The sequence below is a fragment of the Lithobates pipiens genome, unplaced genomic scaffold (assembly GCF_037356315.1).
Source record: "Lithobates pipiens isolate NorthernLeopardFrog02 unplaced genomic scaffold, aLitPip1_a1.2 Scaffold_8, whole genome shotgun sequence".
NCBI classification, from domain to species: Eukaryota; Metazoa; Chordata; class Amphibia; order Anura; family Ranidae; genus Lithobates; species Lithobates pipiens.
In genome coordinates this window covers 552,320,751-552,464,929 of record NW_027507903.1, presented here as the reverse complement: position 1 = coordinate 552,464,929, position 144,179 = coordinate 552,320,751, and the positions used below count along the sequence as shown (strand labels likewise).

The 144,179-nt window shown below is 44.4% G+C and overlaps 1 protein-coding gene across 3 annotated transcripts; it reads left to right on the top strand.

The window, feature by feature from the left end:
• The first annotated feature begins 40,303 nt into the window (after positions 1-40,303).
• KAT6A (lysine acetyltransferase 6A) lies at positions 40,304-134,286 on the top strand. Of its 3 annotated transcripts, none has more exons than XM_077469920.1 (17): positions 40,304-40,428; positions 46,383-47,202; positions 86,503-86,611; positions 88,684-88,799; positions 89,866-89,947; positions 93,145-93,280; positions 93,560-93,807; positions 98,299-98,405; positions 107,328-107,443; positions 109,636-109,777; positions 111,971-112,132; positions 121,045-121,138; positions 121,336-121,567; positions 121,669-121,861; positions 123,035-123,577; positions 127,627-127,906; positions 128,189-134,286. In XM_077469920.1, exons 2-17 carry the CDS (start codon positions 46,609-46,611, stop codon positions 130,741-130,743), a joined length of 5,709 nt encoding a protein of 1,902 aa, XP_077326046.1. In that variant the 5' UTR covers positions 40,304-40,428; positions 46,383-46,608; the 3' UTR covers positions 130,744-134,286. The 3 variants fall into 3 exon arrangements, with proteins under 3 accessions (XP_077326046.1, XP_077326045.1, XP_077326044.1); XM_077469919.1 differs by having other exon boundaries at positions 93,560-93,846; positions 128,192-134,286; XM_077469918.1 differs by having other exon boundaries at positions 93,560-93,846.
• Positions 134,287-144,179: the final 9,893 nt, after the last annotated feature.

Sequence of the window (144,179 nt, the reverse complement as noted above, 5' to 3'; positions counted from 1 at the left end):
TGGTCAATAAAGATGGGAGAAACTGGGGTTTTTTGCTACCTTATCTCATGTTTGCCATACGTGAGGTTCCATACTCATCCACAGGCTATTCCCTCTTTGAGCTCTAGTATGGTAGATATCCCAGGGGGCTGCTAGATGTTGCCAAAGAAACGTGGGAAGGAGAGGCCACCCCATATAGAAGCATCATAGAGTATGTCTCCTTGATAAAGAATCAAATTGCAGCTGTCCTGCCCCTGGTAGGAGAACATATGGATCGAGCCCAGGAGGCCCAGAGGAGGGTCTATGATCGGGGTGCCAAGGTCTGTACTTTCAGCCCCGGGACAGTGTTGGTACTGGTGCCCATAGTGGAAAGTAAGTTCCTAGCCAAGTGGCAGGGTCCCTTTAAGGTTATCGAAAGGATGAGGGAGGTAAACTACAAAGTCTACCAGCCAGGGAAAAGGAAACCACACCAAATGTATCATGTGAATCACCTAAAGCCCTGGAAGGACAGAGAGACTTTACTGGCCGCATCCCTGCCTCCAACAGACCGGGTACCGGTGACACCTGATGTCCCCATAACGGATTCCCTGTCTGTGGCACGACAAAAATAGAGACTTTTTCTCCCCCTTACCCGGACTGACCAACGTGATCCAGCATGACATAGTGACGGAACTCGGGGTTCACTCAAATGTAAAGCCATATAGAATCCCAGAGGCCAGGCGAGAGGCAGTCGTGAAGAAAATCAAAAATATGTTAGAGTTGGATGTAAAAGAAGAGTCCCACAGTGAGTGGTCGAGCCCCATAGTGCTGGTCCCAAAACCTGATGGCACTATCAGGTTTTGTAACGACTTTAGGAAACTCAACAGTGTGTTAAAGTTCGATGCATACCTGATTGCTTGGGTCGACGATCTTATGGACAAGTTGGGACAGGCTCGCTACATAACAACCCTGGACCTAACAAAAGGCTATAAATACTGCTAACTGAATCGGCCAAGGAGAAGACTGCCTTTTCCACTCCTGAGGGCTCGTTTCAGTACAAGGGATGCCTTTTGGTCTGCATGGAGCCCCTGCATTGTTCCATCGAATGATGGACAAAACTTTGAGACCAGATCGCCCGTATGCATTTGCTTATTTGGACGATGTGGTTATCTACAGCCCATATTGGGAATTACACCTGCCCCGAGTACAAGCAGTAGTAGATTCCCTTATGGAAGTAGGTCCCACGGCTAACCCAAAAAAGTGTGCCATAGGCCTGGAGAAGGCCAAATACCTTGGTACGTTATTGGCCGGGGACTGGTCAAGCCTCAGACCAATAAGGTTAAGGCAATTCAAAAATGGTCCCAACCTGTAAACAAAAAACAAGTTCAGGCCTTCCTGGGCATTATGGGGTATTACAGATGGTTTATACCCGACTTCGCCACCATTACCGCCCCTCTGACCGACCTGACAAAGGGTAGAGGGTCGGTCATGGTTAAATGGAATCCTGAAGCTGAGGAGGCGTTGCAGAAATGAAAGCAGGCCCTTTGTGTACTACCGGTGATAGTGACCCTGGACTTCACAAAGGAGTTTGTAGTACAGACGGACGTCTCTGAGGTGGGCCTAGGAGCTGTACTATCCCAGAACAGAGATGGTGAGGAGCACCAGGTTGTATACCTGAGCCGGAAAACGAACAAGCATGAAAAAAACTATGCCATTGTCAAAAAGGAGTGTCTCGCTATCAAATGGGCCTTAGATTCCCTGAAGTATTACTTGTTGGGGAGGTCATTTAAGCTGGTCACTGACCATGTTGCCCTGTGTGACAACAGGGAGAAAAGCTGGTCACTGACCATGCTCCCCTGTGTGACAACAGGGAGAAAAATGTCCGCATGACAAGGTGGTTCCTGGCTTTACAGCCCTTTATGTTTACAGTAGAGTATAGGCCAGGCAAGCTCCAAAACAATGCAGATGCCCTCTCCTGCATGCACTGTTTGCTTGGGACAATTGCTCAGCCGCAGGGGCTTGAGCAAGGGGGAGAATATGTAATGGTATGCGAGGTGAGGCCATTGATAATCGGTATATTTCACCTCGCATTCGTTCTATTGTAAGAGACTGAACCGTAGTCCTGCCTGGATTTTTTCCAGCCTCGGTGACAGGCTTGGTTCTGGTCCGGGTGCTGTGGTCCACTTGAGTCCATGCTAAGGTGGACTTTAAATGACCAGGAAGAGAGCAATGCAGGGCTCTGGCCCGAGACTCAGAAGGAAATCTGAGAGAGGCACTCTGTTTGGATTGAAAAGAAGGTTTGCTTTACCTCATGCTTTGTGGGTGACGGGGACCAGCCCCACACTGTATAGAGAGCAGTCTACTGTTTAGTTTAGTTTAGCGCAGGACGGCAAGGATTTGCTTTACTGTTTTTGTTTATTTTTATGAATTTGCAAACCACTTGTAAATAAAGCTGGCATCTCCCAATAAATATAAATATAATATTGCATTACCTTCTGTATGCTTTATGGATCGCTAAATATATCAATAAATGCGTTTTGATAGAACTGATTAATAAGTGTAAAAAAAATATTTGATTCCGCTACAAATCCTGTAGCGAGTTAATTTCACTGCACTGAAATCTCAAGCAATATTATCAGTTCTCTCTTTGAACCACAGAACACCTCCCTCTTAAGATTTTGAGATGATGTAGTCCTAATACATTTCCTGCCCTAGTGTGACAATGCTGCTATATCATAAATACACAGTAGGTATAGAAAAGAAACTGAACTTGAGCAGTTCTGCAAAGGAGAGTGGGCAAGTATTGCAAAGTCTAGCTGTTCAAAGTTAGTAGAGACAACCCAACAGACTAAAGGCTGAAATTAAAGCAAAAAGTGGTTCAACAAAATACTGACACAGTTTACATACATTTTAACCTGCTTATAATTACAGAACTTTGGTGGATAGCCCAATATATAGTATTGCCTCCCCCCTTTGCCAGACTCCCTAAATCATTATCGCCAGTGCTGGGACAAAGGGTGGGCAGAAGGGATGGTTGCCCTGGGCGCTATGGCTTATTGCAGGGATGGGGGCACCCTGACCCTAACCCTAAGTGACGGAGAGGCGCAGTTTGGCATATTTGCCCTGGACACTGGATGATCTTGTCCCGGCACTGATCATTATGTGGAAAGCTAATCATCATATGTGGAAAGCTAAGCACACAGCAGCTGAAAATCATGATTGTGCCATACATTTATTTAGAAAAAAACAGTGAGTCACAGAATTATTTGCAGCTGTGGCGGTGACAAATTTCTAAAGAATTAGAGCCAGTTCCTGGATTAGAAAATCAGCAGTAACTAGGACCAACTCTGAGCTGGTGTACAGAGGTAAAGCAGTACTCAGAGTGGCTGTGCCTGTGCTGGGAAGCTGACATATATGAGATGGTTTCCCACACAGCTACATTTGTGCTCAAAAGTTTACATGCCCTGGCAGAATTTATGATTTCTTGGCCATTTTTCAGAGAATATGAATGATAACACAAAAACATTTCTTTCACTCATTGTTATTGTTTGGCTGAAGTAATTTATTATCAACTGTGTTTACTCTCTTTAAATCATAATGGCAACAAAAACTACCCAAGTGACCCTGATAAAAAGTTTATATACCCCAGTTCTTAATACCGTGTATTGCCCCCTTTAACATCATTGACAGCTTGAAGTCTTTTGTGGTATTTGTGGATGAGGCTATTTATCTTCTCAGATGGTAAAGCTGCCCATTCCTCTTAGCAAAAAGCCTCCAGTTCCTGTAAATTATTGGTCTGTCTGGCATGAACTGCACATTTTGAGATCTCCCCAGAGTGGCTCAATGATATTGAGGTCAGGAGACTGAGATGGCCATTCCAGAACCTTCACTTTATTCTGCTGTAGCCAATGACAGGTCAGCTTGGCCTCTTGTTTTGGATCCTTGTCATGTTGGGAATGTCCAAGTACGTCCCATGCGCAGCTTCCTGGCTGATGAATGCAAATGTTCCTCCAGTATTTTTTGATAACATACTGCATTCATCTTGCCAACAAATTTCCTGTGCCTTTGTAGCCCACAGATCCCCAAAACATCAGCGATCCACCTCCGTACCTTTCATCATAGGCCTTGTTGACTCCTCTCCAAATGTAGCGTTTACGGTTGTGGCCAAAAAGCTCAATTATGGTCTCATCACCCCCAAATGACTTTGTGCCAGAAGGTTTGAGGCTTGTCGCTGTGCTGTTTGGCATATTGTAAGTGGGATACTTTGTGGCATTTGCGTAGTAATGGCTTTCTTCTGGCAATCCTTTGATATCTTTTTAAAACCTTTTTTTTGTACAGTTCAACTACCTTTTCCACAGTTCCTTTGACAATTCTTTTGCTTTCCCCATAACTCAGGATCCAGAAATGTCAGTGCAGCACTGGATGAAAGATGCAAGGGCCTGTCAGGAGTCCAGAAATGCAATGGCCTTTTAGGCTGGATTCACAATGGTGCAACACGACAGTCATACCACTTTGGATCCAACTTTGCCCTGGGAATTGAAGTCTGAAATGCCTCCGACTTCAATGAACAGGGATCTGATTTTGATCCCTGACAATACCAGGAACTTTGTCTAGTATGAATCTTTAGGTGGAACTCCACGCACAATGTAAAAAAAAAAATCCATACCAGACCCTTATCCAAGCACACAGCCTGGCAGGTCAGGAAAGGGGGTGGGGACGAGCAAGTGCCCCCCCTCCTGAACTGTACCAGGCCGCTTACCCTTAACATGGGAGGGGTGTGCTTTGGGGCAGGGGGGCCCTGCATCTGCCTACCCCAAAGCGCCTTGTCCCCCTGTTGATGAGGACAAGGGCCTCATCCCGACAACCCTGGCCGTTGATTGTCGTGGTCTGTGGGCAGGGGGGCTTATCGAAATCTAAACACCTAAAAAAAATAAAAATAAAATAAAACACATTACAAATGTTTTTAAAGTAATTTATTATGGCAGCTCCGGCTCTTCTGCCTCCTTCGCTGATGTCTTCTGTCTCTGCTGGTTCTTCTTCCTTCTCCAGGTCTTCTCTGCTCTCTCTCTGGATCTTCTCCCTCTGTCCACTGTCTTCTGCCTCTGCCGAGTCTTCTCCGCTGTCTTCTCGCTCGTTTGCTGGGTCTTCTCACCTGTCTTCTGCCTCTGTTCTTCATCCGATGTTGACTCAATGCTCTCTCTTGATCTAATGCTGGTTGCATGGTGTGCCACTACTTATATTGGCACAGGGCAGGGTCACCGGAGGCCCACCCCGTATGGCATCACCGCCCCATCATACCCCAAGCGGTGGCACCATAAGGGGCAGGCCCTCCGAATGACATTACCCTGTGACCCTGCCCCATGCCAATATAAGTAGGGGCACACTGCGCACCCAGCATTAGAGCAGAAGAAGAACAGAGTCAGAAGGCAGGTGAGAAGACCCAGAAAAAGAGCAAGGAAACCCAGCAAAAGAGTGAGAAGACAGCGGAGAAGACCCAGCAGAAGTCTGCAGACAGAGGGGCGGAGAAGAACCGGAGAAAGAGCGGAAAGGGGAGAAGAACCGGCTGAGGCAGAAGACATTAGCAGAGGAGGCAGAAGAGCGAGAGAGGGGAGAAGAGATCGGAAGAGACGATGGAGCTGCCTTAATAAATTACTTTAAAAACATTTGTAATGTGTTTTATTTTTGACACTTTTTTTTTTAGGTGAATGGGTAGGGGTACAATGTACCCCATACTCATTCCCATAGGGTGGGGGCTTCCAGATTCCGATAAGCTCCCTGGCAGCAGACCCTGGTAATCAGAGGCCAGGGTTGTCGGGAAGAGGCCCTTGTCCCCATCAACATGGGGACAAGGTGCTTTGGGGTGGGGGGGCACAGGGCCCCCTGCCCCCACCCCCTATGTTGAGGGCATGTGGCCTGCTACGATTCAGGAGGGGGGAGGGCACGCTCGCTTGTCCCCACCCCCTTTACTGACCTGCCAGGCTGTGTGCTCGGATAAAGGTCTGATATGGATTTTGGGGGGAACCCAATGCAGTTTTTTCAGCGTGGGGGTTCCCCTGTAAAATCCATACCAGACCGAAGGGCCTGGTATGCTTTTGGAGGGGGAACCCATTCCCCTTGTTTTTTTATTTTAATTTGTCGTGGAGATCCCCTTCAAGATCCTTAAAGCACAAGTTGCATGCCAAAGTCAGGTCAGTTAAGACGGCGATCCGACTTTGATCCAACTTCAGTGATAATCAATGGGCTGAAGTAGGATCAAATTTGGACCAAAGTAGTGCAAGGACACTGGGTGTCAGCCCAGTTAAGATGGCTCCCCTAGGGAAACATTGATTTTCACACATCATGCGACATGAGCTCCCAATGTTGGAGCGTTTGTCGTACCAGTGTGAACACGGCCTTATACACACGCACTAGTTACATGCAAACAGATCACAGGTGAGGATGGTTACCTTTAATAGTCATCCAAACCCCTTTGTGTCAACTTGTGTGTATGTTATCAGGCCAAAGTCACCAGGTGTATGTAATCTTTTGATCAGGATCATTTGGGTAGTTTCTGTTGCCATTATGATTTAAAAAGAGTAAACACAGTTGATTGATAATTATTGGCTTCAGCCAAACACTAACCATGAGTGAAAGAAATGTTTTTGTGTTATCATTCATATTCTCTGAAAAATGGCTAATGCTGCGTACACACGAGTGGAATGTCCGACAGAAAAAGTCAGACGGAAGCTTTTCATTGTATAATCCGATCGTGTGTATGTCTCATCTGACTTTTTTTTTTTTTTCGAAAATTCTGACAGACCTAGAAATAGAACATGTTCTAAAAATTTCTGACGGAACCAATTCCTATCGGGAAAACCACTTGTCTGTATGCTGTTTCAACGGACAAAAAACGCTGCATGCTCTGAAGCAATTACGAGACGGAAGCTATTGGCTACTGGCTATTGAACTTCCTTTTTCTAGTCCTGTCGTACGTGTTGTACGTCACCGCGTTCTTGGCGATCGGACTTTGGTGTGACCGTGTGTGCGCGCAAGACAGTTTCAGCAGAATTCCGTCAGAACACAGTCGGAAAAACCTTCAGAGTTTATTCCGACAGGAAAACCGGTCGTGTGTACAGGGCATAAGAAATCATAAATTCTGCCAGGGTATGTAAACTAATGAGCACAACTGTATATTCCTAGCCTGTCTATTCCCGATCTGTGACTGGGAGATTCCCCGTCTGAAATCTCAGTGTAAATGGGGATACAGATGATGCCATTATCCATATATGGCAATGCCCATATTTGGGAAACTACTTGCCACTGGGGGTGGATGGAACCTGATGGATAGCTGAGAGCCTAGTAACCCAAGATCTTATTTACTTGTAATGGACAGCGCATGGCAGTGGGTGGACTTGAAAGCTGCTATTGGACTGGCTATGTATCCACCATCTGCCGTGTGCTATCAATTAAACAAAAAGCAGATCTGATGGGGAACTAGGCTCTCAGTTTCCTATCAGGGGATACCCCAGTGTGCCTGTCAGTGTGACAATCGAAGTGGCTGGGGATGGAGGATGAGAGTGAGTGCACTGGGAGGGGTGTGTCCAGTGTGGATACTCCTTCCCCAGTGCAGGCACCAACATATTTATGTACCTGTCTGTGCCACTCCCCCGCTCCAGACTCACAGGAGTTTGACAGCAGCAAAAGCCAATCTCTCCCACTGTTCTCAGTGTCTCAGTAAGAGCAGGAAGGAGAGGAGCAGTGCTGCAGTGAGAGCAGGAAGTAGAGGAGTGGTGCTGCAGTTAGAGCAGGAAGTAGAGGAGCGGTGCTGCAGTTAGAGCAGAAAGTATAGGCGTGGTGCTGCAGTGAGTGCAGGAAGTAGAGGAACGGTGCTGCAGTGAGAGCAGGAAGTAGAGGAGCGGTGCTGCACTGAGAGCAGGAAGTAGAGCAGCAGTGCTGCAGTGAGAGCAGGAAGTAGAGGAGCAATGCTGTAGTGAGAGCAGGAAGTAGAGGAACGGTGCTGCAGTGAAAGCATCTGTGGAACAGTCAGAGGAGGCAGGGTAGTGTATAGGGATTGGGGAGGGGGTAGAAAAGGTAGAGGGAAGTTTATTTTCTATAATGTAGGGAATGCATTAAGGTAAAAAATATTTTGACTTTGAAATGATTTTAAATGTTTGTTCTTGGGCTTAGATATACTTAGCTATAACATACTGTAGCGTTTTTTTGTTTTTCTGACTCACCCTAGTAGTACATACAGTGCACCCGGAAAGTATTCACATTTTGTCATGTTACAACCTTATTCATCAAGGGTTTGATGAAGTCACGTGATCAGTGATGCAACGCAGGGAGGAGTCGGGTGATGTCACTTCCGGGCGTGGCCGAGACCGGAAGTAGCTAATATTTGTGAAGCTGAACAGTGTTATTTTAAATGTAAGTTGATTCTTTTAATAAAATATTTTTATTGGGATTGTGCACATGGAGATTCATTTCTATTGCATGTGAGCTTACTACGGAAGAGCGTGGAGGTGATGAGAGGTGGAGGTGATCCATTTGAATTCCCTGTACATACTGAGAAGCTTATGGTTTCTGAGTGTTTCAAGGAGAAGGAGCCTGAGGCTGCTGTCACCTAAAGAGTGATACCAGAAGTGTGACTAGACCTGTAGGGGTCTTTCCCTGAGGTGAGAGGCTGGGGCACACTATGATCACGGATTGTGGAAGTTCTTCACTTTGAAAGAATTTGAACATTACATATGTATGCACTTTGGATGGTGACATCACTATATGAACATTCATTTTTGCACTGAAGTTCTTTTGCACGGAGCACTTTTTATATTTAAAGCGGGGTTCCACCCTAAAGTGGAACTTCCGCTGATCAGAACCCTCCCCCCCTCCGGTGTCACAATTGGCACCTTACAGGGGGGAGGGGGGTGGAGATACCTGTCAAAGACAGGTATTTACACCCATTTCCGGGCATAGACTCCCGTGGGAGTCTATGTCATTTCCTGTCCTGCCGCGCTGTCTGCTGGGACACACATGGGTCCCAGTGACATCGCGGAGAATTCCTATTGTGCTGCGCGACTCGCGCATGCGCAGTAGGGAACCGGGAAGTGAAGCCGATTCGCTTCACTTCCTGATTCCCTCACCTAGAATGGTGACGGCAGCAGCCGAGAGCCAAGCGATCGATCGGCCTCGGCTGCCGGCATCGCTGGAACCCGGGACAGGTGAGTGTCCATTTATTAAAAGTCAGCAGCTGTAGTATTTATAGCTGCTGGCTTTTAATATTTTTTTTTAGGTGGAAACCCTCTTTAATTGGAATGGTGTATGCAGAAAACAGACACTTCATTTGAATATTTGCAATATATTGTTTACATAAATATTTATTTATTTATTGAAGCGTATGCACTTTAATATTGAGGAAGCGCCACATCCTTTGTTTTATATATTGTCCCTATGTGGGAACACGTATCTCATGTTGGTAGCTACTCACTGAATAGACACCACACTGGTTTGTGCATTTGTTTATTTACACTTTTAAGGACAACTCTGTGAATATCCGTGAGTGGCCCAGCCAGAACCAAGACTTGAACTCGATTAAACATCTCTGGAGAGATCTGAAAATGGCTGTGCACCGACGCTCCCCATCTAACCTGATGGAGCTTGAGAGGTCCTGCAAAGAAGAATAGGAAAAACTGCCCAAAAATAGGTGTGCCAAGCTTGTAGCATCATACTCAAAAAGACATGAGGCTGGAATTGGTGCCAAAGGTGCTTCAACAAAGTATTGAGCAAAGGCTGTAAATACTTATGTACATGGGATTTGTTTTAGTTTTTTTATTTTTAATAAATTTACAAAGATTTCAAACAAACTTCTTTCATGTTGTCATTATGGAGTATTGTTTGTAGAATTTTGAGGAAAAAAAATTAATTTAATCCATTTTGGAAAAAGGCTGTAGCATAACAAAATGTGAAAAAAGTGAAGTGCTGTGAATACTTTCCAGATGCACTGCAAATGCCCTGTTATGGTTGGTGGGTGTAGCCAAGTAAGCATGATACATTCAAGTGAATGAGGACGCTCTGCAAGTGTCCTGCAACCTTGTGCAAGGGGTTAAAGCAGGCAGTGTTATGTTGCTTTCTCACTACCTGCTTTAACCCCGTGGACCCCACAGAAGCATGCAGTTCTAGGGCGCTTGCAGAGTGGCCCCATTCACTGGAATGGGTCACAGTTGGCAGGCGGTAGCATCCACCAAAAGCGACATGGGGGTTTCATTCTTGCTGTGAAATGTGTACACCTTTTGGCTAAAGGGGATAGGGACTGGGGGCAGTAAAACCGCAACTAAAAATGCAACCAGAGTTTTACCCCCCACCCAACTTTACGAGCCCTAAGGGTGCCGCTGCCGAATGCAACTAAGGGCTAATTCACGAATGCAGGAACTGCTGCTCCTCTGAAAAGTGATCCAAGTGTGTTTGATGGGTGGTGAGGAGGTGATATGTTCCCTACTCACCAGCTGATTTAAACCTATGATTGCCATGTAATGCAAGCGATTGTAACACGGTAGTATGACATTAAGGGTCCTTTCACATGGGGCGGATCAGTGCTGATCGGCCCCGTGGATATCCGCTTGCTCAGCGGGGATCGCCAGAGTGATCTCCCCTGAGCAGGAAGATGACAGGTCTGTCTCTGGACCTGTCACAGCGCCAATCTCCCCTATGGGAGATCGGGTACAACGGACCGCAGTGTCCGTCATCACCCGATCCGATCTGATGACGGATGGAAAAATAGCTTTTTCCTCCGTCATACTTTTTCGGATCGGAGCGGCTCGGATGTCAGCGGACATGTCACCACTGACATCCAACGCTCCATAGAGGTCTATGGAGCATCCGTTCAGGTCCGCCTGAAAAACTGACAGGCGGACCTGAACGGATCGTTCATGTGAAAGGGGCCTTAGAGGTTTAAATCAGTCGAGGAAGTGACACATACCTCCCAACATTTTGAGATGGGAATGAGGGACGCCTACTAACAAATGTATGTAGGTATAGGACATGCCCCTCCCACACCCCTTAAAGGAGAATTAATCCAAAAAAAAATGTTAATTAAACCCACAAGGTTTTTTTTTACCACTACTATTCCTTTATATTGGCTTTAAAAATGTACAAATGTAGCAATTTAGAAATTGGATGAAAGGTTTAGCACTGGGAAACACTTTTTAAAAGATAAAAAGTGCATTTTATATACAACTATATAGATCAGACCAAAATGAGGGACAAATGAGGAGGAAAGAGGGACAGAGGGACATTGCTCCAAATCAGGGACAGTCCCTCATAATCAGAAATGGTTGGGAGCTATGCATCTCCCTGAAGCTAGTTTCAGTCTAGCTATCTACTGCTTCTTAATTGGCATGGAGTCATTTAGATGTGATGCCACTTTCAGCCTGACACATGCAATGGCTATTGAATGACATTCACATCCTCAGTACATGTTCCAATACTCTGGGATTTTTTTTGGAATACCTGATATAGGACTATGAGAGTATCATTTACATGTGATTTGGGGATTGAATTGACAATATCACCCTGACTTGGCTTGACTCACATCTCTGGATATATTCCATACTCCGTGTTTAGCTTCACATCAACCCCCTATGGGTTATACCTGGAACTTTCTGGAGACACTAATTAGCGCTATAGGTTTCATGCTAGGCTGCAGCATATGAACCGCATAATACAATGGGACTTTATTCCTACAATGTATCAATAACCCGAGAGCCGTGATGATTCCACAGAACTCCCAAAGGCAACAGAGGAGTTAGTGGTGCCAGTAACCTACAACTAGCCCTGCTAAGGGCAAGTATTGCTTGGCAACAAATGACCCCCTACCTAGACCTCTAAGGGTTAGATACTAGGAAGTATATGTAGGTTAATTGTTGTATGCTTGCATATATGAGTGGTGTCCTGTTGTGCTTAGTATTAGTGACAATGTTGTCCTTTTAAACCTTTTTAATTGGTGTTTGGAGGGGCGGGCCATTGTGCCTGCCAATTTTTTGGTAATATTTGTACAATAAAGTTTACACTATCAAATTTAATTAGAATGTTGGTTCTCCATTTGCAACTCATGCCCTGTGGAGTGGCCTTCATGCTTCCCCCCCCCCCCCGCTCCCCCTTTTTGTCCTCCCACCTGGTTTTATGTAAGCGCCCATTCACACTAGCTGCAGTTACCTGTGTTGAAAAGACAGTGCATATCATGCATTGAGCCCATCAGAGTGGATCTGTGCCTTTTAATGGCCAGTCATAGTCATCAAAACGTAAATACTGCCTGTTTTTACATATGAGAGCCCTCCCCTTTCTTTCACAATGAAAGAAGGAGTGTAGCACCCCTCTGACCCCCAGCATCAGGAAGAACTGACATTTCACCTCAGGGTGCTGATTCTTCAGCATGTATGGTTGCATAAAAGATGGGCACTAATCACTTTTAGGATGAACAAAAGTGAGTTTATTCCTCACAACGATAAAATGTGGGGAGGGTTACGACACAGGACACCCAAGGACAGTGATGGCGAACTTTGGCACCCCAGATGTATTGGAACTACATTTCCCATGATGCTCATCTACACTGCAGAGTGCATGAGCATCATGGGAAATGTAGTTCCAAAACATCTGGGGTGCCAAGGTTCTTCATCACTGCCATAGGACAATATGCAGACAGATCAGCAGACTCCAAAAACAAAACAGCCAGGTAGACAGCAGTACGGGACAAGGGCCTTAGGCCTGCACCCAATGTTCTGTACGTAACAACAGCTGTCTCCTATAGCAACAACAAAAAACTCACTTTACCGTACAGGGTTTTCTTGGATGGGTCCCTCTTGACACTTTCCCAGCCTCTCCGCAGTCTCCGGCTCATGAAGAGTAACCTCTGGTACTTCATCTAAGAACTTAGACTCCAGTCCTCAACCAATGTGGCTGTTCCTCACACATCCACTCCAAACCAAGGTCTGGGTGGGAGGACCTCAATCACCTGATTGCCTCCAAATATATACTCTTCCCCAGCATGGCCTGAATCTCCTACTGATTGGTTGAAAGAGAAATGCATATTTATAACTCAGTCTCACTGCAGCTCATCATACTAACGCCAAAGGTAACAGTACCACCTATTGACAGAAGGGAGGAACCACAGTTAAACCAGGCTTAGGAGAAAACCCAAATGATCACAAAGACTACAAATCAGCCAGGCTAGTTACCACCTAGCACAGCTAGATTTAGTAGTAGCCCCTGTTTAAGATAAGGGTGCTACAGGAGTATGAATAAAGGTTTTAATGAATGAAGGGTAGACAGCAGCAGATTGAAGATGGGGGAGGAGGGGTAATACATTTTACTGTGGGATTTTTGTTTAACCCTTTCATCCCTTCCTCCTCTCCTTTACAATCTCCATCCTCTGTTGTGCCTATATGTTAACACCTTTACCTTCTTTATTCTGCACATTAAACCCCTCATCTCCATCCACTGCTATATGCAATCATCACATTTAGCCCTTTACCTCTTGCTCCCTCTGGAAATGATCTGGACATTAACCACTTCCCACCTGGCCTATAGCAGAATGACGGCCGGGCGGTAGTTCAGTTATCCTGACTGGGCCTCATATGACGTCCAGCAAGATAACAGTGCCACCAGTGATGCCTAACAGGACAGTCTATCAGTGCCAGCCATCAGTGCCACCTTTCAGTACCCATCATTGCCACCTATCAGTGCCACCCATAAGTACTCATCAGTGCAGCCTTTCAGTGCCCAGTGTCGCCTATCAGTGCCCATCAGTGCCCACCAGTGCCACCTATGAGTGCCCATCAGTGTCGCCTATCAATTCCCACCAGTGCTGCATATCAGTGTCACCCACCACTGCCGCCTATCAGTGACCATCGTCAGTGCTCATCAGTGCCACCTCATCAGTGCCATCTCATTGGTGCCACCTCATTGGTGCCATCTCATTGGTGCCACCTCATCGGTGCCGCCTTATCATTGTCCATCAGTGAAGGAGGAAACTTTCTTACTCACAAAATTGTATAACAGAAACAAAGAAAACCTTTTTTTTCAAAACTTTCGGTCTTTTTTCATTCGTTTAGCAAAAAAAAAAACCAAAAAAAAAAATGCAGAGGTGATCAAATACCACCAAAAGAAAGCTCTATTAGTGGGAACAAAATGATAAAAATTATGTTTGGGTACAGTGTAGCATGACTGCGCAATTGTTATTTAAAAAGTGACAGCGATGAAAGTTGAAAATTGGCTTGGGCAGGAAGGGGGTGTAAGGCCGCGTACACACGGGCGGATTGTCTGCCCAACTAAGTTCGTCAGACAATCCGACAGACAGTCCGTTCAAAATTTGAATGAACGGACTTGACCACACACGATGAGCAGACAGTCCGCTGAAAGCGTGCGTGATGACGTGTACAGCACGTACGACAGGACTAGAAAAACAACGTCCTATACACTGCAATGCAACCTTCGACCGTGTAAATCCTTTCTGAGCATGCGCCATACTTAGTCCGTCCAACTTGCCTACACACGAGCGGACTGTCCGCTGAAACCAAGTTTGGACGGACAAAACCAAGTTTGAACGGACAAAATTACGGAAATTACGTAAGACTTTGTTCGTCAGACAGTCCGCTGAAAAAGTCAGCTGAAGCCCACACACGAGCGGATTGTCCGCTGAAACACGGTTCAGCGGACTAAGTTGGACAGACAATCCGCCCGTGTGTACGCGGCCTAAGTTCCTAGTATTGAAGTGGTTAATGACGCTCTGTAACCAGTGCACCATTAACCAGGGGCAGATCCAAAGTCTAATCTCGGGAGGGGCACTGCAAATATTTTTGTGGCAATTTTTTCGGATCAATGGCTGGTGTTGGCGCGTCAATCATCCCGGCACCATGGTTGATATGGTGTCAGGATGCTTGAATCGCATTATTTCTATTATTACATTGTTATATAAAATAAAATAGTTCAACTCACCATAATGAGGAATCAGTGGGAGCCCTGAGCGTGTCACTTGCCACCGTCGCCTGCCACCGGATGCTGAGTGTCACTTGCTACGTCGCCTGTCATCAGATGCAGCTTGTCACTTGTCACTGTGAGGCAACTTGTCACTTGCCATGTCACCTGCCACCAGATGCAGCTTGTCACATGCCACTGTCGCTTGCCACCAGATGCAGCTTGTCACTTGCCACTGTCACCTGCCATCAGATGCAACTTGTCACTTGCCATGTCGCCTGTCACCAGATGCAGCTTGTCACTTGCCACCGTCACCTGCCATCAGATGCAGCTTGTCCCTTGCCACCATCACCTGCTACCAGATGCAGCTTGTCACCCTGATGACGTCACCTTTGACGAAACAATTGTTGGGATGACACGCTCTGTGCATGTGCGATCGCTTCCATGGATTTTTTTAATTGCAAAGAACTTCTTTGGCTTGTTTGCACTGGAGCTGTGCCCCCAGTTTAAAACGTATGTATGCAGCATTAAAGCATTGCCAATAAACCACCTAAGAGACAACTGTACACTATCCTGGGTCTTTTGTCTCTTTACATATTATTTACACCCTGTTGCTGAGGCTGTCTGATGTCCTGGGTGCTGTTTACCGTCCGGTGTACATAGAGGCTTCTGGTGAGAGACGCTTGGACATCCTTCCAGTGGATCTTTAAATCCAAACAAGCGCTTTCAGTTTTCAGCGCTGTATAAATTGCAGTGAATTTCAAATATAATTTTGAATGACAACTGTGAGGTCATGCAACACTGTACCCATATTTTTATAATTTTTTTCCCCACAAATAGAGCTTTCTTTTTATGCTATTTGATCACCTCTGTGGGGGTTTTTTTTTTTGTGCTATAAACAAGTTTGAAAACAAAACACAATATTTTTTACATGTTGCTATAATAAATATCCCAATCTTTTTAAAAAAAAATGTTTTTCTCAGTTTAGGCTGATATATATTCTTCTAAATATTTGTGGTATAAAAAAAAAAAAAATCGCAATAAGCGTATATTGATTGGTTTGCACAAAATAGGGGATAGGTTTATGGCATTTTTATTATTATTATTTTTTTTACTAGTAATGGTGGTGATCTGCAAATTTTTATCATGACTGTGACATTGCGGCGGACATATCGGACACTTTTAACACTATTTTGAGACTATTTACATCTACAATGCTATAAAAATGCACTGATTACTGTATAAATGTCACTGGCAGGGAAGGAGTTAACACTAGGGGGCGATCAAGGTGTTAAGTGTGTTACCTAGAGAGTGATTCTAACTGTGGGGGGGAGGAGACTGACTAGGGGAGGAGACTGATCGGTGTTCATACTTAGTATGAACACACGATCTGTCTCCTCTCTCTTGGCAGGATGTGGATCTGTGTGTTTACACACACAGATCCCCAGTCCTGCTCTGTAACGAGTGATTGCACATCAGTTTGTCGGTGACCTGGCGGCGAGTGCGCACCCATAAGCCAAGGACATCATATGATGCCAGCCCAGGATGGGAGATCCCATCTGCGGACCTCATATGTCTGTAGTAGTAGCAGTGCCTACTACACTGGTTAAGGCTGGGCTCACACCTATGTGTTTTGCAGTGCGTTTGCAGATTTGCAGATTTGCAGAAATACACTACACATGAAAAATACATGTATGTGCGTTTTTGTTATGTTTTTGTGCATGACAAGGGACACGTCCTCCTAGCAACATTACTACATCACAAAAACGCATTAAAAACACATGACAAACATGAAAAAATGCAGAACGCGCCAGGAAAATGGGCCTCAAAAACGCATTAAACGCACATTCATAGATGTGAACCTTGTCTAAGGAGAGAGAGTGAAATGGCTTCTAAGCAAGACTGTACAGTTATGTCCATTTAAGACGAAATATGCAGATTCTTCCCCAATCACATCTGGTTCTCTTTAACGTTGAAATATCGCCAAAAGCTATTTTTTTACGCAGTAAAAATAAAGCTGGCCATACTATCTTTTCCTTTAGGCCCCTTTCACATGATCGGCCCGGTCGGATCCGCCTTTTCTTTTTACAGGCAGATCCGAACGGGGCACCCATTGACTTCTATGGGCAGGCGGATGTCAGCCGATATGTGTCTGCTGACACCCACCTGCCTTCTGATCCATCAAGATCCTCTGAAAATAGATGGATGGCGATACATTCGGCACCCGCCCTGCGGATCACATGAAAACAGACAGACAGCCCGTTTTCATCTGATCTCCCCATAGAGAACAGCGGGGCTCTGACAATGAGCAGAGACGTGCCTGTCATCCACCGGCTCGGCGGAGCTCAATGGAGCGATCTCTGCTGAGCTAGAGGAGTCCGTCCAATGGATCCGCTCCGTGTGAAAAGGGTCAAAGCCCGGAACATTATACTCTAAATACACTGATTATCTAATTAGCAAGTCAAATCGCATGTCAAATCACAGCCTATTGCCAGCAATAGGAGCATCCCAATCGGTGCAACGCTGACTTTGCGGTGCCGCACCGATTCCCAAAAGTAGTTCCTGCACTACTTTTGGCGACTTCGGGGGCGATTTCATTAGACATCTGTGCAGGAACCCGCACAGATGCCCAGGGCCAGACTGGGAATAAAAACCAGCCCTGGAAAAAAATTCATACCAGTCCCACAGCATTATTATACCAGCCCAACAGCATAACGTCATTATTTTCTTGTTCATGAAAGGGAAAGCACATTTGATGAAGAGTGTATTACATATAGATGCAAATTCCAGTTGAAAGTGGTAAGTGGACAATCATCAAAGGGGGACCCCAGGAACTCAGAACGTGGGGGGAGGGACCACCTTCAACAGAAAGAATACACTAAAGGTAAGGGGGGTGGGTGCCCACCAAATGCAGCTTTACTCTGCCCGAGAATGCAGTCTCACTGTGCCAACAAATGAGGCCTCACCGTGCCCACCATTGCAGCCTTACTGTGCCCATTATTGCAGCCTCACTGTGCCCATCAAATGCAGCTTTACTGTGCCGTGAATGCAGCCTCACTGTGCCCATGAATGCAGCCTCACTGTGCCCATGAATGCAGCCCCTCCTGTGCCCCATGTCCCAGTCTGCAGTCCCTGTCTGTGGGAAGGTGTGTTGTTGATGCTCGGTACGGTATCTTGCATGCCAGCAGGATATCCATGACGGCCAGCAGCAGGCAGGGTCTGTTCTCATTTTGGATGGGGACGGTGCTCCTTCCAGAGGATCTGTTTGCTGTGAGATGGAGTGGTCCCTGGCCACCTGCACCTTCAACCGTCCCCATTTTCCGGCCCCAGTCAGCCTGTGTTCTGGTCCTGGGGAAGTGGAGAGCACTGGGTGGGAGCTGGAGAGAAGGGGGAGCAGAGAGTACTGGCGGGATTGGAGAACACATGGGTGGGGGCAAAGAGCAGGAGGGAGTGGAGATCACAGGGGTGGGGAGAAGAGAGCACTGGGGGGGAACTTGAGAGTACGGGGGGGGGGGGCAAAACGAACAGGGGTGGAGAGCATGGTAGGCTGAGAGCACTGAGGGGGCTAAGAGTATGGGGTGGCGAAGAGCACTGGGGGGCAGAAAAACAGGGGTGGAGAGTACAGAGGGCTGGAGAGTACTGGGGGGGAGCAGGGGGGAGAGCTTGAGAGCACCAGTGGGGGCCAGAAAGAACAGGTGGAAAAGCAGGGGGGACTGAAGAGCATTATGGGAGGTGGAGAGCATTGACAGAGTTGGAGAGCACATGGGTGGGGGCAAAATGCAGGAGGGGAGTGGATAGTGCTGGGGGGTGCCAAAAAGAACAGGAGTGGAGAGCACGCGGGGGGGGGGGGTAGAGAGCACGGGGGGGGCTGGAGAGCGATGGGTGGAGCTTGAGAGCACCAGGGGGCCAGAAAGAACAGGGGTGGGGAGAATGGAGGGCTGGAGAGCACTGGGATGGGGGCTGGAGAGTGATGGGGAGAGCTGGAGAGGACTGGGGGGGGGTGAGAAAGAACAGGGAGGGGAGAGCACTGGGGGGAAAAGAACAGGGGGGGAGCATGGGGGGGTGCACTGGGGGGAAAAGAACAGGGAGGAGAGCACTGGGGGGTGAGAAAGAACAGGGGGGAGAGCACGGGGGGAGTGAAGAGCACTGGGGGGGAAAGAACAGGGGGGAGCACTGGGGGGAGTGGAGAGCACTGGGGTGGGAGAACAGGGGGGAGAGCACTGGGGGGAGAACAGGGGGGGGCACTGGGGGAGTGGAGAGCACTGGGGGGGAGAGCACTGGGGGGTGGAGAGCACTGGGGGGAGAACATCGGGAGTGGGGAGCACTGGGGGGAGTGGAGAGTACGGGGGGAAGAACAGGAGGGAGAGCACTAGGGCGGGTGGAGAGCACTGGGGGGTGAAGAGCACTGGAGGGGGGGCAGAACAGGGGGGAGTGGAGAGCACTGGGGGGGGGGAGAACAGGGGGGAGAACAGGGGGGAGAGCACTGGGGGAAGTGGAGCGCACTGGGGGGAGAACAGGAGGGAGAGCACTGGGGCAAGTGGAGCGCACTGGGTGGGGAGAACAGGGGGGAGAGCACTGGGGGAAGTGGAGCGCACTGGGGGGAGAGAACAGGGGGGAGAGCACTGGGGGGAGTGGACCGCACTGGGGGGGAGAGCACTGGGGGGAGTGGAGAGCACTGGGGGGGGGAGAACAGGGGGGAGAACAGGGGGGAGAGCACTGGGGGAAGTGGAGCGCACTGGGGGGAGAACAGGAGGGGGAGCACTGGGGCAAGTGGAGCGCACTGGGTGGGGAGAACAGGGGAGAGAGCACTGGGGAAAGTGGAGCGCACTGGGGGGGGAGAGCACTGGGGGAAGTGGAGCGCACTAGGGGGGAGAACGGGGGAGTGGGGAACACTGGGGGGGAGCACTGGGGGGAGTGAGGAGCACTGGGGGGGAACAGGGGGAGAGCACTGTGGGGTGGAGAGCACTGGGGGGGGAGAAGGGGGGTAGAACACTGGGGGGAGTGGAGCGCACCGGGGTGGAGAGCACTGGGGGGAGAACAGGGGGGAGAGCACTGGGGGAAGTGGAGCGCACTTGGGGGGGAGAACAGGGGGGACAACAGGGGGGAGAGCACTGGGGGAAGTGGAGCGCACTGGGGGGAGAACAGGGGCGAGAGCACTGGGGGGGAGAACAGGGGGGAGTGGGGAGCACTGGGGGGAGAACGGGGGGGACCACTGAGGGGAATGAAGAGCACTGGAGGGAACAAGGGGGAGAGCACTGGGGGGAGTGAAGAGCACTGGGGAGTGGAGCGCATGGGGGGGAGAACAGGGGGGAGCACTGGGGGGAGAGCACTGGGGGGAGAGCACTGGGGGGAGTGAAGAGCACTGGGGGGAGAGCACTGGGGGGAGTGAAGAGCACGGGGGGGAAAGCACTGGGGGGAGTGGAGCGCACTTGGGGGGGAGAACAGGAGGGAGAGCAGGGGGGAGTGAAGAGCACTGGGGGGGAGAACAGGGGGGGAGAGCACTGGGGGAGTGAAGAGCACTGGGGGGAGAACGGGGGGAGAGCACGGGGGAGTGAAAATCACTTGGGGGAGGGGTGAAGAACACTGGGGGGAGGTGAAGAGCACTGGGGGGGGGGAGGAGGTGAAGAGCACTGGGGAGGGGCAGTAAAAGAAGTTGGATAGGATGATCAGCAGGGGGACTGCATATAGAGGAAATTAGCTTTCTATATTCCTTCATGCAGTCGCTGAATGCTTGATTCTCCTCTCCATCCTGCAAGCATTCAGCGGCTGCATGGAGGAATATAGAAAGCTAATTTCTTCTATATGCAGCCCCCCTGCCAATCCTCCTATCCAGGCACACACGGCTGGCTGCACAGGCAGCATCTTCTTCTCTTGATCACAGCGCTGGCTGGCTCTGTGTTTGGCGGCTGTTCTGTAACATGGCCCCGCCCCCCGCAGACCGGCTAGTGTGATAGGCGGAACGTTGATTCTCTGTACTATCACACGAGCAGATCTGAGGGGGCCGTGTCACAGAGTGGCCGCCGAACACAGAGCCAGCCAGCGCTGTGATGCGTAGTAGAAAGCATGAATGTAAGTAAAAGCGGCCCCAGGGAAGGCGGCCTACCGGAAAATCTCCCAGTATGCCGGTAGGCCAGTCCGGCCCTGCAGATGCCTTTCAAGTGGCCTCAAAAGTTGGACTGAAATTGTGCGTGTTCAGATAAAGTCGAATGATTTCAAAGCTGTGTTCAGTGTGAAAGAGGACTTAATTGAAGTCAACTAAATCGATTTATGTCAAGTTGGGTTGCCCACACACTGATCAAAGTTTGGCTGGTCCCTTGATCGACCAACTGAGTACACGGGGATCCTCTAATCAAGTGTGCCCAATCTCTTGCTGCTTTTACTTTTTTCAGCCTGCAGTCTCCTGTTGGCGCTGACTATCTGGCGCTGAGACTTGTAGCCTGCACAGGAAGTCGCTCACTCAGCACCTCCCATATTCAGAAAAGGCTTTCTGTCATTGGAGGAGGTGCAGAACAATGTCACAATTTCCTTCCTCCAATCACAGAATGCTTGTGATAAAATGAATATTTTGATAGCTTTCACAGCCTGGAAACACTGGAACAAAAATAGACAAACCACTAAGGGCCAGTTGACACCACACCGCGGTCCAGTGCGTTTTTTTCTGCATCAAAAATGCACAGAAAGTGGGTTATAGTAGAAGTAGGTTATGAATAAATTCATTTATAACAGCTTTGTTGACACTGTAAACATGATCGCATAGTGAATACATGATCCCGGACTGTGGGTACTGGGATCCGCAATCTGCTGTGTCTGGTGGATATAGCGGTCGCGAAGGTGGCGCACTGTGTGCCCCTAACCCAGGCCAGGCTGAATGATGTACATGTATATAATCCAGCCTGCCTGTGCCATCCGCCCATAGTAAAAGTACTGTGTTGGCAAATGGTTAAAGCGGAAGCTTAGGTATGGCAATTTTTACATCCAGCTTTGCATTCTGTCATTGAATGGAAAGCATACTCTGATTAGACTAGTTAGAGAGGCAGGGTCAGTGACATCCAGATCCTCACCTCATCCAATCAGATAACCCTTTGCATTCATTAGGAAAATACAAGGTGTTCTCTGAATGGCATCCATGTCAAACAAGGGACCTCCTGTGTTCAGTAAGCGGCAGGGCAGTAGCTCGGCACAGTCAGTTTGCACGGGACTCAGAAGCTAGTGGAGACCAATGTAGTAGCAGTGCCTACTACACTGATTTCCAGCTTCCACGGGGATCCCACAGGTATAGGACATATGTACGTACATTGGTCTAAGTCAGTGATGGCTAATCTTGGCACCCCAGATGTTTTGAAACTACATTTCCCATGATGCTCCACTACACTGAAGAGTGCATGAGCATCATGGGAAATGTAGTTCTAAAACATCTGGGGTGCCAAGGTTCACCATCAGTGGTCTAAGCTGATACAATGTAATCATAGCTCCCAACTGTCCCTGATTTTCAGGGACTGTCATTGATTTCGAGCAATGTCCCTCTGTCCCTCTTTCCTCCTTATTTGTCCCTCATTTTGGTCTGATCTATATAGTTGTATATAAAATGTACTATTTATATATCAAAAAGTGTTCCCCAGTGCTAAACCTTTCATCCAAAATAAAATAGTAGTGGTAAAAAAAAGCAAAAAAAAACACTTGTGAGTTTAACTAATATTTTTTTTCTATAATTCTCCTTTAAGGGGGTGTGGCAAGGGGTGTTTACCCATTCCTACATGCTTTTGGCAATAGTTGTCCCACGTTCCCATCTCAAAAGGTTGGGAGGTATGAATGTAACTATTTAAAAATCTCCATACCTAAACCTCAGTTTTAAGGTCTTTGTAAAATACAAAATGGCCTTTTTTGCACCTGGAGGAGAAAAGTTGGGAAGAGAATGCTTAGCCATGTGTAAGATCTTCTAACTGGTTCACTTTGGAGCTTGTAGAAGCATTCTATTCTTTGTTCCGGCATGCGCGTAAGATCCCAATACCAGAAAAAACTGATCTAGTGCTGGTGTCCCATCATATAAGGTCCCCCATCAGATAGTGTCCGCTGTGTACTGCGCATGCGAAGTACACAGCAACACAGATTCCGAAAATAGCCGAGGATGAACGGCGCCTGCGCCGTGAGTCCAGGTTCTAGCTCCACCATTCAAGTGGTTATAGAGTAGGAATAAAAAAGAGCCGAGCGCAGCGAGGCCGAGCCCGAAGCGTGGCGAGCAAAGCTCGCCCGCGAGGGGCCCTCTAATTTTCCAAACCCTATGTCCGCTTGGATGGTGGTGCTACCGCCTCCACTCACGGCGTTCAGCTTCAGAGATTTTCCGAAGCTTCTTCTGTCCTGTACTGCGCATGCGCAGTACGGGGCGGACACTATATGATGACAGGACACTATCAGCCAGAACACCGGTTCACACCAGCGCGATTCCAGTACTGGTTCCCGCATTGCATACTGCCCTATGCGAACCGCTGCGGGTGTCAATAGAAACGTAATGACACCCCCAGATCAGTTTGCATATTGCAGTGCGAACTGTGAATTCAGACAGGAATTGGATCGCATTGATGTGAACACCCATGAAAACCGATTCTGATGCGGACAATAAAAAGGTCCTGTGCGATTTGGGTCTGAAGGCGATGCAAATTCATCCATACAATCTGTGTGGCTGAATTCGCATCGCACAGACATTGCAGTGTGGTGTGAATCACATGCGATGTCTGACATTGTGCTGGGGTGAACCGGCCCCATTGTATAACCCGGGCATTCTCAAGCAGGATTCCATGGAACCCTAGCATTCCTCCAGAGGTAGCTAGGGATTCCTTCAGCTGAGGCTAACAGACCTCCCATCTAAAGGTGCCTGCAAAGTTCCAGGTCCAACACCAATCAGCAGAGCCAATGGCATGGCTGCAAGAGAGGCATTCTGATCACCACAGTAAGGGGAGCATTCTTCCTATTGGCCACCATCATTAAAAGGGCTTTTCCCACAATGACCCCCAATAGACAAATTTTAGCAGGGATTCCCTGAGACCTGAAAATGATTTCAAGGGTTCCTCGGGGGTAAGGGTCTGGTACAACCTCTTGCAAAGAAAGTCTACTTATATTAAAGCGGAGTTCCACCGAATTTTGAGAGGTGGTCTTAAAGAAAGACCACTTCTCCACCCCTCGTTTTTGGATATTTAAACATTTTTTTTTTACTTTCTCTCGTACCTTTTTTGGAAATACTAATGCCGCGTACACATGACCTGACTTTTCGATAGCAAAGGTCCGACGGAATGAATCCGTTGGGTAATTCGATTGTGTGGGCTCCATCGGACCTTTGCTGTGCAAAAATCTGATGGACTTTAGAAACAGAACATGTTTCAAATTTTTTCACCGGAACTCCACTGGACCCAGTTCCTATAGAGAAATCCGTTCGTGTGTATGCTAGTCCGATGGACAAAAACCAAAGCTAGGGAAGCTATTGGCTACTGGCTATGAACTTCCTTATTCTACTCCGGTCGTACGTCATCACATTCGAATCTGTCGGACTTTGGTGTGCTTGTGTGTGGCCAAGTCCGTTCATTCAGAAAGTCAGTCGGAACTCCGCCAAAAGTCAGTTGGGAAGACCATCGGACCTAGTCCGCCGAAAAGTCCGGTCGTGTGTACGCGGCATAACAGGACCTCTGATCCAGCCGGGCCGAGGACGTGACATCCTCTTCTGCGGCGAGTCCCCGTTGTCTTCTGGGACATGCGTGTGTCCCAGAAGACAAGCTGGCCATTCACAAACCGTTGCGAGGTTTCCCTTAGTTGGAATGGCGTCGCCTGCACCCGTTCAGATGGATGAATCAACCCCGGGGGGGGGGGGGGGGGAGGGGCAACATCACGGTCTCCCTGAACAGGTAAGTGTCCTTATTAAAAGTCAGCAGCTACAGTGTTTGCAGCTGCTGACTTAAAAAAAAAATTTCAGCTGAAACACAACTTTAACGCTTTAAGGCTCCCCCCCCCCAAACCACCCACTTAAAGGACTACATGCAGCTGATCGGGGCTGTAAACATGTTACGGCAAAAATTCTACCCCCTGTCGCATTTAGTGGGCAATATCACTGCCAAAACACAACCCATTCAGGTGACTGAGGCTGTACCACAACTGCAAGCCAAACACTTGGCTTGTTGTTGGTCCTTGCCATACACATATAAAAATAATGCCAATTCTGCCTGTAAAAAAAGGGTAGCTGCTGCTCTACTGCAGTGGATTGCTTTTCAGAGAGGGCATCAAGGGCTTCTGGAAGTGTGAATGAGCCCTAAAAGTAAGGATACATTTCTCATCTATATTTCCTTGCAAATTCTTTCATTGAGCATTGAGAGCCGGTTCACACAGGGGCGACTTGTCAAGCAACTTAGCCGCCTGACAAGTCGCGTCCCGTGCTGTACTATGGAACCGTTCTAATAGGAGCAACTCAAGTCGCTCCGACTTAGAAAAAGGTTCCTGTACTACTTTTGGGGCGACTTCAGGCGACTTGCATTGACTTCTATACAGGAGTCTTTTTGCAAGCCGCTGCTGAAGTCGTGTGCAGGTCGCCTGAGGCAGTCGTGCTGCCCCTGTGTGAACCAGCTCTGAAAGTCCTGTATTTTCTGACCCATTTTTTTTTATCAGTCTTTGTATCTATGGCCAAAATGTCAAATCACATATTTATTTCAAGTCTACTTCTATTGATCTGAATGATTTTGAAATTTGTAAGCTTGAAGATCCCCACACATTAACTTCCTTGAATTCTGTGACACGTAGTCACTATGTCCTATGAGCAGGCACTGCCGTGTCACACATTTCACAGAGCCTGCCTTCTGATCTACAGAGGTGATGAGAGGAGGAGCTTCAGGAGGCAGAGTCAGTACAGGAATCAATGCTTGCAGGCAGCAAGGTACCATGGGATATGTAGTCCTTGGAAATGGGAAGTAAACAGCAGAGGAGGAGCTGCAAAGCATGCAGGGAATCCATGAAGTTGTGGAAGATCAGCAGACAGACAGATCTCCCAACGTGAAAGACGTTTTTTTTTCAGTAAGCTCTAAGAGGAACTTCAGTCTGCTCACATAATTTGTAATAAAAACATCTTTGCCATTCTGAATCTTCCCTCCAATCACTTTGCATATTATTTTATATATACTGGGATTCTGTACTTGCCAAATATGCTGCAAAAGTCTCCCTCCACCGAGTCTGGCTGCAACCATTTTAACTGTGGGCAGCTGAAGCTGCTGCCTGTTCACTTCCTGCATTTACACAGACTCACAGGGGCACACCTCCAGCTCTGCAGCTCTCATTGGCCCTCTTATGACTCATCTCCCCTCCCTTCCTTGCAAATTTTTATGAGAGTTGTGCATGATGTCATAAGCCTAGGCTTTTTTCCAGACAAGAAACAGGAGGTGGGCTGTATAAGGTATTTACTGGCAGCAAAAATATCTTTTACTATTCAAAGTTAAAACAACAAGGGCAGAAGATTTAATAGATAGAAAGTTGAAAAAATTACTAAAGTTCCACTTTAAGTTTGGCTGCAGTCATTTTAACTGTGGGCAGCTGAAGCTGCTGCCTGTTCACTTCCTGGATTTACACAGACACACAGAGGCACACCTCAAGCTCTGCAGCTGTTATTGACCCTCTTATGACTCAAACCCCCCCCTTCCTGGCAAACTCTCCCAAGAGTGAGAGATGTGCATGATGTCACAAGCCTAAGCTTTTTACCAGACAAGAAACATGAAGTGGGCTGTATAAGGTATTTACTGGCAGAAAAAAAAGTTTTACTATCCAAAGTTAAAACAACAAGGAAGAGGATTTCATAGATGGAAAGATAAAAAAATTACAGAATTGGATTGTCAAATATAATTATTGCTTGTAGTGTTATTACAATGCTGATGTTAAAGCGGGAGTTTTTTTTTAAAGTCAGCAGCTATAAATACTGCAGCTGCTGACTTTTAAAATATGGACACTCACCTGTCCAGGGCGCCCGTGATGTCGGCACCCGAAGCTGATCTGTCGCTCGGCTCTCGGGTGCTTCCGTCGCCATCTTCGCTATGGGAATTGGAAAGTGAAGCCTTGTGGCTTCACTTCCTGGTTCTCTACTGCGCATGCGCAATACGGACGGTCCCTGCTGTCTCTGGGCTGTCTCTCACCCGTGTGTTTCCCAGCAGACAGTGAAGAAGGGACAGGAAGTGGCATATATACCCACAGATTCTGCGGTTATCTATGCCCGGAAGTGGGTGCAAATACCAATTGTGGCACCGGAGGGGGGGAGGGTTCCGATGAGCAGAAGTTCCACTTTAGGGTGGAGCTCCGCTTTAAAAAATTAAAGTGTATGCTGTGACCACAGAGCATATTATTCAAACTTGTTGTTTACAAGTTAAAATCATTTTTTATTTTTTTTTGCTAGAAAATTACTTAGAACCCTCAAACATTATATATATTTTTTTCTAACACCCTAGAGAATAAAATGGCGTTCGTTGCAATACTTTCTGTCACATCGTATTTGGGCTTTTTTTTTTTTTTTTTTTAATACACTTTTTTTTTAAATAAAATATAAGACATATTATGTATATACAAAATATAAGAGTAAATTTAGCCCAATATTGTGAAAGATGAGGTTACGCCAAGTAAATACTCAACATAGTAAGTGCAATATAAAAAGAAAAAGCTGCGCTCAAAAAATTTTTTTTGCTAAATATAAACTACATATAATTAATGGTATGAGTGATTAAATGTAAATAAAACGTGAATATCAGATGATATATAATTTGATTAAACACATAAATCATATAATAAGAATTATTATCTTACAGGAATGATCCCCTATAGAGTAAAAATCTCATGTGGTCAAACTACACAAAAAAATTTTAACAAATGCAGAAAAGTGAAGGACACCAAAATGAATATGTGTGCCCTCATAAAATCACACTCCTAAACTCATAATCTCCAAAAAACTCAAGGGTTGATGTTAATCAACAAGTGATATGAGTTCATGTAGAAAAAATGACATCCACATCCCTTCGTGTAAAAATTAATCCAAAAAGAGTCCAGAAAGAAACACCTCCACCGATAGGAAGGGAAGGGGGGGGGGGGGGGGGCGCTTATCGGAACTCAAGATCTCAGTGTTACCTGAGATTAAAAGAGCATGTAGATTAGAGATCTGGCTAGACCGTCACAGGAGCCACAACGGAATGTCCTCAATGCAGGTAACAGTTGGTAAAACGAAGGTGCCACAATTCATATGAATAAAGCAAAAAGAGCTCCCATAGCGTAAAAACCCTTATTTATTTAAATAATAAAAAGCTGAATCATTACACTCACATGTCTGAAGAAAATAAAACGTTTTTCAATACCGAGCCGACCGGCTCTCGGCTACCGCCCGCACTTCCGGGTCTTTGCGTAAACGCGGTGACGTCAGCACGCCGTACCTCCCTATGTGTTTCGTCACTAGACGTCACCGCGTTTACGCAAAGACCCGGAAGTGCGGGCGGTAGCCGAGAGCCGGCCGGCTCGGTATTGAAAAACTTTTTATTTTCTTCAGACATGTGATGGGATTTATTGGGACTATTTTCTTCTCCACTTAATATTGTATTCACTTTCCGTTTGAGTTTTTTGGAGATTATGAGTTTAGGAGTGTGATTTTATGAGGGCACACATATTAATTTTGGTGTCCTTCACTTTTCTGCATTTGTTAAAAAAAATTTGTGTAGTTTGACCACATGAGATTTTTACTCTATAGGGGATCATTCCTGTAAGATAATAATTCTTATTATATGATTTATGTGTTTAATCAAATTATATATCATCTGATATTCACGTTTTATTTACATTTAATCACTCATACCATTAATTATATGTAGTTTGTATTTAGCAAAAAAATTTTTTGAGCGCAGCTTTTTCTTTTTATATTGCACTTACTATCGGAGTATTACGATCTGAGTTGCTGCTTAGAGGGAGGGTTTTTCCAATAGCGCAGTTTACCCCCTTTTTTCAAATTTTGAGATACTCAACATGTCATGCTTCAAAATTGTGCCCGCTCGTTGAAAGGCAACAAACGTTTACCCATAAAAATCTCCATAGGTGACAGGTAAAAAATTCTACAGGTTGCATGTTTTGAGTTATAGAGGAGGGCTAGAATTATTGCACTCGCTCTAATGATCGTGGTGATACCTCACATGTGTGGTTTGAACACCGTTTTCATATGCAGGCGCTACTCATGTATGCATTCCCTTCTGCACGCGAGCTCGGGGGGCGGGGCGTGTTAAAATTTAAATTTTTTTTTCTTATTTATTTTACTTTTTATTTTTACACTGTTCTTTTTACAAAAAAATTGTGTCACTTTTTTTCCTATTACGAGGAATGTAAACATCAATTGTAATAGAAAAAATAGAACCTCTAAAATATGAGATCTGGGGTCAAAAAGACCTCAGATCTCATATATACACTACAATGCAATATAAAAAAAAATGTTGTTTGAAAAAAAAAAAGTGTCCCTTTTAAGAGCTATGGGCAGAAGTGACGTTTTCACAACGCTTCTGCCCTGCAATGGTATGGAGCTGGGTGGGGGCCATCTTCCCCTCACTCAGCTCCATGCCAAGCAGGGGACAGGATCTGATCACATCTGCTGCTGCCGGGGGCTCTGGTAAGCGGCAGAGGGCACCGGAGCACAGCGCGCTCCCAGCACAAAGACCAGAGTCTCACCAAGAGCCCCGGGTCCTGTATTAACCACTTTCAGACCGGACCATTTTGCTGGTAAATGACCAGAGGTCTTTTTACACTTTGGCACTGCGCTGCTTTAACTGGTAATTGCGCGGTCATGCAATGTTGTACCCAAACAAAATTTGCGTCCTTTTCTTCCCACAAATAGAGCTTTCTTTTGATGGTATTTGATTGCCTCTGCGATTTTTATTTTTTGCGATATAAACGTAAAAAGACCGCAAATTTAGAAAAAAAATGATATTTTCTACTTTTTGTTATTAGAAAAATCCAATAAACTCAATTTTAGTCATACATTTAGGCCAAAATGTATTCAGCCACATGTCTTTGGTAAAAAAAAAGTCAATAATTGTATATTTATTGGTTTGCGCAAAAGTTGTCACATCTACAAACTAAGGTACGTTTTCTGGAATTTACGCAGCTTTTAGTTTACGACTGCCTATCTCATTTCTTGAGGTGCTAAAATGGCAGGGCAGTACAAAACCCCCCCAAATGACCCCATTTTGGAAAGTAGACCCCCTAAGGAAATTGATAAGAGGCATGTTGAGCCCATTGAATATTTTATTTTTTTGCCTCAAGCGATTGAATAATGACAAAAAAAAAATTTTTTTTTTTTTTTTACACAAAGTTGTCACTAAATGATATATTGCTCACACATGCTATGGGCGTATGTGAAATGACACCCCAAAATAAATTCTGCTGCTTCTCCTGAGTACGGGGATACCACATATGTGGGACTTTTTGGGAGCCTAGCCGCGTACGGGGCCCCGAAAACCAAGCACCGCCTTCAGGCTTTCTAAGGGCGTAAATTTTTGAGTTCACTTCTCACTACCTATTACAGTTTTGAAGGCCATAAAATGCCAAGATGGCACAAAACCCCCACAAATGACCCCATTTTAGAAAGTAGACACCCCAAGCTATTTGCTGAGAGGCATGTTGAGTTCATGGAATATTTTATATTTTGCCACAAGTTGCGGGAAAATTACAAACTTTTTTTTTTTTTTTTTTTTTTCACAAAGTTGTCACTAAATGATATATTGCTCACACATGCCATGGGCATATGTGAAATGACACCCCAAAATAAATTCTGCTGCTTCTCCTGAGTACGGGGATACCACATATGTGGGACTTTTTGGGAGCCTAGCCGCGTACGGGGCCCCGAAAACCAAGCACCGCCTTCAGGCTTTCTAAGGGCGTAAATATTTGACTTCACTCCTCACTACCTATTACAGTTTTGAAGGCCATAAAATGCCAAGATGGCACAAAACCCCCACAAATGACCCCATTTTAGAAAGTAGACACCCCAAGCTATTTGCTGAGAGGCATGTTGAGTCCATGGAATATTTTATATTTTGCCACAAGTTGCGGGAAAATTACAAACTTTTTTTTTTTTTTTTTTTTTTCACAAAGTTGTCACTAAATGATATATTGCTCACGCATGCCATGGGCATATGTGAAATGACACCCCAAAATAAATTCTGCTGCTTCTCCTGAGTACGGGGATACCACATATGTGGGACTTTTTGGGAGCCTAGCCGCGTACGGGGCCCCGAAAACCAAGCACCGCCTTCAGGCTTTCTAAGGGCGTTACAGTTTTGAAGGCCATAAAATGCCAAGATGGCACAAACCCCCCCCAAATGACCCCATTTTGGAAAGTAGACACCCCTAAATTTAGGGGTACACTAGTGAGACTAGGTAATAAATGGCGGGTGCCCTGAAACTATAAAAAAATAACTAACCAACCAGCGTCACCTGTAACAGTTATATGGTGATCACTGGTGAAAGGGTTAACTAGGGGGCAATCAGGGGGCTTTATGCGGTAGTATATGGGGGTCCCTGGCGCTATAAAAAGCTGCGGCGAACCTAAATACCTACCTGCCTAACTAGCGTCACCTGTGACACTAATACAGCGATCAGAAAAACGATCGCTTATTAGGCTGGGTTCACACTGGAGCGATGCGGGAACGCCACGAATGCGCGGCGGGTTCCCGCATCGCATGCCTCCCGGCGGCAGTTCACACTGCCCTATGCGAACTGCTGGGAGTGTCAGTGAAATGTTACTGACACCCCCAGATCAGTTCGCATATCGCAGTGCGATCTGCAAACTCGGATCGCATGGTGTGAACACCCATGCGATCCGATTCTGCTGCGGGCCAAAAAAAGGGTCCCGTGCGAATTTGCGGCGGGTGCGGCGGGTGTGGCGGGTGCGGCGGGTGCGGCGAATGGCTGAACTCGAATCGCACAGAGATCGGATGTGATTTGCACTGCAGTGCGGTGCGAATCACATTCGTTCTCATAAACCGCTGCAATGTGAACCCAGCCTTAGTGACACTGGCGACGGGGGGTGATCACGGGGTTAAACCTTTATTGGGGGGGTTAGGGGGGTACATTAGAACTAAAGGGGGCTAACTCTAACTGCCCTAACAGTTATTACAGTCACAAATGACACCAATGCAAAAAAAAAAAAAAAAAAAAAAAAAAATGACATTGGTGTCACTGTGACTGGGGGGCAGGGGTAATTGGGGGGGTGATCGGGGGGTAAAGGGGGGGTGTGAGTGTGCCTGGCATGTTCTACTGTGTGTGTAGAGTGTTGGTGCAACTCACCGATCCGCTCTCCTCCGTGTCGGAACGGAAAATACCGACACGGAGGAGAGAATACATCACTTCCTCTCCTGTGTTTACATTACAGGAGAGGAAGTGATGTCACGGGGGATTTCCATTCGTCGAGAGCGATCGCGAGGGGGTGGCCATGAATGAATGGCCGCCCCCTCATCCCGGATCGCTCTCGAAGAAATGCCGACCGCCGCAGGCACCGGGGGGGGGCCCGATCGGGCCCCCCACCCGCGGGCAGGCAGGGACTTATATATACGCCCATATGCCTGCCCGTGCCATTCTGCCGACGTATATCGTCGTGCGGCGGTCGGCAAGTGGTTAATGATCGGGACCCAGAACTCCCGATTCCAGGTCACCGGATCTCTGTGGTAGCCCCTCATTGGCTACCACAGTGATCAGTCACTGTAAAGCCTACCCTTGCGTTTCTCTCTCAGTGAATGGGAAGGAAATATACTTTGTATTTTTCTCTTTCCTTGCAGAGGACTTAAAAATAAAAAAATTAAATAATAAAAATTAATAAAAAAAATACCTAGATCAAGGTTTGATCTAGGTTAGTGCCAGAGATAGTATTTGGGTCAAGTCAGGGTCAAAGGTCAAAGTTAGGATCAGTATATTTTTGGCAGGATTTTTTTTAAATTAAGATCAGTATCAGTGTGTTTTAGGTAGGACAAAAAATAAAAAGCAAAATGGACACTATTGTTTCTGGGCTGTACTACGTATACAAACCACAACTAACACACACATATGTTGTTTATTTTGGGTTGTTATTTGGTGGTAGATTATGACAGTAACAAGAAATATACAGCTAAATAAAAAAAATTAAAAAGATTTTATTTTTTACTATTTTGGGCCGATTTTCCTTTAATAAAAAATAAATAAATCAGGAGATATCCATTTCCATTTGTAGAACGTGTAGTGAAGTAGCGCTAATATAGCACGTCCAAAAAAAAGAAGTAATTTCTCAGATGCTCATGGCAAATATAAATTCATATAAAAGTGTTCAAAGTCCTAAAAGGTGCATCCCATGATATATATCTGAGCAATAATGCAATGAAATCCAGTAATGTGTATCACATAAAACTAAACTAAAAGTAAATTGTTTCCCAGGAGTAATCAGCATCCAAAAAAATCAGGTGATTTAGAGAGATGATCAATTCTAAAGTGATAAATATGAATCAGAGTAGATAAGGGGGATAAAGACAGATGAAAGAGTCCAAATTAAAGATGTAAGATGGTAAACATGTCTATCTGTAATCCTCCCCCAGTAGTGTTAGACTCTCACCTTATAGATAGACCCCAACGGGTCTAATGGGGCAACAGTTAATGACCAACAGTGAATGACCTTGATGAAGTCACGTGTGTTGTGACGCAACTAGTCGGGAGGAGCTTGGTGACGGCCGCAACCGGAAGTCTTTTCATTTGTTTGATATGTTTTTTTTTCCGTCTGGCCTGCTGTTGCCATTTTTATTTTAAAGGAGTTTTTAGATTTTTTTAATAAATTACTTTTAAACCTTTGAACCTACTACACTACGGAGAGCCTTCTTTTTTATCTTCCATCTTGCGGATTGGGAGAAACTTTTTTCTAGGAAAGGACCGTGCACAACGGAGAAAAAGTTACAGCGATCCCTTGGAGCTTGTGAGGAAAGCTTCAACGGGCTGGTCGTTTATTGTTGCCCCACCTATAGGATTGGGAGAAAACTTTCTTGTAGGAAAAGACCGTGGAGACCGGACAAAAGCTGCAGTGATCCCTTGAAAGCTGTGAGGAAAGGTTCAACAACAGGCTGGTCGTTCACTGTTGCCCCATTAGACCCGTTGGGGTCTATCTATAGGGTGAGAAGCTAGCACTATTGGGGGAGGATCACAGAAAGACATGTTTACCATCTTACATCTTTAATTTGGACTCTTTCACCTGTCCTTATCCCCCTTATCTACTCTGATTTATATTTTTCACTTTGGAACTGATCATCTCTCTGAGTCACCTGATTTTTTTGGATGCTGATTACTCCTGGGAAACAATTTACTTTAGTTTTATGTGATACACTTTACTGGATTTCATTGCAATATTGCTCAGATATATATTATGGGATGCATCTTTTAGGACGTTGAACACTTTTATACTGTGTGAGTTTATATTTGCAATTAGCATCTGAGAAATTCCTTTTTTTTTACGTGCTATATTAGCGCTACTTCACTACACATTATACATTTTTAGAGGTGTTGAATACACTATAGAAGTTTAGCTGCTTTTTTCATTTAGCACTTTATATGTATGCACTTTATTAATTAGCACTTTATTTGCATTGATACACTGTTGGTAGCGCATTAGTACTTTGCCATATCCATTACCATTTACCACCAAATAAAAGCCCAATTTGTCCGGAAAAAAAAACAAGGTATAACCCACCTGGATGCACAAAGTAGTTGTGATGATATGTGCGGTTTTACTAACACATGACACAGTTGAAAAATTGTGCTCAAGCATTAAGATTATTTGTGTTATCCTTAGGTGTGAAGAGGTTAAAAATAATCCATACACATGCACTACTTAAACACTTCATCCCCGGAAGGATTTGCCCACTTAACGACCAGGCCATTTTTTCTTACGGTACTGCGTCGCTGTAACTGACAATTGCGCGGTCATGTGGCGTTGTACCCAAACAAAATTTACGTCCTTTTTTTTCCCCACAAATAGAGCTTTCTTTTGATAGTATTTGCTCATCTCTACGTTTTGTTTTTTTGCGCTATAAACAAAAAAAACTCATTTACAAAAAAAAACTATATTTTTTACTTTTCGCTATAATAAATATCCCTCAAAAATGTAAAAAAACTAATTTCTTTATCAGTTTAGGCCGATATGTATTCTTCTACATATTTTTGTTAAAAACAAAAAATTCCAATAAGCGTATATCGATTGGATTGCGCAAAAGTTCTAGCGTCTACAAAATAGGGAATAGATTTATGGCATTTTTATTTTTTTATTATTATTGGGACTGCGACATTACGGCGGACAGATCGGATACTTTTTGGGACCAAAGACATTTATACAGTGATCAGTGCTATAAAAATGCACTGATTACTGTGTAAATGTCACTGGCAGGGAAGAGGTTAACACTAGGGGGAGACCAAGGGGTTAAGTGTGTTCCCTAGTTGTGGTTCTAATTGTGAGGGGATAGGAATGACTAGGGGAGGAGCCAGATAGCTGTTCTTACTTAGTAGGAACAGCAGATCTGTCTCTCCTAGCCTGTCAGAGCATGGATTTGTGTATTTACACACACAAATCACCATTCTGGCTCTCGTGCCTGCCGGCCAGGTGCATCAGGTCTCCCCCGCTGTGCATCGGGGGGGGGCACGTGCCTGCTATGGCTCTTAAAGGAGCCGCCGTATATATACGGCGATTAGTGCAAGGCTGCCAACCTGCCGCTGTATATGTATGGGAGCCAGTCGGGTAGTGGTTAAAAAATGGTTTCCTTAGTACCTGTCACAGCCCATCTTAGTACCCGAGTACCTGAGTGTCTGTCACAGTATATCTGAGTAGCCAAGTACCTGTCACAGCCCATCTGAGTATCCGAGTACCTGTCACAGCCCATTTGAGTACCCGAATACCTGTCACAACCCATCTGAGTACCCGAGTACCTGTCAGAGCCCATCTGAGTACCTGTCACAGTCCATCTGAGTACCTAAGTACCTGTCACAGCCCACCTGAGTACCTGTCACAGGCTGAGTACCGGTCACAGGCTGAGTACCGGTTACTTCCCATCTAAGTACCTGTCACCACCCATCAGAGTACCCAAGAACCAGTCACCAGCCCATCAGAGTATCCGAGTACCTATCTGTAGCCCATCAAAGTACCCGAGTACCTGTCACCAGGCCATCAGAGTACCCGAGTACCTGTCACCAGGCCATCAGAGTACCTGAGTACCTGTCACCAGCCCATCGGAGTACCCGAGTACCTGTCACCAGCCCATCTCAGTACCCGAGTACCTGTCACCAGCCCATCAGAGTACCCGAGTACCTGTCACCTGCCCATCAGAGTACCCGAGTACCTGTCACCAGCCCATCAGAGTAACCGAGTACCTGTCTCCAGCCCATCAGAGTACCCGAGTACCTATCTGCAGCCCATGCCTCATAGAATATACAGTGGGGTGTTTGCTTTCCAAAATGGGGTCATTTTGTGGGTAATTCCACTGTCCTGGTGCTCAAGGACCTTCAAAATTGTGATGGGTAGGAATGAAATGAGATGTGTAGTTTATGCTCCTAGCATGCCTGAAGGTACTGCTTCGATGTTGGGCCTCTGTATGTAACCTGGCTGTGTAAAAGTCTCACACGTGTGGTATCGCCATACTCAGTAGGAGTAGCAGAATGTGTTTTGGGGTTCAATTTTTGCTATATACATGCTATGTGTTAGAAATATCTTATAAATTGACAACTTTGTGTAAAAAAAAAAAAAGTTTTAATTTTCTTTCCACGTTTTCTGAAGACTTGTGGAAAAAAATGAACCGTTCAAAGACTCATTATGCTTTAAAGAATACACATTGGGGCGTTTTCTTTCCAAAATGGGGTCCTTTTTGTGGGTAATTCCACTGTCCTGGTGTTCCAGGGCCTTCACAAACGTAATAGGTCATTAGGAAATTAGAGGTGTAATTTATGCTCCTAGAACTCTGATGGTGCTCCTTGCATGTTGGACCTCTCTGTGTGGCCAGGCTGTGTAAAAGTCACACACGTGGTATCGCCATACTCAGGAAAAGTAGAAGAATGTATTTTGGGGTGTAATTGAAAGTATGCATATGCTGTGTGTGAGAAATAACTTGTTATTACAACAATTTTGTGAAAAAAAAATCTTAATTTTCCCAAGAATTGTGGGAAAAAATTACAACTTCTAAAAACTCATCATGCCTCTTACTAATTACCTTGGACTGTCTACTTTTCAAAAAGGGTTAATTTGGGGGGTATTTGTACTTTCCTGACATTTCAGAGCCTCAAGAAATGAGATAGGCTGTATTTGCACCATAGCTTGTAGACTCTATAACTTTCACAGAGACTAAACAATATCTACTAATTTGGGTTATTTTTTACCAAAGAGATGTAGCAGTATAAATTTTGGCCCAAATTTATGATCAAAAATTACTTATTTGCAAAATTTTATCATAGAAACTAAACTAAAGGGGGTTTTTTTCCCCAAATTTTCGCTCTTTTTTCACTTATGTCGCAAAAAAATAAAAAACCCAGTAGTGATTAAATAGGGAGGAGATATGTGTCTAATACAGGTATTTGCTCCCTCTTTGTGGCATAGATCACCGCTGCGTTCGCAGTGACCTACACCACTTCCGGCGCCTACTCTGTCCTCCCCCTCTGTATTCTGGGAGACACACAGGTCCCAGAACACAGCAGGGACCAGTGAGGACATGCAGTGTGACTTGCACATCCGCAGTAGGGAACCAGAAAGTGATGGCGGCGGCAGCAGCCGAGAGCCAACGGACTGATCGGTTTCAGCTGCCAACATTGCGGGCTCCCTGGACAGATAAGTATCCATATATTAAAGGTCAGCAGCTGCAGTATTTGTAGCCTAGCTTTTAATATTTGTTTATTTTTCGGCGGACCTCCGCTTTAACCACATGCCAACCAGCCGCCGCAGTTGTACTGCAGCAACATGGCTCAGCTGTGTGAATCGCCGTTATGTTACGTCGGTAACATAAACGACCACTAGGGGCACGTGTGCGCACCCCCCGCTCGCTCCCCGAGTCGATGCGAGTGCCCAGCGGTCCCGATCACCGCCGGGCTCGTGCGATCGCTCGGGGCACATGGAGAACCGGGAGCTGTGTGTGTAAACACACAGTTTCCGGTTCTCTGAGGAGTGAACTGACAGATCGTCTGTTCATACAGACTGCAGGGGTCTCAAACTGGTGGCCCTCCAGCTGTTGCAGAACTACAATTCCCATGCAAGGCTGATGGTTAAAAGCATGATTCCTATAGGCAGAGGCATGATGGGACTTGTAGTTCCGCAACAGCTGGAGGGCCGCCAGTTTAAGACCTGTGATACAGAGTATGAACAGCAATCTCTTTGTTTCCCTGCACAGTCCCATCCCCCTTCAGTTAGAACACACAATAGGACACACATTAACCCCTTCACTGCTCCTTAGTTTTAACCCCTTCACTACCAGTGACATTTTTACAGTAATCAATGCAATTTTAATCGCACTGATCGCTGTATTAATGCCAATGGTTCCAAAAAATGTGTCAAAATTGGCTGATGTGTCCGTCATAATGTCGCAGTCAGGATAAACATGGCTGATCGCCGCCATTACTAGTAAAAAGAAAAATATATTAATAAAAATGCCATAAAACTATACCCTATTTTGTAGATGCTATAACTTTTGCGCAAACCGATCAATATACGCTTATTGCGATTTGTTTTTACCAAAAATATGTAGAAGAATACGTATCAGCCTAAACTGAGGAAAAAATGTTTTTTTTTAATATTTTGGGGGGATATTTATTATAGCAAAAAGTAAAAAATATTGTGTTTTTTTTTTCAAAATTGTCACTCTTTTTTTGTTTATAGCGCAAAAAATAAAAACCGCCGAGGTGATCAAATACTACCAAAAGAAAGCTCTATTTGTGGGGAAAAAGGACGCCAATTTTGTTTGGGAGCCTTGTCGCATGACCATGCAATTGTCAGTTAAAGCGACGCAGTGCCGAATCGCAAAAAGTGCTCTGGTCTTTGGCCAGCCAAATTGTCCAGGGCTTAAGCAGTAAGGACTTTTTTTTTTACCACTACTATTCCTTTATATCGGCTTTTAATATTTACAAATGCAGCAATTTAGAAACTGGATGAAAGGTTTAGCACTGGGAAACATTTTTTGAAAGCTAAAAAGTGCATTTTATATACAACTATATAGATCAGACCAAAATGAGGGACAAATGAGGGGGACAGAGGGACATTGCTCCAAATCAGGGACAGTCAGGAGTTATAGACGCACTCCAGCTGTGCCGTAACATGGACTCGTGTGCGCATGCGTGGGATGAGGTCATTTCCTGACTGACCAATCAAAGTCTGGCACCTGGAAGTACCTGGGGAGAAAATGACAGCGGCCGGTGAGCGATTTAATCGCAGCATCACTGGAATGAGGAGACAAGGTTTTTTTTTTTTAGTTTAGTTCAGCTTTAAACCTCATGAACACAAGTTATGAGGACATCTGAGATCCAATATGTTTTGGAATGTTGTTGATGCTGTCTCCCATAACAACCAATCAGATGTTTGCTTTCATTTCTCTTCAGCAACACTTTGTAAATATGTTTGCTATGGGTCAAACTGGCCTGTTTTGTGTGTGTGTAAAATTGTTGGAGGTCATTGATGTCCTCCGTGATCATCAGATTTTAATGATGTGTGTACGTCCCTCCATCGCCTCCATTTCACGCACAGCTTTTCTATGTACAGCACACCCCGATCCCCCGATCTTTCTGCATACTGATATGCAAATACACCTCATTTACATTCCAATATTAATAACATCTTGCATATGCATGAAAGGGAGGGGTTATGTCGGGTAACAGTTCAAGGTAACGGGCGCAGAACGGGTTAATAAGATGGACGCCTTTTGTTTTGCCCGAAACTAAGATGGAGAGCGCGGTCGCCCTGCCCTTTCTCAGTCACGTGCCCCAGCCCGCTACCCCAAGCGCCTTTACCCCGACCGCTCTTTGCCAGCCTCAACCGTGCGCTATTCCACTCACGTCCGCCCCTCCCTCTCCGACTCGCTGAATCCCTCCAACAACAACCTCACAGCCCCGCCCGGGATTGACGTCACCCACCAATCAGGACAGGACCTCGGCTGGCGTACTCCAACTGGTTTCCTATCCAGCCCTAATCTTCTCGCGACTCCACCCCCGCCCCGTTTCCACGACCTGGTGGCCCTCCCAGAACGTGACACACTACACAACAACCCCGCCCCTTATTCCGGCTGTTCCGCGCGTCTCCCTCTGCGTTCCCCTTCGCTGTTCCGTCTTCCGCGCGCTCCTCCCTCCGCGCTCTTCGGTTCAACTGCCTGTCCTCCCCCCGCGCTGTGTCGTGTAGCTCTCCCTCCGCCCGCCGCGCTCTTCCCAGCTTTCGCCTTACCTCCCTGGGTTTCAGTTTTCAAGATGGCCGCTGCATCAGCCCGGGGTGTCTCCGCGCTCCGCCGCTGCTGCCTCCTGGGACTCCCGGTAAGTGCTGAGCCTTCTGTCGCTCTTTCTCTGTCTCTCGCTGTCCGCTGCTTCTCCCGGTGACACGGCGGCTTTCTCCCTCGCCGCCAGGCTCCACCCCGAGCCGCCTTCCCACCTCTCGCCAGGCCCCGGCCTGAGGCCTACGCCGCCTGACTGAGCCGGGGACTCGCGTACTGACCTCACCCGGCATATAGCACCTGGGGAGCGGGCAGTTCCAGACGGCCACCCATGACATACGTGACATCTATCTGACCTATGGTGATACTGAGCGGCATCTCTGATGAGAAGGAGCCGGCCTGAGCCTCCCTGTGTACAGGCAGGACATGGAGCTGTGTGCTGGGGACTGAGACTCCTCTACTGGCATAGGGGGACCCTTTATGCAAGGGGCCTATGCCAGGCGCCCACCGCCGGGCCGGGGCCCTATGCCAGGCGCCCACCGCCGGGCCGGGGCCCTATGCCAGGCGCCCACCGCCGGGCCGGGGCCCTATGCCAGGCGCCCACCGCCGGGCCGGGGCCCTACAGTGCCACCACTGTACATGGGGATTCATGGGCAGGTGCGCCACTTAATCACAGTGCTGGCACAGCTCCTCCACCGGGATCAACCAGCACTGAGGATCGGGCACATCCACTGTACATGGGGCTCCACAGGCAGATGCACAGATTTCTTACTGTGCTGGCACAGCTCCTTCAACAGGTTAAACCAGCAGTGAGGATCAGGCACATCCACTGTACATGGGGCTTCATGGGCAGGTGCACTGCTTCCTTACCGTGCTGGTACAGCTCCTCCGCCGGGATCAACCAGCACTGAGAATCGGGCATAGCCTCTGCACATGGGGCTCTACGGTAGGTGCACTGCTTCATTACTGGGATTAGGCATAGTCTCTGTACATGGGGATGCTCAGACAGGTGCACCGCTTCATTACCGTGCTGGTGCAGCTCCTATACTGGGATCAACCAGGATGAGTTACTGTCACCCATGTCGTTGTCCCGGTGTGTAGAAGGCAGTGATGGGTCTTTTTGCTGGCTTTCTGAATCAAAGAACCAGCAAGATCCAATCAAAATTGCTGGTGGTACACTGAGACTTGTATCAGTTATTTGGTTTTATTTGAGGTTTTGCATGTGTAGCGCTGACCATACACTATACAATTTGATTGTACAATCACCTGTCAGGTGACCATACAATATACATTCTGATTGTACAGTCTATTGTCAGGTGACCATACACGTGTACAATCTGGTTGTAAAATCTCCATTAAAGTGGAAATAAAATTTCACAAAACACCTCCACCTTCCCTTCTAGCAGTGACATGGTTACATTCCTGACTGGCCGCTGTTCTCTGATCCCTGGGCTTCTTCTGGGTTCTCAGCCTTTTGGTTGACCGGTGGAGGGGGGGGGGGGGTGACATTCTCCTGTGCAAGGGAGTCTTTAAGGCTGGATTCACACTATAGCCAATTAGATGTGGGTTTCTCCGCATCCAATTTGCATGTCGGAAGATTGTGACCGGCTCACTATGACTCTGGTGTGAATTGCACAGGAGTCTTGGGCGTCTTCTGGTCCGTTTTCAGGTTCGAATTCAGCCAAAAATTTGGACTGAGATCTGACCTGAAATGGGGGAACAGGGACACACCGGACCCCTGCTGCTCTGCTGTGAGCCGCTCTGTGCTGCAGTGAGATCTCAGCCTAAAACAGAACACTATTCTCACCACCCTCTAGCAATGCAGTGGTTACTTTCCTCGCCAGCTGCTGTCATCTTCTGCCCAGATGCTGATTTTTGGTCGACGGGGGACAATGTCTTGGGGAGCATTCACACAGTTGCAGTGTGCCAGGAATGCATGCTGAGCTGCGCATGCACGGCTCAGTGTACATTCGGTAGAAAACTGGTGGCAGTCAGGTAAGTGTGTAATGCAATGGGGGATAGTTACTGAAACTGGTGCAGCAGCGCATTATAACCAATCGGCTTCTAACCTCAGCTTGTTTAAGCTTTGGCACCTAAAACCTGGATGCTGATTGGGTACTATGCAGAGCTGCACCAGATTCTGTGTACACCAGTTTTACTAAGTCCCCCCCCCCCCCCCATGTCTCTTCTGTGGTAAAGAGCGTTCTTGCTTGCTGTTTTCTTAAATGCAGGTTTAGTACACTTTTTCGGGTAGTGTGTCAGGAATGAGCTTCACATGCACAGCTCAGTGTACATTCGATGACTGAAAACAGGCAAGTAAGTGTGCCTTACTGCAGAAGAGATATAGTGAGTCTCTTCTGCAGTAAAACTGTTTACATTTTAGGCTTGGTTCTGGACCATTCATTGGGCGGTCTTCTTTAGATCTACCATCACCTATGCGGTACACGGCCTGCCTGATACACATTGCATTGGTTGTCTAGGTATGTCATTCTATGACATAGTTTTGGTAAATCTAAAGTAGATTGTATAATGAGGTTGTATTGTGTGTGTGTGTGTGTGTGTGTCTGCTTTAGACTTACCAAAACAATGTAATATGAGGACAAACCTAAACAATTAGTAGCATTTGTAACAAAACCGGTAGGTGCTTGCACTACATAGTTGGTGATAGAGCTAAAGACATTGGATTGCATTGTGTATGTTACCCTTAAAGCTGATTGTACAACCTCAGTTGCATTTTAACTATACAGTGTAGTTGTGCAACCTGCCCTAGCTTTACCAAAACTATGCAATATGAGGATAAACCTAAACAATCCAATTGGCATCAAAATCGGGATGGCCATTGCACCACCTGCCTAATGGTAGAGATATTGTACCGTTTACTTTTGATCTACCAGCAGCTATGTGATGCGAGCACCTCTTTGATTTGATATGAATCCAGTTCGTGTGTGTTTGTTTTTTTTTCTTTTCTCTTCAGTAAAGCATTGTCTAGGTTTGTCCTCCCATTATATGAATTTGGTAAGTCTAAAGGAGATTGTACAGTGTGTAACCAGCCTAGAGGAGAATGTATGGTCAGCTTAAGAGGTTGAACAATCAAATTGTGCATTGTATGGTCAGACCTGAGGTTGGTTCACACTATCTGTTGAGCTGCGTAAATTTGTGCATAAGGCACATACAAAACAATTGTTCTTTGTCACTTGTTCACACCAAAACACTGCTCTAAGGTGTGCTGTATAAAAATGCAGCACAATTCGCCTCGCCACAGCTTGTTGCGGTGCATAGACTCGCATAGTGTCATCTCCGTGACACTTCAATAAAGTAAAAAAAAAAAAGTAAACAGTAGCTTGCTTTGTAACAAGCAATCACACAGTCCCTTCAGAAAGGATGCTAGCCCTCACGTGTTCTGGTGTGAACAAGTCATTGTATCATTAGAGGGTACCCGACCTCAAATGGACAACAAACACCAATGCAGAAGTAAGCAGCCACAGTTAGAGGAAGATGTATGACCCCCGGGAGGTTCTTGCCATATTTTGTTGAGCTGCCCATATCCTCTCAGTTCTGCAGTGTCGGCAATTTCCTCTGTCACCAGCCGATCCATCTTCTGATCTTCTTCCAGTCTTCAACCTGTTGATTGGCCAGGTCTGGATGACATAACTTCTGTGCATGCCAATTGCTTTGTGCTGGCACAGAAACATGCCGAGACTGTATGCTAAGCTGCGCATCCGTGGCTCAATGTACACCCTGGAGAAAAATCAAAAACTGACAGGCAAGGAGAAACATCTCTGACAGAAGATACATGCACAGCTTATTCTGCTATTAAACATCTCTACCTTACAGCAGGTGAAAACAAGTTGCTGGGTACAGATTTTCAGCAGATGACGTCAGTTATCACTGGGCACAATAGCTCTTGTAGGGGAAGCTCTCGACATATCTGGGTACCCTTTTGGGTATGGGCATTACCCAGAGTTGGGAATACACAAGTAAAGCATCTAGTGGAGAGCACCAGAACAAATAATCAAGTCCAAAATCTTTTACTGTTAAAATTGGTTCATGGCAAAACAAATGACAAAATAGCCAACCTGTTTCGTGGATCAGGCGAGAACCCCCTTTTGTCAGGGCTCTGATTTATATGATGGGACTCTAATGATAGTATAGTAACCAGGAGTAAGTATTAAAGTAGAACTAGGAGCAAAACTTTTTTTTTTCATCTTGGATAGAGTAAGGGAGGGTTATAACCCTTGTTGTTTTTTTTGCCAGCGGTGTCCAATTGGGGAGATTTTCCTTCACTTGCCATCCATAGCCAAAGTGGGAAGTGAAAGGAAATCACTACAAGCTAAGGGAAACCTCTTGGGGGGGACCCCCAGGTCATTAGAATTGGTGTCCCCATTGGACGGTTTCCCTCTTTTATGCCGCATACACACGACCGGACTTTCTGTCAGAATGAACGCTGACGGACTTTCCGCTGAAACGGACTTGCCTACACATGATCACACCAAAGTCTGATTGTTTAATGCGATGACGTACAACGGGACTAGAAAAAAGTTCAATAGCCAGTAGCCAATAGCTGCCATTGCATCATTGTTGGTCTTTCGGACCTGCATACAGACGAGCGGTTTTCTCTATAGGAACTGGTTCCGGTGGAAAGATTTGAAACGTGTTCTATTTCTAAAGTCCGTCAGATTTTTAGACAGAAAAGGTCCAATGAAGCCCACACACGATCGAATTGTCCAACTGATTCGTTCCAACGGAACTTTGCAGTCCGTTCGTGTGTATGCGGCATTACTTTTTTGGAGACAACCCAAAATTTTGAATTTTCTTTCACTTTCAATGGTAAACAGGACAAATGGGGTGAATCTCTCTAATGGGGATGCAGACGGCAATAACAATTGACAGATGTTCTAATCCCTCTCCACTCTATCCAAAACTAAAAATAGTTTTGCCTTTATTTCTACTTTAATGCTGTACAGGGCATCTAACCACCTCAGTTCTGCACGATATGATACCTGTTTGTACCAGAACTTAAAAAAAGAATTAAAATCTTTTTTTTATTTTTTTTATTTGGGTAGGGCTTTAACTGCATAGTCTCAGTAAATATAAAGGAGATAGTCTAAGAAGGTTGTAACATGTTTGGCCAGTCTTGATACCTCACTTCACTAGTTCTTATAAGCTCCATTACCTCTATGGATTGAAGATTTTGTTTTGGTGTTCCTGATTTGGTGGGTTCCTTACTACAATAATATAACTTTAATTTTTTATTTTTTTTTGTTTGAAGCTGTGTGTGGTTTTGTATCTTGGTGTAAGCCATAACTTTGTGCTGATCTTTATGGCTTGTGTGTGTGGAGTAGGTGGATCCCTGTTTTTATGTAAGCTCCCAGTACTGGACTTTTATACTTGCCAAGTTTCTTTTTTATTTACCGAGGCTACAAAATAATCTGTACAATAATACCGTACGGGAGCAGGTACGTGTCATCTGCTGAAAGGTGGCATTCTGTTTGTAGGTGCCACCTAATTCGCATTTGGTAATGTGGCGCTTATTTTATCTGGACGCAGACCGTATCATATAGAACTCGGGAAGCATGACAATCCAGTCTAGGACCTGGGAAGCACTTCAGATTGGATGTTTATTTCCTTGACACCAGTAAGCGAAGCTTGGAAAACAGTAAAGCTTACTTTATTATTTATTTTATTTTTTGTTCAGCTTGCCGGAATCTACCATGCTGGGCTATTATTGTATCCTGGAGACCGATGGCGGGGGCTGAACAGGGACTGCATCTGATTGGATGTAGCTATGGTTCAGGTGACAATTTTCACCGCAGCTGTTGGCAGCCTGTGCCAAATCTGGCTCAGAAAGTGTAGAAACCAGTGACGGCCAAACCAGAATTTAGCAGTGGCAGCCTCTATAGTTCTCTCAGTACAGGTGTACCTTAAGTGAAGTAGTCTGCTTATCTGTTCGCAATAAAAAAGCCACTTTGTTGTATAATATTTCAGTATTTCCTGGTTGTTCTTGTTAATATTTTATGTAACATTGTAACTTTTTTTTTTTTTGTTTGTTTTTCACAGATTTGAAGCTCTGTTACTTCTGGTTACTTGTTTCAGTATTTTGGAGAAATTGTAGTCGTCTCTTGCATTTGTGTGGACCTTCGCCTCTATAACAAGACTCCTGGACTTTGGCTAGGTTGCGTGAAGAGAGCTTGGTGTGTGCTATGGTGAGCCAGCCTCCGGGCAGTGCCAGCCTCCTTTCCTCCCTCCAGGACCAGGGCTAAACCTCTATGGATATACAGTCATCATGGTGAAGCTGGCAAATCCTTTATATACGCAATGGATCCTGGAGGCCATCAGGAAGGTGAAGAAGCAGAAACAGCGCCCGTCCGAGGAGCGTGTTTGCAATGCTGTGTCAACGTCGCACGGCCTTGATCGCCACACTGTCTTGGAACAGTTGGAACTCAGTGTTAAGGATGGAACGGTCCTTAAGGTTTCCAACAAGGGGCAAAACTCCTACAAAGACCCTGATAACCCTGGTCGCTTGGCACTACCTAAGACTGGCAGAGGCCCGGGTCGGCCAGAAGGTTTGGACTGGCATAGGCTCTTGAGGCGAGCATTAGAGTGGCTCGCTGAGCCAGGGGGTTCTACTCTGAAGAGCATTGAACGCTTTCTGTGGAGTCAGCGGGATGTGGGGTCATCCTTCGGTGGCAATACAGGTGCAGCTTCTGCTTTCCACCAGCAGCTAAGGCTTGCAGTTAAGCGGGCACTGGGTCATGGAAGAATCATGAAGGAGGGGTCCCTCTATAAGCTGAATGCCAAGGCAACAGAGGGCAAGCAGGGATTGGAATCATTAGCTTCCCTCCCTCCAGTTTGTCTACTGCCTCATGAGAAAGACAAGGTGAGTATTCTGCCTGTGTATGACCTTATTGGTAGAAAAATAGACTTATTGTGGGAATAATGCATAAAACAGGAGTCCTTGAAGCCATTTGGTTCATTGACCGTGTAAAGGCTTTTATACTGGTAGGGGGAAGTCCATAATGGCTTGTAAAGCATATTTATATGTTTTGGTTCTTTGTTCCAAGTTGCAGTTACATTTTCACAAAAGATTGTACGTGTGTGTATATAGAAAATATAACTTTTACTGTGGTTTTACAACCTACCTAGTTGGTTTGTATATCGCTCTGTTTGCTTTGCCTTTTCTCATGGTGAGCAGCTGTCAATCTCTGCTGTGCATGGAAGCATCATAGGAGACAGACAGCCAGGACAACAAAACATCACGCTAGCTCCTAACCATTTTAGCTTTGTAAGAAAAAATAGGTGCAGGGAACAGATACAGTATGCCCAGACATGGAATCCGATAACTGGTGCTCTGTCCTCCACCCACTTGTAGTCCATATAAAATGGTAAAGAGAGCCAGCAACTCTGATATTCTTGTTGAAGTCTTTATTGGCTACATGGTGATATTAAAAGAAACGCGTTTTAGCGAATAGCCTTAAAGTGATATTAAAGCCTTGTTTTTTGTCTAAAAATAACAAACATGTTCTTACCTGCTCTGTGCAGTGTTTTTTTTTTTTTTTTTGCACAGAGCAGGCCAAATCCTCTTAGGTCCCATGCTGGTGCTCCTTGCGCCTTCCTTCTAAATGCTCCCACAGCAAGCAGCTTGCTCTGTGGCCACCCAAGCAGGCTCGTTCCCGACCCCGGGGCTCTGTGTGTCTCCTCACACATGGAGCCACGACTTAGCCCCGCCCCCTTCGACTTATGCCTGTGATGGCCAATCAGGAGTGCAAGTCCCCAGAGAGGTAAGGCTCCCATTGACATGGATGGATCGAGAGGGGCTGCTGCTCACAGAAGATTTTTTACCTTCATGCATAAAATGCATGAAGGTAAAAAACCTTGTGCCATTACAGCCACTTTGATCTGAGCCGAAATGCGTTTTTAGCCATGACCTTACTCTTCGTCATTGTTACTTGCTTTACTCATCATTCATTATAGCAGGCCTTACCATTGTACTAGGCTCACTTTTTGTACTAGTTTCCATTCTGACGCATTGGTTAAAGCTAAGCAAGAAAATACGTGAAAAATACCTGTGTACCTGCCAATAGATTGTATTTCTGTTCATCCAGTCCCAAGAGTTGCACATCTCTGCCACACAGCACTCCCCTGTCTGGCAGAGCAGGAGACCTGCTTTTTGTCTGCTGCAGGTATGTAACAGGTCTTGTCCTGCCCACACTGTGTGACTGGACAAAGGAAGGAAAAACCAGCTGACTGAATATTCCACATTGACACCTGGGCACTGCAACACACACTGGCCACTTTGGTGCTTCTGCTCCTAATGACAACTCTTGTGTACAGACACTGCGGGAGGTTAAATTCAGGTACTTGCATTTGTTTATTCTCATAATGACTGCAGATCTGTATTCATTTGTGTTTTTTATATATGCCTGGAGTTACCCAATTCCATTAAAGCTTGTCCACTTGGTACCATTCCCTGTTCTGGCTTACAGTGCCACTGGTTGGGATATTGAAGAAAAGTAATGACAAAGTTGTGACAAAAAGGGTTGAGTTGTTGGCTTTCACTTTGTAAACTGCCCTGGCTAGACAGCCGGGCAGCCTGGTCACACTGGCAATACATATCTTGGTTTTAGTTAGTTTAGTATAATATATAAAGTCTCAGTCTCTGTCTGTGCGGTTTGTGGAAACAAATTGAGCTCCTCATGGCGCAAAGGAGTTTCCCACACCTGTATAGACAGCCTAGTTCAGGATGACCCGGTTGTCTCCTGTCAGAAAATGCTGACTTCTGTTAGAGATGAGCTTATGTCTACATTTAGCTCGTTTAAAACTCTGACAAGATTCAGGTCCCTTCAGAGGGTCCATCTCCAGTTCGGATTTTAGCCGATCCTAGCGGAGAGTGAAGACTCTTGAGGCTGCAGCCGGATCTGCCCAGTCTTCTGTGGCAGAATCGGGGGCAGATACAGGACCCAGGGATAAAGAGTCCGCAAGGGGCTCGAGGTACAAGTTATCATTGGAAGATGTAAGTGACTTATTAAAGGCTATCTATACAACACTTGATATAGAAGAGGGAAAGGTACAATTGTCTAAACATGACCTTATGTACAAAGGTTTGCATAAGAAAAAGGCTAGAGTTTTTCCCGTGAATAGTTCCCTTCTTGATACTATCAAGTTGGAGAGTGAAAATTCAGAGAGAAAACCTTTCTTTTCTGGTAACCTTAAAAGATGGTTTCCATTTTGAAGAGGACACACCACAGCCATTGAACAAAAATCCTAAGTTAGACACCCCTCTTTCAAAAGTTGAAAAAAACTCAGACCTAGCGTTTGTCGATATGGGCACACTTAGGGATCCAATGGATAAAAGAGATATCATCCTTCACAGAGCCGGGGACTCAACCATTGGGAATCTTAAACCAGCTGTGGCCTCCACTTGTGTAGCCAGAAATTTAGAAGTATGATTGACACAAATACAAACACACTTGTTGGCAGGTACCTCCTAGAGAGCAGATTCTGAAATCTCTCCCTCTCCTCCTTTTTCGTGCTGTGGGGTTTTTGGCTGAGTCTTCCACAGAGTCGGGAAGAATGATAGCTAGGACCTCGGCCTTAGTCAATTTGGCCAGAAGAAGCCTATGGCTTAAAACCTGGACATGCAACGCTGCTTCAAAGTTGCGCCTATGTGGTCTTTCCTTAATAGGCTTAATCATCTTTTTGGCCTAGGTCTGCAAGAGGCGCTGGAATGCATGGCTGATAGAAAAAACCGACAGCCAGAACGTTTTTTTTTTTCGTGGCCAAAGTAGGCAGCAAGGTCCTAGAGAAAGGGACAATAGACCCAAAAAACATTGGACAGGTCACAAGGGCAGAGGTAGAGAGGGCATCTTGTTTAACCCTCCATAACAACCCACCAAGCCACAGTGACTTGTCTCCCAGTGGGAGGAAGATTGAGGGCTTTTCTTCCAGTGGGCAGCAGTCACCTCAAGTCCATTCATCCTGGACTTAGTGACCAATGGGTACAGGCTGGAATTTTCTTGCCAGCCACTAGAGCCATTATTGGTCACCTTCCCTCCCCAAGATGGGGTAAAAGCGAGGTCCCTGGGTCTCCAAATTTAAAGACTTGTTAGATCAAAAGGTCCTGATCTCGGTTCCCTGGTCAGATCAGGGCAAGGGATTTTGTTCCCATATATTTGTCATCAGAGAGCCATCAGGAAAATATTGGCTTATCCTGAACCTCCAGTCTGTAAACCGTTTGATCAAGTACTTTCGTAAGGAGATGGTGTTCTCAATCAAAAACCTGCTTCATGGCCACTTTTTATTTGAGGGATGCCTATCTGCAAATCCCTAACCATTGAGCCTTCCAAAGATTCTTGAGACTAGTGGTCAAGATGGGAACAGATATTTGGCACTTTCAATTTCAAGACCTCCCCTTTCGGTCTGTACTCAGCCCCATGCATTTTTACAAAGATGTTGGGGGAGGCGCTGGCTCTGCTAAGGTTAAAGGAGATAACTATTATCCCTTACCAGGATGGTAAGACCTCCTAGTGGTGGCGGAGTCGTACCAAATTAGCGGATCTCCAGACTGTACAGGGCTTCCTTCAATCTCTAGGCCGGTTAATAAACAGAGAAGTCTTCCTTATTTCTGGCCCAGAAAGTGACATCTGGGGTACGAATTTTGCCCAGTAGACCAAAAAGTTTTTCTCCCACAGGAGAAGGTCTCAAAAATGATGCAAAAAATGTCAGACTTACAGACCAATCAGTCGGTCTACCTGAGAGAGGTTTCAAGAGCAGTGGGTCTGACCTCTTGCTTTCCCGCCAGTGCCATGGGCAAGATTTCATCAATACCCAATACAGCTGTTTCTTCTAAGGAACTGGGACAGAGATGCAAGTTCCCTGGACTAAAGGGTCTTGTTACCCTCCAGAGTAAAAAGCTTAGGTGCAGGTGTGTCCTTCACCACCATAACGAGGTCTACCATGGTCCATTCCTATATCCCAGAGGATAACAACGGATGCGAGTTCCTGGAGATGGTGGGGGGGGGGGGGGGGGGGACCTTAGCAACACAATGACACAGGGAGAATGGTCCTCAAGGGAAGGAAGAGCTTCATCGAATCAGAGGGCCTTGCAGGCATTTCAGACAGAAATCAGGGGTCACAATCTCCAAATTCTGTCCCACAATATCGCTACAGTTGCGTACCTCAACAAACAATCTGTCGCCCAGGAGATTTTATCATGGACAGAAGGGAATCTAGCCTCAATTACAGCAGTGCACCTGAAGGGGATGACACATTGTCGGGCAGATTTATCTCAGCCGCTACCGGGTATGTTGAGACAATTGGTCCCTTCATCCCGAAAATCTTTGCGGGTCTCACCGACAGATGAGGATGTCCCGAAAGGGACCTGTTCGCAGATCAGAAAAATCGCAAGAAAGATAGGTTCTTTCTCTGAACCCAGTGTATCGATCATTGGGGATGAATGCTCTGGCGAATCCATGGCCATTCGGCCTCTGTTACGCCTTCCCGTCGATCAGGCTAATTCTGGAAGTCCTCCGGAAGTTTTATTTTAATTTTTTTAAAGAAAACAGATCTTATCCTAATAGCCCCTTTCTGGACCAAGAAGTTATGGTTTCCCAGTTAGACTCTGGTCTCAGAGCCTCCACTGAGTCTTCCGAAGAGAGAAGACTTATTGCAGGGTCCAGTGTCGAACCCATAGGTGATTTCCTTAAAGTGGTTGTATACTATTTTTTTTTACTTTTACCTACAGGAAAGCCTATAATAAGGCTTACCTGTAGGTAAAAAAAAAATCTCCTAAACCTGTACGGTTTAGGAGATATTCCCCTCGGTATGCGCCGCTGACTGCAGCGGCGCATGCGCACAAGGGGATTCTCGGCTGAAAGCCCGGCAGTGGCCGGACCCAGTGACGATATCGCGGCTCCGGCCACTCATAGCGCCGGAGCCGTGATACCTGGAAGAAATGCAGAGGGAGCATGTCGGCTCCCTCGGCGTGAATTGGACCAAATGTCGGGGCCTCGTTCTAAGGTAAGTATTTCATAATGAGCTAGTATGTGGTGCATATTAGCTCATTATGCCTTTTCCTTTGCAGGTAGAAAAAAACAAAAAAAACATCTGCGTGTTTACTCCCTCTTTAAGCTTGACGTCCTGGTATCTGAAGAAAAGATACTAAGCATCCTGCAAAGTAGTCAATACCCTTGTAAATTGCAGAAAACCAGTCACTAGAGCCATATATTCCAAGGTTTGGAAGAAATTGAACTTGTGGTTATTTAAAAATCTAAGATTAACTAATGATGATCTTTCAATTCTTTTGATTTTTATTATTTTTTTTTTTTCAACAGGGTGTCGACAAAGATCTTTTTGTTAGTACCTTTTTAAAGGTACAGGTGGCAGCTATTAGTGTTTTTCTCCCATTTCTCTGTTGGAAAATCCCACTTTAGCTAGATTCTACAAATCAATTTCTAGGTCCAGGCCAGTAGTGGTTAGAAGTTGTCCAACCTAAGGACCTGTCCCTGGTGCTTCAAATTCTGGTAGAATTCCCTTTTCAGCCTCTAGAGGATATTTCAGTTAAGTTACTTACCTTTAAAAACATTTTTCCTTGTGGCAATTGCCTCAGCTTGTAGGGTAAGGTGAGTTGGGGCCGGTTCACACTGCAGGCGAGGCGACTCCGACTTGCCTCGCCGCGGCCTCAGCGGCGACTTGCAAATGACTTCTGGTATAGAAGTCAATGCAAGTCGCCCCGAGGTCGCCCAAAAGTAGTACAGGAATCTTTTTTCTGAGTCGGAGCGACTCGAGTCGCTCCTCTCAGAACGGTTCATTGTACAGAACGGGGGCGACGAGCGAGGCGAGTCGTGTCGCCTCGCATCGCCCGCTATGTGAACCGGGCTCTTACAGGTCCTATTAGTGAGGGAGCCTTTCCTCACAATTTTTGAGGATCTGGTTGTTTTGAATACTGATCCAGGATTTCTGCCTAAAGTGGCCAGTACATTCCACAGATTTCAGGAATTTATACTGCCAACCTTTTATAGGTCGCCAAAGGGCGATCAAGAAAGACCATTTTTATTTATTTTTTTTCTTCTCGTCTACCTTGAGGTCACCAAGACCTTTAGGGCCGTTTCACACAGCGAGGCGCGGCGAGGCGTCTCCGACTTACCTCGCCGCGACCTGCGGGGAGCTCAGCGGCGACTTGCAGAGGACTTCTGTATAGAAGTCAATGCAAGTCGCCCCCGAAGTCGCCCCGAAGTAGTACAGGAACCTTTTTTCTGAGTCGGAGCGACTCGAGTCGCTCCTCTCAGAACGGTTCCATAGTACTGAATGGGGGCGACTTGCGGGAGCGAGGCGAGGCGAGCCGTGTCGCCTCGCCTCGCCTCGCTGTGTGAACCGGCCCTTAGAAAAACAGACTCCTTGTTTGTCCTCTTTTCAGGAGCACACAAGGGAAAGAGTGCATCTAAAGCCACCTTGGCTAGATGGATAAAGCAAGAAAACATAGAAAATTAGGTTCCTCCTCCTTTTTATCACTGTGCACTCAATAAGAGCCTTGTCTGCGTCTTGGGCTGAGAGGGCTGGAGCCTCACCGGATTTTTTTTTTTTTGCAGGGCTGCCACATGGTCCAGTTTTTCGATCTTCATTAAACATTATCGCCTGGATCTCCTTTCTGCTCAGGAGCAGGCGTTTGGTCGTAAGGTCCTTCAGGCAGTTGTCCCTCCCTAGACCGGTAACTTCTGGCTCGTCTCATGGGCTGTCCTGGAAGATGCTTAGAGAAAAGCTGAGTTAGACTTACCGGTAACTCCTTTTATGAGAGTCTTCCAGGACAGCTAGATTCCCACCCAGTTTTGTCTTGAAGTTATGTTTATTCATGTTTTACAGGGATGTCCTACGGTTCTCGAGATTACTGACATGGGGCCTGGTGGGGGTTAACGGTGTTAACTGACCTGGTAGGAGGAGCCCTAGGTCTCATGGGCTGTCCTGCAAGACTCAGAAAAGATTTACTGGTAAGTCTAAGGCTCGATTCACATCTATGCATGTTGCTTTTGAGTGTTTCTGCCGTGCTTTTTGCGGTGCTTGTCGCGTTTTTGGACACGCGTTTTTGCTGCGTTTTGTGTATTATTATTTTTTTACACTGTGGTTGCTTAGCAAACAGCTATCCACAGTGAACAAAAAAAAATCAAAAAACGCAGTACTTGTGTTTTTGATGCAGGTCCATTGACTTTTATTACATGCAAAACGCTGCATTTTGCACTTAAAAAAAGTCCCCGACCCTTTCCAAAAACGCAGAGGCACAAAAATGCATCGATGTGAACATGTTCCATAGGAACTCATGTTAAAAAAAAAATTCCCTGCATTTCTGCAAAATGCATCAAAAATCGCGTTAGTGATGACTAGTAATGGGGTGATCAGGGATTTTTAGCAGGACTGCGACATTGCGGCGGACAGATCGGGCACCTAACTGACACTTTTGACACTTTTTGGGAACCAGTGACATTATTACAGTTATCAGTGCTAAAAATATGCATTTTTATTGTACTTATGACACTGACAGGAAGGGGTTAACAGGGGCCGTCAAGGGGTTAAATGTGTTTCCTCTGCGTGTTTTACTAACTGTATGGGGGACTGTGTGACTGGAGAAACGCACAGATCCATCTTCCTGCATAGCAGAAAGACAGAATCTGGGTGATCTCCCCTGTCGGAACAGATCTGCCTGTTAATACAGGCAAATCCCCATTCTGTCACTGCAGGGAACGACCAATGACCGGCGGACATAGTCTGCCCCACCCGCTGATTGGCTCCCCAGCTGGCCAGTGGGCATGTGCGTCCACATATCTCCGTGTACAAGCCAACTTACAATGATGGCGATTCACGAGAAACAGCCACATTTCTGCAGTATAACTGCAGCGGTCGGTCCTTAACAGGTTAACGCATCGCAGTGCCATTCATTTTTGAAAATAGTATCCCAACGCACTTAAGCCTAGGTTCACACTAGTGCTGCTGCATAATCAACTATTTTTTCATTGCACTTTTATAGCTCAATTTTTCATGTTTGATGCGTTTTCATGCATTTTTTTTTCCTGTAGAAGGAGACTGGCTGTTGAACACACAACCCTGCCAAAATGTGCCAAAAACTCATGCACGAGTGTTTGTGCTCCCATTGAAGCCTATGGGGCCAAAAAACACACTTCACCAAAAGCACTTGCATAGTTTCCAAAAAAATGCACCACGTTGCATTGATGTAAAGGGCACCATAGAGAATAATGTGATTTCCATTGTTGTTGCACTAGTATGAAGTGGATCTGTACCTAGGCTAAGATTGCATACATTGTGTTGCTGCCATGCCTTGCACACCAGAACCTTTGTGACATGTTGGCTAAGTCCTTATCTATGCTAGGTGTGTAGCCCCGATGTAAGAGACTCCGGTATTTTGGTGAGTGGAAGCCGGTAGTGCAGCACACAGCCCTTCTGTCTGCAACCTGAAAAACATAAAGAGGCTGAAAGCTGCTGGACAGTGCTGTGGTACTAACATTTACATCCCGGTCACAACAGTGGGGCTGGATGCTGCACCAAATCCCTGCAATCTCATGCATCAGGGATAAATGCATGTGCGTAACGCTTAATTAGAACTTTTTGTTGGCAGTCTATTCATTTCAATGGGCTGCATTATTGCAACACGCTTTAAAGCAGTAGTAAACTGCCCCCCAAAAAATCTGTCCCCCTTCAACAATGCCATAATGTGTTAGTATGCACCCCAAACTAACACTTTATGATAGACTTACTTGCACACGGAGCCTTCCAGCACAACACTGTCACGGCTCCCGGACGCTTCTATCTTCACTCAGTCTTCCTTCTGGGTTTTGCGGGCTCTGGCTGTATGAATGGACAGAGCTCTGAGTGTGACACTGGTATACCGTCCCTTCAGAGTGCATGTGGCAGTGATGCCAACGGCTGCATTCGCAAGTGTGAATTTCTCTTAAACGGTGCAAGTTTAGGATCTGTTCTCTGTACCTACAGGTAAGCCCATAATAAGGCTCATCTATAGGTACAAGTTCAAAAGTAGACTTTATTTTAACAATTGACCTAACGAGTTATTCAGTGTGCATTATCGCACCACACAAATGTAAATATGCCTTTTAAAAGATGGGTTATTGTGTAACTTTACTTATGTAATCAGTGGGTGATTCTACTTGCTTATTATCAGAACTGATTGTTTGGCCTGATCTTTTTTGGGTAGAGTTATGAAATTTGGGCATGGGCTAAGTTTTCTATACTAATGTTAGTATTATGATATGTGATTCTGGTAAAAGGTTAGGGTCAGTGAGAATAAAATGATCAAGTTTGCATGTATAAGCTTCAGCTCACCAAGCATTTAAAAAAGGATGGGGGACCTTGGCAGGGATTAGAATTTTTGGATTATTTATATTATAGGGAAACCCCTTGACATGGAATCCTGCAAAACAGACACCACTCCTGACCACTATCCAGGCCTAAAGCAGAACTGAGTGTACAAAATAAAACCTTGTGAACAGGCGGGCCTTTTTATTATAGAAGGGACGTACATTCCCTGGAATGCATAAAGACTGTCTCAGACAGATTTTGCAAAAGTATTTTGTGTTTTAATGTTGTTCAGCATGTGCCAAATTCATGGACCTGCCTAGAACTTATATTGGAATTTTGGTAAGGCTGTTTTCACACACTGAGGCGCTTTACAGGCGCTATAGCAGGAACAGTGTATACACTGTTCCTGAAGCGTCCCTGCCCATTGAAATCAAATTGGTTGCGCCTCTGCAGCGGCACTTTGCGCCAGCGCATTTAACAATTTTTCATCCGTTAGCAGGGATTAAAAGCGCCCTTCTAGTGGCCGAAAAGGGCCGCAAAAACGATAGTAAAGCGCTGCTAAAAATAGCGGCACTTTACCGCAGACGCCCCAGTTTGAAAGTAGCCTAAATGCTGCACCGCATTTAGAATTTTTCCAAAATCGGTCAGCACCCGTTTCTCTCTACATCAATAGAGAGTTGGTCTTGGCTCTACTTTTGTAAGACTGTAAGTATGTTATTTTGAATTTGGTGCAGTCATTGCACTGCAATGTAAAAGTGGCGCATTGTAGAACTACCTGAATTTGGTGCATGTTGCTGTCAGATCCAAAAGTGTTGCAAATGCTTCATGAATTTGGTGCAATACATTAACGAGGGATTAACGCCAGAAAAGTGGTGCAGCAGCTGAATTGCCCACATTGTCTCTCTTGCAATAAAATGCACTTGCGTGCCTATACACAATCCTTGGAGGGATGTACACAGAGCTGCACACGCGTAGCTCCATTTCCAGAACCGTGCCTGTATGAATGACTCTGGCGCAGGATTGACATCATCCTACGCTAGCCAGTCAATACGGACAAAGCTAAGCGCCTTTTAGACCTATTTCAGGAACTTTAGTTGAAGTGTAAAAGGTGAGGCCTAAAGTGATACTAAAGTCTGTTTTTAGAGCAAAAAAATAAACATGATGTTCTTACCTGCTCTGTGCAGTTGGCTTTGAACAAAGCAGCCCAGATCTTCCTCGGGGCCCAAGCCAGCACTCCTCCTGGCCCTTCCCTCCCTGCTGGGTGCCCCCACAGCAAGCTGCTTGCTGTGGGGGCACCCAAGCAGGTGCACACACTGAGCCACGACGCGGGCCCCGCCCCCTCCACCTCCTGATTGTTTTTTTTCTGGCTGTGATTGACAGCATCTCCCGCTGCTGCTAAGTCAATCGGGAGTCTGAGTTTCCAGAGAAACAAGGCATGCGTTGACATTGCTGTATTGAGAGGAGGTTCAGGTAAGTATTAGAGGGGCTGCTGCTCACAGAAGTTTTTTTTTTACCTTGTGCCTTTGCAACCACTTTAATTCATGTTGGTGAGGCAGCACAGGGCGCTGCGCATGCCATGCAGTGGTATGCAATGCCATCCAGTGAGGTGCGTTTAATATTCAGCATGTCTGCATTTCATGGCACCTCACGCTGTATTGTAGTGTGAATGGGGCACAGTTTTCTATGTGCCCTTAGTGACTGGCGTTCTTCCAGCACTGAAAAACTTCTGTTATAAAGTTTACATTTACTTCTTTATTTAGTCCTAGCGCTCTAAATCCTAAAGGACTAGGTACGCTAATTTAGGATCAAATGATATTTTGAGCATTTGCCAAACTTTACACAACTTTCCATATTGTCTGTACTGTGTGCAGACTGTGTGCTTTTTGCCAAGTGTATTTTCCAGTTGTTTCCTGCTGCACTCATTGGAACTAAATATGTTTTTGGGCTTTAATGTGAATCAACATAGATTTATCTGGCCAAAATACCCAGATGGCTGCTTTGTCTTCTAAATGTATCTACCATTAAATGCTGTGTCTTTTGTTACCACGGCAACAGCAACTTGGGTCGCTCCTCTCCATTATTGGTTTATTAGACATGTAATATGAGAAAAGAATTTTACCTTAAAGGGGAATTTTTATATTCTATTTTAGTGGTCATCTTATCTTGGGACAGGGAATAGGGAAGTGTTCAACATTCTTGCTAAAAACATGCAAATCAGTTGTTCTCATAGATTATCCTTGTGTTTTCAGTCACTGAATAGTGGAGTTGGTTGGAACAGCAACACACATTCTCTGTATTTAAGAGATAGGTCAGCTTGTGTATGTAATGAGCAAATATGGAAACTAAAATATGCATATGCTTTCAAAAGAAGCCATATGGTAATGAGATGAGCTAGGTTCCAACTGATGCAGCGCATTTGTGATCCGTTTTTCAGTGCGGTTTTGATACATTTTTAATGCATATTTTACCGCTGTGGCTCATTCCTGCTGTCAGTCAGCAGGGAAGAGTTACTGTTTTTTTTTGTTTTTTTTAAGGAGCCCCCACCTGCCGGAGTTTATGTAAACCAAAGCACTTTATGTCTGGTATTGATTTTTGAAGGGGTTCCCACACCAAAAAAATAAAAATTTGTAGTCCCCCCCCCCCCCCCCCCCCAAAATCCATACTACGCTCTTAGGAATTCCAGATATAATTTTTTTTTCTTTTTTCTTTAGCGTGCTCCACTTCAAAATCCATACTCTACCCAATGGGCTGTTTTTTGTTTTGTTTTTTGTTTTTACATTGTCTGCTTAGATAAAGGATGACTCATCGTTGTTAGGGTGCCGGCTCCTTAGAAACCGATGACACATCCTGCTGCTGACAGAAATGAGTCGCTGGTTGTTAGGACGCCAGTGGGTGTTGGCTTCTAATTAGCACAAATTGCCAGCAAAAATGCAGAAAATTAAGCATGTAGATGCAATTTTGATGCATGTCCATAGAGGTCTATGGACTACAAAGTTGCATTGCAAGTAGTACAGAACCATTCCCCCCCCCCCCACAAAAAAATTGTATCACAGCTGCATTGCATTAATTTACACAGGCACTTTAGGAAGCAATGTTCACTGTGCGATCCAAATTTTATCTGAAATCGCATCAGTTTGAAAAGCTGCACTCCAGGAACATACAAAAGACCATAAGATTATAAAATGTATGCATATATAAAACTTTTTTTCTTTTTGTGTTGGCAAGCATAAGGAAGAGTTTGAACCCCTGTCATGCTTTTTTTTGTTCAACAAGTTTTTATTAAAGGCATGATTTACATTACAGCGGAATACAACCGACCAATTCAACAGAACTCTTGTGTACATACAACAGTATGGCATTTCTTTACAGGTAACGGTTATGGACATATTGACTAGGTAGGCAGCTCCTTTAAAGAGCTATGTATCTCGAAGAATTATGTTATTAACTGTGCCTTTATTTGTAGAAGAAAAGATAGAGAGAAAAGTGTGGAAGAGCGGGGGTGGGGTAGGTGTCCAGCCAAGAGCTCACATATATAGGACTGTTAGAGCCGGTTCACACAGCGGGCGATGCGAGGCGACACGACTCGAGTCGCTCCGACTCAGAAAAAAGGTTCCTGTACTACTTTTGGGCGACCTCGGGAGGACTTGCATTGACTTCTATACAGAAGTCATCTGCAAGTTGCCGCTGAGGTCGCGGCGAGGCAAGTCGGAGCCGCCTCGCCTCGCCTGCAGTGTGAACCGGCCCTTAGTAATCCTCATGTACAGAAAAAATAAATCTATTCCTGCTGCCGATCAGGCTTTGAAGTGAAATTACTTGGGTCAGTGTTGACAGTATTGACAGTAAACATGGCCTTGTACCTTGGTATTAGCTTTGGAGTGCTTCCTTCTCATTTGTGGTAGTGACATAGAATAAAGTGAACTGGGTGTGTCTTTGAAACTAAATCAGATTTCAGATTTCCTGAACTTTTTCCTTTTTGATTTGGCAAGAATAGCTTGTTTTCTAACATTGCTCAGAGGCCTTCAACAAGCCTAGCATATGTTCCTCCTGATTAAACGAATGCACGTGTAATGAGGCAGGTGTACATTACGTTACACTCTGAAGGATTGAACTTCAAGTGTCACCTACTGAAAGCAAGTGTGTGTGTACAGACTTGGCAGGTTCTCCCCTGCCATTGGTTTGGATGTGCTGTTGCAATATGGTAATGCATTTGTTGGTTCACACCTGTTTTGCTAGATACTGAAGCCTATAAGGATAGCTAACCTGTAGTAAAACACTTTCCTGGCACTGAGATGTACTTACAAGGACCGCTTTGTCAGTATCTCACATCTGCAGCTGAGGTTTGGGAGTAGCTTGATTAGTTCCATGTGTTTATTATGTAATGTGTGTGTGTGTGTGTGTGTGTGTGTGTGTGTGTTTGTTTTTTTATTTTTTATATATATGTGTGTGTGTGTGTGTATGTGTGTGCGAAATGACTTGTATGGATTGTATTAGAGAGAAGGCGAGAGCCAGATTGTGGTTTTTACTACTTAAGGCTAGGTTCACACCATAGCGATGCGGGAACGCCGCGAATCCGCAGCGGTTTCCCGCATCGCATGCCTCCCGCCGGCAGTTCACACTGCCCTATGCGAACTGCTGGGAGTGTCAATAAAATCTTAATGACACCCCCAGATCCGTCCGCATATCGCAGTGCGATCTGCACACTCGGACAGGAATCGGATCGCATGGTGTGAACACCCATGCGATCCGATTCTGCTGCGGACCAAAAAAGGGTCCCGTGCAAGTTTGCGGCGGGTGCGATGCGAATTCAGACATACTATCTGTATGGCTGAACTCGCATCACTACAGAGATCGGATGTGATTTGCACTGCAGTGCGGTGCGAATCACATCTGGATCTCCCACCCGCAGCAGTGTGAACCCAGCCTTAAGCGGGAGTCCTCCTTTTTTATTTATTATTTATTTTTTTTAAAGCCAGCAGCTACAAATACTGCAGCTGCTGACTTTTAAAATAATTACCCGCCCAGCGCGCCCGCGATGTCGGCACCCGAAGCCGATCTCTCCATCGTCTCTCGGGTGCTGCCGCCGCCATCTTGGGTGTGGGAATCTGGAAGTGGAGCCTTGCGGCTTCATTTCCCAGTTCCCTACTGCGCATGTGCGAGTCGCGCTGCGCAATAAGGATGGTCCCGCTGTCTCTGGGATCCGTGTGTTTCCCAGCAGACAGCGGGGGACCTTTGGAAAGGGGCGTACCTTCTGCAGATATCTATGCCGGAAGTGGGTGCAGATACCTGTACTGTACAGGTACCTGCACCCCTCCCCCCTGAAAGGTGCCAATTGTGGCGCCGGACCGGGGGAGGGTTCCAATGAGCGGAAGCTCCACTTTAACACTATCTGTGCATACCAACATACTGACGCTCTATTCACACTTGCTGTTTCTGGACTGGACCTCGCAACAAAATGCACAGAAAACGTGCATACTTGCCATACATTTCGGATATGTGATTAAGGCCCCTTTCATGCTACCCTGACTTCAAAGTCGTGCGATTTTTGCCGCCGTTTCAGGGAATGCCTGTGTAAACTTGGTCTATGGACCCTAGGGCTGAAACAACTAATCGATTATGAAAATAGTAATCGATTAATTTCATAATCGATTAATCGCCCAGTACCATAATGGGGTTAAAAAAAAGGCCTTTATAGTACAAAAAAAGCAAATAATCGCTACTGTAAATATTACGTTCACAGTTCTACAGTAAAAAAATAAACCCCTTACAGTAGTGATTATCTGCTCCTTTTTTTTTTTTTTGTACTATAAGGGTCCGTTCACACAGGGGCAACTCCGATCCGACTTCAGGTCGCCCCTAGTCGCCTCAGGTCGGACAACATTTAAAAAGCAATGTAAGTGAATGAGAGCCGTCTTAATGCACACTACTGAAGTCGCTCTGACTTCAGAAAAGGTTCCTGTACTACTTGAATCCGACTTGTAGGCGGCCGGTACCCATTGATTTCAATGGAGGTCGCCTCCAGGTCGGATCTCCGTTTATACGGAGGCGACTCTGACAGAATTATCAGCTCTCAAGAGGGCACTCCACGCCAAATTTATGAAAAAAAATTGGCGTGGGTTCCCCCTCCGAGAGCATACCAGGCCCTTGGGTCTGGTATGAGTTCAAAGGGGAACCCCCTACACCGAAAAAACGGCGTGGGGGTCCCCCCCAGATTCATACCAGACCCTTATCCGAGCACGCTACCCGGCCGGCCAGGAAAGGGGGTGGGGACGAGCGTGCGCCCCCCCCTCCTGACCCGTACGAGGATGTGTGCCCTCAACATGGGGGTGTTTTGGGGAAGGGGGAGCCCTGCGGCCCCCCACCCCAAAGCACCTTGTCCCCATGTTGATGAGGACAAGGGCCTCTTCCCGACAACCCTGGCCGTTGGTTGTCGGGGTCTGCGGGCGGGGGGCTTATCGGAGTCCGGGAGCCCCCTTTAATAAGGGGGCCCCCGGATACCGGCCCTCCACCCTATGTGAATGAGTATGGGGTACAATGTACCCCTACCCATTCACCTGTAAAATAAAAGTACCAAAAAAAACACAACACAGGGTTAAAATATTTTATTGCACAGCTCCGGGGGTCTTCCGTCTTCGGGGGTCTTCTCGCCGGACTCCTCCGCTATCTTCTTGTAGCTCTTTTGCTAGCGGAGGAGTCCGGCTTTCTTCCTCGCCGCCGGCCTCTTCTCCCGACTTCGGGGGTCTTGTCCCCCTCTTCGGTTCTTCTGCCGGGCCACCGCGCCTTCTTATAGCTCTTTTACAGGCGGTGGCCCGGTCTTCTGTAAAGACCCCCGAAGACGGAAGACCCCCGGAGCTGTGCAATAAAATATTTTAACCCTGTGTTGTGTGTTTTTTGGTACTTTTATTTTACAGGTGAATGGGTAGGGGTACATTGTACCCCATACTCATTCACATAGTGTGGGGGGCCCCCGGATTCCGATAAGCCCCCCCGCCCGCAGACCCCGACAACCAACGGCCAGGGTTGTCGGGAAGAGGCCCTTGTCCTCATCAACATGGGGCAAGGTGCTTTGGGGTGGGGGGGCCGCGCGGCACCCCCCCCCCCCCCCCCCATGTTGAGGGCACGCGGCCTGGTACTGCTCAGGAGGGGGGGGGGGGCGAACGCTCGTCCCCACCCCCTTTCCTGGCCGGCCGGGTAGCGTGCTCGGATAAGGGTCTGGTATGAATCTGGGGGGGACCCCCACGCCGTTTTTTCGGTGTAGGGAGTTCCCCTTGGAATCCATACCAGACCTAAGGGCCTGGTATGCTCTCGGAGGGGGAACCCATGCCAAATTTTTTTTCATAATTTGGCGTGGAGTTCCCTCTTGAGAGCTGATTCTCTGGCCGCGGCAAAAGTCGCCTGGCCTGGGGTGACTTAAAGTCGTGTTGTAAGTCGTGTTCAGGTCGTGTCCAAGTTGCCTCCAAAAGTCGTGTTGAAAGTAGTGTTGCCCCTGTGTGAACGGACCCTAAAGGCTCATTTTGGTCTTAACCCCATTATGTTAGTAAACGTTACAAATGTTAGTAATACCTGGTTCACATCTATGTTTATTGGTGCTTTTTGCAGAAACGCACTAAAGTTCATTTACATGGTTTCCTATGGGACACATTCACATCTATGCTTTTTTTTTCAGCCGCTGCGTATTTGGAAAGGGTCGGGGACTTTTAACGCAAAATGGTGCTTCTTTTTTTTTTTTTTGGTTCAATACACTTCAATTGAGAAGCTTCAGAAAAGCATGTAATTTTTGCAGCAATTTGTGTTTTAATATGCCCAAAAAAAATGCAAAAGCACAAATTACAGTAAAAAATCAAAACACACTGCAGAAACAGATCAAAAGCAAACTGCATAGGTGTGTACCGAGCCTTATGCTGGCCACACAGATCAATTTTCAGATTAGACTATTTAGATGAAAAATCTTTGTACGTTCGCTGAATGAAAGAAATTTGTTTGAAATTTTTACTTGTTTTTAACATTCTGTTTTTAAAAATAATGTAATTTCTGAATGAAAACCACATACATTGTCTGTCTGAAAATTCCCTTGACCAAGAAGTTTTCTATTTTTCCAAATTTTCCCGTCACTGTGGTTGAAAATGAACTTCAATTTGACCCGTGGTGGTTGTTATTAACCGACTAATCAATTTAATAATCGGCCAACTAATCGATTATGAAAATAATCATTAGTTGCATCCCTAATGGACCTCAACTCGCATCAAAGTCTGACCAAAGTAGTACAGGGACTACCTTGAAGTTGCACAGATATAAATGGTACTCGTTGGAAATCATAGGGTATGACTTGTCATGCGACTTTGCAGTCCCCAGTCACAGGACAAGTCGCACAGGTGTGGAAGGGGCCTCAGGCCCTGTTCACACTGGTGCGACCTACGCTTCGACTTTTGGGAGCGCATGACGAGTACAAATCAATGGTTCCCCATGAGAGCCGTCTTAAATGGTCTGACACAAGTCAGTCCGACCTTTAGAAAAGGTTCTTGCACTACTTTGGTCTGTTTTCAGCCCATTCAACATAATTGAAGTCGGATCGTGATCCTAACCATCTGACTTGTGGCATCAGACATGGTGATTACAGCAGAAGCAAAAGGAAATTGTCACACTGGGATTGTTTTGATTGGTCTCTAAGTCGGAGCAAAATCATTCAAGTCGGATGGAAGTAGGACCGATGTCACAGGGCAAAGTAGGATGACTGTCGTGCAGTTGTGTTGTACCAGTGTGAACCCAGCCTCAACATGATTGATGTATGACTGTTATCCTACTTTGCCCTGCGACATCGGTCCTGCTTAGTCCTACCGTCAACAGACTTGAACAGGATACGATTTTGCTCCAACTTCGCTGTAGTCCGACTTGTCCTTTGACAAATCAAGACTATAACAGTGTGTCAAATTCCTTTTCTTGCTGCTGTAATCACCATGTTGGATGTCACAAGTCGGATGGAAGTAGGACCAAGCAGGACCACTGTCTCAGGGCAACAGGGTCCGACTTCAATGACGTTGACGAGTAATGATGAGCTCAGGCGTGTTCGGCATACTCCTGAGCCTGCCAGGAAGTCAGCGCTGAGCTAATCACAGGCAGTGAGACATTGCCCGATCTCTGCAGCCGTGCATCGGGGCAATGTCTCGCTGCCTGTGATTTGCGCTGCGCCGACTTCCTGGCGGGCTCTGGAGTATGCGAAGGCGCCTGAGCTCATCCTTATTGACGAGGATCAGACTTCACTGATATTGACTGGGATGAAAACGGACCAAAGTCGTGCAGGAACCTTTTCTGAAGTTGGACCAACTTGTCAGACCAGTTAAGACATCTCTCATAGGGAACCATTTATCTTGTAAACGTCATGCAACATGTCTGAGCCATATGTTGCACCAGTGTGAAGTGGGCCTTAAGCATGTGTTGCACTTGCAGCACCAAAAATTGTTGGTGCTCAATGAAAAATAAATGCACCACGCTGTGCTCCAAAATTCTTTTGCAGTGTTTGTCGTACGTAGAACAGCCCATTCAAGTGAATGGGCTACTCTATGCACGACGAACAGAAACACACACTCTGAGCAGGAACACAGGTTCCCACTACACTCAGGTGAACTCGGCCTAACGAAGTGAAAGAGTGGCGGTATATATGCTTTAGCATTGATGGAGGCAGCTGCTTGATCATAACAAACGTCACTTGTCAGTGTTCGTTTTAGATTCTGAGCTGATGCCTACAGGTTACCTGTAGTGACAGGTTTGCTTTAAAGTGGTTGTAAACCCTCCCTCCTGGCTTTTAACTATAGTTAAGCCCTAGGACAGTGATGGAGAACCTTGGCACCCCTGATGTTTTGGAACTACATTTCCCATGATGCTCATGCACCCTGCAGTGTGGTTGAGCATCATGGGAAATGTAGTTCCAAAACATCTGGGGTGCCAAGGTTCGCCATCACTGCCCTAGTATAAGGCTTACCTATAGGTAGTGGAAATATCTCCTAAACGTGTGCTGTTTAGGAGACATTTCACTTGTAGTGCGCTGATGATGTAATCCGTGCATGCGCTGTGAATAAACAGCCCCCCCGTGCAGTTTCTTCCCCAGCGTGTGCCTTTACTGATGGCTCCCGCACGCAAGCACGAGAGTGACGTCACGTGGCTCTGGCCAGTCACAGAGCCGGAGTCCACGGCCCTCTGGAGGAAGAGGGGTGAAGATGGACGCAGCCTACACGGGACAGCGATGGATTCGTTTGCCGGTAAGTGTCGCATAATGGGCTAGACTAGCCCATTATGCTTTTAAATTGCAGGGAGCAAAAGAGGAAGTAAAACCCATCAGCGTTTACTTCCTCTTTAAAATGCACTTGTCTTGCACAGAAAGTTATTAAATGGGCTGAATCGGTAGATTGCTTACACTTAGTTTTACATACACTTTCCTTTTAAAGTTCTTTGAACCTGATATACTCTGCTATACAAATTTCAACCAGTTCTTGTAAAAATAAAAAAAATGTTCTTGGGCTAGCCTGAAATGTGACCATCAGGGACTGTGCCCTGTGTTTTCTGCTTTCCTGACCTAAGTGTAGCGGTTAGTTTACTTGCAGAGCATTTTCCGGGTGCAGATCCGTGGCATGGATCCAGGTCTGTCACTATTTCTGAACACACGTTCTGAGAGTAGGCCTTGTGGGCAGAGCACTAGAAGTTCCTCATTATTAGGAATGTTGGGGGCAATTGGCTATTCCCCATTCGGTCAGTTTGCCATGTAAGGGGGCAAAGCCCAAACGTCATTTACTGGGTGGTGGTGTGCGTCAGCTCTGTGCATTTTTCTGCCATTCAGTGTAGAGGAAGAATTTTTATCACTCCTCCTCCTGCAAGTCACATGTGGAGCTATCCTTCATTTTGTCTCTGCCTGTGTACAATGACTTGGTCAACTTTTGGCTATCTGAAGTTTCTCCTGCCAGCAAGGCAGTTCCTGAGTACCCTGTACACCGAGCTATGTTGCCTTCTGCCTTAAAGTGGTTGTAAACCCTTACAAACCACTTTGACCTACAGGTAAGCCTAGATTAAGGCTATTAAATGGAAAAACTCCCCAGAAAATAGGGTTTTTAGGCAGCAAGATGAAAAATAAGCAATAGTACAATAGGATAATAATGTAAAAAAGTGTTTTATATTCAAAAAAGGGGGACAAGACAAAACCCCCTTAGTATGACAATAAAAACATGAGCTCCCATAGCAACAGAATGTTAAAAACACAAAGAAAGGAGAAGCAAATGCACATGAACATTTACATATCCACATAGACTAGTACAAATCAGAAATGTGAAATACAGATGGCATTACATTGACAAATTCACATCAAGTAGTGCAGATCAAAGATGTGAAGTACAGATGGTGCTGACGCGTTTCGACCCACATTGGGTCTTCCTCAGAAGGACATACTGTTAAGGAAATGTATAGCAATTATTTTCTACACACATTGTTTAACATAATATCCTCGCATACATAAATATATATTTACCCCATAAATGCATCCAAATGATAACACAATTTAGTTCCACAAGGAATGCTTCTCACTTAAAAAGGAAAAAGAAAAGAAAAAACTCAATAGACAAAACAGACAGGGCTCCGGGCTCCACCACAGGCGTCGCAATCCAAGATGGGCCGGGGCCACAAAATACGCCTTGCCAGAGGTCACACTTAAGTCCACAACCTCCCCCTAATGCTAGGATGGAGGAGGGATGATCACCCGGTGGTGTGATGGTGGGCAGGCAACACCTGTGGTAATAAGATACAAAAAATAGTAAATGGTATTTAATTGAATGCCAAAATATGCAGTATCGGGAAAAAGACCCAATAGAGCATATTGGCTTAACCAAAGCGTATCAGGAGAAGCAGAAAGGACATAAATATGTGTATTATGCCCTCCCATATCCCCGACACCTTGTTGTATGTATTGGTAGTATATCCATACATGCCAAACCCCACCCAGAAATAAGCAGCAAGGAGCATCACATCAGAACGCCAATAAAGTTTATATTGAGTAACCCATATATCATATACGTGCAGAGTGAGTGAAAGTAGCACACAACCCTATGTAAAAGAGTGAACACGTGGCCCATATTTACAAGCATTTAAAGGACATCTCAAACTATGTTCATTCTGGCAGGCCCCACCTTGCAATCTGCCCCACCTTGCAATCTGCCATTCCTTCAGTGCCCATGCGCCATGACGTCACCTGATATCCAGATTAACTACAGGTAAGCTTTATTATAAGCTAACCTGTAGGTAAAAATCAAAATGTCAAATTTGCTATTGCTTTAACTGAGCTTAAAGTGTTACTAAACCCACAACAGTAAAATCAGTCTGTATATGCAGAATAGCATGCTTGTCAGGGGTTAATCCTTTGCATTGTGTAAAAAGGCTCTTTGATCCTGTATGCACAGATCCTCCCCTCCTGCACTTTCTCTCTGGGGAAGGCCAGCTAACACACAGGCAGGGTAGCCAACCTGCACATGCTCAGTTGTCTTTTTATTCTGAAGAGAACATTTCCTTGTTCTCGCAGCTAGCCAAGTCGCATGATATTGACATCACACATTTGGGTGTGTATACAGGCTATAGTGGAAATCTCCTTCCTGAGCACATGGCTCTGGACAAATTCCGCAGTTTATCATGTGACTGTGGTATACAGATCAGCCAAAAAGGTATATAGTGGCAGTATTTTAATGTAAAAAAAAATTTATAAGCTGTGGGTGGGCAGATGAACTATTTTCATATTGCTGGGTTTACTAACACTTTAAGCCATTGGAATGGAACTGTCTTCCATTAAATCTGATCTTTTAATTTCGGGATATCTGGAGCTCTTGCCCTTGGACTACTGTGTGTGTATTAGAGGTTTTTCATCTCTTTTCTCATATAGGTTTTCCTTCCGTGAACATGAGAAGAGCTCATTGGCTCATATTTTGTGCTGCAAAACTGACATGTAGGAAGCACCTGCTTCGAACGTCCTTCAAAGGACAGCGTCTCTTCAGATATTTCTTCGGACACTCTCATCAAAGTTGCCAATGGGGACAAGAGTACCCATCTGCTCCAACAGAGAGGGCATAGGGCTCAGCCTTGGAAGCCTTTACCCCTCTTTGGATGCCCAGAGGGGTTTCTTTCATTACTTCCAAGCTTCAAACTCTAAAGTTAGCACAGGCTTTGCTATCAGTCTGCACCTAATCCCTGGATTTCCAAGTGGTAATGGCCTCAGTACTTGCAGAGGAATGGTTCCAGGGACTCTACTTTAACCTGTTAACAGTCTCCAAACCCAGTGTTGGCATTTGTACCATTTTTGCTTCTCAAAGTCCTGCATGTCTTTATTTGGGCCCAGAAAGTCTGCTTGAAATCCACCAGGTCTGTCATGACCCCTCCATTAAGCAGACTTTTTATCCTTCACAGACATCAAGGATACATGCTTGCAATTTCTTCCCTTTTTCTTGTTTGTTCAAAGCACTTTATGGTCCTGCCATTCGGCCTAGCTTCCACCTTGAGTTTTCAAGGTTCTGACCCTATTACTCCTCTTGCTACATTCTCATGACCTCCCCATTGTGGGATAACAAGATGACCATCTCCGTTAGGTAACAGCCTGCACAAGTTTTTATTGACAATGTGGCTTAATGGTTCCAACTGCCAAGGTGTTCAGTTGGATCCTGATCCTTCAGGTGTCAGAAATGAAGCCAACTTGTATGGAATATCTGGGTTGTCTCCTAGACACAGCTCATGCCAGCCTGTTTCTTGCACTGGTAGACTCGGGCTGTGCATGCTAGGAGTCGGCCAACTTGCTGGTTCTGCATGAGCGGTCTGGAACTGATGTCAGCCTCTTTAGAGGCAGTCCCATGTGCCCAGTTTGTTTTCAGACCCCTACAATTTAAAGCGGTGGTAAACTGCAATGAACAAATCATTTGCAACTATAAGACTGCTGATTCATACTTTTTTAAACACGTTGCAATCCGATTTATCCACTTACCGTGCCCATTTTTTTTTCTATTGTAGTTTGTTTTTATGTATCCTAACTGAAGCCTGCACCATTTTAGCTCCTGTCTGCCGCTTCTTCCCTTTAGCACACTTCCACCCTTCCTCTGTCTCGCACATGCTCAATGGACCGGCTCGCTCCGTTGATCCTGAGCGCAAATATTGCACTCCCTGTGATGTAGCAGGTCACATTGGGTGTATCAGGAAAATCTCAAAGGCTTCATAATCTCTTGAGATTACCTGCTGATGATGCGGGCTCAGCACAAGATGAATAAACTGATGGACCATGACGCATGCTGTAAATGGAGGCCAAAATACACATGCGCTGGTGACATCATTGCAGTAAACATTTCTTCTAATTGGCACATTGGAGCACTATGAAAGACATTCACTTGTAAGGCTGCTTTACATGGGGGAAACTATTGTGGGAGATGCCAGTCTCTGGACAGATTGATTTCCCTGACCCTGAGGGCCTGTTGCCCTTGGCCTGGTGGCTCAGGGATCCAGCTGTGAAGTTAGGGGAAAGTACATCTTTCTGATGTTTTGGAAGATCCTCATAATGGATGAGTCTGTCAGGCTTGGGAGGAGCTCTGAACACTTTTAGTGTAGGGGACTTTGACATTGTAGGAACTCATCTCCTGATCAGATTTCTGGAGCGTTGGGTGATTTTGCGGTCCCTGTGATGCTAGACTCGCCACTAGTGAGCTATTTAATCAGGATTCAGTTGGACAACTGTCCAGCAGTGGCATACCATCAAGAAGAAATCAAAATTCTTGCCATGGCAAGAGAGATAGTAAGAGTTCTGTCCCTGGCAGAACTTCACATACCTGCCTTGTTCAGCATTTACATTCCAGACCTGAATAATTGGCAGGCAGACCTCTGTCAGCAGTGCCTGGATCTCTAGCAAATGGTTCTTGCACACAGAGGGGTTCCATTGTCTGTCACAGGTGGAGGCTGACAGATGTTGACAGCCCCCCCCCCCCCCCCCCCAGGTTCTGCAACAAACTGGACAGGTTTGTCTCCACCTACAGAGATCCTTTCCTCCCCTGAAACTCCTCCTTTGTCTACTCTGTAGGATTAAGATGGAGGGGATCCTCAGAGCTCAGGATTAGCCCGGGCAGATGTGGTACTCCAACCTGATCAGACTCCTGGCATTTCCAGATTGTCCAAGTCTTATGCCTGAAAGACTGGTTACCATGGCGTTTCACAATCGCTGGCTTTAACAGCATGGACAGGGGCATCTCCCACTCGGAGAATCCCACAATGCTGAAGGCTACTGCTGTAAGGCATTACCATTTTTCATGGGGTGAGTACTAGCCTTTCTGCAGTTGGGCCTCCATGAACATCACAGGGCTGATCTCGGCACTTGGTCGTGTTTTAAAGACCCTTAGCTTTCCACGTTTTAATATTTTTATATAGGTTGTATCTCTCCTTTTTATTCCTGCATGTGCTTAATGATCTAAATTTGGTTCTTGCCTTTTGAACTTATCGGGATTTTACCCTTTTCACTCTCACTCGCAAGGTTGCATATCTGTTTGCCATTACCTCTACAAGGTCAGCTAAGTTGATGGCCTTGTCCTTTTTTGACCCATTGTACAGGGCCTTATATGGTTTCAGCCTTTCACCTTAACCAAGAGTGAGTTTGTCTTTTGTCCAATTCCAGTTTATCAGGAGATCTCAATCTGGCTACCTTGCAGCCACTGCTTTCATTGGAAAAGATGACTCATTTGTCATCCCTGATGGTCAACATTAATTGGGGAACCAGTCTCTTATCCTATCAGGTAAAATTAACTTTCAGACTTAATGATCGGGGTCCAATGTTTCCTGTTAAGACACACAGTACTAGATCTTAGAGCGCTTTTTGAACTTTTTGGCATCGGGCTTCTGTTTACCAGATTTGCAAGGTTTTCTGTTCTCATGTTCTAGTTGGATATCTGGCCATTTCTGATGCCAGGCATAAGGTTCTTCAGCAGTCCCCAATTTTGTGTGTGTGTTTTGCACTTGTTTTTTGTTGCTCTTGTTCATCCTTCAGGCCCAATTCACACTTCACGCAGCAGGAACTCGTGCTCCCGCTCCTGATGTTGTGTGGGCGATTCCATAGGTTACACATAGGGCAACCCATTCACTTCAGCGGACCCAAATGTGCATTTGTCACAGCTTAAACGTGGCTAAAGCTCTGTTTTGCTTACATATTTGGGATTTTGTTGATTCCATTGACCAGAATGTTCATTGGAGTAAATGATCGCTCAATTGCTAAACGCACCTAGTGTTTAGATGCAGTTAGGCGTGTCTAGGCTCATTGTGCATTTTAAATTTTTATTTTTTATTTTTTCCTGGCCAAAACCTCCTTACCTGAATGTGCAAATGTTGTGGCGCCCCCCCCCCCCAAGTTTCTAAATGCTCCTTCTAATGCAGGCTGCAAAAAAATAAAAAATGAAATGCCTGTTAACAGTGCAAATTTTTTACATTTTATTTTTTTAAGCTCGGTGTGCATGAGGCTTATATATAATTTTTTTGGTTCTTTTAACAGTTCAATGTCCTACAGTGCCTTACAAAAGTATTCACCCCCCTTGGCTTTTTACCTATTTTGTTACATTACAAACTTTAGTTAAAAAAATAAAAATTATCTGAATTATATGTGATGGATCAGAACACCAATAGTCTAAGTTGGGGAAGAATATAAAACTTTATTTTTAAGCAATTAAAAACTGATAATTGGCATGTGCATATGTATTCACCCCCTTCATTATGAAGCCCATAAAAATCTCTGGTGCAACCAATTACCTTCAGAAGTCACATAATTAGTGAAATGATGTCCACCTGTGTGCAATCTAAGTGTCACATGATCTGTCATTACATATACACACCTTTTTGAAAGGCCCCAGAGGCTGCAACACCTAAGCAAGAGGCACCCCTAACCAAACACTGCCATGAAGACCAAGGAACTCTCCAAACAAGTAAGGGACAATGTTAAGTACAAATCGGGGGGTTGGGTTATAAAAAAAAATATCCAAATCTTTGATGATCCCTAGGAGCACCATCAAATCTAACATAACCAAAAGTAAATCAAAATTAATGGACCAGGCAAGGAGGGCGTTAATCAGAGAGGCAGCAGAGAGACCTATGGTAACCCCGGAGGAGCTGCAGAGTTCTACAGCAGAGACTGGAGTATCTGTACATCGGACAACAATAAGCTGTACGCTCCATAGAATTGGGCTTTATGGCAGAGTGGCCAGAAGAAAGCCATTGCTTTCAGCAAAAATCAAAATGCCACGTATGAAGGAAGGTTCTCTAGGCTGATGAGACTAAAATTGAACTTTTTGGCTATCAAAACATCCCCACAGTATGATGCTGTCACCACCATGTTTCACTGTGGAGATTCTTTTCAGCAGTCGGGACTGGGAAACTGGTCAGAGTTGAGCGAAAGATGGATGGTGCTAAATACAGGGATGTTCTTGAGCAAAACCTGTATTAGGCCTCTTTCACACCGACGTCCCGTTCAGGCCCGCCTGTCAGTTTTTCAGGCGGACCTGAACGGGTGCTCCATAGAGGTCTATGGAGCGTCGGATGTCAGCGGTGACATGTCCGCTGACATCCGACCCGCTCCGATCCGAAAAAGTGTAACGGAGGAAAAAGCTATTTTTCCATCCGTCATCGGATCGGATGACGACGGGCACTGCGGTCCGTCGTCATCCGATCTCCCATAGGGGAGAGCGGCGCTGTGACAGGTCCGTCCCTGCGCAGTGTGCAGAGACGGAGCTGTCATCTCCCTGCTCAGCGGGGATCGGCGGAGTGATCCCCGCTGAGCAAACGGACATCCACGGGGCGGATCAGAACTGATCCGCCCCGTGTGAAAGGACCCTTACTCTGTGTGTGATTTGAGACTAGGATGGAGGTTCACCTTCCAGCAGGACAAGGACCCCAAACACACTGCTAAAGCAACACTTCAGTGGTTTAAGGGCAAACATATAAATGCGTTGAATGGCCTAGTCAAATCCCAGACCTCAATCCTATAGAAAATCTGTGGTCAGACTTAAAGATTGCTGTTACCGGGCCATCCTCCAACTTGAAGGAGCTGGAGCAGTTTTGCAAGAAGGAATGGGCAAAAGTGCTAAAATGTGGCATGCTCAGAGACTTGTCCAAAGCTACTTGGAGCTGTCATAGCCAACCGCAAAAGGTGGCTCTACAAAGTATTGACTTTAGGGGGGTGAATAGTTATGCACATTGCCTTTTTTTTCTGTTATTTTGTCCTATTTCTTGTTTGCTTCAGAATTAAAAATCAAAGTTGTGGTCATGTTCTGTAACTTAAATGAGGCAAATCTTCAAACAATCCATGTTAATTCCAGGTTGTGAGGCAACAAAATAAGAAAAATGCCAAGGGGGTTGAACACTTTTTGGCCCGGATTGGAAGTGGTTAAAAAAAGCCCCAAAAACTCTCCTCCCCATTCAAATGCATTGAAAATGCAGCAAGAACGCATCAATAACCCACCCATGTTACATTTTTTGATGCGGTTTTTGAGTCGCGTGACCTATGAAAAGCACAGTAAAATGGTGGCTAAATCGCATGCGTTTTTGATGCCATTAGCTGCATCTCTAAATACAATGTGCTGTGGTACACTGCAGTGCATGTCTGTTGGCAACATGCTACCAGCCTGTTGATTGGGCAATGAAAAAGCAGCAGCAGACTTAGTGTTACTAATCCCAGTAATATGAAAATGGTTATATGATAAACTGCAGTGTTTCTCCAGTGCAGAGATCAGGAAGGATGATATTTTCACTGCAGCCTGCATTCCTGCCCACGTTTGATGTCACGATCACGTGACCTGGCTATCTCTGAGAACAAGTCACTGTTCCCTCTAGCATAGACACAACTGAGCATGTGCAGTTAGCTACTCTGCCTGTGTTAGCTGGCCTTCCCCAGATGAGGGGGGGGGGGGGGGGAGAATCTGTGCATACAGAATTAAACAGCCTTTTTACAGAGGATTAACCCCTTATGTTCCACATTGAGTATAACAAGCATGCTATGCTGCATATACAGACTAATTTTACTGTTGTGGGTTTAGTAACACTTTAAAGCAGTTGTAAACCCTGTTTGGTTATTTTTACCTACAGTTAAAGTGGTTGTAAACCCTTACAAACCACTTTGACCTACAGGTAAGCCTAGATTAAGGCTTACCTGTAGGTCCAAGCAATATCTCCTAAACCTATATGGTTTAGTAGATATTTGCCCAAAAACGGGCACCGCTGTCTACGGCGCATGCGCCGTAGACAGCGGCGTGCAGGCGCACTGAGCGCGGCATTTCCAAGAATGGAGCTGCCGCGCGTGTCGACTCCCATGCGCATGCGCGGGAGTGACGTCATCGCAGCTTCGCCGAATGACAGCGGCGGAGCTGCGAGACGCCACCAGCAAGATGGATGCGGCGGACTACAGAGGACAGCGGCGACTTCGCTGGCTCCTGTGTCAGGTAAGTGACACATAATGGGCTACTATGCGATGCATAGTAGTCCATTATGTTTTACCTTTGCAGGGAATGAAAGAGGAAGTAACACCCATTAGGGTTTACTTCCTCTTTAAGCCTATAATAAGGCTTACCTGTAGGTAAAATAAATGTCTCCTAAATTTGCATAGTTTAGGAGGTATTCAGCCCACACAGCCAGTGACGTCACTGGGGCATGTATACTGAAAGTCCGGCATACCATGCATGCATGGGAGTGACGTAATCGCGGCTCAGGCCAATCTCATAGCCAGGGCTTGCGAACAAGTAAGAAAGATGGGAGGAAACATGTCAGCCCTCAGCGGTGACTTTACAGTACGGGGGGCTTCATTCCAAGGGGAGTATTTCATAATGTGCTAGTATGCATCGCACATTATGCCATTGACTTACAGGGTGTTTATTTGTTTTTATTTTTTTTGCATGTTTATAACCGCTTTAAGGTGATCCTACCCACTTGGCTCAGTCTTCTATTTAGTATGTACATTGCCAGCACGTTTGCATGCGGAACTGCTGATTGGCAGAGGGGTATGAATTGAGCCTAGAAGGTACTTCTCATAGTAGCTGAATTGTGATGGGACTTCTTTTAGATTAGCAAACAAACCTCTTATTGGCTTCTGAGGTCAAATTACTCATGCTATTTTCTTATATTTTTTTTTTCCATTCTTACTTTTATGCCCTTTCATTCTGTAAAGTATAGATTGGTTGATGTTATAATGGCAGCCATGCTGCTACAGAAACCTTGTGGGTGGTCAGGTCTTCCCGCAGCTGCTGGTGGAATGTGAAAGGTGTGTACAGATCAGGGAAGGTACCTTGGACTTTCCAGTCATGTGGTATCAGCTGGAAGGAGTATACCTGGGTTATTTATATAGTCGGCTTGTTGTGTTTACAGGTGTCCTAGAGAGCAGTGAGAAACATTTCCTGTTTTCAGCATCTAGGACTGTGCTAATCTGTACAGGCAGACACATGTGTCCTTCCAGAGACGAGGAGATGACCTCTTCCCAGCTGCCATCCTCCTGACTCTCACGCCAGATCACATTGTCAATGAGTCTCAGATTCTTTGTCTTGGTGTCTGTAGCTCTGGCTGTGCCTTTGTGTAGTACTTTCATAAATCAGGAGAGCAGTCCTTCAGCCGTCATATAATTGTCCGCTTTAGAATGATGATTACAAACTTGTCTGCACACTTTATTGGCAAGTAAAATAGTAATGTATGTGGGCACTTGCATTCCTCTTTTATGGTTTGTTCTGTAGTATGTAGTAAAATTTTGAAGAGAAATGCTAAAACTATGTGGCTCTGGGTGCATTTTTGCTTGTTTAACTTACTAAGGCCGTATTGACTTAACCACTTCAATACAGAGCACTTTTGCACCTTCCTGCCCAGGCCAATTTTCAGCTTTCAGTGCTTTCACTTTTTAAATGACAATTGCACACTGCTACATGCTACACTGTACCCAAACTAAATTTTTTATCATTTTTTTTCCCTACAAATAGAGCTTTGTTTTGGTGGTATATGATCACCTGTGCGGTTTTTATTTTTTGCTAAATGAATAAGACTGCAATTTTTTTGTTTTTGTTTTTCTTTATAAAATTTTGTAAATCCAGCACATTTTCTCCTTCACTGATGGGCACTGAGGTGGCACTGATGGTCATTGATAGGCAGTACTGATGGGCACTCATAGGTGGCACTGAAAGACTGCACTGATGGGTTACTTATGGGTGGCACTGATAGACGACACTGGGCATTTATGGGCACTGATGGCTGGCACTGGTTTTCACTGGAAGGCATTTTTCACTGGCACTGATTGGCAGCTGCCTGATCACTGGTTGGCATATCCCTGGTGGTATAGGGTGGCATACCTGGTGGTCCTGGGCAGTCATCCGAGGGGGGCTGTGCTGATAAACGATCAGCACAGACCACCCCCTGTTAGAAGAGCAGCCAATCGTTTATTTACTCGCGTCTGTCAGATGCAAGTGAGGAAAAGCCGATCAACGTCTCTTCCTGTTTACATCATGATCAGCCGTGATTGGACATGGCTGATCACGTGGTAGAGTCTAAGTCAAACGCTTTACCGAGATCGGCGTTGCAGTGTGTCAGATTGACACATCGCAACAACGATCACCACGATGCACGCCCCCGGGGATATCCTGAGAACGTCATATTATTTCCGGTCAGGATATCGCAACCACTTTGCCGATGTCATTTTGCTATATGGTGGGCAGCAAGTGGTTAAAGTGATACTAAACACACACTGTTTAACTTGCATTGCCCCATCTATGTCTGTATGTGGATGATGGCACTGTAATTCTTTTAATAATGCAAAAAACATCTACGGTAAGTACTTTTTTCCTAATTGATATACAGATGTCACATGACCCAGATCTTTCCCAGCCTGTCTGAAGGGAAATATAAGCAGGAGGAGCTTCTAGCCAGGGTGGATTTGATTTAAAGCAAGTAAATTTAAATCGCTAGTAAAAATACTTGATTTAAATCAACTCTATTTAAATGATACCTTTTAAAAAGCAACTGTCATCTCTGTCCTGCAGCTGTTCCTCCTCCTGACCTGCTGTTGACTCACGACAGTCCCATTCACTTTAATGGGACAGCTGGTAATGCAGCAGTGACACAACCAAGGTGAGGGATGTGCCTGCTAACGGCGAGATCTGAAATGACAAGTGCTCTTTAAATGTAAGGACTCGTTCTTGCTGGTAGTTAGAATCTTTAAAATTTGCAAATAAAATGAAGGTTTCCTATTTAGAATAAGCTGTCAAGTTAATAAATATTCCCAAACTGGATCTCTTTCATGGCCTGCTGACATTTTGCTTCTTAAGGGAGGAATAAAGCACTTCAAGATATGTGCAGAAAGATCACAAGGTTTATAAGTGGCTTAGCAGGTTTTTACTTTCTACTTTACTTTTACTGCTTGCCCTTCCTCCTCAAACTTAGGCAGGAGTACAGATGCATTTCTCTTCAAACAATCATACAGTTTGCAGTGTACATAGATTTGCAAAACAATGGGATAAAGGAATGTTCCTGAACTTTGTTTTATCTCATGGTTACTGTGAAATTGTGTGAATGCATCAATGCAGTGCATGTTCTCTCAGCTTGGATTCATTGAATGAGTTTACCAGAAATGGACCTCCTGGAGTATTCTGTCCAGTTCTGGGCACCAGGCCTCAGGAAAGCTGTACAGGAGCGAGTACAAAGAAGAGCAACAAAGCTAATGAAGGGTCTGGAGGATATTGGTTATGAGGAAAGGTTGCAAGCACTGAACTTAACCACTTAAGCCCTGGACCAATTTGCAGCCCCTTTTTGCGATTCGCCACTGCGTCTCTTTAACTGACAATTGCGTGGTCATGTGACGTGGCTCCCAAACAAAATTGGCGTCTTTTCTCCCACAAATAGAGCTTTCTTTTGGTGGTATTTGATCACCTGCGGTTTTTATTTTTTGCGCTATAAACAAAAATACAATTTTGAAAAAAAAATCATTTTTTTTTTAACTTTTTGCTGTGATATCCCCCCAAAAAAATATATATAAAAAAAACATTTTTTTCCTCAGTTTAGGCCAATACATATTCTTCTACATATCGTTGGTAAAAAAAAAACGCAATTAGCGATTGATTGGTTTGCGCAAAAGTTATAGCATTTACAAAATAGGGGATAGTTTTATAGCATTTTTTTTTTTCTAGTAATGGTGGTGATCAGTGATTTTTTTTTTTTATTGTGACTGCAACATTATGGCAGACACATTGGACATTTTTGACACATTTTTGGAACTATTGTCATTTAAACAACAATCGGTGCTATTTAAATGCACAGTGAAAGCGTTAACCACTAGGGGCAGTGTAGGTGTTGTGTTTTTTTTTGTAGGGGGCGTGGCCTGGCATGTGACATGTTTACACAGACCTCTCCTCATTCTTCAGCTCTGTGACCCAATCGCGGGACACCAATCGTATTCCCATGGTCACGGAGCACAGGACCGGGTCGGGTGCGCTCTGCTGGCGGCGCGCTCCCGACCCACGACTGGGCACTTAAAAAGCAATTTACAGGTACGTGCTTGTGCCCAGCCGTGACATTCTGCCAACGTACATCGGCGTGAGGCGGTCCTTAAGTGGTTAAGCATCTCTACTTCAGAGAGAATGAGGGGATACGATTTCAATTTATAAATACCGTACTGGTGACCCCACAATAGAGATAAAACTTTTTTGCGAAAGGCAGTTTCATAAGACTCGTGACCACTCACTAAAATAAATAAAATAAAATTAGAAGAAAAGCTGTTTTAACCTAACTATTTTGAGGGTTATTTACTGTAAGAGCAGCAAGAAAGTGGAGTTCTGTTTTTTTTTTTTTTTTTAAATGTTGTTGTTGATAAAAAGTGCGGTTTTATTGAGAAAAGTACACAAAGGAAGTATACAAAGTACAGATTCCAGTCAAAATGATGTCTTTTGCATATTTATACAAAATCACTGTCTCCTCACATTGCATCAGTCAGTAAATCTCCTCCCTTCTCTGTTTCCCCAACCCCGAAATATCACATGTATCCTCCTTTAGACATAGCTGCTCCCCCTCATCTTTTCTGGCAGTAAAATTTAAAGGAGTATTCTGTACAGAATAAGGTCAACTGTGGTTAGGCCAGGTGTGGTCAGCCATGGGGACCATATCGAGTCAAATTTTCCCGGGCGGCCACGGTGCTGGATAATTTATTTTTCTAGTCTCAATGTAACTCCCATTTGAGATATCCACTCCTTCATAGTTGGAGGCTCGGTCGCCTTTCAGTCTCTGAGGATTCGTTTGCGGGCTTGGAAAAGAGCCCTCGTACTTGCCTGCTTAGGGTTGTATTCAACTGGGAGGTCATCTAAGATACCTTGAATACACTGATTGGGGTCTAGTGGAACACTGACCTGAAATATGTGATTATTAAGTAGTAGTAAGTGGATAAGCTCTCCATGGTCTCTAGTAGTGTCTGAATTTTCTCGTATGCCCACCTTGTACAGTCTGGCAGGTGTAAAATGTACCCACAAGACAAAGAGCTGGGACAGACATTGTGCTGTATTAAGAGAGCACAATTGTATGGTGCGTAGTACCTCCTCCCATTGGTTGTCCTCAAACGTACCCACATTGCTCTTCCAGCTGGTGATTACTCTGGTTGGGAAGCTGTTTTGAAATATGGACATTAGCATGGAATGAGATCTGGAGATAAAACCCCTTAAAGTAGGATACTTCTGTCATGTAGTAGAAGACAGGAATAATCATATTTATTTTTATCACTCCTTTCACAAGAAATGTAAGCATTCCTTGTGATAGAAATAAGGCATTACAGGTCCTCTTTATGGAGAGACTTATATAAAACCCCAGATATCTCCTCCTACCCTTGAAAGTATGAGATAAAAAAACAAAACAAAAAAATTGATCTCTGCTTTCTAGGTAAAAAATTGGTAGGGTTTACATCTGCCAGAGCTGGAAATGATGTCATTTCAGTTCCGGCCTCCCAGGGTCATAGAGGTGGCTGGGGACCATCTGGTCCTTGTCCAGCTCTGTGGTAACCAGTGCCAGTTTTTAATAGGAAAGCAGAGGGACTAGCAGGAACACCAGGGATTTCATGGATAACTTTTCATACAAGTACATGGTACCGCAGGCACATATTAGGAGTATGAAATGTTGGGTGTAAAACTCTACTTGCTCTTTTTTTTAAATTGTTTAGAGTGATGCAAGTTCCTAAATGTGACCTGGTATCGGCCTCTTGCAAGCCTTTGTACAGCAGATCTGGGGTGTGAGAGGGAGAAGCAGCACAAGTAGCCAATCGATTCATGTAATGACAAGAAGCATGCTGATAGGAAGTGAGAACAGAGTGACAGATGCGCTGATCCCTGTGCTGCTTCTCCTTTCACTGGCTGAGGCAAGTCCCGGGTGACCTGGAAATGAGTTGAATGATGATGGCTATAGACTGAGGACATTCAGTGGTAGAAAAAGTATTGCCACGAAAATCTCTGGCTTGATGCTGAAATTTCAGCACTATTTTATGTAACCTTTTTAATGTGCTGTTCATTTGTATCTTGTTTTAGCTGGACCTCTGCTTTAACTTAAATAAGTGCTCCAGTACCCCAAGATATAAAAACACTACTAATATAGCTGCTGACTTAACATATTTTACCTGTCCAGGGATCCAGCACTGTCCTCCCCCCAAGCTGATTTCTTCTCCTAATAGTCAACTTCTGTTGAATGGGACAGTTGGAAAATTTCTTGATCAGCTGGCTTCAGCCACTAATTAGTGTAATCGAACGAAGGGAGTCCTGCTCTCAGAATACAATGGCATAGGATTCCTCCATCTATATTGCGTTTGTGGGCTGATCGTGAAAAAAAAGAGGCTTCTATGGCCAGCCTTAGGGTCACCATACGCATTGCAATCTGGCTGTACAATCAACAAAAACGGAGGACCTTCCTAATCTATAAAATCAATTTGTTTCCAATCAGGCAGACCCCTGCACTTGATGGTTGTTGGTAGATATAAAGGAGATTGTATAATCAGATTGTATTGTGTTATGAGCTTTGGAGAGATTTGCTCTCACTTCCTGCCTGGTAAAGAGGTTGTCCCCCAGCACAGGAAGTGAAGGAATTTGTCCAGCAGAACCTCTGTATGTAGTAAAACCTGACGACAAGTTTTAATCCTTCCCCACTCTATCCAAAATAGAAAAAAAACATGTTTTGGCTATAGATCTACTTTTGGAAAAGAACAAAGGTTTGGCTGGAGCTACCCTGAGTCAGTAAGGGTTTGCTCAGACAATACTCGTTTTTCCTCTGCTATTCAGAGAAGGGAAATGCAGCTCTAATCTCACACCCACAATAAAATGTATATACAGTCACAAAGTTTGTTGCAATCATTATTGAGGCGTTTGATACAAATGCAAACTCCTTTTTTTGTGTTATACAAAACTGTTTATTTTATAACCTACAGTATAGGGAATGGGGCTGGATTGTAAACGGTTCCCAGCACATTGTTTTTTCTTTGCGCTCTGTCATTCTGCTCATACGATCAGTGTTTTGTTTTCAGCGGTGTACCTCCCCCCTTAAGGTGTGTGTGTGTGTGTGTGTGTATATATACATTGACGGTGAAACGTGTATACAAGTATCAGCGTGTGATGTCTCCGGCCGCGGGATCTCTCAGATGATAAACAAGCATCTCGTATTGCCGTAGTCCTGGCTCAGGTTCTCAGCTCTCCTCTGTGTGCAGATGGAGGACATCTGCTGCTAGCAGTGACACTTAACCAGGGAGCGGGGACAGCTGGGAGCCTAGCCAGTCCTTAAAGGGGAATTGTTTCTGAGGGACATAACCATCAATGTCTGTACACTTGGTGCATGTCTGAATTCCTCATACACAAGGAAGGGGAGGGGGTTGCTTTCTCCTTGTATAGTTATCCATCTCTTGTTTTGGATGAGCTGGTGGACTCCATGTTCTTTCTCAGTCCCTTTCATTAGTGTGACTTGGCACTTGAGTCTATAAATTGTGGTGGCTGGTCTTGTTGGATGTGTTTTTGTGTGTGTCCCCCCCCCCCCCCGTTATAGATAATAAATACCCAGGTTTGAACAAATGCCAGGAACACCAAGTAGATAATGGGTGCAAAAGGCAACCACACACAGGAGGATCTGTGCATTTGGCAAGGAATGAGTAGCCCCTTGTATTGTTGTTGTGTGTGTTTTTTTTTTTCTCCTCAACTGCTTGCATACAAACTAAGCAACTGTTTTTTTGGGTGCACTCCTGTATCAAAGCATCCCTGTGTAAAGTTGAGTTTTAAATGGAAACCCATTATTGCTATCCAAGACCCAGAGATGGGACTCACTGAAGTCTGTGGATTTGTAGCACACGCATGCCTGAAAATGATTTCGGGTACAGGATGGTGAATATCTTGTGGGTGACTGTCACGGTTATGAAGAGGTAAGTATGCGCTCAGAGACTAGAGCACAAAACCATATTAATCGTATTAAAACTGATAGAGATGTATTAGTCGGCTCCTCACAGGCAATTGCGAAGGCATTCAAAGACTATTATATTAGTCTATATCCGAGTCAAATGCCTACTTTGATGATATCTAATAGAGGGGAGGCAGCAAAGGAATATATATTGGCGTCAGGAATGACTAAGTTGTGCTTGGGAGCAGGGGATTTAGATGGACCAATTACAATAGAAGAATTTGTAGAAGCCCTTATATTCATTAAAGCCAGGTAAAGCTCCAGGCCCTGATGGGGACGATTTGCGCTATTATAAGACCTTTGTTGAAAAATCTTCACGGTAGGGATATCACTGCGGCTCTGCCCATTCAAAGCGCTGAAGCCAGTGAACCCAGAAGTAAGACCCCATTCACACCTGAGCGTTTTGTAGCCCTACGCCTGAAGCTACAAAACGCTGGAGGGGAAAAAATCCATTATTCTCAATGGCGATGGTTCACATCTCCACTCCAAGTCGCCTGAAGCCCAAACAAGTTCTGGACCCTTTTTTGTCGCACGAATCGGGCTGATTTGGGCGTTTTTCTTTTTAACATTGGTGACCTTTTGCCCTGCATAAATTCGCGTAAAATCGCGGTAAAAACCGCTTGCAAATGCTACGCTCAGGTGTGAATGCAGCCTAAGACTGGGGGAGCTGTGACAGCGCTGCACATGAGGGCTCCATTTGCAGATAAACCTGTCATAATGTGCTAGTATGCGGTGTATACTAGCACATCATGATATAACGTTGCAAGGGGCTCTATTTATTTTTCTTTGGGGAAAAACTATACTTGGTTGTAAAGGGTATTTCCATCGCTAACAGCAGCAATAGGATTCAAAGGGAACCTGTTACTTTCCACTGCATGGAAAAAGCACAGGAGTGTGCTAGAGATGTTAAACTGGAGGTATAGTCTGAGTCCCTTTCATAACCACATATGGAATACAACCATGATTAATGCTTTTATATGTCATCTCCAGTGCTGAATATCGCAGAGGTTATGGTTAGTCTGGTACATGTACATAGGTGTTAATGAGCTATGTGTTCAACTACTAAATGCATGTTTTGTTTGCAACATTTGGAGTCTTCCTCTCTTCGAGGTTGGCGCATGGTGGTTGGGTGTACTTATTTATGCCAGCACTTTTCTAGAGCACTGGTGTGTTGGGCGCCATGGCTCCTACGTGTTTGCTTGGGATTTGTAAATAGAGGCCAATCTTCACTCAGTCTTCCTTCCGGGTTCGCTGGCTACAGATGTTTGAATGAACGGAGCCGCAATGATGTCACTACCGCACATGCACACTCGAGCCATGGTGCTCTGCATTCTAGGGCATACTGTATGCCCTGGAATGCTGAGCACCACTGCACAGGTGATCACGTTGGCAATTTTTTTTTATGTATTTAACAAAATGGAGCCCTCACAAGGGGGGAAGTTTACACTTGGGTACAAATTTTGGGTGCCCCCCGCCTTTTTTTAAATTGTCATTTTTCTAATTGCATTGCTCACAGTAACCAGTTCTGTTTTTGTGGCTGTCCTCGAAGTGACGGAGTCAAAAGTTTTGAATCAGTTTTCTTTGTGGCAGTAGAGACAGTTATTTGCACTACTGTGGTTGCCACAAGGCTATATGGTATTTGCATTCTTGTTTCTTGTTTTCTGTTTAAATTTAACCTAATACAACATTTAATGCTGAGCAATACCTTCTTTAGTGCAAGTTCACCAAAAAGTGAGAGGAGTGTGAAAATGTAGCTCAAGAGAATACATTGGAATCAGAAGACAAACCAGTCTCTGTAATGACCATTCTGGGCTGCCCTTCCAACAGTACTGAGATTTGAGTGACACTCGACTAAATATCTACTTGATGTGAACAATGAGGGGGGCATGAGACATCCAGTCAAAGTAAATTTATATTGGGTACAATATTTACATATATGTATCCTAGTCTCATGTTATCTGTAATTGTAGGTGATCGTGTTGTGTGATATGGGTATTGCTGCTTCATTTTAATGTAATTAGGACTGTGAGTCTTTACCTGCCACACCTTCTTGACTTTTTTTATTCTAAAGCTGGCTATAGACAAATGGTTCGGCGAGGACTGGCCAAGTTCCAATCAATTTGGCTGTCCCTGTTCGACCAGAAATCAATTGTCGGGTCAACTTCTGTTGAGTGTAAAACTTTTGTCAGCGGCTGCCGCCAATGATCATAGTATTTTGCCTTTGTTGGGACCCACTGTTGGAATTCAGTGTCCTGTCATGGATGGATGTAATCAGTTTATGTGGATAAAAGAATCTGTTGAGTTTTTTCATTTGTTTATTTTCATTCAGCCAGCTGGCTATATATTCTATATACAATACAATACACAACAACTCATTCACCTGCCTTTCTGTGGTTCTTGTCTTCTGCAGCCAGTCGCTGAGCCCATCCCAATATGCAGTTTTTGTCTGGGAACCAAGGAGCATAACCGAGAGAAGAAACCAGAAGAGCTCATATCATGCGCAGACTGTGGAAATAGCGGTAGGTACCTTCTCTGGTGGTGGGTATTTTGGGGAAATTGTGGGGGAAAAAAAAGGTTGACGAATCTGAGGAGTAAGAGGCCGAAAAACTTTTTTTTTTTTTTTTTTTGTGCCACTGCCATAGTGCTTTTGCTGTAGTGTGTACTTTACATTAACTACTTCAGCCCCGAAAGATTTTACCCCCTTCCCGACCAGGGCACTTTTTACAATTCGGCACTGCACACACCATGTGTCCAATTGATGTACACATGGTTTGAGGGCAGTGGATTGTTCTGATCTGCACTAAAAGTACTAAATGCAATACTTTTTTCAGCACTCACCACCGCAATGCAGTGGTGTGAACCCGGCAGATATGGATACATGGTATTTTTCCTTGTCATGCAATGGGGCAGTGCTGGAATGGCTGCCCACCACAGCCCCACCGCATGTGCTGCAAATGAACCCTGAATCTATTGGCTTCATTACTGAACAGTTTTTAATATTCAGTTCTCACCACTTGGTGGCAGTCTAGGAAGGGAAAACCACTTCACCAACAGCACTGTATGTCTGCAAGTCTGATAGGTCATGGCTCTGTTTTAATATTATGGAAAGTGAATCATAAAAGCACAGTTATACTGACACTAAAGCTATATTCAAAGTGTTTGTCTGTTTTACACAAGTTTTCTCCCAGTATTCCAATGCAAAACCATAACCATTTATTTTTAAATAAAAAAACAAAAAACATTCTATTCGTTATATCATTACAGTTCACTGTCAAGCATCTATACATTCTTCATTGCAGTCCTACATGTTATGGTGCTTAAAGTGATAGTAAACCTTTTTTTTTTATTTTATTTTTTTTAAATAATGCACATAATACACACACCTGCACTTTGCAATGGTTTTGCAGAGAGCAGCCCCGATCCTCTTCTGTGGTCTCCTGCCTACACTCCTGGTCCTTTCCCCCTGTCGAGTGCACCCTATAGCAAGCTGCTTCCTTAGGAGGCACACACGATCCCAAGCCACACTCTGTGTTTTGGAACACTTCCACTGCTGCTTCTCTGTCCAGTGAGGAGAGTGGGGAGGGACTCTGTTCTCGGGCACAGGATTATATTAAGAGCAGGCTTGGGTAACTCTAAGGGGGGGGGGGGGCACTATATTATTATTATTATTATTATTATTATTATTATAAATTTTATTTTTTTTGAATATAGTGCCCCCCCTATTTTTATTTATTTTTCTTTCCCCCCCTAATGCAGGTAAGAAACATTCTACTTTCAGATCCACTTTAATTAATAATAATCTTGGTGATCATTAGTATACACACAGTGGTGTATGTATGCATCCTTAGATGAGTTTCTTTGTTGTAAGAATTGATGCAATTTTGTGTTTGTTTTTTTTTTTTTTTTTTTTTCCGTAAAAATAAAAAAAGTGCATTGTAATATCTTGATGCTGTAAATGCAGCAAATTCATAAATATGATGAGGTTCTCCCTTGTTCCTGGCTGCCCTGTCCTGTCCTGCTGCCTTGCAGGTTGTTCTCTCTCTGGAGCTCCTGGTTTACCATCTGCTGTTTGGCGTAGCATAATATAAATGTATTGCGCACAAAAGCATACTGGACGCCATGAGCCAAGCTAACAGTCTTTAGTGGAGGCAGCATGGCTTCTTGTCCTTCCCATTTTTTTGATAAAGCATTTGTTCTCAAGGGGCTGTACCCCCCCCCCCCCCCCCCCCCCGGCTTTTAGGAAAGCTACCACTGGTGTAATGTAAGGAGTACAGGTTGGTTTAAGCAGTAGTCCCCATGTTCAGTCTGGGGTTCCACATGCACCTTTTTTTTTTTTTTTTTTATTATTTTTTTTTTTATATTTTTTGACCAAAAAATTATCATGCCACCACCAGGTCCTTTTTTAAAGTGTTTTTTTTTTTTTTTTTTTTGACAATGTTTCCTTTCACAAAATATTTTTATCTATATTAGGGTGATTAACACTTCTTGTTAGGTTGTTCTGTTTGTAAACCCAATTTGGGGCTTGAAGTCTCTTACCAGCTGTGACTTGTTTTATCATGTTACTAATTTCTCACTTTTTCTCTGCCTTTAGGTCACCCGTCCTGTCTTAAGTTCTCTCCTGAACTCACAGTACGAGTTAAAGCCCTCCGCTGGCAATGTATAGAGTGCAAAACCTGCAGTTCGTGCCGTGACCAGGGCAAGAATGCTGTAAGTTTTCAGTTTGGTAAAATCAGATAAACTGCTTCAGATCGATTTTTATTTTTTTAAATAAGAAAAACCTTATTGAAAATGTAATAAAACGTGAAATCGTTCCAGGACAGATGCTTAAATAAAAATACACAAATCTAGTCAGTTGTATTACACTCCACATAGAGATATACATTAGAATCACATGTTAAAGTATCAAGCATCAGTAATAGTAGTACAATAAAGCCAGCAGCGTCAAAGACCTTTTAAAGCAGTAGTAAAGGTTACAAAATAAACCCTGCCAGGTAACAGCGTAATGTCCATATTAGCACATTATGAGAGACTTGCCTTGAAACACAGGCATTCAGCTACATGCTGTCACTGCTGCAGAGGCTTCCATCTTCTCCCGGTCTTCCTTCCGGGTTTGCGGACTGCGGCTGTTTAAATGACTGAGTCGCAATGACAATACAGCACTGCTGAAAGAATGGCTCGAGTATGGGGTTCCTTCAGAGCGCATGTGTCAGTGATGTCAACGGCTGCTGCTCCCTAGAAAATCTTCTAAACCATGCACGTTCAGGAGATATTCATTTAACATATAGGTAAGCTTTATTAAAAGCTTACATGTTGGTTAATATAAAAATTCAGAGTTTAATACCACTTTAGGTCCTGCTGAACCAGTCCCTAAACCACAATGCTGTGCAATACGTCTAGTTATACATTAACCATGTAGTATCATTTCAGCCACTAAATCAATTGGACTTAAACCTGGGGTATCCAACCAGGGGGCCCATAGTCTTTTCAAATTTGTTGTGGCAGCCTCTCTGTTGATGATGATTTTTTCCATTCTGAGTGTGTCACCCATACATTGTAGCCATTTTTTAAGTGTGGGTGGGTCCTCTGATTTCCAGTGTCTTACAAGACCATGGTGACTTTAGTTGGTATTCTTCTGGCTGCTCTAAAGAATTGAAGAAAGAATGAACCTCTAGCAAAACCTGGCAACAGTTTTCTCACCTCTACAAAATTAAATGAGTAACTCTGTAGTGGTCCTTCATACTGCTGTGTTCTTATGTTATACCCTTCATTTCAGGACAATATGTTATTTTGTGATTCGTGTGACCGTGGGTTTCACATGGAGTGCTGCGAACCACCCCTTACACGAATGCCAAAAGGTGAGAGCCTTGGGATGTGTTGTGTTCAGTCTTTGTGTGGTGTTACCTTATTACTGGCCCTGGTTAAGAATAGTCCAGACCAGTGTAGATTTGTCACAATTACTTTTTTTTTTTAATGATTCACTTTATTCATAAAAATGATCAATGTTATAGATGTACATATGGGAAGGTACGCATTTGGTATAACAATTTGACAAAACCAGTACACCTATGCAAGCCTGCATAGATATGGTACAGGTATACCAATCACATTGAAACCTATATAAATGAGCAGTGCATCATATCCTCATAAGAGGAGGGAGAAAAGCGATAATTTTACATACGGCAAGAGTGCTAATCATGGAGAAACCAAGCAAATTTAACACACCTGTTCCCCATTCATACCTGAGACCTTGTAACACTAACTAGTCACATGACACCGGGGAGGGAAAATGGCTAATTGGGTCCAATTTGGACATTTTTACTTATGGGGTGTACTCACTTTTGTTGTTTGCAGTTTAGACATTAATGGCTGTGTGTTGAGTTATTTTGAGGGGGGCACCAAATTTACACTGTTATACAAGCTGTACACTCACTACTTTACATTATAGCAAAGTGTCATTTCTTCAGTGTTGTCACATGAAAAGATATGATTACAAATTTACAAAAATGTGAAGGATGTATTCACTTTTGTGAAGTACTGTATGTCTCTGCAGCCACTGTGTCCCAATTGACATCAATGGGGACTGCCTATACGGGAAGACCTGTGCATCCCCATGTGGGTAAACACAGCCTTACACAGGCATACGCTGTAGTATGCCCCTTGTGAACATGGGCTTAAATGACTATTACTTTAATCATGTTTAACCACTTGTCATCCGGTGCATATATAACTTCTGGACAGTGGTTATACCAGAATTTGAGGGTTCGTAGCCATGATCCTGGTATTTTGTGTGTGTGTGTTTTTTTTTTTTTTTTATTTATTTTTTCCTCAAGCAGCTTTCTTATAAAAGTAATCTGGGTGGCTCTACAGCCAGCCCAGTCACTTTTACAGCACTGGAAGTCCTTACCCCCACCCTCTGCCAGCTCTTCTATTCCACCGGTGAACCCAGAACTGGTGTAAGCAGTCAGGTTGGCTGCCCATAGAGGTGATGGAGGAACACCCGTTTCCCCATTTTGTCTGTGATTAATGAAGCTAGAATCGGCTTGGATTTCATCAGTCTGGATTCAAAAATGTCAGCCAAGGAAACCGCTCACCACAGATCAGGATAAATAAACAGCCAATGGCAGCGGCCCTTTACCATGTAATCAGCTGCGTCCAATCACTATGTAAACGCAAGCTGGTTATTGGCATTCCTTTCCTCGCACTTATATCGTGAGGCGAGGAGGTCAGATATATGGCTTGTGTGAAAGTGATTGCTGGTTATCAGTGCCCACCAGTGCTGTCAATCAATGTGACCTATCAGTGCAGCCTTATCAGCACACATCAGTGAAGGAGAAAAATTACCTGTCTGCAGAATTTTATAACCAACTATGAAAAAACGTTTTAATTATTTTCACATTTTTGGTCTTTTTTTTTGTTTTGCAAAACTTAACCCAGTGGTGATTAAATGGCACCAATAGAAAACTCTATTTTGTGTGATAAAAATGTCATATGGGTACAGTTTTGCATGACCGTGCAATTGTCATGCAAAAGCTGAGAGTGCTGAAAGCTGAAAATTAGCCTGGGCAGGAACGGGTTAGAAGTACCCAGTAGGCACATGGTTAAAGTATCGCGTATAGACATTTTTAGGTAGTGTAGTATGTCGCAATTTCACAGGCTCAATTTTAAACTTTGACATATTTGGTATTTATTTACTCAACACATTACCATCTTTTTAAACTTTGCCAAAACCATTAAATATTAAATGATTTATACTGCACACAATAGAAGTGTTTTTTTTTCAGAAAATTTGTGTTTGATAAATAGCTGCGCAAATTTTGTGTGACATAAATTGCTACAGCCACTGCTTTATTCTCCAGAGCCTCTGCTTTCAGAAAATTATATAATGTTTGAGGGTTATGAGTAATTTGCTAGCAAAAAAAATGCTGGTCTCTAACATGTTAAAAATTGCCCTGGACGGAAAGCGGTTAGATATTTTTATTTTCCCCATATCAAATCTCTCATGTTTCTGGATGACTAGAAGAATGAAAACAAACAATTGACCAATTGACAAGTACAGAATCACCAATTTAGTACAGGCAGTCCCCGGCTTACAAACAAGGTAGGGGTCTGTAGGTTTGTTCTTAAGTTGAATCTGTTTGTAAGTCGGAACAGGTACATTTTTTTTTTTTTTTTTTTTTTTTTTTTTTTAGCATAGCTCCAGCCAAAAAAAAAATGTTTTTAAGATTTTTGGATAACATAGGGAAGGGTTAATACCCCTGTAAAGTTTGTTTTGCTGTCTGTGCCCCTCAGAAGATTTCACCTCACTTTCTGTCCCAATGACAATTGGATTTTTAAAATTGTGGTTTGTTGTGGAAACAAGCCTTGGTGATAAAGCATCAGTGGAGATACCTTTTTCCCGTGATAACGCTTACAGGAGTGAATTTCCCTTCCTAGGGGTATATTCCCTCTCGCTTCCTGTTGTATCCTGTTTGCAAGTAGGAGTCGTTTATAAGTCGGATGTTTGTAACTAGGGGACTGCCTGTAATGGTTAGTCTAATATATGAGCAACACTTGTGGAGCTCAGAAATTTCATTTGACCACATTGGGCAAAACAACCAGAATGTTGGCACCTGCAGTTGTGGCATCCTGCCTGCATAACTCTTAGCCATTTTTCAGCCCTGAAATTAAATCGGGCTGTAATTGTAATCTATTACTGTACATAGAGTAAATGCAGATTAATTGAAAAAGGGGGTTACAGATTGAACGGTAGACAGATATTAAAGGAGTTCTATGATCACAGCATACACTTTTTTATTTTTAACATCAGCAATGTAATAGCAAAATGAACAATGATTATTTTTGACAAATACTTATATATCTCCTTTCATGTTGGGCGTTCTGCCTGCTGGCCATCTTTCCCCATCCCCCTGATTCCCTGCATGCTTTGCAGCTTCTCTGCTGTTTACTTCCCATTTCTAAGGACTACATATCCCATGGTACGTCACTGTCTGCAAGCAGTGATTCCTGTTATTTTGTTACCGGTATTAATCTTCACCCTAATCTTCTTTTCTAGGCATGTGGATATGTCAGATCTGTCGACCACGGAAGAAAGGCAGAAAATTACTGCACAAGAAGGCAGCACAGATCCGCAAACGTTACACTAATCCCATTGGAAGACCTAAGAATCGTTTAAAGAAGCAGAGTGGATCGTAAGTGGGATAGTGGAGCATTTAATTATGTAGTACCACACTCTAGAGTACACTGTACTACGCAAACACTGACACTAGCTAGGAGGCAAAAGCTTTGCCTTTCCCCGCCTATCCATTCTTGACCAATGGTGGCGCTGATCACCATAATGGGCAACAGTAAGGTGTTAAAGGAAGTGAAATAAGGCACCAGCCATATATTTTGACAGGTTTCCTGTAAGTGTAACTCCTTTTCTTTTTCTAAATTTAAAACTCATTTAAATGTTTTTTTCTGTTTTGTAGGTCTAAAGCTCCATTTGGTAAAGGTCGTGGTGGCCAAGGGAGAGGGAGGAAGCGTAAGTTATCGACGTGTACATCTTCATCCGAGGAGGATGGCAGGAACTCTGATCCCTCACATGCCAGCGGTGGCGCTGTTCCCTTTAACAAGAAGACGAAAGGTCTTATTGATGGCTTGACCAAGTTCTTCACTCCTTCTCCTGATGGACGCAAGGCACGAGCGGAAGCATTGGACTATTCCCTGCAGCGTTCACGTAAGAGAGGGCCACGCAAGTCCGGACAGGCGGACTGGGGTAAGGGAACTTTACTAGAAGAGCCAGGGCCTTATTCTTGGTCTGTGTCATGTGTCTTACCCAAGGTACATGAACAGATTGATTAAAATAGTTAGAGAGAAAAACATAAAGGCTGTTGTTTAGCTCCTTCTGAACATGCTAGTTGCTTGGCTTTCATGTTGATTCTGAATAATTTTCAAAGTCCCTTATTGTGGACAAGTATGGAGATCTGAACTTCTGAGTTTCTCATTTTCTGCATTCTTGTTCCAGGACGGTGACTGATAAGTATTGAAGCCAGGGGCAGCCAGGTAACTAGTATTTACAAAAGGTGGTCAGCATTTTCAGCCGCCCTGTTCCCCTCAGTGCAGAGTTCCTTTCAGTATCTACTATTGATTTTACAAACCTTTTGTAACTGAAGCATAAACTCCCACAATTTAAAGTGGAAGTCCACCCAAAATGGGAAGTTCCTCTTTAAGTCCTCCCTTGACACATTTAGCATGTTTTTTTTTTTTTTTGTGGGTGGGTTGACGAGTACATAGTTTTGACAGGAAGCGGCTCCTACTTTCGCTCCCCCTCTTTCCCCATGTACTTCTGGGACATTACACAGGTCCCAGAAGACTTGCAGGACCATGCACAAAACGCAGAGTGGCGTGCAGTGGGCAGCCAGCTGTGAAACCTCAAGCAGTACAGCCGGCTGCCCAGTTATGTTGCCAGCGCTGGGAACTTAGGCTAGTGAAGAACTCGCCTGAGTGAGGACAGTGCTGGTTCCCCAGACAGTTTAGTGTCCTTTTATTAAAAGTCAACTGCTACAGTACGTTTAGCTGCTGACTTTTAATTTACTTTTCCTGAGTGAACAACCTCTTTAACCTGTCACATTATATTGCAAGGGCCACTCTTGTAGTTTCCACCTTAATGCATCTTATAGTAATGGCCTGTAAAGGTCTCATTGCTTTTGCCTATCCTTAACCACTTCAGCTCGCACACCTGTTTACCCCCTATTGACAAGACCATAAGACCATATTTTAACATTTCGGCTATGTCTATTCATGAGTCTATAATTTTGTAATAACTTATGATACAGAAATTGCATATACCGTAATTTTTTTTTTTTTTTTTACATTTTAAAGAGGGGAGGGGGGATAGAACCACTACTGTGGGGAAAGCATATACATTTTAATCTACTGATTGTTTGTTTTTCTTACTGCAATATTATAATTAAACTGTTGGTACAAAGCATGTTGGTTATTTATGAAAGAAATTAGTGTTTGTTTTTTTTGTTTTGTTTTTTTGCATACTTTTCATTTTACCACATTATTAAAGATAGCTGTGTGTGTGTGTGTGTGTGTGTGTGTGTATGTATATAATATATTGGCGCTGTATAATATTCTCTCCCCCCCAACAAATAATTTAAAATGGAAACGTGGAGCAGGAGATCAAACTGTTAAATGGTGCTTATACTTTTTGAAATGGGTTAAGTAGTAAATTAAAGTGGTTGTATACCCACATTTTTAACTTTTACCTACAGGAAAGCCTATAATAAGGCTTACCTGTAGGTAAAAAAAAATATCTCCTAAACCTGTACGGTTTAGGAGATATTCCCCTCGGTATGCACCGCTGACTGCAGCGGCGCATGCGCACAAGGGGTTTCTCGCCGTCAAAATCCGGCAGCGGCCGAGCGGCCGGACTGAAATCTCCCGCGCACATGCGCGGGAGTGACGATATCGCGGCTTCGGCCACTCACAGCGCCGTAGCCACGATACCCGGAAGAAACGCGTGGATCAGGCCAGATGTCGGGGCCTCGTTCTAAGGTAAGTATTTCATAATGAGCTAGTATGCGGTGCATACTAGCTCATTATGCCTTTTGCTTTGCAGGTTTAAAAAAAAAAAAAAAAATGTGCGGGTTTACTACCGCTTTAAGAGCATGTTCTGGTTAATTAAGAGATAATTCCCTTACTCGCTGATCTGTCTTGTCAAGGAACCAAGATAAGACAGCTAGTGTGTTACTTTTGTTATTGTTTACACTGAATGTTCATTGTAATTGGCTGTCACAGTGCTCAATCAATGAGGAAGACTTCTGAATAGCTCCAGTTGTAGGTTTGGGAGCTCATCTTTCTACAGACACCAGGTCTCATTATGCTGTGCAGGGGAGATAAGAAACTGCAGGCAGTCTGCTGGACTCTCAGGAGAAGGTGGGACAGGAGGGGGTTTTATGGACACTTGTAACACGCCCAAAGGTAGGCAACTGGTTAAAGGCTTACTCCATGTTTTAGACAATGGTACACCCATATTTTGAAGGTAGCATGGTTGCAAGCATACCTACCCCTCTGAAAGCATGCAAGGGCTTCTCCACGATAGGCAGCTGTCAATTTTAAATTTGGTGTGGCTGTGCAGCACTCTGCCCACACAGCCATGTCTTTGTTTTAGAGATCTGTAAATAAAGCACAAGTCCTATCTTTCACCACAGCAGACGGACTTGTAGTTATTAGTGGAACACAAGTGCAGTGATTACCACACTTGTAGCCCATTGACAGTTCATCCCAGCTCTCTAAACGGAAGCTTGCTGGAGCTTTTTTTTTTTTTTTTTTTTTCTGCAAACATGGGTACTGGTGGTTGTTTTTATTTTCTGCTAAAGTTGGAGTTGGTATTTAACTTGCTTTCATGTTACTAAATCCTTGTTTGTGTCCCTTGGCCTGGTCCTGGTAGAAAAGTAAAATTTTGATTTATCTGCTGAAACTCTGAAATCTGTGGGACCTACACTATTTTGTCAAAAGTATTGGGACACCGACCTTTAATGGCATCACAGTCTTAGTCCGTAGGGCTCAATATTGAGTTGGCCCACCCTTTGCAGCTATAACAGCTTCAGCTCTTCTGGGAAGGCTGTCCACAAGGTTTAGGAGTGTCTATGGGAATGTTTGACCTTTGTTCTGGAAATGCATGTGTGAGGTTGATGGCTTGCAGTCTCCACTCTAATTCATCCCAAAAGTGTTTTATTGTGTTGAGGTCAGGACTCTGTGCAGGCTTCCACCCCAAACTCGCTCATCCATGTTTTTTATGGACCTTGCTTTGTGCACTGGTCCAAATCATTGGGTGGAGGGGTGATTATGATGTGAGGTTGTTTTTTCAGGGGTTGGGCTTGATCTCTTGGTTCCAGTGAAGAGAACTCTTGAGCCGTCAGGATACCAATACATTTTAGACAATTTCATGCTCTTAACTTTGTGGTAACAGTTTGAGGATGGCCCCTTCCGGTTCCAAAATGACTGCACACAAGTGCACGAAACGAGGTCCATAAAGACATGGACAGCCTTCCCAGAAGAGTTGAATATAGCTTCAAAGGGTGGGCCAACTCAATATTGAACCCTGCGGATGAAGACTGATAAGCCATTAACCTCCCTGGCGGTACGATTATTTCGGATTTTAGGTGCTAAAAGCAGTACAATTATTTTGCATGAAAATTTGGCGTTTTATATTGTAGTCCTGTAATTCTTAGGAATAACTCACTAAAATCTGTCCAAACCAGAGTCTAGCAGACATCCCGGGTATGATAAAGTTTGAAAAATGAAATTATAATATAATAAACTATAATTATAACAATAATAAAAAATATTCTATAATGTAATCAAATCAAAAACACAGAAATTTGCTCAGTTGCAGAATTGTCACTGTCATTACTTTTCAGTATTTGATGAAGGATCTCCCCACAAATCGCTATCGCTCAATTCTGCGAGTGATTCCAATTTATTATCGCTGTTTTCTAGCTGATCTAAAATCATTTTTGATGTAAAGGGACAGATTTGGTTGCTATGGACAATCTCCAGTTTCCAGGCATAAAGAACAGTTTTTATAATATAAACCTGCATGTAGGACACTGGACAGACCACTAGGGACAAAGGGGATGTGAAATTATTAAATACAGCAATGTAATCTGTAAGATTACATTATACTGTATGTAATGTGTGTGTGTTTCACTTTTTGAATTTGGCGCCGATCTCCGTTCCCATGTGTCGCAACGCTCGCAGGGAACGGAGATCGGCTCCGTGATGAATTGAGCGGAGGACGAGCCGCTAGTACAGCGGGGGGGGGGGGGGGGACATCACTAGATCCAAGGGAGAAGGTAAGTAAACCTCCTCCTGCATACAGCGATGCGGTCCCGAGTCTGGCTCTGGGTTACTGCTTTTGGTGTAAAATTTCCACCCCGAGCCAGACTCGGCAATACCGCCAGGGGGGTTAAAGTTCATTTGTGTGTTAAGGCAGACGTCCCAATATTTTTGACAATGTAGTGTATGATTGCCTTTCTGTTAAATTGAGTATATCACATGGTGAAAATCTGTTAGGGAATCCCCAAGAATATATGTCCATAAAACTTGGAGTACTTGGAAATAATTTATATATACTTAGTGCAAATTGTCTTACTTTGTAGACAAATGTTCATTTAAAGCTCCAGTGACTGAAGCAATTATGACTTTTCTAATACAGACAATCGAGATGGCTGGGACTGCAAAACCGATATGGACGACCGACTAGGAATGGTCTCTGAAAAAGAAATTGAACTTTTTGAAGACATTCAGCAGCAGGCACTGCAGGTAAGGGCCTTGTTTTTGATACTGTCAATACCCCATCAGTGAAGTATATCTGAAGATGATTTTTTTTTTTTTTATATTGAATGGTGAGGGGTTATAACCCCTGGTTTTATTTTTATAGCTGTCCATGGGGAGACTTGCTATCATTACTTGTCCTTGTATACATATTTGTCCGAACAGACTAAGAAAATCCATTTTTTTTTTGTCATCAATGCAGGAATAAAGGGACTAATGTGGACAGCTATCACAACCAAGGGGGATTTGCCCTCCCTTAGGAGAAATGTCTCTTGACACTCCTGTCTACAAGACAGGAAGTAAAGGTAAATATCTCCAAGGGGACATGCAATGGATATAAAAAGTTACACACCCCTTTTAAAATGTCAGGTTTCTGTGATGTAAAAAAAATGAGACAAAGATAAATCATTACAGAACTTTCTCCACCTTTTTAACGTGTTTACATCACAGAAACCTGACATTTTAAAAGGGGGTGTGTAGACTCTTTTTATATCCATTGTATGTCCCCTTGGGGAGATTTACATTTACTTCCGGTCTTGTAGACATAAGTGATAAAAGAAATCTCTCCAAAGGGAGGGCCAAATCCCTTTTGGTTGTGACTGACTGGTGTCCACTATAGTAGATTTCCCCTTTATTACTGTTTATACCCCGTGTAGACTTATTATATCCACTGCAGATGTCAAAGAAAAAGCTGACGAGTATCACAACTATTCACTAATCTATCGTGAATAAACAAACAATTGTGGCTTTCAGTCTGCTTAAATGTGGAGGATGTTACGCATTTTTCTACTACTGTGCTGAGAGAGCAGTGTGTATTTATTAACTTTGAGTGTAAGTCCTTTTTTTACCTTCCTTGAGAGATGCATGATGTGCATCAATCCATTTGAAAATGTTACTGGATTACATATCCTGTTAAGAGATTACTTCCTGCAGGACAGTAAATGTAGTTTAGCAGCAGATAGAGTTCTTGCTTTCTGGCGGTCCAAATCATGAAATACCTGGTGAAAGGTTCCATTTGATTAAGTTGGAGAAGAAATGTTGATATTGTAAATATCTCCATCCTGTTTGATTCTGATCTTGCTGAGGACCTGCTTCCGGAAGTTAGTGCTATCCTCAAAGTGAACTGCAACACCTTGTCAGATTCCTATGGCACCAGGTTTGTAATGCCATTGAATAAATATAACCCATACACTGTTAGAGCCCCCCCCCCCCCCAAAAAAAAAGTTGGCAGCTGCTGGCTTTTAACAATAGGACACTTACCTGTCCTGGAGTCCAGATCCATCGGCTCCACCAGCTGTCGGGTGCCGCCATTGCAGGTAAGGGAACCCAGCAGTGTAGCCTACTGCGCATGCGTAAAGCCCCGCTCCTCTCTCCTACTGGCCCGGCGACAGGGAGGAGGGAGCCCGGGGTCATGTCATGGGCCGCGGCCCAGACTCCCAGAAGTGGGAACAGGATACCTGTCAGACAGGTGTCCTTTCACCCCCTCCCCCAGGAAAGGTTCCAATTTGTGCACTGGAGGGGGAGAGGAGACAAATGAGCGGACGTTCTACTTTTCGGTGAAACGCCACTTTAAGTCAGTAGGACTAGCTATTGGACAGTAACATAACATACAACAGATAACATTACAAGCCAATGTGAAGTGAACATGTATTGTACATATAATGCTTACCTTTCTTTAATGGTAGCAAACTGCAACCTGCATGTAGGAGTCACTAGTTTGATAATAGTATAAAACACAAAACTTTAAAGGGGCACTGGGCTCAATTTACTAAAGTGTATCGCATGCAGTATTTGGGCCACATGACACATTTTCCCCAAATGTTGCATGCAATAGTTAATGGACTATCCATTTATGCGGTATTTACCTCAAAAAGCAAAAACCCTTGGTAAATACCGCATAAAACAATAGATTCACTCTAGAAAATAATTTTTTCATAATGCATGGGTTAAATAAGTAGTGGTATAGGCATGGAGAATGTAAACAATGTATGAACTTTCTGCTGGTTAAGGAGCTGGCACCCACAGTGTACTTCCCATGACTCCCTGCTTTAAGCAGAATGTAAGAGGAAAGGGGGGAGGAGGGGAGCAGATACCTGTCAAATCCAGCTACAGTGTACTACGCAATGTCCACCAAGCTTTGAAGCCGCAAGGCTTCACTTCATGTTTCCCTTAGTAAGGATGTTGGCGTCGGCTTCAGGTGAGGATATCGCGGGCTCCCTGGACAGGTAGGTGTCCTTATATTAAAAGTCAGCAGCTGTTGTATTTGTAGCTGCTGACCTTTCATTTTTTTTTTTTCCCCAGTTAGAGCTCCGCTTTAAGGGTGCTGGCGAGTGCCAGAATTAAAATAACACAAGTTTTCACTGCTAAAATTCTGAATCGCTTCAAGAAATGGCACATGTGGTATTTTAGTAGCGTTCTCTTTAGCCAATTTGCAAAAGCAATTTTGAAAAACACCTCTTTACGCATGTTCAGAAATCATCGCTTTAACGGGACTGTAGGATAAAACAGATTAGTGTCTTCTGATACCCAGAGGACCGCACAAAAAGGGCCGATGGGCCACAGGTTTGGCACCAGGGCTATAGATTGCCACTCGAGTGACTGCTTTGAGGGTGATGAATAAACATCCAAAATGGTGGCAATCAGCAGCAGTCTCAAGCCTTTTGAACGTTTTTACAGGTACGGAACATGCTTAAAATATGTTATATGCACATATTTTAAAGGAAGGTTATTGTTTTAATGAATGGCCTGGTGACAGGGTCTCGTTAACATAGTCTGGCATTTCTGTGCTGTTTGAGCAGGAATGGAGACTTTAATCTTTATTGTTCAGTTGTTTAATGGGCACAAAATTTTCATGCACAACAGGATGTGGCTAATGCTGGTGATGATTTCCTGTTCAGAAGGTAGAAACACAACTTAAGCCTAACACAAGCCTAACTTCTGGCAACTAAATTATCTCTTGCAGTGGGGCTGTGTCTTCTCTGCCAAGGATTAATGGCTCATTTTGGCTAGGGGAAGAGGATAAATGATCCTCTGCTCCCATGGTAGATGGTGCTCCTCTGTTCCAGCGGTGGACTGTCCCTTGGTGGTGTCATATCCAGTACAGGGCTATGGGTCCTGCTTTAATTTTGATGAGGTCAGGACCCTAGACCGCTAGAGGAGAATGGGGATAAGAAGCTGTGGGGACTGGTATAGCTACGTGGAGGAGCGGAGATGCCAGCAAGTAAATCCCCCCCCCCCCCCCCCAATTATTTTATAGCTGTTTCCTCACTTATTGGACGTGACAAAATCTCCCCAACAGGTACACAAGCGGCAAAACAAACCTGGGAGGGCATACAATGAGGTCCTCCCAGAATCACGCTCATGCACGTCACAGATGGGTGGGGGGGGGGTAAAGGTCCAATGACAGCAGCTTTTTACCATGTGATCGCTCCGTCCAATGACGGAGCGATCACTTGTCAACAAACCTGAGCATGTGCAGTTCAGCTCCTCCCCTCTTAAAAAAACAAAAAAACAGTGTTTTTATTTTCTTTCCACCTTTTCCAAAAACGTGTGGGGAAATGTTCTAAAGAGTCATTATGCCTCCTACATTACGTTTGGGGTGTTTACTTTCCAAAATGGGGTAATTTTTTGGGGGCGTTTCCATTGTTTTGGTGCTCCAGAGCCTTCAAAACTGTAAGAGGTAGGGAATGAAATGTGTAATTTATGTCCCTAGAACACCTGATGATGCTCTCTGCATGTTGGGCCTTTGTATGTGGCCAGGCTGCATAAAAGTCTCACGCATATGGTATCGTCATACTTGGGAGGAGTAGTTGCTGTGTTTTGGGGTGTAGTTGCAAGCGTGCACAAATGCTGTGTGAGAGAAATAACCTGTTAATATGATAGTTTTGTGAAAAAAATAAAAATCTTTTTTGCACGGAATTGTGGGAAAATATTACAACTTCAAAAAACTCACCATGCCTCTTACTAAATACCTTGGAATGTCTACTTTCTAAAAATTGGTCATTTGGAGGGTATTTGTACTTTTCTGCCTTGTTGGGGTCTCATAAAATGAGATGGGCCATTAGTACATCAGGTGTCATCAATTTTCAGTGGTTGGCCCCATAGCTTGTAGACCCTATAACTTTCACAAAGACCAAATAATATACACTGATTTTCGTTATTTTTACCAAAGATTTGTAGCAGTATAAATTTTGGTCAAATTTTTTTTATAACAAAACAATTTTCGTTTATTTTTTTTATTTATAGTGCAAAAAAAAACACAGTGGAGATTAAATACCACCAAAAGGAAGCTCTGTTTTTGTGAAAAAAGGACAGGAATTTCATATGGGTATAGTGTTGCATGACTGAGCAATTGTCTTTCAAAATGTGAGCGCACTGAAAAGCTGAAAATTGGTCTGGTTCGGAAGGGTGTTTAAGTACCCGGTGGGTGGTTGGTCAAACTCTTCATTACACTTGTTTGGCCCTGTATTGGTGCAGAATCTGGGTATCTATATATTTTTGCTTTGTACCTTGGTAAATACCTGGCCATAAAGTGTTGAGCATCCACACTGGGCAAGTAGGTGAGATCAGGGGCGTCTTTACTATTGATTGGACCCTGGGCAAATCTTTTCTTGGCACAGGGTCTGCAGTCATCTGAACACAGCAATGGGGGGAAGCTGGGCAGCATTAGCACCAGCACTTCACACTGAGATATAAGGACACAGCACATGACTAAAACCTCAAGGGACAAGGGAATTTAAACTGGGATAGTTGGTAATTATGAGGCAGCTGCTTTGGGCCCCACAATGACAGGGCCCAGCTGCCCCTTTTGCCCTGTCTTAACCACTTGCCGACCGCCGCACGACGATGTACGTCGACAGAATGGCACGGGCAGGCATATGGGCGTACCTGTACGTCCCTGCCTTCCCGCGGGTGGGGGGCCCGATCGGGCCCCCCCCCGGTGCCTGCGGCGGTCGGTATTCGTTCGGGAGCGATCCGGGATGAGGGGGCGGCCATTCATTCATGGCCACCCCCTCGCGATCGCTCCCGACGAATGGAAATCCTTCGTGACATCACTTCCTCTCCTGTAATGTAAACACAGGCAGAGGAAGTGATGTAATCTCTCCTCCGTGTCGGTATTTTTCGTTCCGGCACCGAGGAGAGAGGATCGGTGAGTTGCACCAACACGACACTTCACAGTAGAACATGCCAGGCACACTCACACCCCCCCTTTACCCCCCGATCACCCCCCCCAATTACCCCTGCCCCCCCAGTCACAGTGACACCAATGCATTTTTTATTTTATTTTTTTATTTTTTTTGCATTGGTGTCATTTGTGACTGTAATAACTGTTAGGGCAGTTAGGGTTAGCCCCCTTTAGTTCTAATGTACCCCCCTAACCCCCCAATAAAGGTTTAACCCCGTGATCACCCCCCGTCGCCAGTGTCACTAAGGCTGGGTTCACATTGCAGCGGTTTATGAGAACGGATGTGATTCGCACCGCACTGCAGTGCAAATCACATCCAAACTCTGCGATTCGAGTTCAGCCATTCGCCGCACCCGCCGCAAATTCGCACGGGACCCTTTTTTTGGTCCGCAGCAGAATCGGATCGCATGGGTGTTCACACCATGCGATCCGAGTTTGCAGATCGCACTGCGATATGCGAACTGATCTGGGGGTGTCATTAACATTTCACTGACACTCCCAGCAGTTCGCATAGGGCAGTGTGAACTGCCGCCGGGAGGCATGCGATGCGGGAACCCGCCGCGGATTCGTGGCGTTCCCGCATCGCTCCAGTGTGAACCCAGCCTAATAAGCGATCGTTTTTCTGATCGCTGTATTAGTGTCACAGGTGACGCTAGTTAGGCAGGTAGGTATTTAGGTTCGCCGCAGCTTTTTATAGCGCCAGGGACCCCCATATACTACCGCATAAAGCCCCCTGATTGCCCCCTAGTTAACCCTTTCACCAGTGATCACCATATAACTGTTACAGGTGACGCTGGTTGGTTAGTTATTTTTTTATAGTTTCAGGGCACCCGCCATTTATTACCTAGTCTCACTAGTGTACCCCTAAATTTAGGGGTGTCTACTTTCCAAAATGGGGTCATTTGGGGGGGGTTTGTGCCATCTTGGCATTTTATGGCCTTCAAAACTGTAACGCCCTTAGCCTGAAGGCGGTGCATGGTTTTCGGGGCCCCGTACGCGGCTAGGCTCCCAAAAAGTCCCACATATGTGGTATCCCCGTACTCAGGAGAAGCAGCAGAATTTATTTTGGGGTGTCATTTCACATATGCCCATGGCATGCGTGAGCAATATATCATTTAGTGACAACTTTGTGAAAAAAAATAAAAATAAAATAAGTTTGTAATTTTCCCGCAACTTGTGGCAAAATATAAAATATTCCATGGACTCAACATGCCTCTCAGCAAATAGCTTGGGGTGTCTACTTTCTAAAATGGGGTCATTTGTGGGGGTTTTGTGCCATCTTGGCATTTTATGGCCTTCAAAACTGTAATAGGTAGTGAGGAGTGAAGTCAAATATTTACGCCCTTAGAAAACCTGAAGGCGGTTCTTGGCTTTCGGGGCCCCGTACGCGGCTAGGCTCCCAAAAAATCCCACACATGTGGTATCCCCGTACTCAGGAGAAGCAGCAGAATTTATTTTGGGGTGTCATTTCACATATAACCATGGCATGTGTGAGCAATATATCATTTAGTGACAACTTTGTGTAAAAAAAAAATAAAAAATAAAAATAATTTTTTTTTTGTCATTATTCAATCGCTTGAGGCAAAAAAATAAAATATTCAATGGGCTCAACATGCCACTTATCAATTTCCTTAGGGGGTCTACTTTCCAAAATGGGGTAATTTGGGGGGTTTTGTACTGCCCTGCCATTTTAGCACCTCAAGAAATGAGATAGGCAGTCGTAAACTAAAAGCTGCGTAAATTCCAGAAAACGTACCTTAGTTTGTAGATGTGACAACTTTTGCGCAAACCAATAAATATACAATTATTGACTTTTTTTTTTACCAAAGACATGTGGCTGAATACATTTTGGCCTAAATGTATGACTAAAATTGAGTTTATTGGATTTTTCTAATAACAAAAAGTAGAAAATATCATTTTTTTTCAAAATTTGCGGTCTTTTTACATTTATATCGCAAAAAATAAAAATCGCAGAGTCAGTCAAATACATTTAAAAGAAAGCTCTATTTGTGGGAAGAAAAGGACGCAAATTTTGTTTGGGTACAACATTGCATGACCGCGCAATTACCAGTTAAAGCAGCGCAGTGCCAAATTGTAAAAAGACCTCTGGTCATTTACCAGCAAAATGGTCCGGTCTGAAAGTGGTTAAAGACGCCCCTGGGTGAGAGAGTACTTTTGTTTTATTGCACACTGTGTAGTAGTCGGCCGCTCTAAGCTGGAGATGTGTAGCCTGTTTGGCCAGAAATGTGGTTTGAGGAAAAAAAAAGCTTGTTCTGTTTCAAGATGAGAACATACAGCTTAAAGTGACATTATAGTTAAAGTGGTTCGAAAGGCTCAAGATTTTTTTTTACCTTCATGCATTCTATGCATGAAGCTAAAAAAAATAAAAACACCTCTGCAGCAGCCCCCCCAATACTTACATGAGCTCCATATTTATCCAGAGATGTTCACGGCAGCCTCGGCTCTTTAGGGACTCTCCCTTCCTCATTGGCAGCAGCAGGAGCCAATGGCAATCAGCCAGTGAGCTAATAAGGAGAGAAAGGGGCTGGGGCCAAACCGTGTGTGTGTGTGTATGGACATGCAGAGCCGTGGTTTAGGAACGAGCTGGCTTGGGTGCCCTCCATTGCAAGCTGCTTGCTCTGGGGGCACCTGGCAGGGGGGAGGGGTTAAGAGTGCAGGCAGGAGATACAAGAAGAGGATCTGGGCTACTTGTGCAAAACCACTGCACAGAAGCAGGTAAGTATAACATGTTTGTTTAGAAAAAAAAGTCTTTAATGTCACTTTAAACTAGCCATACAAGTGTAGATTTCTGTCATTCGTGCCTGAAAACTGACAGAAATCAGTTTATTTCCCCATTCATGCTAAACAATGTGGATGGAGTAATCTCTACTGAAAGCTTTTGTGTTCAGACAGCTAATTAGATTTTCACCCAGTTCAGATCATTTTTAAATTGTCTGGTTAAGCTAGGTGGTGCCAACAGGGCCACTTATGGCGTGTATTTTGGCAAATTCAGCAAGACTTTGCTGATGTTCATACTGTGTGTGCTGTTACTTTTGAGCAAAAAATTTAGCATGTTTTTGGTCCTTTGTTTTCCATGAATAGGCTTCTGCCTTCCAGGCACATAGCATATCTATAACCATATTACCACCACCTGGCCTGCTGGTCATCTCTCTTCTGGTATCCAGTTGGTTAATTGGAGTGTTCTTGTGGCTGTTCACTGCTGTGATTATTCCCACAGGAGCGTTGCGTGCTGCTGTCACCTAGGCACGGGTTGGAGGGGGGAGGGAGTGGGGAGGAGAGAGCCCAGGGGAAGCAAGAGACAAACAAGAGCCAGGATAGAAGGATTAAAAAGGGGAGGGGTGAGAAAAGCTCCTCGGGTGCCCTCGACCCCCGCTCACATACTAGGAAGCCATGTGTAAGCAGCTGTACTGGAGTCCTGGGACCACTCTGACCCTAGGTATTCAGCTGGAGGAAGGTGTGGGGAGGAAAAGGAGAGACGAGGCATACACTGCACAGGTTAGTTTGCTCTTTCTGCTTGTATGCAAAACCTTCTGCTTCAGGCTCGTGTTTCATGACCTACAAGTTTTATGTGGGACTTGGCAAGAATAAATAAGTAACCGCAATTACTGTGAACCATCTTGATACATATTGAAAATAGCTAGCTGTGTTCAATATAGAGACAGTTTGCTGATGTGTGATGTGACCACTCTGTCTTTCTATTGCAGAAAGTGGGTGTCAGTGGTCCCCCTGACCCACAAGTCCGCTGCCCATCTGTCATAGAATTTGGAAAGTACGAAATTCAGACGTGGTACTCCTCTCCATACCCACAGGAGTACACAAGGTAAGAATATTCTTTCGTTCCAGATGGCATGATAGAAATAACGATTCAGTGGCTTGACCCCAGGCTCTTCTTTAACTTATTTGAAATCTTTCTGGAGCTCATGTCTTATGCTGCGTACACACGACAGGACTTAAGTCCGGCAGACTTTCGACGGAGTTCTGTTGGAGTTCTGACGGACTTTCCGAATGAACGGACTTGGCCACACACAATCACACCAAAGTCCGACGGATTCGAACATGATGACGTATGACTGGACTAGAATAAGGAAGTTCATAGCCAGTAGCCAATAGCTGCCCTAGCGTCGGTTTTAGTCCGTCAGACTAGCACACACACGAGCGGATTTCTGGGTCCGGCAGAGTTCTGTCGGAAAAATTTGAAACATGTTCCATTTCTAAAGTCTGTCAGACTTTTGCGAATCAAAAGTCCGTTGCAGCCCACACACGATCGAATAGTCTGCCGGAATCATTCCGTCAGACTTTTGATGTTGAAAAGTCCGGTCGTGTGTACGGGGCATTAGTGCCTCTTATGCAAAGTTGTAGTGATGATCTCTATCAGTCTCAAGGAAATTGTAATGGTTTCTTGTAGGACTAAAAGTCCCATAATGACAGTGACCAGCAGGGTATGGGGGGGGGGGGGGGGGGTAGCATCTGAAGCACATAAGTATCTCACAAAAGTGAGTACACCCCTCACATTTTTGTTAATATTTTATTATATCTTTTCATGTGACAACACTGAGGAAAACAAAACTTTTGCTACAATAGAAAGTAGTGAGTGTTCAGCTTGTATAACAGAGTAAATTTGCTGTCCCCCTCAAAATAAGTCAACAAACATCCATTAATGTGTAAACCACTGGCAACAAAAGTGAGTACACCCCTAAGATAAAATGTCCAAATTGAGCCCAATTGGCCATTTTCCCTCCCCGGTGTCATGTGACTGTGTTACAAGGTCTCTGGTGTGAATGAGGAGCAGGTTTGTTAAATTTGGTCTTATCGGTCTCACTCTTTCATACTGGTCACTGAAAGTTTAACATGACACCTCCTGGCAAAGAACTCTTAGGATCTGAAAAAAATTGTTGCTCTACATAAAGATGGCCTAGGCTATAAGAAGATTGCCAAGAGCCTGAAACTGAGCTGCAGCACCCACCGTACAGCAAGACCATACAGCAGTTTAACAGGACAGGTTCCACTCGGAACAGGCCTCGCCATGGTTGACCAAAGAAGTTGAGTGTACGTGCTCAGCATCATATCCAGAGGTTGTCTTTGGGAAATAGATGTATTAGTGCTGCCAGCATTGCTGCAGAGGTTGGAGGGGGGGTCAGCCTGCCAGTGCTCAGACCATACGCCGCACACTGCATGAAATTTGTCTGCATGGCTGTCATCCCAGAAGGAAGCCTCTTCTAAAGATGATGCACATGAAAGCCCACAAACAGTTTGCTGAACACAAGCAGACTAAGGACATGGATTACTGGATCCTTGTCCTGTGGTCTGATGAGACCAAGATAAACTTATTTGGTTCAGATGGTGTCAAGTGTGTGTTGTGGCAACCAGGTGAGGAGTACAAAGACAAGTGTGTCTTCCCTATAGTCAAGCAGTGTGATGGGAGTGTCATGGTCTGGGGCTGTATAAGTGCTGCTGGCACTGGGGAGCTACAGTTCATTGAGGGAACCATGAATGCCAACATGTACTGTGACCTACTGAAGCAGAGCATGATCCCCTCCCTGTGGAGACTTCAGTGTAATCTGGTTGCTATCAGCAGCAGTTGCACTTATATCTATAATTTTCATTAGTTTGAGCCATATAGTTTTACCCCTCATTAATCTAATTTTATTTTAATAAATATATTTGATAAACCATGTTAATGGGCAAAGTATAGTAGCCCTCAGAAAGTCACTTTGAGTCAAAACCAGATCACTATGGATTCTCGTGGATTTGGATCCCTTTCTGCTTTTTCCATTGAGTAAACACCTGTTGTCACATCTGACTCTTTTCTGTTGTGAATCTGTTCTGCCCTGCATAGTGATGCAGCTGCTGATTTGCATTTGCACTGTGTGTAGTTCCATATGTTAGAGTGCTGAATGACACAAGATTACATCAGTTGTCATGTTTATATCTCATGCAGAAATTATTTTCCTCTTGTTCTTATGATAGTGTCAACTTTCTAATTTTATTTTTATTTTACTTCATTTTGCTTAGACTCCCCAAGTTGTACCTTTGTGAATTCTGTCTCCGTTATATGAAAAGTCAAACCATGCTACAGCAGCACATGAAAAAATGCGGCTGGTTTCACCCGCCTGCCAATGAGATATATAGGAAGGACAACCTTTCAGTCTTTGAGGTGAGTAGATGTGAGGACTCTGGCAGTGGTACGGTCTGACCATGCTGCTATATAAAGTGCCTTGGCAAATTTGGTTGTATGAAGGTTTCGGCTACAAAAGTAAAAGGATTTTTTTTTTTTTTTTATGTAGGGTCTGCTTTAAGCCAATGGCTACACATACTGTAGGCACTAGTTTATGTGTAGCACAAAGTAAGCAGTAATTTGGGCTTGCTCTGCAGTGTCACAGTAATAAGATAGGAGATAATTGGCTTGTCCGTTCCTCTGCAGCACACTTGCCAACTCCAAACATGGAAAACCACCAGCAGGAAACCAGAATTCTCACCAAAATTCAGACATTTTACAAGGCAGATCTTGAAGTGGAACTTCATTCATTTTTTTTTTTCATCTTTCCATCTATTGAATTTCTGCCAGTAAATACATTATTCAGCCCACTTCATGTTTCTTGTCTGGTAAAAAGCCTAGGTTTATGACATCATGCACAACTCTGAGTTTGCCATGAATGGAGGGGGGCTGAGTCATAAGAGGGCCAGTCAGAGCTGCCAAGCTGGAGGTGTGCCTATGTGTAAATCCAAGAAGTGAACAGGCAGCAGCTTCAGCTGCCCACAGTTAAAATGGTTGCAGCCAGACTCAGTGGAGGGAGATTTCTGAAGCATATTTGGCAAGTACAGAATCGCTATATATATATATATATATATATATATATATATATATATATATATATATATATATCTAATTTAAAAAAATATGAAAAATTGTTGGAGGGAAGCTTCAGGATGGAAAAGATGTTTTTATTACTAATTATGTGAGCAGACTGCAGTTCCTCTTAAGCGCCACCAGGAACACCCAAATTTCCAGGAAATGGGCTAACTTTTTGCATTGCTGTCCTATTCTCTGCTGTTAAAGTGGTTGTAAACCCATGGGGGGGGGGGAAGCAACCTGCAAGGCAAAGGCATAATGAGCTAGTATGCATAGCTAGCTCATTATGAATAACTTACCTGAGAACTAAGCCCCCGAAGCAGTCCTCCGTCTTCATGTCTGCCGCTGCCAAGGATCCCGGAGTGACTTTACTCCCGCACATGTGCATGGGAGCCGACACTCGCGGCATATCGATGCGATCTGCGGCCTGCCCAGTGCACCGCTGTCTTTATGGAAATGTCTCCTAAACCGTATAGGTTTAGGAGATCTTTCTTGGACCTACAGGTAAGCCTTAATCTAGGCTTACCTGTAGGTCAAAGTGGTTTGTAAGGGTTTACAGTCACTTTAAATGCAATTGCCATCCATTGTGATAACTTAAAGCTGCTGTGAAGTAGATTTTATATTGGCTAGTTTGCTGTTCATCTGGCAGCTTCGATTGAAGAGATGTGGTATTTGTATAGTATGAGCTAGACATAAACTTGCCTTCTAAACCTTCATGTGATTTTGCTCATGCAGGGCAAAGCAATAGGTTCCCTTTTTCCTTTTGAATGCAGACCTTCCTGGCAGCACATCCTTACCTTCCTTCTACTGGCATGACAATTCCTTTCAGCCACAGGAAGCAAATGCAAATCCCTGTGGAAATTAAAAGTTGCTGGATTAGTAGCTTACAAAAGGGCATTGGACTCCCCATGTGATAGAGCCCAGTGCTGTCACATAGTTAGTAGCATGCTCCTTCATACCTAGATTCACCAGGTGTCTGTTTTGACTCCAGGTGCTCAAATGTGCAGCCAGGGAGTGAAGGAAAAGTAAAGGTTTGCTTTAGAAGTTGAATGGTTGATTGAAATCATCCATCATGCATATCTCCCAGAGGCTTAAACAGTAAGATTTTTTTTTTTTTGCAGCATTTTCAGTGTCTCTTTACCCTCAAAGGAATAATAATGCATTGCTTTCTTGCCTCTGAATTGTCAGACTTTTGTAACATTTTTATGTTCTGGAGAATTCTTGGACCTATGTGAGAATTTTCGTTTTTGGCTTTGTGATGGTCTTGTGAAATAGCTGGAAAGTCTACTGGAAAGTAATTACCCTGATGCCCCAAAGAGCTATAGAAAAATGTTGTGTATAACCTTGCTATGGCACCCTACTGGAAATTGCTTATAGTACCAATGTTTAACAAGGATCTTCACCAAGAAATTTATGTATGCTAAGCATTTTTTTTGCAGTTTTCTCTAATATATAAAGAAAAGCTGATTTTACACTTTTGTTTAATGCCGTCTCTAGGTGGATGGAAAGGTCAGCACGATCTACTGCCAAAACCTCTGCCTTCTGGCCAAGCTCTTCCTCGACCACAAGACCTTGTATTATGATGTAGAACCCTTCCTCTTCTACGTGCTCACACAGAACGATGCAAAGGGTTGTCATTTGGTTGGCTATTTCTCCAAGGTGAGCTTATGGTACTGGCAGCTGTACATCTTTTTCATTTCACTGGGAAGAAGCACCTCTAATTCAGGTGCTCCCCATAAAAAGGGTTACACAAAATAGCTTTTTTTCCAGATGAATAGAGATGGAAGGGCTGACTAGAAAGATTTATGAACACTCGTGACAATGCGCTTGAGTCACAATGACCTTAAACTTTATCAGTATAGTCTATTGTGTAGTAAACCACACCTACCACTGTGTTTCTGTGATTTTAGTAGAGGCCTTTGCACGCTTCTTGTAAAATGTAATGGTTGATCTGATTGCAATACCCGCAGACGTCCCACCTTCAGATAATCCACATGAGTCTTTCCATCTTTATTACATAACAAATGCTAAATGTATTGTGTTTACAGTATGAAAAGCCAAAATTTTTGTATTTTAACCATCCAGTACAGGACACAAGTGTAATAGTCATATTTCATGGGTTAAAGGTTTGTACCTTCAGGTGACTGGACAGTTGCAAAGATTTAGGAGACGTGCCCCCTAGGCACCTTCCCTTATAAACCTTCCCCACTTTGTGAGTCTACAGTTTTTTTTGTGCTAGTGTCTGAAGGTAATATACCTTTTCTCTTTCACTGAGAAACTCACCCTTGACTTAACAAACTCGTTTATTTTTCCTTATGATTTTATTTTCCAATGTTTCGTGCAAACCATCATACCATCGTCTAATGCCAACAAGAAGAAGCAACGTATCCAGGTCAATACAAACTCTACAAATCTGCAGTCTTACCTGGACCCCACGTTCTGGGGAAAGCTGGTAATGTTGCTTTGGGAACTGTATTGTGCCTTGGCACTCGGTGCAACATGGTGTATATAAGGTGGTATACAGGGTTGTGGTCTATTGCTGTGGAACCTAGTCCCCAAAAAACTCTTCTTGGGTATGCCTTTCATGACAGGCGGATACAGTATATGGAGTCCAGCGCCGTGGCCAGATAAGAGCAGGTACCCTGAATCTCTGACCATTACTGATCTAAACAAGGCTATGTTTGGAATGTATCGACTTCACAGTGCAAACGTTTCAAACTTGGCACTAAAATTCAGCTGCTCGGCCTCAGATGGATGACCAAGTGTTACATCATACCACTGATCGCACACTTTAATGCCACTTCCACCCATAGCCATTAAAAGGTACTCAAGGGCTGCCCCTTTTCTTTTTGCCATATGGTTTCATTGCAGGACTGTGTGTACCTGGGTTATTGCGTACTCCTTCCGAACATGCTTACTTTATCTCCCACTCTACTTTGTGAGTACTCCACAGGAATACTCTCACTTATAGCTATGGCAGAAACCAGGTGAAAGGGCAGCAGAAGGGAATGAAGAGGTTGTTAATGCTGTGTTGGTGGAAGTTGCAGAAGATTTCTTTCCCCCACATAATCACCAAATGGAAAGAGGAGCTTCATGCAACATGTTTTCTAATGTTGAAAATATCACTGCCTCTGTTTGCAAGAGCCTTGGCATTGTGCATATTGACTCTCTACTGTCTCGCCATATCCCTTTGTACACAGAGACCTACAAAAGCTTGCAAAACATTCCCTATCCATGAACAGATAGAATTTGTCATCTGTAACATTTGGGTCACTCCTGAAAGGGTTTTTATTCCACTAAAAATCTTTGAAATCTATCAATTGTAAAAAGATCTTGCAAGAAAGTGGGCTATTCCTGTGGTTGACCTTGCCATCTATGTCCTAAACATAAATCTCACTGTACCTAATGAACTTGTTTTTTCTTTCAAAGATTCTGCTGATAGAAAAATTGAGACATTCCTAAAAGCTGTGTTTAACCTGGCAGGCCCATTCAATCAACCAGCTTTTGCAGCTTTTTCTGTATTTCAAACTGCCACTAACTGGACTAGGAAAACGAATAACCAACGTGATCCTGTATTTCAGGATTATGCTGTTAGAGCAGATACAATTGCCTTCTGCTCTTTTTTTTTTGTGTAGATGCTCCGGAACATGTCATGAGGCAAATATCCAGAATTGCTCATCGTATACACAGAATCTTATGGTTGTAAGCTTGGACAGTGGAAGCTGCCTGTAAAAGGTCCCTCATACGTACTCGCTAAACCAGGCTGGCTCGAAGTTCAGCCCTTCCCTTTGGTGCAAAGCTTGGCCCTCAAAGGCCACCAGGCCTTTCCCAAAGCCGCCGTTGCAATGAAAGGGCACGCTTACTCCTAAGAGTACTTGCCCACTGGGCTGGGTCCGTTAGCGGTAAAGCGACGCTCAACCGCGGTTTTAGCTGCACTTTTCGGCCGCTAGCCGGGCACTTTTAACCCGCACTAGTTGCTGAAAAATAGGTTAAACATGCCCATGTTGGAGCGCTTCCGAATCTCTACCCATTCATTTGAATGGGCAGGAGCGCTATATACAGCGCTCCCACCCAAAGATGCTTCTTGCAGGACTTTTTTTTCCCCCATCCCGCAAACCCACCGCCCCAGTGTGAAAGCACTTAGGCTTTCACACTGGGCAGGCATGAGAGGCACTTTACAAGGTGCTAATTTTAGCACTAAAATGCCTGAAAAGCGCCTCAGTGTGAAAGGGGTCTAAGAGTGGGGGAGATGTCTGTCAGTTTGCATTTCTCTGGGTTAGACATCCCAGACCCATGGGTTCAGTCGGTCTTTTCAAAAGCGTGCAAGTTAGAGCTGCATGATGCTGGATTGGCCCAGCTGGATGATTACATGGGCTGTACGTGATCATCCACATCTTCTGTTTCAACTACCAATTTAACCATCCTGATTCAGGGTCATTGGCTTTAGTGGCATGGCTGTTGAAGCCCAAGTTCTGAGAGACTGGTATCTCTGAATAGGCGAGTCTCTCTGATTAAAATTTAGACCTTGTGAGAAGTAGACTTCCTATAATTGGACATTAAAAACAATAATTCACTTGGTTCACACCTTAGCGCTTAAGACTGGCTCCCTTATTCTCAACCCAGTTGGTCGGTATGAGAGTGCACACCCCCCCCCCCCCCCCAATTAAAGCTTATGGTCTCTGTTTTGCAGCTCTGGTGGTTGTTGATGCCAGCTTTGAGCAAAGGGTCCTTTGGGCTACTCTTTGAACTGCAGGCAGTCCCCAGTTGGCCTCTTAGCATGCATTTGCAGTGTTGCCCATCGGTTGGACTGCTTTTAGACCTCTCGAAGCTGGATGACTGTATCTCAGTGAATGAGGGAGAAAATGGAATAAATTGTACTCGCCCTTTTAATTTTTTTAATTTTTTTTTTTTTAAAGTTTATTGAGGAACATAGGCATTGTAGTAGTTGGTAGGGTTTTCCAGGGCTGGCCTATAGTGTGTGTGTGTGTGTGTGTGTGTGTGTGTGTGTGTTTCTTTTTATGTCTGATCCTCCTGTTGTCACAGGAAAACCCAAAGGTGAATGAAATCTTTGGCTTTATGTACATTTTAAGAGGGGATTAGAGGTAAGAAAACTATGCTCTGCAGTCTTACTACTTTTCCTGTTCTAACTTCTATTTAAGGACCATATATTTGCATATGTGTACTATATATACAGGAGATGTAGTCTTTCATTATCCAACCAGCAAAGGTTAAAGATTTGGAGGCTTTTTTTTCTCTTTCATTCATTGGCGGACACAACATCTTCATTTTGACCTTAGGGTTATATTGCTCCTTTAGGCGAGGACTAGACGGATCATGTTAAAAACAGCAAAACTGCTCAGTTTTTGTCTGCCTAGTATAAAAGGACCTGGCTCCTGGTGTGACCATTGGTCCAGGGAATTTTTTCTTTTTTCTGCATTTTTGATTCCTGTGATCTACAATCAACAGCTGGATAATATAGATCCTGGTAGTTTTCCCAGCCTGGCCATCGAGTGTAAGCAGACCTTAGCTACGCACTTGGTCAGCAGAGACATGCCCTGTCTGATCCAGGGGCAGCCAGTGAGCTATATGCTCTGGGGCACACATATGACTGGGCTACTGCTGTCTGCGTTGGGTGTGCCGTGGCCGACAGCCACCCCGTACTGCTCGGGTGATGGGTCTGTCCGTGGCATGCGTCCAGCAGTCCCTACAGGAGGGGCAAGCATGGTTCCACCTGTCTCGGCAGGATCAAGCAGCTCGCTCTCTTCTCTCCCTGTCCCTTCCCTCCTCCCCATGTTATGGGCCGCTGTGTGACTAGGCACATGGTGCGGTGCACGTACCTGGCAGGGGGCTGCGCTGGGTGTTGGGGGTCCGCTTGTCCTCTTCCCTGTTTCTAGGCCATGGTGGGCCCGCACGGCTAAGGGGTTTCCTTACACAACTTATTTTGCTAAGTTTATTTACAAGGTGTGGGGAAGACCGCAGCGGGCCTTTTCAGTCCTGAAACACATGGCGGTGCGTTAACCCTTTGAGGAGAATTTCCTGGAGAAATGGATATCTCCGATTGTTGGCCCCCGATATCCAGGTTAAATAAGGTAACCGCGATTCCGATGGAAAGGACCCCTGCTTTCAAGGACCCTGCCAACAGGAGGGCTGAGGCAGTCGCCCAGTTCATGTTTACAGTGGTGGGGTCAGCAGTGGGGTCAGCATTGCAGCCAGTGTTGGCCATGGTGTCACAGACACTTGCTGAATGGGCTAAATGTATGTCTGTGATGTGGCCTTGGATATGGCCCCCTTGCTCTAGAGCCTCAATATCAGCAGTAGTGCTAAGTCGCCTGATTTGGCTGAAATGCTGGTCTGCAGACCAGGCATCTAAGAAGGCACTGCCGGACTTGTCCCGGGCTTGGTCCAGAATGTTACTGGGGGTAAGAGTACGTTGCTCCCACAGTCCAGAAAAGGTAAGGAGCCATGCCGTAGACAAGGGCCCTCCTTTTCCGCTCAGAAGCAGATTTTTCGTCCGCCCGGTAAACGTTTCCAGTCCGACAAGGTGCCCGCTGAGGGACAAAAGTGTCCCTTGTTTCGCAAGCTGAACAAGCCTGCAAGCAAAGCTGTTACCACATGAAGGTTTGCCCCCACCCGACTCTTGGGTAGGGGGTCGCATTCGGGAGTTTGCAGCTCGGTGAACCTCGCTACTTTCCGACTAGTGGGTCTGCAAACTGGTTTCATCAGGATACAAGATAGTTTCTTTCTTGTCCACCAAGGATTTTTTTTTTTTCCCTCCAACCTTAATCTTCTTCCAGCTCGTCGGGAACCCCTGTTCGGGGCAGTACAGTACCTGCTGCTGCACGGCGTGATATTGCCTGTACCGACGCCAGAAAGGTTTTAGGGATTCTACTCCAATCTGTTTGTAGTCCCAAAGAAGAAAGAGGTCCATCCGGTCCTGGATCTCAAGGCCCTCAACAGCTTTGTGAAAGTACAAAGGTTCAGGATGGACTCTGTGGTCGCTGTACTCCATCAGGATTTTCTGGCGTCCCTGGACATCGACGCCTACTTGCATGTCCCCATATGCATCAAGCATCCGGTTTCTGCGATTTACGGTTGAGGACGAGTACTACCAATTTTGTAGCTCTCCCTTTTGGCCTGGCATCGGCACCAAGGGTCTTCACCAAGGTACTAGCCCCAATTCTGGCTCTGCTAAGGCAGCGAGGGATCGCAATTATGGGTTACCTGGACGACCTCCTGTGGGCAGCTTCCACCTCAGCGGTACTGTGCAGTTTTGCTGCTTTTAACATGTTCTGCCTAGTCCTCTCCTAAAGGGGCGATATAACCCTAAGGTCAAGATGAAGATGCTGTGTCCGTCAATGAACTTCAGAGAAAAGGATTTTATGGTGATTACAAAAATCCTATTTTTTGTTTCACAACTGCTGTTCTCAAGTAATATATTTATCAGCATAGGTAGCATAGAACAGATGTAGGGAAACCAATTCAGTAATGTGGGCAAAATTAAAGAACAATTTTAGCCAAAAACGAATGAACCTCCAGTAGATCATTGCAGCTGTGCTAAAGTCAAAACTTCGACTCTCGAATCATCGAATTTTCATATCTTTGAGGGATGGGGCAAAGCATGAGACTCAACCAATGTAACATTGCTGATACTTGGTGCTGTCATTGTATGTATCCCCTTGCAGCAAATTCAACTTGAGCTTTCACTGGGCTGTATTGTCTTGTAGAGCAACATCTGGCAAAAAGAACACATTTAGTTTAAAGGAGGAGAAATCACTACCAGATGGTTATACCCCCTTTTGTTGCAGTGTCAAAATACAGTTGTGGTAGTCGAAAGGGTCATCTCAATTAGCGTAAAAGAAGGGCCTTGTGTGGCTATTAGTAAGCTTAAGTGGCCTCCTTACTTTGGTCCTCACTGTGAATGTGAATTTACTATTTTTGTGGGAAGCTTTGCATTCAAAGTAGAAATGGACTTTCTGTTGATCAATTTGCTCATATAAATGGGTTGTTTAAGACACATAACCATACTGGCAGCTTGGTGATACGGAGTGAAAAGCAGCAAGAATGTGCAAGTGAATGCAAAAATTAGGAAGTTCTATATGAATGGTAGTTCTGGTTTAAAAGCATGATCTAGTGATAGTAACAAATCTATTTCAAACATTTAAAAAAAAAAGAAAATTGTTAATATGAAAAGTGAACCTCATCCAAGATCCTGTCAATTTTCTTTTTTCAATCAGATTCTTCCTTTCCTGCGCTAAAAATATGAAGCAGAGAATTGTTGCTTTCCGTAACACTGACAGGCTTGTATTTTGCAGACCGTTTCAAGCTATAATTTTTATTTTTTATTTAAGTACAATTTTTTTGTATTCAGTGCAATGGAATAGTTTTCCTAACCACCCTTTTGAGGGACACAGGATTTGACATACTCTGTAATACTGCCACCGACAGGAGTATTGGACACTGGCACACAAAAATAATTACAAGCCAGCCCAGGATAATTCATCTTGCTGTTTTAGGAGAGATGTCCATTTAGCTTTGCTGAGAAAATTAAACTTTACTACTAGCTTTCGATTTTATTTTTTTTTTCAATCGAGATTCCTACGAGACATCTCTGATGGAGCTGGTCGCTATTTGGCAGTTATCTTGTTAGGCATGTCTTCAGTCTGACTTCACAATCGGTGTACCTGGACAGCATTGACCCGGATGTTGTGGGACTAGCCTGGAATGTGGCTTTAGGGCTCTGGTTTCTGTGTGTGACAGACATTGCTTGGTGCAAGGCAGAAATCCTTTACGTTTTACAGATGGGTCTTGATGGTCATTAGCACTATGCAGGGTCAGATCTCTGCCCTTTATATTTTGTTCCAGAGATTGTTTCTCTCATCCTTTTGATCAAGACCTTGGTGTAGTATCTCTGATGTACCTTCCCCTGTTCAATCCCCATTGACCGGGAGATGGGATCTGAATTTGGTTCCCTCTTCGCTTCTTCAAAAAATGCTTTTTTAACTTATGAGGGATTTTACCCCTTTTCATGCTCGCTCACAAGTTTGCATTTCTTGCTGCCAATACCTCCCATGAGCAGAGTTTCTCAGCTGGCAGACTTATAATGTAAAGATTCCTTTTTGGTCTTGCACAAGTTGGTGCGGAGGCCTAGAACTTCCTGTCTAAGGTATTGTTGGGTTTTCACAAGTTTGTCAGAAAAAGATTACCTTGCATTGCCTGTATGTAGTTTGACTTGTGAGAGTTTATCTTGTGGCCACTTCATCCATAAGACTGACTTGCTTTATCTTTTCTAATTGTCCTCTTAAAGGCAACTGTTGTTTCTTGGTCGCTCAGAAAAACCATTATGCAAGCTTATGGTTTCAAGAATCTGGTTCAACCTTTTTCCCTCAAGGAACACTCCACTAGATCTCCAGTTCCCTTTTGCTGTGTTTTTTGTGGGCTCGTTGGCCTTTGATTTTCTGTTGCCCACCCCTCAAATGGCCCCTATTTTGGACAGCTCAACAGTGTTTGACTTCCTGTGTCCATCAATGGGCAAGAAATAAATTTTTTATTTTTTTATCTTGCCTTTAACCTTTTCTTGGAGTCCACTGAGGCACACAAGTCCCAACCCTATGTGTTCATGATTGTACTGTACTGTACTGCACTGCACTGCACAACACAACTGAGGCATTCTGGGAGCAGGAGGGGTTATCCTTGGATGGGCTCTAATAATTTTTGTCAGTGTCCAGTTGTCCTGTAGGTGCCAGCAAATGTTTGTTCCCCCAATGGACTCAAAATTTTTTTACAGTGCGTTTAAAAATCTATTTTTCTATAGAATGCAGGTTTCAGATCGCTAAACTGCAATCTGTCATCTTCACTCAAAACCTCCTGAGGTTCCCAAATGTGATCAGTACAGAGACTGATAACACACACTAGAAATCTGCTATGCCTTGCTATATCTGGCAGAAAAGCCATGTACATATACTTTTTTTGTATGACCACTAGAGGGCAGAATGTAAACTTGAGAAATTGTGATATTAAAATCGCTGTGCATCCGAACAATAAAGATTCAGTTATGTTGCAATAGACAGAGCAATTTTCAATGAAGTGGTAACAAGGAAATAAATTGAGCTAGATTTTTAACAAGGCATGGCGCATGACATCATAGGTAAGTATCTGCCACTATATTGCCTTAAAAAAAGCTAAGTGTTGGTCGAGGGGGGTGTAATGTCCATAGGTTGGAAATGTTCTTATTAACACGTTGGGGGAAGTGTAGCTTTAAAGGCTCCTTCAATGCAGCACCTATTCGTTTTCATGGAAGCCTCTTCTAGGATTTGAGATCAGCAAGCTTTATTAGGTGATATTTTTGCATACTTTGTAATAGAGGAACTTTTTGTTTTTGTTTGGGCTGTAAATTCAGATATTTTCCATTATGCTGTTGGTATATATTTAAAAATGAATTTGTTATGCAGTTGTGTGAGATAAATGATGGTTGTCTGTGTATGTTTGTAACAAATGTCTCTTATCCTCATGCTATGTGAATTGAAGGACCAGTCCAATGCTGTAACACTTTGCTGTGTCCCATTTGTCCTCAGGAGAAGCATTGCCAGCAGAAGTACAACGTGTCCTGCATCATGATCCTTCCCCAATACCAGAGGAAAGGATACGGCCGCTTCCTCATAGACTTCAGTAAGGAGAGGAGACGGTGGGAGGGAGGGGGCAGTGTCTACTCCAGTGACACTATCTGTCTTGTCCTGCTAAATGAAACTGACACAGATTCCAGAATGACCCATTTCCGGCACAGAAAGATGTGCCAAGCTTTAGTTTTGATCTCATTGTCTGTTGGTGCCTCACTGGTGTCCTTTTTTTTTTTTTTTATGTTTTAGGTTATCTTTTGTCTAAGCGTGAAGGTCAGGCTGGTTCTCCGGAAAAACCGCTCTCAGACCTTGGTCGTCTGTCTTACATGGCCTATTGGAAGAGCGTGGTATTGGAGTGTCTACACCACAACCGTGACCATCAGCTGAGTATCAAGAAACTTACCAAACTGACGGGGATTTGTCCCCAGGACATTGCTGCTACATTACAGCAGTTGCACATGCTAGAGTTACGAGGAGAACGGTACGGTTTTAGTAAAATTATTTTTCCTATCCAGTGCTTTCTTTTTGTTTTTAGTATATATATTTTTTTTTTTACATGGTCTTTCTGTTGTCTCAATTTAGGATTGTGATGGTGCGCCGAGAAAAACAAATCGAGGCCCACATGAGCCGCCTGCATGCTCGGCCACGGCAGGTGGAAGTAGAACCAGAGGCCCTGAGATGGACACCTGTCATAGTGACCAACTCTGTGGTATCTGATGATGAAGTGGAGTCTGAAGATGAGGAGGGAGAAGGGCAGCCCCTTAAGGAAAACAATGTAAGTAGTAATAGTAGGCTGCAGAGGACCAGATATACTCTAAAGTTCTGATTTGTGGTCCATGGAAAGCAAAATGGATGTGCTGCTGTTGCAATTCTGAGCCACTGGAGAGCATGACACTTAAAATGCAGGATCTGCTTGTACATAGTCCTGGTAAACCTTTTCTTCCATCTTTAGGTGACTCTTTACAAAGGTTTGTCAGCTTTTAGGTGAAATGTTTTTTTCCTTGTGATCATTTTATGAAATGCAGGAAGGCTCACACTTTCATTACCACTGGAGGCTGTTGGCAGCTGTCCATCTGTGACAATCTTGGCACGTGAGAGGGTGCCTTTTACCTTGCAATAAACACATTTCACCGGTATAAATATAGAGGCTTCTTACAAATAAGATGGAAATTCGCTGTTCAAGGCCTACTTATTCTTAGCTACAGTTAGAGTAGAACTAAATGCATTTTTTTTCCCCTTTTTGGATAGAGTAAAATTGTGTTAACTGCTGTCAGGAATAGTTTTTCAATTTCTGTCCCAAAGCCAAATGTGGAAGTGAGAGGAATGCCTGATTGTCACAAGGGTTGGCAGAACTAGCATCCTCATTGGAAGCTTTCCCCTCTCTTCCTGTTCTGGTGACATCCCAAACTTTGAGATTTTCTTTTAATTTCACTCTGTGATAATGGTCACCAGGACTGATGGGGGGGAATCTCTCTTACGTTGACACAGACAGCCATAAACACAGGGGTTCCAATTCCGCTCTACTCTATTAAAAACTTAATACACCATATAAAGGAAAAGGTTGCGTAATGTCAACCTAGTAATAAAGCAGAACGTCACCCAAAAGGGGACGTTTGGCTTGTTTGCATCCTCTTCCGATGTTGCGTTTTGATGTAGTTTTTAGGTCACATGACTTATGAACATCATGGCAAAAATTGCACGTGTTTTTTTGGTGGCCATTATCGGCACCTTTTATCCCCCCCATTGGCAAAATGCCGATAACCCTATTTTCGTCTGATAATTTTCGGCGGATGATAGATCGGTGCATCACTCTTCTTCTTCTTCTTTTAATTATATGAACTGTGAGATAGTCTAATAGCTTATCTTAGTCTCTATGCCTTTTAATTTGTAAGATTTTTTTAAGCCTTGCCAGTGAGCAAATCCTATTTTTTTTTCCCTCTGTTTACAGACACCAGTGTTAAGAAGCATGTCTCTAGATCTCAAAGAGAGAGACATGTGCCCTGTGTTGGAGAAGGAGAAAAGTCCACCTCCGCGGCCTCTCAGTCCAAAGTCATCAGTACCTTGCTTTCCAAACCCACGGCAGTTTCAGGACTTATTGCGGGACAGCATACCTGCTAATAAACCACCACCGGGAAGAGGCCGGCGAGGGAGACGAGGGCGGCGTGGACGGGCTCCCTGCTCCACTTCCAACAGAAGTGCTGATCTGCTCCGCTTACTGGCAAGGGAAGCCCCAGGACCTCCAAGGCGCAATGGTGAACGTGGCCGTTCTGGCTCTCGGAGAGGGAGACTGAAGAGACTGGCAGACTCTATCCTAAGAAGAGATTTCTTGGAGCATCAGGAAAGGCTCTCCCAGCGGTATGAGAGCGAACGCTCGCAGTTGAGAAGGTTTAGTGAGAGCAGTGAGGAGGAGGAGGATGAAGATGAAGAAGAGAATCGCAGTCTGCGTTCAGAGTCCCCACCTATTCTTACCAAACCAACGCTCAAACGCAAGGTAAGGTGAAAACCCCGGCAACTGCGTCATGTAAAATCCTGTTACCTATAGAGGAGGACCCTGTAGTTAAGTATGGGTTCAGTAATAATTCACTAGGTCGTACCCTAGCTATCTGGCAGTCCTTGTTTGCCTAGGCCAGTGATGGCAAACCTTGGCACCCCAGATGTTTTGGAACTACATTTCCCATGATGCTTTGGCACTCTGCAGCATAGTGGAGCATCATGGGAAATGTAGTTCCAAAACATCTGGGGTGCCAAGGTTCGCCATCACTGGCCTAGGCTGTAAGGTGAAATGTGTGACACTAACATTAGTATGGTAGATGGCGGCAGCCTTTTGCTCTCTAGATAGGCCTCGGTGCTGTTGGCCCTACTGTATCTGAAGAGCCACTAACTACTTTCCTGTATCAATAAAATATCAACACCTATTGATAGTGTAGCGTTGCTGTAAAGTAAAACTGAGGTACAGGCTAACAGCTACATGCACCGATGAAATGTATATACGGTGCTGCTTTGCCTTCCAAAGGATTTGTATTTGCCTAACGTTTATCGAGCTCTGTCACACAGCACAGCTCTTTCTAACAGGTCAGGAGACCTGATTTTCCTTTGCTGCAGTTAAACGCTAATGGCTAATTCACACTGTTTGTGCTGACAGACCTTTTACTGCATTATAAAATGTCTGTCACCACAAGGACACCCAGGAAACAATTGTTTCCTATGTGTCCCATTCACACTTCAACAAAATGCAGACATGCTGCATTTCATCACATCACATTTTTACAGTGCCCTGATGAAGTGTATGTTTTGTACACTTCAAGTAAAGTTTGGGGAGGGGGGAGGGGGAGCCATGTGATGCGCTGTATCACACACCACACTGCCACTAACTGCAGCCGGAAACAGACAGCTGCCAAAGCGGTTAAATACTGTAGTAGTAGTGTAAACTCAGCCTTCCAGGTCTTGTCCATCCGTCAACCTGTGACTGGATAGCAGAAGGATAAGTATCAGACTGATTGTCATCTTAGTCACTGTGATTTCTCCTCCTATCAGCTTTCTCCTTGTTGGAATATGCAATGCAGCACAACTAACTGGCTCCTTGTGCTGATTTTCCTTCCCTAAATCTGAAACTCTCAAACTCTGCTGTGTTGGGATTGGAAGAGCCCAGTAAGCCAAATTTGAAGACCTTTCATGCTTGTCTTAAAGATAAATGTATTAAAGCACATCTAAGTCCAGGAACAAAACTTGACATTGTTGCAGCTTACCTTACCTTAGGTATGGTGGCTGCACTATTCTTTTTTTTTTTTTTCCTTTAATTTCACCTGCCATTAACTTCCTGTCCTGCCATTAACTTCCTTTTTTTTTAATTGGGGGGCGGGGTGGAGTATGTATTATAGCAAAAATAAAAAAAATATTATATATATTTTTTTTCAAAATTTACACTTTTTTTTTTTTTCATACCGCAAAAAATAAAAACTGCAGAGGTGATCAAATGCCACCAAAAGACGCACATTTAATTTGGTTACAGCATTGCATGGCCACGCAATTACCAGTTAAAGCAGCGCAGTGCCAAATTGTAAAAAGTGCTCTGCTCAGGAACGGGGTAAAATCTTCTGAGGCTGAATTAGTTAAAAAAAAATAAAAAGTTACCTGCTCCTATGCAGTTGGTTTTTCACAGCAGCCTAAATCCTCCTCTTGTCGGGTCCCTCTGCGCTGATCCTGGCTCCTTCCTCCTGTCTAGTGACCCCACAGCAAGCATGGGGCTCAGATAAGTATTAGGGATACATAGAATGCATGAAGATAAAAAAAAAAAAAACTTTCTGCCTTTACAACTCCATTAAAGCCAACCAGGCAGCTAGCGTTTTCACTATGAAACCACATGAAGGGTTCAAATAAATCTTGGTCCCAAAAATGTTGCTGCTTACAGACACGTTTTGAGTTTATGAAAAGGAATAACTTTAATAGTATCAAAAATATAAATAAACTAGCTTGCATTTTCAGGATGACTTCTTGGAGGAGGGGGTGTTTGTCAATGGAAACAACTCCTGGCTAGGGGTGGGATCCGGCGTGTTCGCACACCCCACGTGCAGAGCCCACCAGGAAGTTGGCACTGCGCTGCGCTAATCACAGGCAGTGAGACTTTTCCCGATCTATGAATCCGCGCATTGGGACAGTGTCTCACTGCCTGTGATTGGCGCAGCACAGTGCCAGATTCCTGCCGGTCTTTGCACTTGTGCTGTGCAAATGTGCCGGAGCCCATCCCTACTCCTGGATCATCTTCAATTTTTAGATGATCCAGAAGCCACCCCTTTCATTCATCATGTTTTCCTAAATGATTCCTAGTATGGGCTATTCTGCTTCAAGCCTGCAGATGTCACTGGTGGCTTTACTGAAGGCTTGCTGCTTACATGGGTAGTTATGTAAGAGTGATTTAACATTCTGTGCATTGTCTTCAGTTGTCAGCTCAATGTACTCTTCTGCATGCTATGGAAAAACAATAATGCAAAGTATAATTAAAGGGATTGTAGTCAGAAGGTTTTTTATCTTAATGCATTCTATGCATTAAGATAAAAAGTCTTGTGTGCAGCAGCCCCTAAAACCTGAGGTCCCTCTATCCAGCGTTATACACAAATGTCTCAGCCGTCCGAGAGTCTCCCTCCTGATTGACTAAGGCATAGCAGCAACACCATTGGCTCCCGCTGCTTTTAATCAGTCAGATAGCCAATCAGAGGAGAGATGGGGCGTGTCCAGGTCGGGACTCCATGTCTGAATGGTCACAAGCTGTGACTTGGCTCGGGTGCCCCCATAGCAAGCTGCTTGCTGTGGGGACATTCAACAGGAGGGAGGGGCCAGGAGCACAGCAGAGGGACCCGAAAAGAGGAGAAACTGGGCTGCTCTGTGCAAAACCACTGCAACAGAGCAGTTATAGCAAGTATACCGTGTTTAAAGTGGAAGATCAGCCAAAACGTATCTAACTCTAAATCTTCTCTCCGTCACATTTTAAACCTAACCTATCTAACCTTGTAAAGAAAAAAATGCTATAAATAACTTTTCTGCAGTGGATCTGGTCCAGTCTCCAGCAGCCCCTGCTGTGTACAGAGAGGCAGCCGACAACGGCTGGGAAGTGACATCACCCGTAGACTTACAATAGTGCCTCTGTTGTCAGCTGTCTCTCCCTCACACTCCTACACACTGAAGCCACCACTGACAGCTCAGCTTGGGACTGGACCGGAGTGACTGCAAAATGGATAAGTACAGCAATTTTTTATTTTTTGGCCGAAATTCCACTTTAAGTTTTTTAATTTTAGTAAATCAAAACCCACTAGTAACCAGAGCGCATTATTTGAAATTTGGCCCACTGTAAACCAATGACTTGGGCAGTAAAAATGTCATATTAGCTCCTTAACGTCTTCCCGCATGCTGTGCATGCAAGTTTGTCAGCTGTTTTACCACCCTGCAGCTAGATAGGTGTTCATTCGGCTTCTGTGCTTGGAGCATGCTCAATAGAAATAGTGTTGTACATTTTTTACTTTCCAACTGTATATAAAATATATCCAATTCACTTCTTAGATTTAACAATGATCTTTTGATTCATATTCAACAAATTAAGAGCTCCAACTACTTTAAATTAATTTTGTACTTATAGCATCTTTATCTTTTTTTAAGACTTTGGTACCCTCCCCGGCATATCTCTCAAGTGTTATACTTGCCTTACCCCACTCTAGCCAGATTTCGATGCAATCTTTTCTTGAAGTCTTCTAAGGTGGGCTCTGCATACATTGATATCTCTACAGCAGCGATAGGCAAGAATGCTTGAAACAGTTGATGCCAGAAGTTACCTGTCTCAAGAAAATGGAAGTGTATTTAAAGTACACTTTTCCAGTAAAACTGCTTTTGGATTAGTCAGTTTTTTGTTTTTCCTCAATTCTGCAGATTTCCCCCCTCTAGCTCAGTGAAATCCACACTGTAAACGAAAAAAAATGTTCTTTTACTACACTCGGAAGTATTCATAATATTCCATATGGTGGTGTTTTTGACTCTTGCCTTCTCACTTTCTAGAAGCCCGGACCACATAAAAGACGGCGTGTGCGGCGGCGTAAGCACCACCACAACAGCAGCGTAGTGACAGAAACCATATCTGAGACTACCCAGGTGTTAGATGAACCATTTGATGATTCTGACTCTGAACGTCCAATGCCAAGACTGGAGCCAGAAGAGGAGGGAAATGACAGAGGTGGCCCATTCCCTCCAGGCTACTTCCCCTACCTCACCCCACACACTCTTCTGAGGCGCAACCGCCCCTTGGGCAAAAGGAGATCAATCAGTGAGAAACTGCAAGGTGAGACTATAGCACAGTTCATATTGTGAACCACATATGTATTTCTTCCATTTATGCTCACATTGTTAGGAGTTGCTTAAATCTTAGAAGCTGTGCAACCAGTGTGTTCCATGTGTATTAGGGTTTTTTTTATTTTTGCCTTTTGAATTATTGCTAATAGAAACGTATTCCCTGGCTTGTCTCCAAGATTGCTCCGACTACATCCTGAATACTACATTTATTTGTTTATCTTTGCATTAAAGCCATACATAACATTGATTAAAATTTGTTTTTTCATTGCAGCAGCATCAGCGCAGCCACCTGTGGCAAATATGCACCCTCCAGAGGATAAACCGGCCCTACCTGAGACCCCTGCTCCTCCACCTGTAAAGAAGAAAGGTTGGCCTAAAGGGAAGAGCAGAAAACCTCTTCACTGGAAGAAACGACCTGGACGTAAACCGGGCTTCAAGCTCAACCGGGATCCACCACCTCCTGCCCCAGAGCCAACACCGCATCCCCCTCCTGCCCGTCCAGGGCGCAAACCAAGGATACGCGATCGAGCTGAAGAGCCTCCTGTAGAGGACAAAGTCCCTGAGACAAAGGAACAAGAGGAGGAAGAGACACAAACGGTGGTAGAGAAGACAAATGATGAAGAGGAGCCTGAGACTGTCATCACTGCTGTGCAACCAGCATCCCCTTCTGAGAGCAGCAGCAGTAGCAGCAGTAGTAGTGATGGTTCCTCCCGGGAAGCAGAACACCATTCGGAGTCTCCAGAACAGCAAAGGGAGCCTGTAGAAAAGCCACAACCTGTTGCCGAAGAACAAGAACCAGAAGAGGAGGAGGAGGAGGAAGAAAAAGTGCTGGAGGAAAAGGAAATTACAGCACCTGCATCCAATCACCAAGAAGATCATGATGCAGATGATGAAGATGAAGGAGCAAAGGAAGCCGATGAAGGAGAAGAAACAGAACAGGGCCCTGTTCCTGAGAAGCCAGAACCACAGGAGCCTTGCATTGGTAGCAGCAGTGAAGAGGAGGAGAAAGCAGAAGGGGAGCAGGAGCAAGAGGCAACAGAGGTGCCTGATCAACCCTCATGTCTAGAAGAGGAAGAGGAGAGTCAAGAAAAGGTAGACGAGGACCCCAAAGAGGAAGAAGAGGAGGAGGAAGAGGAGGAAGAGGAGGAGGATGATGCTGAGGAGGAAATCCCCCACACTGAATTAGACTTGGAGACTGTGCAAGCAGTGCAATCATTAACACAGGAAGAAGGCAGTGAGCGTGATGATGGCACATATGGGGATTGTGAGGATGAGACCTTGACGGCCTGTCAGACATTGCAGAGTTTTACACAAGCAGAGGAGGACCCACAGTTGGGCTTGTCAGATGAATGCCATCCCTCTGCCCATGATAGTCCAATATCTTCAGTTCATTCTCACCCCAGTCAGTCGGTGCGCTCAGCAAGCAGTCCCAGCGTGCCTCCAGCACTGGAAAGTAATGGAACTGGGGCTTATCCACAAATCAGCCCTGATGCAGGATCTCTCTCTGCTCCATCTATGCAGAACCTGGAAACAACCAGCCCAATGATGGATGTGCCCTCCGTGTCTGACCATTCACAACAGGTTGTGGATAGTGGGTTCAGTGATTTGGGTAGTATTGAAAGCACGACTGAAAACTATGAAAATCCCAGCAGTTATGACTCCAGCATGGGAGGTGGCAGCATATCCTCCCAAAGCAGCTGTTCGTATGCCAGTGGTGGAAATGCTAGTGGAGCTGGGGGGCTGCCATCTTCTGCTAGCATGGCACAGAATGGGTGTGTTGTGAGCCAACAAATGGCTGGAATGGCAAATATGCTGCAAACGACACAGGCTTGTAGCATTAAGTCACCACAGAATTGTGCCTCAGAACGCCCTCCTAGCAACAACCAGCCACCACCCCCGCCACCACCACCTCCAATGCCCCCTCAGCAGCCTCAACCTCCCCCACAACAGCAGCCCCCAATGTCACAGTGCAGTATGAACAACAGCTTTGGCCCTTCACCAATGATCATGGAGATCCCAGACCAGAATAATGGCAGCAATCTCAGCATCTACCCAGGGGATTTTGGGGCTGGTGGCTATTCTCAGCCCTCAGCCACTTTTAGCCTGGCAAAGTTGCAGCAGCTTACCAACACTATCATGGACACTCATCCTATGCCTTACAGCCATGCTCAGGCCGTCACCTCCTATGCAAACAGTGTGTCCCTTTCTAACCCAGGCCTGTCCCAGCTTACTTCTTCTCATCCACTGGCAGGGGCATCCCAAGCACAAGCCACCATGACCCCACCTCCTTCCATGAACCTACTCCAGTGCAACATGTCAACGGGTAACCTTGGCATTCCCCACAGCCAGCGTATTCAGAGTCAAATGCCTGTTAAGGGGCATATTTCAATCCGCTCCAAATCTGCACCATTGCCCGCTCCTCCATCCCCTCACCAGCAACAGTTGTACGGGCGTAGCACGCCAGGTATGCAGCCTTCAACCCGGGCACTTACCGTCCAGCGAAGCATGAACATGGGTGTCAATCTTATGCCCACCGGACCATACAATGTCAACACCATGAACCCACTCAATGCCATGGGAGGGTACCGCATGTCCCAGCCTATGGTCAACAGCTCCTATCATAGCAACGCAGCCTATATGAACCAGACAACACAATACCCCATGCAGGTTGGCATGGGCATGATGGGTGCCCAGGCCTATACCCAGCAACCTATGCAGCCGAATCCCCATGGAAATATGATGTACACACCACCTCCTCACCACTCCTATATGAATTCCCCTGCAGTCCCCAAACAAACTCTCAACTCCCCTTATATGAGGAGATGAGGGGGGCCCTAGTGCAACCTGTGCAAGTTGCTCACCTGCCCCTCATGTTCTCTTGCAGACTATAAATACGGCCTTTTATACTGACAGGACTTGTGTCCCCTCTACCTTATATCCCTTTGCTGTAGATTTAATATTATGTTTTTTATTGTTATTTTATTTCCCTTGCAAAAATATACTTTTGTGGGGTTATCCTGTTATTTTCTCTTCTGTAGAAAGGTATTTTTCTCTTTTTTTTTTTTTTTTGTTTTCTTCTTTCTTTCATCCTCTTACTCTTTCTCACTCTCCAGTTTATATAAAAGTGTCGGCAGATTTTTTTTTTTTTAAATCCTTTCCCATGCTTTTTTTTTTCTTTGGTATACAGAATGAAAAAAACACACAAAAATGGCAGATACAAACGGTTAACGGTAAAAGTCGCACGGTCATAGGAAAAAAAGACAATTCTTGTTTTTAGAAATCAAGTTTAAAAGAAAAAAACTTTTAAGAAAGACAAAAAAAATTGTAACCCTGTAGCCTTATTCCGCCTTGGGCTTCTAAAAGAGCCTTGGTGACTGTGTACTTTAACCGTGCGTCCGCTGTTTATTTTGCTCATCGTTTTCAATCTCTAGGATGTGGTTGGAAGGGAGAACAACACTTAAGTGCTCACGTTGGGAGCAGAAGAGCATTAAATTATTCGCAGTCACATGACAGATTTTTAAAAAAAACAAAGTGTTTCCAGTAGTGGTCTTGGAACCGCATTTAGTGGTGGTTTTTGAAGGCTGTGGTACAGCAGTTGTAAGTTTACATTTAGCACTCCAGCGACCAGAACTACAAGCATCTGTCTGGCAAGGCATGCTGGGACTTTGAGTTCTACCACAGCATTATTGCCTTCTGCTGAGTATATACCTTAAGAGAATGACCACATTGTTGGAAGCACTCACTCTACATTCACATTTTAATTGTGGTTTGTGGTTTTTGCAAATATATTGTACACACGGGACTCTTCCCTAAACTTAATGCTCCTCTGCTTTGTCCATGTGAGCTGACGTGACCTTTCTTTCATCCTAATAAGCACTTATTGAAACAGATGGAAGGGGGGTACCTAGGAACAGTTTGTATATGTCATCAGATTGATGGTTATATGAATGCCTTTACGATAAATTCTTCCACTGGATCCCCTGCTTGGAGTCTTTTGGGGATGATGGTTCCATGAACAATGCCAGAGATCAATAGGTATAGTTCGCTGGGCAAAGAACAGACCCATTTCATTGTGTATAAACCCAACCCCCCCCCCACACGTGCAGGGATGGGCATTTTATAACTTCTGTCTTATATAGTCGCTCATCAAGAGTGCAAACTAACTGCATCTATATTTTTAGTACTTTTAAATGTTTTACTCTTAAATATTTTAGAGTCCCTATGTATATATTATATATTGTCACTTTCTCCCTGGCCTGGTTTTGCTCTTCAAATGGGTTGGCTTGTGTCTTCATGACTCCTTTCCAGTTTAGCATTAAAGGGAAGTAATATTCTGTAGTGTGCTGATGCCTTGCCATAGCAATAATGTGTGCCTGCCAATCTGTGTGCCCTATGAGGTAGATGTAGATAATGACAGTAGCTGGGCAGATCTTCACAAGAGCAGTGCCTCGCCATACACATTGTCTCAATGGCCCCTTGCTCCCATCATATGACGTTAAGCGAATGCCGTCTTTTCTTTCCTCTTTCTGTTATATAGCAGAGCAGCGACAAAGACCGGCAATGTCTGGCCCATATTTAGCTGAAAATGCATAGAATGCTTCCAGTACTTTCCAGTGTCTTGTTCTTTGCCTATGTGAAAACCATGTGATCTTTGTAACATTGGCCATCAGGTGTCCAAATAGGAGCTATGATAGCATGGTCGAGAGATGTTGCCATCCATGATTAATAAGATATGAATGATTGTCTGCAATACCCCAATCTGTTCAGGGCTTGCGACAACTACATTTATGAGAAGATCTCAATTTGTCACAAGGGTCTTGCTGTATACAGAACAATTCATGGCACTCGCAAAACAGATCCCCCATCCTGTAAAAAAAGCAAAAAAATTCAGAACACAGGTTAGAAATTCTTGTGTAGTTCAGCTTTCACGAAAGCTAGCCATGTAAAGTATTACATTATTTTGTAAGGGCCTGTGTCAACCGGCTTTAGTGCACAAATTCAGTGTGTTTTTTGACATCTCCATGATGACATACTTCTGAGGTCATTCAGAATTCATTGCAGGTGCAGTTGACCTGATTAAGCTGCTTTTGTATTCCTATAGATGTGTATGGGAAGAGAAGCAATTCTGCAGAAAACAAAAGCCCAATGACACAGGCCCTAATAATAATTTGAGCTGCTGCGAGGTTTGCAGTTGCAAACAGCAAGTGTCTGTTCCGAAGTATGTAAAATTGTCTTATTTGCAGAATTTATAAGAACTACACAATTGCTTTTGTAAACTTTCCATGTAAAGAAGGGAAAGTGTGCAAATGCAATTTCTCTGTTGCCAAATAAACAGCATAGACAAAGTTTAAAAAGCCCAGATTGACTCTAAATTTTCTCTCTAATATCTATTTTATGACTTGCAGTATTTTCTTTTCAAGTGCTGTTTTCTCTCTGGATTATGTTAAATTATTCCAGTTTGCTGGAATATATCCGATGTCATTGCCAACTTTGGTAGGTTTCAGGAGTCATCTGTTTTCACATAGCTTGCACAGATGTATATGGCCAGCAGTGGGGAAAGCAGTTATTTTGCTTGCTGTTAATTCTTCTTATGGAACTGGTGGTGTTACCAGTTCTTAATATCAAGTACAATGTACATACATTTGACTCCATGAAACTGTAGCCTTCACCATTTATATAGATGACTAGTCCTGTCACAGAACGGTTTAAGAAGATTCCTCCTAGATGGAACAGTTGATTGTCAGCTGGATATGGGTGCTTAAAGGTGTTCCCAGCTCTTGGATACCCTGTTGCAAGGAACCCCAAACAGGGCAGATAATTATCATCTCTTTTAAACATGGGTGAATTTTAATAAAATGCATCCAGCGAATGCACTCATGGTAAAAGAGATCCAAAGTGTCTGTCCTGCTTATCGCTCTATGGAGGTGCGTTGTCCTAGGTAGATATCAAAATCTGCCTGTGGCCACATAAGTGTCTTCAGTAGCTTTAGGTGGGCTATGAGAAGGTTTCCCAGACCACCAGCTGTTTTCTGACACTTGACTCCTTAAAGACAGGCAGTAAAGAGTCCCGAAGATGCTTATACAAACTGACATCTCCTTCCTTCCGTACATTTCTAGGGTTTAAATAATGGTTTTATCCTCTCAGCTCATATTGTAATTGTATTGTATTTTATTTTTATTTTTTTTATTTTATTTCCTCCGGCCTTTTCTTGACGCTGTGGGGTTCTACTTGCCCCCGTCTGGTTTGTATGTAATAAGACTTTCACCCCATTTCCCAGACCCCTCTCCTCCTTTCTAGTAAGTGCTTTCAGAAAAAAAAACTGTACATTTTAACGTAAAAAAAATAAATTATGTTGAGACATTTTGGAAATTTGTTGCAATGTGTTTTCATTATTTATGAATGCTGTGAATACCCAATGTGATTTTGCATACAGCTGCTAGGAGTATGCGAAGGTTTGTAGGTGTTCTAGGTGGAAGAGGTTTAGGAGATGTAAATGTCTTTGTTTTCTGTTATTATTGAAAGTCCAGCTCCATGCACTCAAATTTTTGTAGTATTGTCATGAGATTCCCTCTGCCTTGAATGGGGAAATCTGATGTGCACATGGTACAGGGAGTAGAAGTGCTTGGTATTGGTATAGAGCTTTTAAATTGCCAGATCTTTAAGCTGTACTTCATGCACAGAGGTAAATAGAAAGTTTAAATAAATACATACAGGAGCTATTTTACCTCCCAAAGGATTTGTATTTGTTTTCATCTGGTCCGGAGATGTATAAGCTCACACAGCCCAGACCTCTCCGGTAGGGCAAAAGACCTGTTTTTCTCTGCTGCAATTTAGTAAAACATGACTTGTCCCATCCCCTGTCTGACTAGACCATGCAAGAAAAGCGGCAGGCGGCTGGGCTCATCTGTCAGTCTGAAATGAACAGTCGCTTGACTTTCTGAGCTGCATCTTCCTATCCCAGTAAAGAGCTCTATTGTACAAAACTGCAGGGGGCCACAAGTCCAATTCAGGCACTTAAAGGCCAAGTTTACCTTTTAAAAAAAAAAAAGTAAATTGCCTATTTTTGCAAGAATTTTCTTTTTTTTTTTCTTTTTTGTACAGCCTGTAAATACCTGAATGTAACTTGCAAGATTTGCCTTTTATGCATATTCTCGCCACTAACAGACTGACAGGAGAGATGACATAATCAGTACTGCTCCATCACTGTCCAGTCACAAGCTGGAGAAAGGAGGTGCCAAAATTGTTTAGACAAGGCTAAATTAGGAACCTTGCTATATGTCCGTTCTGGACTTAAAGCGGAGTTCCGCCTGGGGGAAAAAAATGAAGTCAGCAGCTACAAATACTGTAGCTGCTTACTTTAAATATAAGGACACTTAACCTGTCCAGGGAGCCTGCGATGTTGGCACCTGAAGCCGTCTCGTCCCTCGGCTCCGGGTGCAGGTGTCGGCATCCTTACTAAGGGAAACGGCAAATCTTTTGGCAGGCAAAATGGCTAATGTATACGAATTCTAATTTATTTATTTTGGAGCTCAGCTTTTTTTTTTTTTTTTTTATTTTATTTTTTTTATCTTGATTTTGAAAAGTAGAAAAGAAGTACTGTACAGAGCCTCTGGGTATTCCCCGACTCGGTTAATACAAAAAAGTGAAACAACTTGAAACTTGAAATTGAAAAGGCTCTACTAGTAAAATGCAAACATTGGTTCTAAGAAATGAGTCGCACTTCTCATCTTGCAATTTGAATAACATGTACTACTGGAGTTCAGCTTTAAAGGAAACCTGTACTGACATAATATAGAGAAGGTATTCACCAATATACACAAGGGGACTTTAAGGCAACTATTATATACAGAATATAAGTTTTATTTAACACCGTTTAAACAATTGGTGTTTAAACAGTGTGAAATAAAACGTATCATATTCTGTATATACTGGTTGCCTTAAAATTCCCCTTGAGTATATGGGGGGATACCTTCTCTACAGTTGTGCTCATAACTTGTCAGAATTAGATTTCTTGGCCATTTTTCAGAGAATATGAATGAGAACACAAACTTTTCTTTCACTCATAGTTGGTGTTTGTTAATAAAAATTGCTTCAGCCAATCAACTGTGTTTACTCTTTTTAAATCATAATGACAACAGAAAATACCCAAATGACCCTAATCAAAAGTTTACATACCCTGGTGATTTTGGCCTGATAACATGCACACAAGTTGACACAAAGGGGTTTGAGTGGCTGTTAAAGGTAACCATCCTCACCTGTGATCTGTTTGCTTGTAATTAGTGGGTGTGTATAAAAGGTCAATGAGTTTCTGCACTCTTCCTGACAGACCCTTGCATCTTTCATCCAGTGCGGCACTGATGTTTCTGGATTCTGAGTCCCATGGAAAGCAAAAGATTTGTCAAAGGCTCTGTAGGAAAAGGTAGTTGAACTGTATAAAACAGGAAAGGGATATAAAAAGATATCCAAGGAATTGAGAATGCCAAACGCTAATCAAGATGTGGAAAATTGAGGGGCTCTGTTTAAACCAAACCAGGATCAGGTAAACAAACAAAAATTTCAGCCACGACTGCCAGCAAAAATTGTTCGGGATGCCAAGAAAAACATACAAATAACTTGAGGTTAAATACAGACTCTCTGATGTGGTGTGGCTGTTTTAAGATTCACAATAAGGAGGTACTTGAAGAAAAGATGGGCTGTGTTGCCGAGTCGCCAGAAGAAAGCCATTACTATGCAAATGCCACAAAGTATCCCGCTTACAATACGGCACAGAGACCAGCCTCAAACCTGGCACAAAGTCATTTGGAGTGATGAGACCAAAATTTAGCTTTTTGGCCACAACTGTAAACACTACATTTGGAGAGGCGTCAGCAAGGCCTATGATGAAAGGCACATCATTCCTACTGTGAAACCTGGAGGTGGATCGTTGATGATTTGGGGATGTGTGCGCTACAAAGGCACAGGACATTTGGTCAAAATTGATGGCAAGATGAATGCAGTATGTTATAAAAAAAAATACCAAAGGAAAATTTGCATTCATCAGCCAAGATGCTGCGCATAGGACATACTTGGACATTCCAACATGACAGTGATCCAAAACACAAGACCAAGCTGACCTGTCATTGGCTAAAGCAGAATAAAGTGAAGGTTGTAGAGTGGCCATCTCAGTCTCCTGACCTCAATATCATTGAGCCACTCTGGGGAAGTTCATGTAAGATAGGCCAAGAATGTACAGGAACTGGAGGCTTTTTGCCAAGAGGAATGGGCAGCTTTACCATCTGAGAAGATAAAGAGCCTCATCCACAAATACCACAAAATACTTCAAGCTGTCACTAATGTTGAAGGGGGCAATACATGGTATTAAGAACTGGGGTATGTAAACTTTTGATCAAGGTCATTTGGGTAGTTTCTGTTGTCATGATTTAAAGAGTAAAGTTGATTAATGGCTTCAGCCATACACTAACCATGAGTGAAAAAAGTTTATCATTCACATTCTCTGAAAAATGGCCAATAAATCATAAATTCTGCCATGTTATGTAAACTTATGAGCACAACTGTATATGGTTCCAAAAATTGGGATGTTGGCAACAACCTAGACCTAGCTGGATGGGAGGATGATATTCTCTGTACTGCCATAGCTAATCTCTCAAATCTATGCTGGTTATGTCACTGGCTTCATCTTTGTTCCAGGCTTGTCGACTGGAAATTGCAAAGGCTTTTGGATCTGCATGATGGCCAGACTAGCATTTTCAGTCGGTTGTCCACACGGACAGCCCATGTAATTTTTTTTTCAGCACAGGTTTCCTTCCATGTTTACTCATGTATGTCGTCTTTTACACCTTAGGCCCCATGCAGACTGGATGTTTAACCCCGGTGCATAGGACTTTGCCATTTAAGCTACGGTTGGAGGGCACAAGTTTATTGGTCAGCCCCCTGCCGGCAGCCGGTCAAACTGAGAGCCAGGCAAATGCTGCAGCTGGATAGGGCAGTATGTACCCGGGAACAAATACCTGCAATGCCATAAGTAGTTTATAAAGTTTAACCGGCTCTATGCATTGGGTTTTCTGTCCACAGCTAAATGCCAGAGCCCCATACACTGCGGCTAAACGACCAGTGTGCATGAGGCCTTAAAATGTGAGGGGCCTTTCACACAACCTCATCAGTTCAATCACATTACTTTATCATACATCACAGGACACAGAGCCATAATAACTGGTTATCGGCCACCTTTAGGTGAATGGACACTGGTATAACCAAAAAGGAAACTGGAAGTGCCCCTCCCTATATAACCCCCTCCTATACCGGGAGTATCTCAGTTTTTTCACCAGTATCCAATGTGTTGGTCACGGTCGGAGTGCTAAGAGAGCTCCGCTAAGTAATCCCTGAAAAGATCAAGGGCCTGTGCAAACGGGTCCATCTAAAGTGCTTGAAAGGCAAATGGATGATACCCGGGCCTCGAACAAAAAGAAACAAGGTTTTTGCTTGTAATACTTCTCTTTTGAGAGCTGGGATCTGGCACCTTGGTCATGTTAATACAGCCAAAGAGTTTTCCAACAGTGGTGCTGTACAGGTCCAAGGGAGTGGACTGTGAAAGGGGACATGGCCCTTGAAGGTCTGGCATGACACGGCCTGCTGTGATGGGTGAAGGCTGGGTCTGGGATAATTAACAGCAGTCCTGCGGCGGGGATCGGGTAAGTCAGAAAGACAGGAAGTGTGTATGTAGGGGTGTGTGTATTTAGATAGCGAGAGACACATAGATATAGATATATATATATATATATATATATATATATATATATCTCTCTATCTATCTATCTATCTATCTATCTCTATATTAATAATAATTCACTTTGATCTTTCTGGTGTATGCGATGCCTTGCATGTGTTTTGCCACTAGATGGTGTAAAAGTTACACACCTGGCTTCCAGCATGATGTGCTCAAGTTTCAGCAAAGGCTTCTTGCGGCAGCATCGCTATTTCTGCTCTTTCAGCCATCAGCAGGGGTCTGGGGGGACCATCCACCTTCAGAAAGGTCCGGTTCCACCTGCTGAAGACCCTCTTCATCTCCCCCCCCCCCCCCCCCCTCGAGCAGCCCCCACTACAGGGCCAGCTATCTTCATGCTGAGCGCGGGAAAGGGATCCTTTTTTATTGCGGGGGCGTAACTTAAACCCCACCAGCGTACATGTGGAGCAGAAGGCTCGCTGCTTAAAAGCTTTAGACTCGAAGTGTCTGGTTGGCAGATAGAGGGACGTAAAGCATTAGGGATGGGCTTTATGTTCGGGTCGAACATTGGCTGTTCGCCCATTCACCGAATAGTGAACAATTTGGGGTATTCGCTGCAAATTCGAAAGCCACGGAACACCCTTTAAAAGTCTATGGGAGAAATCAAAAGTGCTAATTTTAAAGGCTTATATGCAAGTTTTTGTCTTAAAAAGTGTTTGGGGACCTGGGTCCTGCCCCAGGGGGACATGTATCAATGCAAAAAAAAGTTTTAAAAATGGCAGTCTTTTTGGGAGCAGTGATTTTAATAATGCTTAAAGTGAAACAATAAAAGTGTAATATTCCTTTAAATTTCGTACCGGGGGGTGTCTATAGTATGCCTGTAAAGTGGCGCATGTTTCTCGTGTTTAGATCAGTCCGAGTGCAAATTGACATTTCTAAAGGAAAAAGTAATTTAAAAGTACCATCGCTAGCGCCGACTATAATGAATTGTCGGTCCGGCAATATACATAAAAGTTCATTGATAAAAACGGCATGGAATTTCCCCACAGGGGAACCCCCGTAACAAAATTTAAAAAATGCATGGCTGTCCCCCTAAATTCCATACCAGGCCCTTCAGCTTTGGTATGGATATTAAGGGGAACCCCGCACCAAAATGTAAAAAATATGGCGTGGGGTTCCCCCAAAAATCCATACCAGGCCCTTATCCGAGCATGCAACCTGGCAGGCCGCAGGAAAAGGGGCATGAGAAAGCGCCCTCCCTCCTGAACCGTACCAGGTCACATGCCCGCAATATAAGGTTGGGCGCTTTGGGGTAGCGGTCTCCCCAAAGCACCTTGTCCCCATGTTGATGGGGAGAAGGGCCTCATCCCCACAACCCTTGCCCAGTGGTTATGGGGGTCTACGGGCAGGGGGCTTATCAGAATCTGGAAGCCCCCTTCAACAAGGGTACCCCCAGTTCCTGTCCCCCCCCCCCGTGAATTGGTAATGGGGGACTTCCCTATTGCTTTCCCCGTGTTGTCAGATGGGGGTGGGTTCATCCTATTTACATAAATGGGGTGGGGGGGGGGTGTTCGGCTCATCCCTACAGAGCATACAAGTGGTATATGTAAGTTGTATGGGTGTGTGGATAAAGGCATTTTTAGGGGCCCATTTTACTCAGCATTGAGACTGAGCATTTATAGCAGCATGTTATGTAATTACTAGACTAATGCTCGGCAGTAGATGCATTTTGTATAGTACCTCTTGTTTTTTTTGTGCTTAGGACTATGTCTTCCCCCAGGAAGGGTAATTCATCAGGGGGAGTGCAAAGTCGCTGCGGTCAGAGCCTGAGGCTTAGTCGCACACCCGCAGTTCCATCCTCCCCTGAAAGACCTGGAGCATCTGGCGAATCTGAGCCATTTTGTCTCGCAGGCATGGTGGCTACCTCCAACGTCCCAGCCTCTGCATACGTCACGAAGGATGATTTGGCTTTGGCTGGTTTGGAAGGGAAAATAGCTGAGATGTTAGCGTATTCCGCCTAGGAGGTGAGAACACAGCAGTCCCCCCCCCCCCCCTTCTCCTGCCCTTGACCTTCCAGTATTGGAGCAACAATGGGCAGATGATATTGGGTTATCTTTGAGAGGAGGAGGTTCGGGTGACTCGGAGGATTCAGCATCTGAAGAACCTTTCTCAATTTTGCAATCACAGAAATTGCTAATCCAATCCCTTATGGACTTGGTTCATTCTGGATATATTGCATCCTGCAGAGGTGGATAAGGTTTCCTTCTCTTTGGGTTCGCTAAAACCCCCACAGGGTTCTCATACTTTCCCTATGCACTTGTTACTGGAGCAACTGCTTTATGCTGATTGGGATCTTCCAGATAAGCAGTTTTCAATTCTTTAGACTATGGAGAAAAAGTTCTCAAAGAGATGGGATTTGCCAGCAGTAGATGCGGATATCTCCTCTGTGAACAGGAATTTAACGTGGACAATGTACAAGCGTTTAGTGATCCAGCTGATAAGAAGTTGGAATCTCTACTTAAGGCCTCATTTGATGTAGCTGTTGTGGTAGTACAAGCTGCGGTGGCAGCAATGGCCATCTGTCAATCCCTTTTGGGATAAATTCAAGCAGGTTTAAAAAAAAAGAAAAAAAAAGTTCCTGATCAAACTGAAGAGGCCTTAAGTTTAGCTGAGTTATCTAGGGCCCTATACTTTGCAGTGGAATCTATCAAGGATTGTAACCATCAGGTGTCTCGCCTTGCACTCGTGTTCATACATGGGTTTTTTATTCAAATCTCTTTGTGGTACCAAAACCAAATGGAGATGATCAACCCATGCTAGATCTCAGGAGTCTGAATCACTTCCTTAACATCCTCTCCTTTCGAATGGAGTCGATTCGGTCAGTTGTTTCCACCCTATGGGGAGGAAAGGTTCTAGCATCCATAGCTATCAAGGATGCGTATCTACATGTGCCGATATTCCCCGCTCACCAGAAGTTTCTGCGGTTTGTGGTAAAGTAGCGCCACTTTCAGTTTGTGGCCTTGCCTTTCGGGTTAGCCACTGCTCCCCAACTAAGGAGCCAGGGTACAGCAGTAATAGCATACCTAAATGACCTGCTACTGGTAGATCAGTCAATAGCAGGGTTAATCAAGGAGTATCCAGAACAGTCAGTTATCTGAAACACCTGGGTTGGATTCTCAGTCTAGAGAAATCATCCTTGCAGCCGGTAAGAAGGCTGCAGTATTTGGGCCTGGTCATACACAACCCAGGAAAGGGTGTTCTTGCCTCAGGCAAAGGTCAACACGAGTCTCAACTGGTGGTTGATAACAAGGAATTTACAGAAGGGGAAATCCTTTGTTCCATTTTCCTGAAAAGCAGTAACTGCTGATGCCAGCCTATGGGACTGGGGAGCAGTTCTAGAAGAGACAACGGTTCAAGGGAAGTGGTCAGAGTCTGAGAAGACCTTGCCCATCAATATCCTAGAGATTCGTGCAGTACGTCTCTCTAATAGCCTGGGTGTCCAGGTTGCAGAATGCTCCTGTCAGGATACAATCCGACAATGCCACAGCAGTGGCCTATAGCTATCACTAAGGAGGCACCAGAATAGAGGTCGACCGATATATCGGCCGGCCGATATTTGCCGTTTTTTAAATAATCGGCATCGGCCGATTTGTGCTGATAAAAAGCCGATTTAGAACTACAGCGGGACTTTGAAATGACTTCTGTATAGAAGTCAGTCTAAGTTGACTGAGTCGTCATAGCAACCCTTTCCTCCTCTCTGGGCAGACTGCCAAGAAAAGAACAGAAAGATACAATGTTTACACTTGAATGAATTAAAGGGGTTGTAAAGGTAAATGTTTTTTCACCTTAATGCATTCTATGCATTAAGGTGAAAAAACATCTCACACTGCCGGCGCCCCCAGTCCCCCCGTTTTACTTACCTGACCCCTCGAAAATCCCGCGCTTGCCCCCGCCGTCCTCTTCGCCGCTCAGCCTGGCCGCTGATTGGCTGGAGTGGAGGGATTGAAAGCAGCGCAGCCATTGGCTCACGCTGCTGTCAATCACATCCAATGACGCAGCGCGCCGGGGCGGGGCCTTGTGATACAGCGAGCGGCTATAGCCGCCGGCTGTATCACGGGAGCGCGCCCGCAGTGCTTCTCACCAATGCGAGGGAGCTCGCATTAACGTGAGAAGCACCTGCGGGAGGAAGCAGAGACAGCCGCCGAGGGACCCCAGAAGAGCAGGTTCGGGGCCACTCTGTGCAAAACGAGCTGCACAGTGGAGGTAAGTATGACATGTTTGTTATTTTAAAAAAATAAAAAATTTTACTTTACAACCCCTTTAAGTCATCTCAGTGTGTAGAAGTTCTCAGTTTAACCATTTAAAGAATAAATCTTTTCTGACACTTGTTGCTTACAAGTAAAAATCCTGTATTTTCTGCCAGAAAATCACTTAGACCCCCCCAAAAATGATATATATTTTTTTAGCAGAGATCCTAGGGAATAAAATAGCGGTTGTTGCAATATTTTATGTCACACGGCATTTGCACAGAGGTCTTTCAAATGCATTTTTTTGGGAAAAAAATACAGCATTTAAAAAATAAAAATAAAATAAAAACAGTAAAGTTAGCCCATTTTTTTTTTGTCCAAAAGTTTTGACTACCTGTTTTTATTTAATATATATATATATATATATATATATATATATATATATATATATATATTTTTTTTTTTTTTTATCTAAATCATACATACAAGTAAACTGGAGGTTTGTTTTGTTTAATAAATGTTTAAGTGTAAGAAATTTTCTGTTTTACGTATGAAGGCCGCTTTCACACTGGAGCGGGCAGGCGTTGATGGTAAAACGCAAGTTTTAGCGGCTCTTTACCATCATTTTAGCGGTGCTATTTGGCTGCTAGTGGGGCACATATAACCCAGCTAGCGGCCAAGGAAGAGGTTAAATGCGCCCGTGAAGCACTGCTGCCAAATCGCATTGCATGCGCTTCGGCAGTGGTGCCCATTCATATCAATGGGCAGGAGTGGTGGAGGAGCGGTATACACCACTCCAAACGTGCTGCTTGCAGGACTTTTTTTTAAGATCCTGCCAGCGCATCGCCTCAGTGTGAAAGCACTGTCTTTCACACAGACTGCAGGGGAGCCATTTTACAGGCGCTATTTTTAGCCCAAAAGCGCCTTAAAACGCCACAGTGGGAAAGGTGTGTTAGATCAAGGGGGATTAAAAATAAATAAATAAATAAAATAAAATCGGCCTAACATATCGGCCCAAAAAAATCGGCATCATATATCGGCTATCGGCCGCCATGATTTCTAAATATCGGCATCGGCCAGAGAAAAACCCATATCGGTCGACCTCTACACCAGAAGCCACGCTGCCCAAAGGGAGGTGGACCGTATTCTGTCTTGGGCAGAAAAACATGTTCCTTGACTATCTGCAGTTTACATTCCAGGAGTGGAAAATTGGCAGACAGATCTGCGCAGTCAAGTTGTTGCCAGGAGAATGGTCTCTACATCCCGATTGTCTTTTTGGCCATATGCCAAAGATG

What these genes read in the sequence shown, in the direction of transcription:
- KAT6A (XM_077469918.1), top strand. Translation starts at nt 46,609, where the DNA reads ATGGTGAAGCTGGCAAATCCTTTATATACGCAATGGATCCTGGAGGCC. An exon ending in TTAAAGAAGCAGAGTGGATC is followed by an intron (nt 93,281 to 93,559) that starts GTAAGTGGGATA and finishes TCTGTTTTGTAG; the next exon opens with GTCTAAAGCTCCATTTGGTA. An exon ending in TACCCACAGGAGTACACAAG is followed by an intron (nt 107,444 to 109,635) that starts GTAAGAATATTC and finishes CATTTTGCTTAG; the next exon opens with ACTCCCCAAGTTGTACCTTT.